At 46.0% G+C, this 124,672-nt stretch overlaps 9 protein-coding genes and 1 non-coding gene across 16 annotated transcripts; 7 read left to right on the top strand and 3 right to left on the bottom strand.

Annotated features, from left to right (window-relative positions):
• The first annotated feature begins 5,598 nt into the window (after positions 1-5,598).
• Positions 5,599-16,582, top strand: ANXA9 (annexin A9). Of its 2 annotated transcripts, none has more exons than XM_061119903.1 (14): positions 5,599-5,693; positions 5,811-5,904; positions 6,397-6,487; positions 6,662-6,758; positions 7,288-7,382; positions 7,617-7,730; positions 8,274-8,364; positions 9,497-9,576; positions 9,741-9,800; positions 10,267-10,351; positions 10,492-10,587; positions 10,678-10,736; positions 15,077-15,199; positions 15,426-16,582. In XM_061119903.1, the coding sequence occupies exons 3-14, from the start codon at positions 6,413-6,415 to the stop codon at positions 15,486-15,488; spliced, it is 1,038 nt and encodes a 345-aa protein (XP_060975886.1). In that variant the 5' UTR covers positions 5,599-5,693; positions 5,811-5,904; positions 6,397-6,412; the 3' UTR covers positions 15,489-16,582. The 2 variants fall into 2 exon arrangements, with proteins under 2 accessions (XP_060975886.1, XP_060975887.1); XM_061119904.1 differs by having other exon boundaries at positions 5,811-5,937.
• A 145-nt stretch (positions 16,583-16,727) lies between these two features.
• Positions 16,728-26,146, bottom strand: MINDY1 (MINDY lysine 48 deubiquitinase 1). 3 transcript variants are annotated; one of them, XM_061120873.1, is made up of 10 exons: positions 25,540-26,146; positions 22,611-23,421; positions 21,926-21,983; positions 21,466-21,530; positions 20,530-20,688; positions 20,091-20,193; positions 19,159-19,301; positions 18,044-18,205; positions 17,557-17,712; positions 16,728-17,280 (listed from the first exon to the last, which is right to left on the bottom strand). In XM_061120873.1, the coding sequence occupies exons 2-10, from the start codon at positions 23,061-23,063 to the stop codon at positions 17,200-17,202; spliced, it is 1,380 nt and encodes a 459-aa protein (XP_060976856.1). In that variant the 5' UTR covers positions 23,064-23,421; positions 25,540-26,146; the 3' UTR covers positions 16,728-17,199. The 3 variants fall into 3 exon arrangements, with proteins under 3 accessions (XP_060976856.1, XP_060976857.1, XP_060976855.1); XM_061120874.1 differs by having other exon boundaries at positions 18,044-18,193; XM_061120872.1 differs by having other exon boundaries at positions 18,044-18,235; positions 25,540-26,145.
• On the top strand, positions 26,000-46,024 carry PRUNE1 (prune exopolyphosphatase 1). Of its 3 annotated transcripts, none has more exons than XM_061120876.1 (9): positions 26,028-26,139; positions 26,339-27,501; positions 34,653-34,745; positions 35,508-35,620; positions 37,272-37,456; positions 38,169-38,327; positions 40,006-40,100; positions 42,201-42,359; positions 44,140-46,024. In XM_061120876.1, the coding sequence occupies exons 2-9, from the start codon at positions 27,463-27,465 to the stop codon at positions 44,566-44,568; spliced, it is 1,272 nt and encodes a 423-aa protein (XP_060976859.1). In that variant the 5' UTR covers positions 26,028-26,139; positions 26,339-27,462; the 3' UTR covers positions 44,569-46,024. The 3 variants fall into 3 exon arrangements, with proteins under 3 accessions (XP_060976860.1, XP_060976859.1, XP_060976858.1); XM_061120875.1 differs by having other exon boundaries at positions 26,031-26,139; positions 35,418-35,620; XM_061120877.1 differs by lacking the exon at positions 26,339-27,501 and having other exon boundaries at positions 26,000-26,139; positions 35,418-35,620.
• Positions 46,025-46,564: 540 nt separating this feature from the next.
• BNIPL (BCL2 interacting protein like) lies at positions 46,565-55,182 on the top strand. Its single transcript, XM_061119902.1, has 10 exons — positions 46,565-46,697; positions 47,758-47,853; positions 48,049-48,113; positions 48,332-48,556; positions 51,853-52,035; positions 52,226-52,328; positions 52,492-52,623; positions 53,834-53,920; positions 54,109-54,207; positions 54,647-55,182. Exons 1-10 carry the CDS (start codon positions 46,654-46,656, stop codon positions 54,681-54,683), a joined length of 1,071 nt encoding a protein of 356 aa, XP_060975885.1. The 5' UTR covers positions 46,565-46,653; the 3' UTR covers positions 54,684-55,182.
• On the top strand, positions 47,493-47,563 carry TRNAG-CCC (transfer RNA glycine (anticodon CCC)). Its single transcript has one exon. It is a non-coding gene; the product is annotated as a tRNA-Gly (tRNA).
• Positions 55,183-55,567: 385 nt separating the features above from the next.
• Positions 55,568-57,600, top strand: C20H1orf56 (chromosome 20 C1orf56 homolog). The gene is made up of 2 exons (XM_061120869.1): positions 55,568-56,602; positions 57,510-57,600. Exons 1-2 carry the CDS (start codon positions 55,568-55,570, stop codon positions 57,528-57,530), a joined length of 1,056 nt encoding a protein of 351 aa, XP_060976852.1. The 3' UTR covers positions 57,531-57,600.
• Positions 57,601-58,261: 661 nt separating this feature from the next.
• Positions 58,262-65,991, bottom strand: CDC42SE1 (CDC42 small effector 1). Its single transcript, XM_061120871.1, has 5 exons — positions 65,821-65,991; positions 62,401-62,714; positions 61,769-61,879; positions 60,808-60,896; positions 58,262-60,562 (listed from the first exon to the last, which is right to left on the bottom strand). Exons 2-4 carry the CDS (start codon positions 62,452-62,454, stop codon positions 60,822-60,824), a joined length of 240 nt encoding a protein of 79 aa, XP_060976854.1. The 5' UTR covers positions 62,455-62,714; positions 65,821-65,991; the 3' UTR covers positions 58,262-60,562; positions 60,808-60,821.
• MLLT11 (MLLT11 transcription factor 7 cofactor) lies at positions 65,216-71,949 on the top strand. The gene is made up of 3 exons (XM_061120870.1): positions 65,216-65,552; positions 66,780-66,851; positions 70,689-71,949. The coding sequence occupies exon 3, from the start codon at positions 70,695-70,697 to the stop codon at positions 70,965-70,967; it is 273 nt and encodes a 90-aa protein (XP_060976853.1). The 5' UTR covers positions 65,216-65,552; positions 66,780-66,851; positions 70,689-70,694; the 3' UTR covers positions 70,968-71,949.
• A 1,550-nt stretch (positions 71,950-73,499) lies between these two features.
• On the top strand, positions 73,500-97,697 carry GABPB2 (GA binding protein transcription factor subunit beta 2). 2 transcript variants are annotated; one of them, XM_061120867.1, is made up of 9 exons: positions 73,500-73,656; positions 77,335-77,474; positions 80,468-80,635; positions 81,179-81,373; positions 83,686-83,824; positions 89,143-89,259; positions 90,977-91,162; positions 94,585-94,715; positions 94,836-97,697. In XM_061120867.1, exons 2-9 carry the CDS (start codon positions 77,367-77,369, stop codon positions 95,133-95,135), a joined length of 1,344 nt encoding a protein of 447 aa, XP_060976850.1. In that variant the 5' UTR covers positions 73,500-73,656; positions 77,335-77,366; the 3' UTR covers positions 95,136-97,697. The 2 variants fall into 2 exon arrangements, with proteins under 2 accessions (XP_060976850.1, XP_060976851.1); XM_061120868.1 differs by lacking the exon at positions 89,143-89,259.
• A 9,375-nt stretch (positions 97,698-107,072) lies between these two features.
• SEMA6C (semaphorin 6C) lies at positions 107,073-120,278 on the bottom strand. The gene is made up of 19 exons (XM_061120865.1): positions 120,030-120,278; positions 117,985-118,034; positions 116,106-116,277; positions 114,339-114,453; positions 113,985-114,048; positions 113,772-113,828; positions 113,311-113,412; positions 112,997-113,087; positions 112,679-112,798; positions 112,413-112,501; positions 111,898-112,115; positions 111,497-111,628; positions 111,085-111,237; positions 110,681-110,854; positions 110,263-110,409; positions 109,912-109,989; positions 109,730-109,785; positions 109,516-109,560; positions 107,073-108,631 (listed from the first exon to the last, which is right to left on the bottom strand). Exons 3-19 carry the CDS (start codon positions 116,221-116,223, stop codon positions 107,592-107,594), a joined length of 2,799 nt encoding a protein of 932 aa, XP_060976848.1. The 5' UTR covers positions 116,224-116,277; positions 117,985-118,034; positions 120,030-120,278; the 3' UTR covers positions 107,073-107,591.
• Positions 120,279-124,672: the final 4,394 nt, after the last annotated feature.

Below are 124,672 nucleotides of genomic sequence, written 5' to 3'. Positions count from 1 at the left end.
AAGCGTCTGCCTGCAATGTGGGAGACCCAGGTTCAATTGCTGGGTCAGGAAGATCCCCTGGAGAAGGAAAAGGCAACCCACTCCAGTACTCTTGCCTGGAAAATCCCATGGACAGAGGAGCCTGGTAGGTTATAGTCCATGGGGTCACTGAGTGACTTCACTTTCCTTTCACTTTGCTCACTGAAGACCCTATCTGGAGAGGTAGAGAGGCAGAAACTGTCTGATTTCCGACTTTTCCTTTGCTTTTGTAGTGGACCCCCCCAGCCCAGGCCAATACTGGGGAAATGAGACTTGTTGGCCCACCCCCTGGCCCCTCAGCACTGAACCAGTACCCAGGGGACTCTCTAGCCTTTTTCAGCCCCAGATTTGCCTGATTTTCCAGTTTCCAGCAATCCCTCCAGCCTTTAATTCTTTGCCAAAGGGTAAACTCCTTTATTTGCAAGTCATATCCTTTCTACACCTTTGCCACAACCCACCCACCCTCACCGCAACCCCCTCCAATTCCAAAGTTGCCCCCACCTTTCTTGAGTGCCCTCCACAGATTCCCTTTTCCAGTAGGGTTCCAGTGTCTCCTCTTTGGGCCCCAGCTAAACTTTGGGTACCTCTCTACCCCCTACCCAGATCTGTCTTACTTGGCTCTCCTTCTTTAGTTTCTGAGCCCTTTTCTCAGGCAATTTTCCTAGACTTCCCCAAGGTCCTCACCAGACTTTATAAATGATTCCTCAGAGCCCTGAAGACCAGTTAACTTTAAGATAGCAGTGGGAGGAGACGTTTGGGGCTGAAGCTGAATAGACAGGCCTGAAAAGTAAAGATAAGAGGGTATACCCCTCCCCCAGGAGACAAAGGAGAAGATGGACAGAGAAAGAGAAACCGGGGCTTCCCTGGTGGCTAGGTGGTAAAGAATCCACCTGCCAATGCAGGAGACACAGGTTCAATCCCTGGGTCAGGAAGATCTCCTGGAGTAGGAAATGGCAACCCACTTCAGTATTCTTACTTGGAAAATTCCTTGGAAGAGAAGCCTGGCGGGCTACAGTCCATGGGGTCCCAAAAGAGTTGGACATGACTGAGCACCTGAACACAACCACTTTAGAAACTCTCGCTCTCTGCCTAGTTTGGACCATGAGGTCTTGATCACTCTCACCCATCCCCCACCACCCAGGCCTGGCATGGCCACGCCCACAGCGCCCCAAGCTGCCCGCCTTGCAGTGACTCACTTCCTCTCTATGGGCTGCTGAGGTGTCCGGAGGCAGAGGACACAAATAGGCCTTTGGCCTGGCATTTAGGTATCTGGAGCAGGCAAAGATGTGAGCTCTAGTTGTGGAAATGGGTCTTGGTCTTCCCAGGTCAGGCTTGCTTGTGTAACACACAAGACTCTGGATAAAAAGAGTAGAGCTTGGCCAAAACATGAGCAGAGGGATTAAGATGCAAGGAATTCTGGGGAGAAAAAGTTTTATAACAAGAGGAGAAATAGCCTGGAGGAATTTCTGTGTATTCTGAAACCCATGCAGAGGGCAGAAAAGCAATCCGGGCCTAGAGCTGAACAAGTTTTCATGAGTCAATAGCTATGGCTCTGTATCTTACTTGCTGCTTGTCCTCCTAAGAGACCCCAAGTCAGTCATGCGCTTCTTAAAGAAAAAATGTTGCCTACCATATCAGTAAAGAAAGGATATTGCAGCCATCAAGCCATCATATTATAGCTGCCAGGACGTTGAGTCCTGAGAGAACTCAAAACGAAAATAGGATGCCCTCCATTAAGCTATCAGCCACTGCAGTCACTCCCACAATGGTGCACCCTGAGGAGACTTAGGATGGGAAAACAAAGGATACTGGCCCCAGATAGCTGAGGTACATATCAAAGGGATGATTTCAGCGAGCCCAGACTTTTGCATCTTTCCTTACATAAAGGAACACTACATTCATTAACTTGACATGTCTTGTTTTCCTTAATAAACAGTAATCTTAAAAAAAATAAAAATAAACAGTAATCTTTTGATATTCTGACTACCTAGTTTTTGTTACAAAATTCCTATATATCCTGGCTCCTCCCTTACCTCTTCAGAGCAGTCCCTCAGAGCTATTTGAGAGGCTGCATTCCAGGCTTAAGTTCTGTCCACCAAATAAAACATAATTCTCTACTTTTACGTTGTGCTTTTTTTTTTTTTTCAGTTGATCTTCTCATCTGAAAGATGAGGAAAACACTGAGAAGTTAGGAGACCTGGATTCTGGTTCCAACACCATGGCCCTTGGAAGTCACTCAGTCTCCTTGAGTCAGTAACAAGAGGGTGGTAGGTCAGGTCATCCCTAAGATCTTCTCCAACTCTGAAATTCTAAGACTTAGAGCATGGGTATAGAGGGTGATTTGTTGCTGTTGTTCAGTCGCTAAGTCTTGTCCAATTCATTTGCGACCCCATGCACTGTAGCCCACCAGGCTCCTCTGTCCATTGAATTCTCCAAGCAAGGATACTGGAGTGGGTTGCCAAATCCTTCTCCAGGGGATCTTCCTTACCTAGGGATCAAACCTGTGTCTCCTGCAGCTCCCGCATTGTAGGAGGATTCTTTACTGATGAGCCACCAGAGACGCCCTGGAGGGTGCTTTAGTAAATCTGAAAAGGGCCTCAATCTGACCCTGGAGTTGAACAAAACAAAACCCAGGGACAAAAGAAGTAAAGTTTCCACCAGTTTCAGAGAGACATCTGTAAATGCATCACACACCTCCTCATAATGCTAGGCAACAAGGACTGCTCTTCTGCCTCCTCCAAATTCAGTATTCAGCCTTGCAGGTCAGCCAGCATTACCTTGCAGAGGTTTAGACTGGAGAAACAGGAGCCCTCTTTTGCCCTTCATTTCCCCCTAAGCCTACTTGGAACATGCCCCAAAGAGATTCTCAAGGGTACAGAAAGCCAAAGGCCCAGGGACCCTGGCTGTGCAGCTGCTCTTCTGCCATAACCCAGCCTAGAAGTCTCCTGCGTGTGTGCTGAGATTCGTCTCAGCGGGGCCCCTGGAGTAAATATCTACCTGAGGCTCTTCCCTGACCCTACCTGCCCATGGAGTCCTCTGGGGAACTTCATGTCCTTGGGCCAAGAGAGCCCCTTCAGATACCAAGGGGAATCAGAGCCTCCTAGACCACGAGTGGCCACCAGGTGGGGTCTCAAGGCTCTCTTGCAGTGGCTTTTGATGGCCTCTTGTGGCCAGATCCGGGATTGGAAGAAAGAAGCGGCAGAAGAGAGCCAAGGTTGGAATTCTTAGGGAGACGCTATAGAATAACATTATAACATTATGATGTTACTATAAAATAACATTATAACATATGTATTATTACAAATTAGTTAATATTTTACATGTATTTACCATTCAACGCCCAGCACTCTCCTAAAGTGCTTTACATGTATTTATTTAATCCTCACAATAGCCTATAATATAAACACTGCTATTATCACCAGTTTTTTTTTAATCTCTGTTTTGACAAGAAAAAAACAGCACAGAAATGTTAAAGTGGTTGCCAGAGTCACACAGCAGACCAGAATTCTAAGTCTAAGGAGTCTGGCTCCAGAACCTTTGCTTTTAATCACCATGCTGAAACCATCCCATTTTTCAGGCTGCCAGATAAAATATAGGACACTCAGTTAAATAATTTATTAGCATTGCGCATGCATGCTAAGTCGCTTTAGTCATGTCCAACTCTTTGTGAACCTATGGACTATAGTGCACCAGGCTCCTCTGTCCATGGAATTCTCCAGGCAAGAATACTGGAGTGGGTTTCCATGCCCTCTTCCAGGAGCTCTTCACAACCCAGGGGTCAACTCCAGTCTCTTACTCTCCTGAATTGGCAGGTGGTTTCTTTACCACTAGCACCACCTGGGAAACCTTATTAGCATTGTATATCCTTGCTTGGGAGAATCCCCATGGAGGGCTACAGTCCATAGGGTATCAAAGAGTCAGACATAATTGAAGTACCTTAGCACGCACACACATCCTACGAAACATGTGAGTCATAGTCAGTACTAACAAATTATTGTTATATTTACTAAATCTGGCAACCTTAATTTATAAGGCACATCTTAGAATATTGTTTATTATTTTAGATGTAATCCCATAGAATGATCTATTGGTATAAATCAAGATCTGGGGTGTTTTTTTTTTGGCCATCCTGCTGGATCTTGGTTCCCTGACCAGAGATTGAGCCGTGCCCCCTGCAATGGAAGCATGGAGTCTTAACCACTCGACTGCCCTACAGGACATTTTTCTGTCTCAAATGCCATCACACATATTACTTCGTTTAATCCCCCCAGGAAGCCTATTCCCAGGTGCTCCAGAATTCCCCCTCCAATCACCCAAGCCTCCTACTCTCCCAAACCCTACCCACAACACTTCATCCTCTCCCATTATTCCCCGCCCCCCCCCCCCCACCTTTTTTTTTCCAACAGAGACAAGAAGACCTGAAATGACTAGCTGAGGTTATAGAACATAACAAGTGGCAGAACTGGGACTGAACCCACATTCTTCAGCGAAAATCGGTGCATGCTTTCCCCTTTAACAGGAGAGAAAAGTAAGGTGCAGTGATTGTCACCATGGAAATTTCCCTTTACAGCACCTCCTTAGGCCTGGTCTGCTCTGAGGATGAGCGGCTGGTCCTTCCTTAGGGACGTAGGAAAACCAATGAGGACCTTCCAGGGTAGGAGCATGGCAGAGGAGTGCAGATAACTTCTGTGCCCAGCCCCTGCCTGACCTGTCTAGCACTGCAGGAAGGAGACTGCTCCCAGGCCCTAGGGAGTTGTCTGTGAGATTCAAGTAATTGCCTGCTCAGGGGCCCCTTTGGCTCCCTAAGACTGTTTACCTGCTGTTCTGTGCACCGACAGCCTCCAAGAAAGCTGCTGGAGTTGCATCACCTACCGCTAAAATAGTCCTGGCTGCTAAAAGGCAACAGAAGGACTCTGACGCAGGGACCCTGGGAGCCTCCTTCATCTCCCTGTTGCCTTTCGAGAGCACGATGCTTCTGTCCACAGGGATTACCCTTCACATTTTTCTCTCCTGACTCTACTGATCTTCCCCCACCCAGAAACACCTGTGCTCTTCCTTTCCCAGTGATTTACACAGTCTCCCCACCCTACTCTTCCCATCACTCCCCCTCACTACTGCCCCAATAAGGCAATCATCAAGGCAGTTTCTGGGTTGGGACCCCTCTGGGGTGCAGGCTGGGGTGCCCCACTGGTATGTGCCCCAACAGGTTTTTCTCTATCAGCCTCCAAATCAGCCTGGAGCCTGTCTGACCTGCCCCCCCTAGGGAGCTAGAGGCAGAGGCAGAGCCAGGTCAGAAACTGGACTCAGAGACTGGGCTTCTGTGGTCCCAACCCAGCCCCGCAGAGAAGGCAGTGCACAAAGCCTCCTGTGTCAGGACCGAGCTGCTGAGAGGCCAGCGGAGTTCTCTTGTTTGGGCTGAGGCCAGGTCCTGGGAGGAGAGATGCTGTAGGGAGGTGTTTGCATGTGGGACACGGCACAGCCTGGTCCTCTCCCACAGTTGGGAGGGGCCAGAGCCCGAGGACGGCGGGGCTGGTCTGCTGCAGAGGTCATCTGACTGGCTGTTCAGCTTGGGCGGCACACGCTGCTGTCCTGTCCCAGGCCACACTGGAGCTGGTGCCCACACAAGGCACCACGCCAGGCTCTGACGACACCCACTTCGCCCCCAGCACCTCTGGGTAAGCACCGACCTGGGCTCTCACGCTGGGTGAGGGGGGAGATTGGTAGGAACTCGTTGATGACTTGGGGGAGGGAGAAAGGACTTTTCTAACATGAGTGCCTGCTTCCTTCTCCAGGTACCCATGTACCCACCAGAACACACACTCACCTCAGCTCAGAGACTGCAGCTGCTGACCTAAAGATTCCAGCGGGAAACTCCAAGGGTGAAAGGTACACAGCACAACGGTGGGAGCTGACGGGCAGGTGACAGTCTCACTTGTAGTCTGGGGCTGACGTGAGGGGAGGTGCTGTTATTTCCCACCCTGCATACTTAATCCTCACCTCCCCCACACTGCCCCGGGAACAGCCAGCCAGGCTACGGAAGGGAGGGGGAGGTGGACCTCAGTAGGGGATCATCCATCTCAGACCATGGGCTGGGGAGCCTGGGGACCAGCCCTGGAGTCTGGGAGGGTCTGTTTTGGCGCTAGTTCTAGCAGCATCCCTGATCAAGCCTTGCTTCCTGAACTATGGTGAGTGGTGGGGAAGGTGGGGGCACCCTTCTTACCTTCCACTTGGGCTCCCCAACCTGCCAAGCAGGTTGTTCTTTTTTTCTGCAACGAGGGAAAGGAGTGGGCAAAGGGCTCCCAGGCCTGGGGGTCATAAAGAGGCCCTGAGGGGCTAGGGGGATGTTCCCTCAGTCGGTTCCTTTGTCCCTCCCCCCAGGGCAGCCAGTAGCACCATGTCTGTGACCCACGGGAAGATGGGACTCTCCTTGACTCAGGAGATCCTCAGTCACCTGGGCCTTGCCAACAAGGTAAGGGCTGCTGGGATTGTAGGAATTATTTTTAAAAATTATTTTTATATTAATGCAGAGGCTGGGTGGGGGTGAGGAGTAGGAAAGGATGATCTAGCCTGAGGCTATGCCAAGGGCCTGGCTGGGTCACTGGAGAGGATCATAGGCAGACTCTGGTACCCACATGTCTTACAGACTGCAGCTTGGGGCACCCTGGGCACCCTCAGAACCTTCTTGAGCTTCAGTGTGGACAAGGATGTACAGAGGCTGCTGAAGGCCATAGCAGGCCAAGGTGAGCCCTTTCCCTCTGCTCTTGGGCATCTATCTTTTAGAAACCAGTCTAGACCAAGGAGCTAGAAGGAGGAACTGACAACACTCAATAGATCTTTGTGGAATGCCTTCATTCCTGTGTGTCCGGTACCCAGTAGGTATTTATCTCCATTTTCACAACACCCCTCTGAGGCAAGTCATACCATTTCCGTTTCACAGATGAGGAAACTGGGGCTCAGGGAGGTCAAAAGCCTTGCCCAAGATCACACAGCTCAAAATATTGCAGAGCCGGGGATTCTAAAGCAAGCCTGTGATCCCAAAAGGCCATTTTCTGCACTGTACCAGGCCACCTTTGCTTAACTTTGGGTCAGATTTACACGCCATTGGCAACTTCTTCAGGATCAAATGGTAATAGGGAGGATGTAGCTTTTCCTAGACCTTGTCTTCTCCTCCTCTGGAGGCTTCAAGTCAAGGAATAAGGGGATCTCAGCTCTGTAAAGACCCTGACAGGGCTCTGCCAGGCTCACAGGCCAGCCCTCACCTTGGTTCAGGTGTGGACTGTATTGCCATTCTGGACGTGCTGACCAACCGGAGCCGAGAGCAAAGGCAGCTCATCTCTCGAGCCTTCCACGAACGCACCCAGCAGGTGAGACCACACTGATTCCCAGGAGCCGTGGGCTGGGGGAGAAGCCCCCAGGGAACCTGGCACAAGAGCAGTTGAAGCCAGCCCTTACCCTCTGCTGAACCCAGGCTGTGGGGGGAAGGGAAGCCTGGTGGTTAGGTCTGAGATGAGAACCAGCCAAATATCCCCAAACCTCCTCACACACCTGGGACTCTCCCCCTCATGCCGTTCCTCTGCCACGGGGACTGTCTCTTGTAGGACCTACTGAAGTCCTTGCAGGCAGCACTCTCTGGCAATCTGGAGAGGATCGTGGTTGCTCTGCTGCAGCCTGCAGCCCATCTCGATGCCCGGGAATTGAGGAAAGCCTTGAAGGTACCCTGGTTAGCTCAGCTGGTAAAGAATCTACCTGCAGTGCAGGAGACTCCGGTTCAATTCCTGGGTCAGGAAGATCCCTGGAGAAGGGATAGGTTACCCATTTCCGTATTCTTGGGGTTCCCTTGTGGTTCAGACAGTAAAAACTGCCTGCATTGAGGGAGACCTAGGTTCAGTCCCTGGGTTGGGCAGATCCCCTGGGGGAGGGCGTGACAACCCACTCTAGTATTCATGCCTGGAGAATCCCCATGGACAGAGGAGCCTGGTGGGCTGCAGTCCATGGGTCGCAAAGAGTTGGACAGGACTGAGGAACTAAGCTCATTGAAGATACCAGGAGAGGAGCTTTGCCAGGAGTGATGACCCTACCGAGGGAAAGAAAGGGTTGACTGCTTTGCCTTTGCCCACTCCAGAGGAGTGGACTTGGCAGAAGCCCCCTGGAAAAGGAGTCTTTGTTGACCCTCAAAAGGACAAGTGGTCAGTGTTTGCTCCCCGCCATTCTAACGACATGGCTCAGTCTCAGAGTGGCTTCCCAATTTCTTGTAGGGCTCAGGTTCTGCTGAAGATGTGGCCTTGGAAATTCTTGCCACCAGAACCCCACCCCAGCTGCGGGAGTGCCTGGCAGTCTACAAACACAGTAAGGGTGTGGAGGATGGGGCCCTAAGAGCTGGACAGGACAGTCCTGCCTCCCCTGCACTCCCTGCAGGGAGCCCTGTGGGAGCCTGTCTGCCTCTTGTTCCCTTGGGGTCTCTCCTCCTCCCCCACCTCTGGGCTCAGTCTCCCCAGGGAGACAGCCAGTTGTCATCATTAAAGAGAGAGAAGCAATCATTAACTGTGGTAGTCTGGGGCTCCAGGGTGGATCCTGAGGTAATGACAAGGTTGAGCCCTGTGACAGTCCCAAGGGCACCCAAGTCACCTTCCCAGCCCCTTGCTGATTCTGCCATCACACCACATCCCAGGCTGAATGGACGCTCGACGCAGCCAGGGGGAAAGGTGGGGACCTGCTCTCGTAGGTGTCAATTCTCGGCCCCTGGCTGCTGTCCCTGCAGTGACTGCCGCATGCCTCACCCACTAATTGGTAACTAGTTTTTTCTCACCTTCATCTTAACACACCCCCTCTTTTTTCTTGCTTTCCCCAGTTTTCCTTTGATGTCCCACCTTGGCCTGTCTTTTTTTTTTTTTTTTAACTATTTGGCCATGCCAAAAGATCCTGAGCATATGGGATCTTGGTTCCTCAACCATGGATGGAACCAGCGTGCCTTGCAATGAAAGTGTAGAGTCTTAACTGCTTGACCTCCAGGGAAGTCCCTTGGCCTATTTTCTTAACTCCTCTCCTACCCCTTTTCCTTCCTGCTTCTCTTTTCCCCTTCCTTTTCTTCCTTTCCTGCTCTTTCCTTTCTTCACGTTCTACCTCCCTCATCACCTCGCCCCACCTCCAAGGAGGGGGCCCAGCCCTAGCCATCTTGCTTCACAATATGGGCACCCGCATCCTCTTTTCACTGTCTGGCCACAACTCGAGTAACTGATTGCCTCCCGCCCCCAGCAGTCTGGCACCCGGAGGTAAGGCCACCCCACAGCGCACAGGTTACTCGGAGCTTAGAGATGCTTTCAGGGTGGCCACGGTGGTGCTTCTGCCTTACATCCTGGGAACTAGCGGCCATCAAGCAGGGGACAGAGGGACTGACAGGGCACAGGCATCTGACCGGTCCCGGAGGTATCCTCATTGAGAAAAGTCAGGAGGATTCAGAGAGCCCCTGCTCCCATCCCAGATTTCCAAGTGGATGCTGCGGAGGACATCAAGTCTGAGACCAGAGGCATCTTGCGGGACTTGCTCCTGGCCCTGGCCAAGGTAAGGGGTCCGGTCTGGGCGGAGGGGAGTTACCCCACTGGGGAGGACCCAGCTGTGGTGTAATGAGCAGGAGAGGGCTTTGGGGGGAGACCAAGGTTTGGTTTGTTGGTCTGGTGATAAAAAACTGCCCTCCAAAGAGTCCTCCTGAGAGTTTTTCTTCCCAGGGGGGGCGCGAGGCCTACACTGGAATCATTGACTATAACCTGGCTGCACAGGACGTCCAGGTGAGCAAGGGGTGGGGGAGTGTGCACCGTCGTGCACATAAGACACGGTATCTTAGAGCCGGTGACCTGTGTACCCACTTGTTCTGCTAAACGGTCCTTGCCTTGGGAAGGAATCCTCAGTGATGTAAGGGGGACATGGGGTGTCAGGCAGTGCCACACATGAAGCTTTTTCCACTCATCTGGCCTCTGACTCCTGAACTCACACATTGTCCTCTCATGGGCATTTGAGGATTATTTAATTCCTTCCACGGCAGGGGACATAGGTTCGATCCCTCATTGCAGAACTAAGGTCCCGCATGCTGTGCTACACAGATAAATAAATGCAACTAAAAAAATAAATAAATAAATAAATGTAACTAATTTATAGGTTAAAATAAGCTTTTCCATGTTTATGGATTCTGGGAGCACCATAACTGTGGCCCGCCAACCCCCCAACCAGTGATTCTGATTTACTCCCTGCTCCCAGGCATTAAAGCAGGCTGAAGGACCCAGCACAGAGAGGATGTGGGTCCTTGTCTTCACGCAGCGCAATCCCGAACACCTCGTCCGAGGTACACAGGAGTCTTCTGGTCTCCCCAGCTTCCTCTGATGATGAGTTCTGGCTGAGGAAGGTGGGGAGGGCTCATCCTTCTCTGGGATAACCACCCCCTCCCCCACTCATCTTTCTAACTCCCTCCTGTGTTCACCACAGTGTTGAACCAGTACCAGCGGGACGTGGGGCATGAGTTGGAGAAGACTGTCCGGGCCCGTTTCCATGGAGCCGCCTGCGTGGCTCTGCTCAGCCTAGGTAAGGGGTCTGCTTGGAACCCGTGGGGCAGAGGCCTCCTGTGGAATTGTGGTTGGTGGTCTCTCTCCATCTTTGCCTCTTTGCTTCCAGCCTTGGTGATTCGAAACACACCCCTGTACTTTGCTGATAAACTTCATCAAGCCCTCCAGGTAAGACTGACGCTCCTTTCCCCTTGCTTTGGAACAAAAACAGGCGGGAGACACCTCTTGGGCAAGAGAGAGGAAGTTTCACGCTGTTGCTAATGTAACCATCTCATATTACTTTGTAAACAAGGAGTAGCTCTCTTTTCCTAAGTTTACAAATTGTCTTGTCAAGAGTAGAGGAGAGAGCTGTAGTTAGAGATAAGTCCATTGACCCATCAGGGCCCTAAAGCTAAAATTTTTGGCCCAAAGAATGTCTAGGTGGCCAAATACAGATATGAATTTGCTCTGTAAAGACACTGTCTTGTCCGGCTTCAGTTGTTGCCAGAATGAGGGTGATGATAACACTGGAAAGAATGAAAGAGACGCCCATTTCTGAGGGGCTCCTTGTGTGCCAGGGCCTCTGCTGAGCACATTTCAGTAAGCCCTCACATTAACACTCCATCCTTGTTTATAGATGAAAAAACTGAAGCTCAGAGAGGTTAAATACCTTGCCCAAGGTCACACAGCACACATAATGATATGTGCAATATAGACACATACACTAATGATCAATACACATAATGATCCTATACACATAATACACATAATGATACACATGCACAATACAATACACATAATGATCCTGTAGGACATTTAACTGCCACATGTCAACTCCTAGTCTATTCCATAGGTGTTGGTCTATACTATAAGCTATAGCCTACTCTTGGTACCCAAGATCACCTTTCTCCATACTGGTCAGACTTTGTTCTATATAATCCAAACTTAAATTGGCAGTCTTGGTTTGAGTGACTTCATAAACAGAATCCAGTCATTCTGCTCATTCGCCTAGGTGTCCTAGTACAACTGGCCCCCAAGACCTATCAATAAAAATCCCACCCAAACTTTGAAGATAGAATGGTTTTTTTGTATACTGGTTGAGAAATCATGATGCCTATTGACAACTATTCAGTATGTTACATGGAAACTTTCTTAAAACATTTTCTTTTTATTTATTGATTTATGGCCATGCTGGGCTTTCATTGCTGTGAGGGCTTTCTGTAGTCGCTGTGAGTGGGGTCTCCTCTTCGCTGTGGTGTGCGGGCTTCTCATTGCGGCGGCTTCTCTTGCTCCAGAGCACAGACTCTAGGGCCCTCGGGCTTCAGTAGTTGCAGCTGTTGGGCTCTCCAGCTCGGGTCAGTAGTTGTGGCATACGGGCTTTAGTTGCTGCGTGGTATGTGGGATCTTCCTGGACCAGGGATTGAACCCGTGTCTCCTGCATTGGCAGGCAGATTCTTTACCACTGAGCCATCAGGGAAGCATCTAGAAGCACTTACTTTATCTTCCAGAGATTTCCATTTTGACAGTAGATTTTTGTACTTATCCAATAAATCCTGTACTATTATAATGAGTGAACACTAGGATTCACTTGAAAAGTTGTGGTTATCTAAATTCCTGTCATAAAAACAAACCTGTACTCCAGAAGTGATTGTAATGTATTTGGATTACAGGACTTTAGACTCCTGGATATAAATTGTGGGTTTAATATTAGGAGTCAAGAAGTGATACAGGCTTATTAAAAAAAAAAAAAAAAAAAAAACTCTGTCAAGACACTTCCATACTATTCTTTTATGAGAGATATGTAAAAACATAATTGTGAAAAATATTTATTCAGAAAAATGACCTTGAAGTGATGGCTGATTCAGGACAGTTCAGTTCAGTTCAGTCTCTCAGTCGTGTCTGACTCTTTGTGACCCCATGGACTGCAGCACACCAGGCTTCCCTGTTCATCACCAACTCCCAGAGTTTACCCAAACTCACGTCCATTGAGTCAGTGATGCCATCCAACCATCTCATCCTCTGTCGTCCCCTTCTCCTCCTGCCCTCAATCTTTCTCAGCATCAGGGTCTTTTCAAATGAGTCAGCTCTTCATATCAGGTGACCAGAGTACTGGAGTTTCAGCTTCAACATCAGTCCTTCCAGTGAATATTCAGGACTGATTTCCATTAGGATGGACTGGTTGGATCTCCCTGCAGTCCAAATTCAGACCAATTTGAACCATAAAATGAATGTTCTTTATAAAGATCCTAGGGCAGTATGAGATGCCAAATATACTCTCAGGTAACAAGAGAAGAATGATGTTTGATATAGGTTTAATGTAGAGAGCCACTTTACACACTGGGAATATTCACATAGTGAGCAACTCTTACCCCAGTTCTACAACTGTGGAGTACAAGAGTTGCAAGAAGGGAAGAATGGATACTGGGAAGCATTCAGCAATCTTTACCACAATACAAAACCAATGGTACGTGCCATTCAAAAGAGTAGCCATCCGTGCTCTGACTGCTGATCCCTGGTCAGGAAATAAAACCCCACAAGCTGTGCAGCAAAAAAACTAATCAGATTAAATTAAAAGTGAAAAAGAAAAGTAGTCATCAGGCCCACTGACAATTAGGTAATGAGTCCAAATAAAATATAGCATCCTATATTCCCTTCATCATTTGCTTCTTCTAGGAGTTTATGATCTGTAGGGTTGCCATAAGTGTGGGTTTCAGGCAATTCTGGGAAGGGTCTCAGAAGTCAGGTGTTTGAGGAAACTCTGAAAAAGAGGGTATTAGAAAATCGTGACAGCAGCAGTGCCCAGCTCATGACACAAACAGGATTTTTGCAACCAAAACAGTTTATTTAGAAATCTCTCAAAAAAAAAAAAAAAAAAGAAATCTCTCATGATAACATTATTATGATCGGCTATAGCTCCTGATTTGATGATGTACTATACCTCTTCCCTGGTGGCTCAGACAGTAAAGCATCTGCCTGGAGTGCGAGAGACCCGGGTTCGATCCCTGGGTTGGGAAGATCCCCTGGAGAAGGAAATGGCAACCCACTCCAGTACTCTTGCCTGGAAAATTCCATGGACTGAGGAGCCTGGTAGGCTACAGTCCATGGGGTCGCAAAGAGTCGGACATGACTGAGCGACATCACAGGTCACAGGTATACCCCTATTGGGGCTTCCCCGATAGCTCAGTTGGTAAAGAATCTGCCTGTGATGCAGGAGACTCCAGTTCAATTCCTGGGTGGGGAAGATGTCCTGTAGAAGGGATAAGTTACCCACTCCAGTATTCTTGGGCTTCCCTTGTGGCTCAGCTGGTAAAGAATTTGCCTGCAATGTGGGAGATCTGGGTTCGATCCCTGGGTTGGGAAGATCCCCTGGAGAAGGGAAAGGCTACCCAATCCAGTATTCTGGCCTGGAGAATTCCATGGACTGTATAGTCCCATGGGGTCGCAGAGTCAGACACGACTGAGCGACATCACAGGTCACAGGTATACCCCTATTGGGGCTTCCCTGATAGCTCAGTTGGTAAAGAATCTGCCTGTGATGCAGGAGACTCCAGTTCAATTCCTGGGTCGGGAAGATGTCCTGTAGAAGGGATAAGTTACCCACTCCAGTATTCTTGGGCTTCCCTTGTGGCTCAGCTGGTAAAGAATTTGCCTGCAATGTGGGAGATCTGGGTTCGATCCCTGGGTTGGGAAGATCCCCTGGAGAAGGGAAAGGCTACCCAATCCAGTATTCTGGCCTGGAGAATTCCATGGACTGTATAGTCCCATGGGGTCGCAGAGTCAGACACGACTGAGCGACTTTCACTTCACAGGTGGCGCTAGTGGTAAAGAACCCACCTGCCAATGCAGGAGACATAAGGGACAGTGGGTTCGACCCCTGCCCTGGAGAAAGAAATGGTGCCCCACTCCAGTATTCTTGCCTGGAGAATACCATGGACAGAAGAACCTGGCAGGCTACAGTCTATAGGGTTGCACAGAGTCAGACTCTACTGAAGCGACTTAGCACACATGCACACATACACCTCTATTATTTCTAAACTGAACCCTCCGTTACTGTCTTTAACCAAAAGGCAAGAGGCCTGTTGCAGGTACAAGAGAAACAAAATGATGCCGAACCTCTGTTCGGCATCCCTAAACCAATGACTGTTTAGGGATAGGGTGAGTGTCCTCCTCGGACATTCCCTGTTAACAGTCTCTTGACTATCATGCTGTAAGTCTTCACAGGTAGCACATCTCTATCTTTTCTTGAGTCCCTGCTCTTGGAATGAGACTCGAAGCTAATGGCAAAGCCAGGAAAGATGTGGAAGGAATGAGTGATATTCCTGTAAATATTCCCCACAGCAACTGATTTTTCCTGCCACATCATCTCTCTTGAGGATGGACACAGATAACGTTTGCCCCTAGATAATGCATATTTTCTTTTCCTTGACTCCTCACCAGCACTCCCTAGAATAATCCACCGTGTGGCCCAATCCCTGCCCTGTGAGAATTTCCCTACCACCACAACCCCATTCTGTTTCTTCCTCTACCAGGAGACTGAGCCCAATTACCAAGTACTGATGCGCATCCTTATTTCTCGAAGTGAGACTGATCTTCTAAGTATCCGAGCCGAGTTCAGAAAGAAATATGGGAAGTCCCTCTACTCTTCCCTCCAGGTGAGACTTGGCTGGTTCTTAACCTGGAGCCCCAGAGCTTTATCCTTTACCTCCACCCTGCACACAGTGGAGCATATTCATGGCCTGGAGAACTCCTGGGTCTCTGGTTAATTTAGAGCAGAACTCTAGAAACCAAACAAGCTCTGGACCAGCACGAGGGAGAGAACAGACTGCCTGAGCCATGATGGTGGCAGGTCTTTCTAACATCTGACTTTCCTATCTGCAGGATGCAGTGAAAGGGGACTGCCGGTCAGCCCTACTAGCCCTGTGCAGGGCGGAAGACCTTTGAGACCTCATCCCCGCATGACGTTCAAGGATCTGAGATTCTCTTGTTTGGCTGAGCCTGCAGGAGACCAGCTGGGCCTCCAAATAAGATAACCCCTCACTGAGCACCACATGTTCCAGCTTCTTGTTGAGGCCAGAACTCAAAGTTTCTTTTAAATTCCTTCACTTCTCTCATCTCAAAGTGATGTCTGCACCTGGGTCCCCTAGCTCTGTCCTGGGTGTGCAAAACGAGATCGCTTGGATAGTTTCTGTCCTATTCATTCTTCCTGAATTCTGGCCAGAATATCTCGCTAATGCTTGATTTCTTTTGGCAAACTTCACTGTCATTTGTGTTCCCTGATTGAAGTTTGGGTGGAGCAGGACACTGGCTGGGAGGAGGCCTTGAAGTTGGAGGTGCCTTTGATGTGCACTTGGATATTCAACAGGAGTCCTGTTTGAGGCTCTAAACTGCAGTTGTCAACAACTTGCCTCCTCTGTGCCTCCCCCCTCACCCACATTATTCTCTCTTCCCCAGGAAATTTCAGGCAAAATAAGTGAGAACCAGGAACCACGAGGCCAGAAATGGCTAGAAGTAGCAAAGGACCATCTGTATGACCTGAGAAGCAAGCAAAAGATCAAGCTACCCTTTCCCTGAATGGGAACATTTGGGTGGGTTAGCAGGGCACACAATTCTCAAATTCATCTGTCCAAAGCTGGGACTTAGCAACCCACCTCCCAAATTAGAGTACTACCTCCAAAAGAAGGGGCATCCCCGGTGACTCAGTGGGTAAAGACCCCTGGGTTGGGAAGGTCCCCTGGAGAAGGAAATGGCAGCTCATTCCAGTATTCTTGCCTGGAGAATCCCCACAGAGAGAGGAGCCTGGCAGGCTACAGTCTATAGTGTGGCGAGAGGTGAACATGACTTAGCAACTAAACAACATGTGTGCATGTTAAGTCACTTCAGTCGTGTCTGACTCTTTGCGACCCTATGGACTGTAGCCCGCCAGGCTCTCTGTCCATGGAATTCTCCAGGCAAGTGTACTGGAGTGGGTTAACAGCAACAACCACATGAAAAAAAAAAACAAGAAAGGAAAAAAGCAGACTTTTAGCTCCCCCTGCTGGCTCTACTAGAAATGACAGGCCACCCCCTCAAGCCTCTTTACCATCCCCACACCACCTCCACCCCCACCCCCACCACGCTTTGCATTCCTCAATTGGGTCAAATACTTAACCATATAGCTGCAGGGTAAGGCAAACAACAGACTTCAGGAAAGAAGTTTTATTTCCAAGCCCCTAGGAAGGCATTACAAATAATACAGATAGAAACCCAAATCAAACCCTGAAACAAACGGATGGATGGATGGATGGATGGATTCAGATGGGCCTGTAGGATGACCCAGCCAGTCAGGGGTGGGAAGTAGGGGAGGTGGATTCTAGACAGGGACTTCACCCTGGAGCCTGAGTCTGTACATTAATGTGACTATTCTGGGGGAAAAGAGTTAGAAATCAGAAATCCTCACCCCATCAAGCCCAATGTTGCCCTGGACGATTGGGAGGAAGAGGCGGCAGCACATGAGGGCAAAGAGGTCACCAAGTCTGACCTCAGCATTCGCTGCCTGCTCTGATCCCCAATATCCCATAAATAAGTTACCCTGCATATCTCAAGCTGAGCTGGGGGAGCAAGCAAATAGCCCCCGCCTCTGAAAGGGGAGGCAAGGCAGCCAGCCCAAGCAGGGCTACAGGAGGACACAGTCGGACTCTTGCTTCAGCCTTTGCCGACGCTCAGCAGCTGGGCGTCCAGATGCGGCTCCTCTCCCCTGTGTCAGATTTAACAGCTGGTCACCCATCGACCATGGCAGAACATGGGACAGGGACTCTAGATGGAAGCAGGGATCGGAATTGGGAGGGGCTGTGGGGAGAGAGAGACAGGAGGGGACCCAGGGGAGAAGGACAGACAGAAGGGCCCCAAGGGAAACCCTGAAGAGGTGCTGGTGGGAATAACAAAAGTCTGGGTCAGGGGAAGCCGGAGTGGCACGCTAGGGATGCGGGGACGCTGGAGGGGCGGCAGTAAGGGCAAGGAGGAGCAGGCCCACCTGCGGCGATGGGGCCCGGGCAGGGGCAGCCTGGGCCGCTGGGTGCTGCTGGTACTCCTCTTGCTGAAGCTGCTGGGCCAGTTCCAAGTCGCTCAGACCCAACGTGCCCTGGGGCGGGGGCTGCTGCTGCTGCAGGGACAAGGCGATCAGGTAGTCCTAGAGACAGGGGCAAGAACAAGGGAGGTGAGGGAGGCTGCGGCAGGGGGCTGGCCAGGCTGGGCTTAGGCTTCCAAACCAGCTCAGCCTTTCCTTATCCTTTATATCCCCCAGCTCCTTCTCTTCCAGAGCGAAACACACAGCCGCGTATTTTATCTGTGATGCCAGAGAACACACCCCAAGCGCAGAGATGGTCCAGAGACCACAGAGGGGCCCGGTGTCATAAGTTAGTCTCCAGATGATAAGATACAGGCTGCTCGCCTTGGGCACAGAGCTCTCCGGGGCGGGCACGCTCTCTGCACCCCACCCCCACCCCCAAGGCCCCACACACCTGGTCCACCTGCCGCTGCTTTTCTGGGGAGCCACTCCCACCTTCCGATCCGGGTCCCTTGCCCGGGGAGTGACTGAGGTGAAAGTCAGAGTCACAGAAACAGCTGTCTCCGTCGACATTGTGCAGGCTCTCCCACACCACTTGCTCCTCCTGCAGAAAGCCCTGGTCAGTGACCAGAAGGTACAAGTGACCCTGTGAGGAAGAGAACACGTGCTGGTGGGATGGGCGAGAGCAGCAGTTCATGGCCAGAGTGATCTGAGATTCGCAGAGCCCATGTGACTGATCGGCGTGCTAGCTGAAACGTGTCAGTGTGAGTGTGGCAGTCACTGCCGCTAAAAGCATGGAGTCCTCAGGGCTGAAGTCTTCCTATCCTACTTCCCGAGGTTCTCTGGGCTCACGGGATGCCTATGAGGATAAATCCTTTAAGAACCAAAGATCTCTCCCTCTTCTACTCAATTCCTAGAACGCTTAGACAGTTTCTAGCTTTGGAAAACTATATGTGTGTTAGTCGCGCGCTCATGTCCGACTCTTTGCGACCCCATAGACTGTAGCCCACCAGGCTCCTCTTTCCATGGAATTCTCTAGGCAGGAATACAGGAATGGGTTGCCATTCCGTTCAGAGGATCTTCCCAACCCAGGGATCAAACCTGGGTGTCTTGCACTACAGGCAGATTCTTTACAGTCTGAGCCACGAGGGAAGACTTGGAAAACTAGTATTGTTCAAAACTTCCACTGCCCCTTCCTGGGAGAGGATGTACACTGTCTTGGCCCACTGATGGCAAGCTTACTCCTTATGTCTCGCTCTGGCCAGTGAGATGGTAGCAGAACCAACACGGCACATGGTGTGTCCCTCTCTCTCTCCTATGTTCCAGATAAAGGCTGTTTTGTCAGCCAGGGCCGCAGAGTGAAGATAATGTGGGACAGAACTGTAGCCAACCCACAGTGGACATGCAACATGAATGAGAAATAAACCTTTGTCATGGTAAACCACAGGGACTTTAGGGGTCATTTGTTACCACAGCTTAATCTACCTTATCCTGACTGAAACACTGACCCAGAAGAAACAGGCACAAGGAAATAGACAGCACTCCAACCTCCCACCTCCAAACCCTCACCTTATGCTTAGTCATGGTGCTGAAGTGGTTGTTCCGGAAAAAGACGCTCAGTTCGCCCTCCTTGGCAGCTGCTGTTAGTTCACAGAGACCATGGTAGGTCAGCTGTGCGGCGGTGGTCTCCAGGAACTGCTCTGCAATCAGGCCTGGCAGCAAGGACGGGAAAAGAGGGACAGGGGACTCAAATCTAAAGTCCACAGTAGGATCATCCAGAGAGCCCCTACCAAAGCCCTAGGGATCAGTCCCACCTGTGACATTCCCTCCTTGAAGCCTCGTTATATTCATCCATTCAACAGACGCTGAACTTCCCTGGTGGTCCAGTGGCTAAGACTCTATGCTCCCAATGCAGGGGGCCCAGGTCAGAGAACTAGATCCCACATGCCGCAACTAAGAGCCTCCACAGATAAATAAGTAATTATTTTTTAAAATGAGAGAGAAAGACGCAGGTGTACACGCATGCTAAGTCGCTTCACTCGTGTCCTACTCTGCAACCCTATGGACTGTAGCCCACCAGGCTCCCCTGTCCATGGGGATTCTCCAGGCAAAAATACTGGAGTAGACTGCCACGCCCTTCCTCCAGGGGATCTTCCCAGCCCAGGGATCAAACTTGAGTCTCTTGCATGTCCTGCACTGCAGGCGGATTCTTTACCCACTGAACCACCTGGGAAGCCCATGCCGCCACTAAAAAAAAACCCCGCATGTCACAACTAAGACTCAGCCAAATAAATAAACAAACAGATGCTAACGGAGCAACCAGGCGCTGCACTCGGTTAGGGGGTACATCAGTGAACGAAACAGACAACTCCCCAAACTCCCGCTCGTGGTGCCTACATTCTCACGGGACGTGGTGGTGGGAAAACAGACAATAAACACTAAGCCTCAGTAGCCATCATTCCCTCCACATGAGATTGCTGAGGAGAAGGGAGGAATGTCACCTTCTGTCACCAGGTTGGTGTCACTGGAGTGCTTGCAGGTGATGATCTTCTCTACCAGCTGGTTGTAACTCAGCTTCCCGACTGCACTCACAGCCTCAGGACTCTGCATGGGCAGCGGGGTGGGGTGGTACCCCCCAAAATGGAGAGCTTTTTATAGGAAGGAAATGAACCAAGCCCACAAGGATTGCAACCCTATGACAAAAGCTTCCTGAAACTTTTGATGTCTAAAGAACCGACCCATTCTCATATTGCTTGCTTGTGTTTGAATGTTACCCCCAAAAGTTAAAAACTAAAGGAATTCCACACTGAATCCAACCTTGAGACCCCAACCCCCTCCCTAGCCAATCTACTCCCTACCTCCCTAACCCCAACCCCACAGAATTTTGCTTCTCTCTCAGCTTGAGCTGGCTGAGGCTCACTTGGGCCCTCCCACCCTCACCTGTGGATCAACAAGCCAGCCATGGTACAGAGGTATGCCGAGTAGGTCAAAGACACTGCACTCAGGTGTATACTCAAAATCAGAGACTCCTGTGAACCGCACATTGACATCCAGACCTGTGGCCAGCTTAGGCAGCACTGTCATTGCATCGTCCACATTCTGGGGCGGAAAAGAAAATGATGGATAGGTCAAAGCAGCACATTGTGCATAAACTTAGTGTTATAGATAAGCAACAAGGATATCCTGTATAGCAAATGAAATTATACCCAGTATCTTTTTTTTTTTTAATTTTATTTATTTACTTGTTTATTGGCTGTGAGGCACGTGGGATCTTAGTTCCCCAATCAGGGATCAAACCCATGCCCTCTGCATTGGAAGCACAGAGTCTTAATCACTGAACCACCAGGGAAGTCCCATATACCCAGCCAATCTAATTATAAGATAGCCAGTATCTTATAATAACTTATTACAGAATTTAATCTGCAAAAATACTGAATCACCACACTATATACCTGAAACTAACACAGTACTGTAAATCAACTATACTTCAATTAAAAAAATGAAATGAAAAAATAAACCTTACACAGTATTATATGTTGATGATATATCAATAAAACTGGTGGAAAAAGAAAATGATGGATATTCTAGCCTTCCCTCTTCTTGTTCCACTCCTACCTCCAGGGGAAAAAAAAAAAAATTAATCTTGTTTTTTTCCCCCAGGTTTCTCTTACAATGGAAAGTCATCCCTTTTCTCAATCCTTCTTTATCTTATGTAAATAAACATATTTTCTAAGACAGAGATACACTCTCTCCCTCCTGCAGAAAGAAATGATGGTTCAAAGAACCCTCTTGAGAAGTATCAGAAAAGCCTCTCTTAATAGCCTGGTGTCCCCTTATGAACCTGCAACCCCCCAGTTCACAGATCTTTCACCTCACCTGCTGAAAATTAAGCTGAAGTCCCTCTGACTTTTCCTGAGGTTTGATGGACAGAAGGCAGTCTCCTACAAGACAGGATTCCTTATCAGCTTACCCCACCACTGTCCCAAAAGCTGCTTCCTCTTCTTCAAGAAAACAGAGGTAATATCACAGAACCACAGATTTTCAGAGTTGCAAAGGGCCTTCCTTTCTCAGAGGAAGAAAGAAGCCACAAAAGGTGAAGGACCCACTCAAGGTCACATGTGAAAGCTAAGGGAAGAATGAGGATGACGACCCAGGACTCCTGACCCCTTGACTTTTGCTTTTCATTCCCCAGCCTTGCAGCGAAGCCCTACAGACCTTTACCCTCCCTGCCACATAAGATCCCCAAATGAGGAGCCCCTCAATACTCTGGATTTCTGGCTCAGTAGATAGCACTGGAACCTTTTGGGTAATTTCTCTTGAAGGCCCAGTCACTCACCAAGATGGGCCATGAGCTCGTCTGACGTGATAACTTCCTTCTGAGGTGGCAGCTTTACCTGGAGGCAAGGAGAGATCAAAGAGTTGGCCAGTCATTGGTAAAGAATCTGCTTGCCAATGCAGGGGACAAAGTTCGCTCCCTAGTCTGGGAATATTCCACATGTCATGTGGCAACTAAGCCCACGCACCACAACAAGGAGTAGCCCCAACTCAGCCACAGCTAGAGAAAGCCTGTGTGTAGCAACAAACACAGCACAGCCAAAAATGAATAAATTTTTAAAAAAAAGTTAGCCAGGTGTGTGCTTTCCTTCATGGAGCACTGAAGGAGGAACCCAAATCGCTTCTCGGCCTTTTGGCTAAGATCAAGTGAAGGAGGAACCCAGAGAAAGACAGGAGGGCAGGGGTTATCCAGTAGTCAGGTGTGGTGGGGGAAAATGGCTTCAACTGGAGCAAGGGAATGAATGTGAAAAATTGCAAGGCATTCCCATTTGCTAGACAGTAGAAGATGCAGGAATAGGACAGATAATTGTCTTGTTTTCTTTTTTTTTAATTGTCTTGTTTTTGCAAATATCTTATCTCATTTGTTCAACCTGGAGAAAAAGGAAGAAAAACCTGGAAAGTTTGACAGGTTTGAGAAAAGCAGAATGATCAAGATTTTCTAAGACCCCATCCAAATTCCCTCTTACCTTCCACTGAAGAAAAAGGATGTTCATGATGGCGATGAGAGGGCAAGGGCCGTTGGTGCTCTGGGTAATGACAGGTGTTTGTTCTCCTTTCCAGGGGATCCACTTGACACAGTAGAAGTCTAGCTCAGGCTGTCGGGCCCTGGGGGACTGGGGAAGCTCCTGGAGCCTGGAGCAGGCCCCCACTGTCTCTATCTCAGGTTGAGTCTCCTGGGCTGGCCCTGGTTGGCTTGAGCTAGCATCTGGTGGAGGGGACTCGAAGTTATCCTGGCCTTGGGCTGGCAGTGAAGCTTGCTCGACTGGCTCCTGTTCTCCAGCTGCCCCGTCCGCCTCTTTGGCATCCTTGTCCTGAGGGTGCTCTTTGGGCTCTGACAAGACCTTGTGGTTTTCAGGGCTGACTGCTTCTGCAGTCCTGGCCTCACCAGGGGCTGGGTGCTCAGGTTGATGGTGTTCCATGGCCAGGAAGGGTCGACTGAGGGGTGCCGAAGGGCTTTACTGTCCACAGAGACTGGCCTTACTCTAAGCTTGATATGCCAACGGGAGATGGATCCAATAAGAAGGAAATCATTGGGCTGAAAAGTAAATAGACCCAGAAAAATCTTGGAAAAGGAATGTAGAGCAGAAGGCTTGGTGAGCGTCTGTTCAGCCACTCCAGGCTACGGGCAGTACAGTTTTAGGTTAAATAGAAGGGCCCCAGGTCGAGCTGTCACCTCGAACTTGCTGTGACCAGATGGGACCAAAGAGGGTACAGGACTCGAAGGTTTGGAAGGGATAACTCTGCTGGGATTGACGACATTGGGTGGCGTCAGCTTTCCTGAAACAGAAACGACAAGGAATGAAGACATGACAGTAAGGGAGAGCAAAAGGAGAAAGAAGGAACAGAGATGGAGAAAGAAATGTTCACACAATACTGACAGTGATCTTAATACAGTGCTCTGTGGCTAACCTTGAAATAAGCATCATGTCAGTAAAACCCACCATAGCTGGAATGAGGGTGAATCCTCTGCCCCATCCCCCACCCCTGCCCTTGACTCTTCAGGGAACATCCCGAGCACACATGGCTTATATCTATCTTTAGGGCCTTGTTTTCTCTGCTTCATCCCAAGGCCAAATAGCTAAACAGTGCTTGGAGTGAAGAAAAAGAGTCAGTATCACACCCCTAAAGGGGAAACACTGGTGAGAAAGAAGTCTTTCTCCTTGAAGGACTCCACCTTTAGAATTCCAGCTTTACACAATTGCAAACCACAACAAAAAGGTCCTGGGAGGAGCTTCCTGTAGGCTGGGGAGGGGAAATGCAGGCACGGTGACTTGAAACAGAGATGGGTTCTGATAAGTAATTTCAGATTAGAGGTACAACTTGTCCCACCCCACCCCCAGCCCCATTCTTCCAGTAAGCTTCTCTTGCCAGCTGGAGTTGGGATAGCAACTTCTCCTCAGTTCCTCTATGCTCTGAAAACTGCTCAAACCCCGTACTCCCTTGCTCGCTACATGGAATATGAAAACACTGATTATTGATTTACATTAAAAAAAAGTTACTCCCTCTGCATTCATCTATCTGTGCAAATGTTCTTTCAATCTATTCCCATCTAGGTCATTTTAAATGTCAACTCAGGACCTGTTTAACCTGCTCTCTACCAGCACTAAGCATAGACATTTAATTAACACTATGGATAGTAGATGATAAAAAGCCACAAACCCTGCCTCCTGGAAAATATCTCCCTTCAACCTCCTTGCTCCCCTCTCCACCTTGGTCAGGGTGAGAAAGGCAGAGAAATAAACTTGTTAGAAACCTTTTCTCTTGCTTCCTCCTAACCTGAGACTATGCTTCCTTTCGCAATCAGGTAAATCAGGAATTTAGAGCTAAGGTAAAGCCTTGGAAGTGAAGTTGAGTAAAAGTCATGGAAATAAGACTAGTCACCCAAATTGATCACCCTTCTGATTCAAATATAATCTATGCTAGCTGCATCTCATTTCCATGTAATTAATTTAGAATCGGAGTAGCAAAATTTGCCCGCAGGCCTTACACTTTTTTTTTTTTTTAAATCTCTCTCCTTTTTTCCTTCCTTCCCAAATGTCATTTAGGATGAGCCTCAGAAGCAGAAAGCAGAGCCTGGGACAATTTTTTAAAAGCTTGGAGAAAAACAGGGCTTACTTCTTATCTTTTCTATCCAAATGCCACAAATGGTCTATAATTAAGTGGGGGTTGGGCAGTCCGGTGAACCAAAAGAACCCAGAACTGGACTACCAGAGGAAGCTGGGTCTCAGAGAAACTGGGTTGAAAGCTAAGTGGGCTAATCCTTCAGAAGAGGGGAAGGAAGTGTAATTGGAAGAGTTCCAGGCTACAGGGTCCACACCTGGTGGAGTGGGCATGGAGTACTTGAGAGCAGAATGCATTCTGAGACTCACAGGTACTTAAACAAGGAATTCATTCCTTCCCTCTTAACTAAATCCTACACTTTCTGGAATCATCCTCTGGTGGCAGACAGGGGAGGTAAAACAGCCCCTGCCCCTCCCTAGCCAGTAGCAATAAATAGCCAGAAGCTGGAAGAATCTCAGGAATCAGGTCTGTAGCTTCAAGAAGACACTTCCCCCTCCCACCTCTGCTCCCCAGGAACTTTACTCTCCCTTCAAGTGCGTAGGGTTCCATTCCAGTCTCCCTCTCACTCTGACCCAAATCTTCATGCAACTAATGGTTTAGATTTTCCCCTCAGAATAAGTCCGCCACAGTGCCCTGTCTACTTGTTAGCAAGGGAGACGGGGAAGGTGTAATTAAAAGGCGGAAAGGTAGCATCTCTTTTACTTACTCCTGCCTGAGCGCCTCTAGAAATCCAGACTTACAGAGACCCAGGGTGGGAGGATAGGCAGGGTCACCTCCCCAAAGCTAGAGAGGGAAAGGGAAACAGCTGAAGGAAATGGTTAAGACAGTTTTTACCTTAAAGAAGTGGGGGCTGTTCCAGGACTTAGAAGGAGGGTTCAACTCCGGGACTGCGGTGAGGGAGGTGGGCTCTGAGAGGGGCGCCGCCAGTCCCGGCCGCCTCCCAGCTGTCAACGCCAGAGTCTACACAGGTTTACCCAGGTTTACGAGCGGCGGTCCCGGCTGGCTCGTGGCTACTTCCGGGCTCACGCCCACGACTGGGGGGCCCTGGAGAAGGGTGCAGCCAGGCAGGGGTGCAGCCCAGGTGCGCCCAGATCGCTCAGAGCGTCTTCAGGATCTGAGTCGCCGAGTCTAGGGCGCGCGCTCCAGGCCCCGTCTACAAGCGCTGGTTTTCAAAGGAAGTTTGTGGTTTTTCTTTTTTGTTCTTTCTCTCTCTCTCTTTTTTCCCCCATCGGGACAAAGAAAAATCAGTCAAGGACAAGCTTCCCGAAGGAGGAGGAGCCTGCCCGGCACTGGCGGATTTCCATTCGGGCTTTCTGACCTGGTCAGCAGCTTGGTGATCAGCAGTGAGGGAGAGAAACAAGGAGAGAAAAACAACAGACCCTTTCTCTTCTCTCCGCCTGCCGCTGGAAGGGATGGAGCACTTGTGCCTCTCTGGTGAGAATAGGGAAGAGCAAGGGCCCTGGCTGAGCTGGGAGGAGCAGGGCTGGACCGAAGCTTGTTGGATCTCCCTGGGTGCGGCAGTCCTCTGCCCTTCCTCCCAAAAACAGGGCCAAAGAGCCTGATATTTTCATATTTATTCATTTAAAGTGAAAAAAATCCTGATCCTTTCGAAGTCATTTTTTCTTTTTTTTAGTTAAGAAATGAAACCGTCGGGGCTGCACCCTGGTAATGCAAAAGGTGCGGAAGAAGCAGCGAGGGCAGCAAGCAGAAAACTAGCTGAGCAAGCAGGGGATTCCATACCACTGTGCTCTGGTCCTTGTTACCCCCACAGGCCTCAGTTTCTCATCCATCACTTCCCCTCAATTCCTAGCTTGATGAGGAGGAAAAACTGGTGTGAAGCTGGCTGCAGGAAAAAAAAAAAAAAAGGGACGGATTCATAACTGAGGGAACCTTTGATGATGAGAGTACATTTACATGCAGTACTCTGCACTCCTCTGGGGCTGGAAGGTGGCAGTTAAAGGAGGTTGGAACCCAACTCTACATTCTGAAAGGCCTTCCAAGCTCTCCTCACAGGGCTACGGCAGGATGAAACTTCAAGCAACTCTGCAGGCTGAAAGGGTAGTTGGAACAACTGGGGAGGCAGGGCGTATAGATCCCAGGTTACAACAGACCGGGGAAGAATAAGACATTTTGCCAAATGGCTACAGAGTTGTAAAAGAAGCAGCAGGAGTTGGCAAGAGACTATAGGTATTAAGTAAAGAAGAGAGGTCAGAGATTATTAAAAAAATTTTTTTATAACAAGGAAGACCACATAATGTGTCAGTTTGGTAAGGAAGAGAATTCAAGAAAGACGAAGAGTTGTTTTTGCCCAGTGGAATTTTAGATGTCAACCAGGTGGTCGAGATAATTTATGGAAAGACGCTATACTTAGCCTGACTCAAGAGGGAAAGTTCAGAAGCCACAAAGATAGATTATATGACACATACACACTTGTGAACTCGGATAATTCTCCTTCCCGCAATTCTTGGGGGCCATAGCGGAGCTGCGGGACTACATTTCCCAGGATGCCCCCGCACCACTCCCCACTTCGCGCCTCCCGTGAGTCTCTGGGCACAGAACTTGGCCTACGCCGCTGGGGGCGGGGCAACGTCGGACTCCCGGGGCGCCCGGTTACGCACTTCCTCCCGGGGTGAATCGCCGTGTGGCGGGTTCGAGTCCCGCCTCCCGACTCGCCTCAAGCCCGTGAGTCCGGGGCGGGGCGCATTCGCCGGTTAACCTCTCCGCGGCGAGGGGCGGTGGCACACGTTGGGCTTCACCATGGAGAACTACCTGCAGGGTTGTCGAGCTGCTCTGCAGGTAAGGGACCCCTGTCTGTGATCGTAAGGAATGGATCTTGGGGTCCAGGAAGGACGAAGATGTGGGATGTGGGGAGTATCGAGGGTTTGTGTGGAGGGAACGCGGAATTGTGGGGTGGGGGCTTGGAAACCTGAGGAGGGAGGAAGGAGAACCTAGCCTTTGAGAGTGGGAATGCATGCTCACTTAGGGGCTCCAGCCTTTGGGGTCTGCTCGAGAGCGGGGAGGCGGAATCGTGGGGCCGGGTCCTGCCTCTGAGCCGCTGCTCGCTGTCGCTGGGTTAGTTCCGTCAGTGGGACCCGGGCTGTGCCGGCCGCGAGGTGTATTTGTTCCCTTTTCCCCGCCCCTCTTTCAGTTCTCCGTTCTCGAGGCCTTCCTGGCGCCTTGGCTTCCAGGTGAACCCCGGGGGTACGAGGGAACCTGTGCCCACGGCTTTGTTGCCTCTGAACGGCGGTTTTTGTCTGACGGGCCTAACTCCTTCTAAATTAAAGGTGGTCATGGTGTTACACTTTAAATCTGTTTTTAAGGTAAACGCACACAGTACATCAGGCATGTCTGTTGATCCACAGCCTTGCATTCCTTTGCCTCCAGTTTACTTCCTTGTCTTTAACACACACAAATTACATAAAAATCCGCGACCTGTATGGGGATAAGCACAAAGTATGTTTGGAATCAAAACTATATGCATGACTCCTGAATGCTTTGTGGCTTATTTTTGGTGCTCTCTGAGCCAGTTGGAATCTCCCAGCCTTGCTGACTGGTCGTGCAACGTTAGGTCGCTATTCCCAGTTAGCAGCAAACAGCGGGCCGGAGAGAGGCTCCAGGAGGTCACTTGGCCCCTACTTCAAGTTATACTACCGTTGGAGAAACCTTGACAGATGGTTAACTCTGCTTCCTTTTAAAGTATCTTAAACTCGACAAACTCCCCTGGGAAATAAGATTCTGGTCTATAACAAATCCTAAAAGTCACCTAATTCCTCCTGCAGAATCAGCTGCTGTCATAAAGGAATGTCCTCACCTGAAGAATGGGAGTGAAGTGCTGGACTTCCCTGGCAGTCCAGTGGTTAAGGCCACCCTTCCAATGCAGGGGGTGCAGTTTTGATCCCTAGTGGGGGAAATAAGATCCCATGTGTCGTGTGGCATGGCTGAAAACAAAAGAAGAATAGGAGTGAAGTTCAATTAGTGTAAAACCAATTACACCAAATTTTTCCTTGTGAAATACAAATTTGGGAAGGTCATTTTAATGTATAACACAATCTGGGACCAATTCATTTTGGTTACCTCTGATTTCCACCACAGAGAACTCATTAAAGACTAATATAGAGGCTTTTTGGCACCATTCCAAGGGCCAAGAAGTTGGATTTTTCCCTAATGACCCAAATAACCAGTCTTTTTCACCATTTGATAAAGAGTCTTTGAACCTGAAACCTTGCCAGATGGCATTTCATTGCATTCATCTGTTCTACAGTGTCTACTCTCCAGAGGTGTCCCAGGTTAAGAGTATGTCTTCCTCAGGAATATGAAGCTGAAAAACACTGCATTTTTTCAGTATTACTGATATCCTGACCTTTCTCTGCCTGAATTCATTCCCCCAGGGAACAAGATCTAGATCTTCCTCTTTCCAAACTTGTGAAGGAGAGATCATATCTTAAAGATCTTCCTCTTTCCAAACTTGTGAAGGAGAGATCATATCTTAGAGCTCCTATCACATGACCTAAATTAGAAAGTTAGACTAGCAATGTTAGTGGGTGACCTGGTAGTAGGACATACAGGTGGACACCCAATGATTCAGATTGTTTTTAATTATGGAAGTAGAGAATGTACATAGTGAAAAAAAGTTAATACAAAAAAGATATACAATTAGAAAATGAGAAAGATGGAGAAGGGAATGGCAACCCACTACAGTATTCTTGCCTGGAGAATCCCATGGACAGAGGAGCCTGGTAGGCTACAGTCCACGGGGTCGCAAAGAGTCCGACATGACTGAGCAACTTCACTTTCACTTTAAAGCATTTATCAAAGCCTAACAGTTACATAGGCTTTTATTTTATATTGGAAAAAACCTGGATGCTCCATGCAAGTGATTTATTCAGTAACTTTGGGGAGACAGTCTTGTAACTTGAACTGCCTAGGACTTTGCTGAGTATTGTCATAATTATTTCAAAGCCAGAATAATAAAGTATTACCTGAATATGAAAAAAAAAAAAGAAAATGAGAAAGATCTTTTTCTTCTCCATATCCAATTTCCCAGAGGCCACACTGTTGTTTCTTATCTAAAGAAAGACATGCTTTAGACAAACTATTTCTTTTAGCTTTTTATTTTGTATTGGGGTATAGCAGATTAACAATGTTATGATGGTTTCAGGTGAACAAACAAAGGGATTCAACCATACATACATAGGTATCCATTCTTTCCCAAACTCCTTGCCAATCCAGGTTGCCACATATCATTGAGCAGAGTTCCACGTACTATACAGTAGGTTCTTGTTGGTTATCCATTTTAAATACAGTGTTGTGTACATGACCATCCCAAACTTCCTAATTATCCATTCTCCCTGACAACCATGTTTGTTCTCTAAGTCTGTGAATCTCTTTCCATTTTGTAAGTTCATTTGTATCATTATTTTTTAGATTCCACAAATAAGGGATGTCATACGATAGTTTTCCTTCTCTGCTGACTGACTTCACTCAGTATGACACTCTCTAGGTCCGTCAATATTGCTGCAAATGGCATTATTTCATTCTTTTTAATGGCTGATTGATATCCCATTGTATATATGTACCACATCTTTTTTATCCGTTCCTCTGTCCATTCCTTTTGTTTTTTTAATTTTTATTTATTTGTTTGTTTGGCTGTGGCGGGTCTTAGTTGTGGCATGCGGGATCTTCTTTCTTCATTGTGGCATGCTAAATCTTTAGTTGCAGATTGTGGAATCTAGTTTCCTGACCAGGAATGGAACCTGGGCCCCCTGCATTGGGAGCGTGGAGTCGTAGCCTCTGAACCACCAGGGAAGTCCTCAGAGACACTATTAAGTTTGAGTGTTGCTGTTAAAATACAGTATAACTTTTAGGAAATCGTGAATGCTTGGACTTTTATATAAGACAGAAACAGCTGATAACTCAACCAACTTTCCTTTGATACCATATTTTCAGCATTTGATACCAGTGAAATTTTCTACAGTCTGCTACCACAATGATAGTAGATTGTTCTGTTTAAAAGAAATCTTATTTAACTAAATGTCCTAGTCATGGTAAGTCATCTGTCACTTTTAGTTGGGGGGGGGGGGGTCTTTGCTTCAGGGTGGGGCCACATTCTAGTTAGGTGTTCATCCAGAAGCTTTGGATAATGTGTGTTGTCTGCACTTCTCAGTCATGAGGCAGAAATCAGAAGTGACTTATTCTCCTTAGAAATTTACAGTCCTTGCATCACTCAGTTAGTCCCATCTTCCTTGCCGGAAATGCTTCTCTATCTCTGACTCCTTGTCTCCTTTTTTCCTTCTTCATTAACTAGTTCATAGAGTAAGCATCAGACCGTATTCAGCCTCAGAAGGGAAGTGGTTTTCTATGTTAGCCCTAAAACCATCCCCTCTCACACTGTTGAGGTCACAAAGAACATCAGAATACAGTCATTTCAACTAGTGGGTTTTTTAAAGGAAGGAAAAAAAAAAGTTTATATCTACTCCTGGCTCTCAGATTGCATTTCTTCCATTGGCAGCTCAGGTTTCCTCACGCTCTAAGTATAGCTATATTTGTCCTGAACTCTTCCTCTGATGGTCAGAAAACTGAGGCTGTTTGGTTTATGCTTTCAGCTAGTGGGGGATGGGGCGGGGGTTAAGAGTTACACATGTTTTTCCTAAATGAAGAGGAGAATGGTACCTTGTAAGTTAGGCATTCATATACCTGCCCTGCCCAGGATAGCTTATTGAAATATAATCATTAATTCAAGCCCTTTTCATTCTCAAAAGAGTCCTGGTCTGAACAGCAAAGTATATAGTCACCTAATTTGTAAGCTATGTTAAGGATTTGTGATACACGCCCATGAAAAGATATCGAGCTCCTTAAGGTGGTAGTTAAGTTCTGTACCCCAAGTACAGGAAGCTGGAAGTAGAAGAGATTGGTGTGGCCTGGGTACAGGGAAGATTTGCAGAGAGAGGGAGCTTGGGTAAGGACAGCAAGGGCTGGAGAAAGAAGATGGAAGAAAACTCCTCTGAACTATGACAGAGTTGGCTCTTATGTGCTATCTCATTTAACCTTCGTAATAACTTCGTGAAATTGGTTACAGTAGTATCCCCATTTTTCTATGAGGAAAAAGAAGCTTAGAGAGGCCAAAGTCCTACAAGAAGAAGCAGAGCTGGGATTCAACCCCAGCCTGTGGTCTTTTCCAGTGACAGTTCGGCTGCTCTCAGAGAAGAACAAACAGTGCGAAGGACAGAGTTGGGAATGTGCACATCATGTTTTGTGGGCGGTGAATGGACCAGTCAGGCTAGGGGAGTGGTGGGTGCTGACTGGGGGAAGGAATGCCTCCACCTCCCCTGGTTGCTCCTGCTCCAAGATTTGCTGACGGTCCCAGAGTATTCCTTTTGGGTGAATTCTTTTTGGTTGCTGTCTGAGCTTGGCTGAGCACAAGGGCTTAGTTATTCACCTTCCTCTGGCGGTCATTTCTCCTCCCCTCAGAGCCATGACGTTGTATTTGGTCCCTGCTTTCGGCTTAGCCTTCTCTTGGTGCTGGGGATCTGAATGAGCCTAGTTCAGCTGCCACTTGGAGGGAAGCAGCACCAGTGTGAATTTTGGAAGGGTTCTCTGAGGGCCTCTTCAAGCGCAGCAATAGACCTCTCCTGCTCTGCCTTCCTGCTGTTCCTCTTACCTTTATTTTCCAGAGTCGGGACCCTATGGCCTCTCTTATGTGTAGTTCCCTCTCTAGAGAACGTAGTGCCCTCCCTTTCTGCTTCTGTGAGCGAGTTATCTCTGTGGCCACTTATCTCAAGTGCTTTGCTGTCACTGGTCCACAGCCATCTGGTCAGTTCGTGGTATCCAGGAAACAGAGGGGCCTTCTCTGGTATCAGGAGGACGAATTGCAAGTCAGAGGAGTTATTATGGGCCCCGGGTCTTGGGTACAGAATTCTCATATTGTGTTGGCAAAGAGTTTAATATTGAAAAGAATCTTCCCTCTCCTATGCTGTTCGGTGTGAATGGGTCTTGGCTGCCACACCCTTGAAATAGGCTTAGAGAAATGGGCACAAGGGAGAACCTAAGGGCAGACTTTCCCCAGAGGTAAAAGATTTAAAAATGTGACCTTTGGGGTGTGTGTGTGTTCAGTTGCACGGTCGTGTCTGTCTCTGGGACCCCATGGACTATAGCCTGCCAGGCTCCTCTGTCCATGGGATTTTCCCAGGCAAGAATACTGGAGTAGGTTGCCGTTTCCTCCTCTGTGGGATCTTCCCAATCCAGGAATTGGAACCCACGTCTCCTGCCTCTCCTGCATTGCAGGCAGATTCTTTGCCACTGAGTCCACCGGGGAAGCCCTTTTTCCCAGAAGCTGTTTGTGCAAAACCTTGACAGATAACCTCTGCCTTTTGTCCTTCTCTGTAGGGCAGCTCACTCCAGGATTCTTGCTTGGGAAATCCCAGAGGAGCCTGGTGGGCTACAGTCCATGGAGTCACAAGAGTTGGACATGACTTAGCAACTAAACAAGAACAACAACTAGGGCTGGGAGTAGAAGATGGAGAAGAGGGTGGTTTCAAAATAAAAACTTACCTAGTTACTAGACAGGACAGCTTTTACCACCAGAAGTCTTTTAAAATTGTCCCTTTCTGGCTTTGGGTTTCTGCGCAAGTGAGGAGAGTGGATAACAGTCAATACAGGGAAGCTGATTCTCGGTCCCCCTAGATTCTCTTTCTTCCAAAAGTTGTATTACTTGATAAAGCATTACTTGTTATGTTTTACTCTTCTAAATGCTTCCCCACTTCTCTAAACTCTTCTGTCTAGCAAATCTTCCCTGACTGAAGAAGCCAGAGTAGATTTTCACTTTTCTGTAACCCAGCAGTTCTCAACTGGGGGTGATTTTGTCCTGCGCGGAATATTTGGCAAATCTGGAGACATTTTGATTGTCATGACTGGAGGTGGAGTTTGGGGGTGCTGCCAAACATCTGACAATGCACAGGAGGACAGCCCCTGCAGCCAAGAATTGTGCAGTTCAAAAGGCCAGTAGTGCTGAAATTAAGAAGCTAGTGTATCTCTTAAGGAATCTCTCATGTTCCTTCCTCTCTCTCAGAAGTAGGCTGAGATAGAAATTCAAAAGTAAACTGGTAAGAGAGAATCCTTGTGCCTAAGCCGAGCCATGGACTGTATGGTCTCATTCCACCTGGCCAAATGCATCTTTGCTATTTTGGGCACCTGTAGGTTTTAGTGTATTTTATTTCAAGTCTGATAGGGAGATGCAAAGTAACAAGGTTAATAATAGCAACAGATGTGCCTCCCTCTTCAGAGTTCTTATCAGCAGCTGGATTTTCAAAGCTTAAAAATAAAAGTTCCAGCAGCAGCAATTGTTTTTGTTTTAATCTGAACCTGTTGGAGAAAGTATCAGTTTCTTGGGTGTGAGAGTGTTGGTTAATCTGGCTATCATTGACACTCCTCTGAGTAGGGGGAATTTCATGGACTAGATATCTGGCTAAGGGACTTGATCTTATTTTTACTTTTATTTTCAGTCTATTCACCTGTTCTCATTTAGAAGTACAAGGGTTCTTTTCCCTATTTGAAAACAGGAAAAAAGTACAAACCAGGGTTGATATGGTTTGAGTAGGTCGGCTACCCCAGATGCTGTACCTTTGACTACTCCTTGAGTATCCCAAGGAGCATAAGAATCAGAGAATTATTTACTGCTCTTCTGAAAGTTAACATTCAAGGAGACAGTGTGGTAGACAGGAGGGAGTACGTTTCCACTAAGTAGATACATGTGGAATGCTTAAAGCTTGGCCAAAACACGTATGCCCTTTTAGCTAATATCCTTATCCATGAAATGAGGACCCGTAAGAATATCTGACCTACCTCCTCCATGAAGGTCAGTGAGAGGATGTGTGTGCAGCCCTACATGTGTATTAGATAAATGGAAATGATTAGAGGATGCTTTTGTTAATCCCATTCTCCCACCTCTCTAGGAGTCCCGACCCATACATGTTGTGCTGGGAAATGAAGCTTGTGACTTGGACTCCATGGTGTCAGCCCTTGCCCTGGCTTTTTACCTGGCAAAGGTGAGTACCTAAGAACAGAGTCCCTTAGAATGAAAAGATTTGGATTCACAACCCAGCTCTGCTGTTTGATAGCATTTAGCCTTAGGTAACTCAGATCCCTTAACTTTGCTGAGTCTCATATCAGTAACTATACAATCTGAAATGATAATACTTTGCAGTGTTGCTGTGAGGGTCAAATGAGCAGATGTATTTTGAAGAATTTGTAAACCATAAAGCAATATTCACAGTCAGTTACTGAGTTATCACTGACTCAGTGAACATGAATTTGAATTTGAGCAAACTCTGGGAGATAGTGGAGACAGGGAAGCCTGGTGTGCTATACAGTCCGTGGGGTCGCAAAGAGTCAGACCCAGCTTAGCAACTGAACAACAGTGAGTGTCAGTGGTCTGTGTATATTCCTCATGCCCATGTCGGCTCTGGAGGACTGATAGTCTCTTCTCTGCAGCATCTGGAACTAGACCTTTTCCATGAGTTGTCTTGTTGACCTTCAGGTTATTGCTAAGAAGGAAAGAGGGCAAAGGTCATCCTTTTATTTTGATCAGACTGGAAAACTGCAGCTTTGAGGAAGGCAGTAACTTCCCCAAGATCATGTCTCCCTTGGTTCCAGTGGTCTTGTGACTTTTCCTGTCCTATCACATAACAGCCAGACCTTGTTTTCACTTTCCTATCCAGACAACTGAGGCCGAGGAAGTCTTTGTGCCAGTTTTAAATATAAAACGTTCAGAGCTACCTCTACGAGGTGACAATGTCTTCTTCCTTCAGAAGATTCACATTCCAGAGTCCCTCTTGATTTTCCGGGATGAGATTGACCTCCATGCACTGCACCAGGCTGGCCAGCTCACCCTCATCCTTGTTGACCATCATGTCTTACCCAGGTAAGTGGAAGAAATAAAGCTGATACTTATCGTGTGCCATGGGCTGTGATGAGTAAGATTTTCAAAGAGAAGAAGAATGTTTGCTCTCAGGGATCTCATGGGCTAATCATAATTGATGGGTGATACCAGATATAGAAAGGCAGTAAAAAATATTGTCATTTCTCTAATTACACAATAAAAAGAAATAGAAACATGAAGAGTTCAAACTAAAGGATAACTCAGAAATAATTTAGATCTACCTTTGGTATCATTGTTTTAAGATTTCATGGCAGATTTATTGTAATAAAAACCTTTGAATAATGGTTACAACTGTATTTTTAAAAAATTAGCAAAATCATTTCCTTCATAAAGCAGTATCTCATTAGTGCTAGTTAACAAATGTACACACCTATAATAATTCCATCCCTAATTTAGGATTGGAAAAAAACTGGCCAACAAAGCAATACGAATACTGATCTTTCCAAGTGTCTGGCTCCTGCTAATACTAATATGTATATTTTTTTCCTTGAGCACACTGGTTATAGCAGGGTTACTGATAGAGGACAGCCTTTGGGCACCAGTCCATCTATCCACTCACTCATTAATAAACTTCTGTTTAGAGGATGAAGGTGAAGTGGAGTCTCTGTTCTCAAGCAGTTGTCAGTCAGAGGAGGGAACTAGACAAACAGGTCATTGTAATGGGTGTTAGAGGTAAGTGGTAACTGTCATTCAGGGGACAACAGGTGCATGGAAGATGGAGTGGTTAAATATACAAGTGGGGAGTGGAGGATGTCAAGAAAGTTTTTCTAACAGAATGGATCCTTGATCTCAGTCTTGAAAGACTCAGTATTTGCTTGGTGTATGAGGATGTGAGGTAATTAGGAAAAGTATCCAGGCAGAGTAATAAACATTAAGATAAGCAAAATGCAGGCAGGCATGAAATAGTATGGTGACTTGGGAGAACTAGGGTTTGTTTTGCATGACTGGAACATAAACTGTGAGGGAGAAGCAGGACATAAAAAAGATGATTAGAGAGGTAGGCAGGGGCCTGATCATGGAGACCTTGTAGGCCCTTCCAGATTAGACTTTATTTTAGAGCAGCGGGGAGCTATTGTCAATTCTCTTTATTCCAGGTCTTAGCAGAACCAAATTTGCATTTTTCAAATGATCTTGTAGGTAACCTTGTGGAGGACAGTTGAGGAGGATCCTGAAAGCAAGGGTTTGGTTAGGGAACTATTGGAATAGTTCAGATGAGAGATATTGAGGGCCTAGAATAAGGCAGTAGCAGAGGGTTGGAGAGAAGGGAATGGATGGGAATTGAGCCAGAAGCCATAGGATCCTGTGAGCTGCATGAAATTTGGATATTAAGTGAATTGAGGAAACAGGAGCGATTTAGATGTTGGGTGTCCAGGTGTCGACTGGAAAGGCACATCAAATATGTGGATGAGATATGGGTAGCTGATACTTTGTCAAATTCACTTATGCAGTATTTAAAGACGGCCTCAGTTATAGTATTTAAGAAGAGAATTGAGAGGAGGGGGGCAGAGGTGGAAGTGATCAAGGATCTAAGTGTTCGCCTAAGATGTCTGTCTTTTCTTCATGAGGAGGTACAGCTGGAGTGCCCCTACCTACCTCTCTTTCTCTTTCCCCCACACCCCCCTTTCCCACACAGAAGTGACGCAGCCCTAGAGGAGGCAGTGGCAGAGGTGCTAGACCATCGGCCCATCGATCAGAAACACTGCCCTCCCTGCCATGTCTCAGCTGAGCTGGTGGGGTCCTGCGCTACCCTGGTGGCCGAGAGGATCCTGCAGGGGGCACCAGAGATCTTGGACAGGCAAACTGCAGCCCTTCTTCATGGTGAGGGTGGCTTGGGGGTTGGGACCTGACCCTGTATCCCATTCCAGAGAAGGGAAAGTAAAGAAGTCTACCATACCCTCTCAAAGCCACTTAGTCCATAACGGAGGAGGTTCCTTCAAGGAGCAATTAGGCATTATAAAGGCTTTCGAGTACTTTGTCCTTTGAAGGCCTGGGGAATATTTTGGAGAGAGCGGAAAGGAAGCATCAAACAACAGACCTAGAAGCTGCCTATTAGTAGCATTGTATAATGAAAGGAGGACTAGCCAAAGAAGCAGGAAATGAATTCTAATACCATTTCTGCTCAGGAAGTAGTTATATGACCTTGAACAAATCTCTTAACCTTTTTTGTTCTTATTTTCTCCATTTGTTTAAAAAAAAAAAAAAAGAGAGAGAATTGGATTCAACTCTCTCTTCCAACTGGAATTTGGCCTACAGAAGAGAGGTCATCTCTCTCTGACTAGGTTTCAAAATCTCCAGGAACTGAGATACTCACACTTCCTCTCTACCTTTTCCCCATTTCTGTGCCTACATTTCGGTTTGGATTTGGGATGTCTCACTCAGGGCATTGTCCCAGTTTGTTTTGTTTTCTGTGAGTTGCCATACAGTCTCCTGTATGTGTATTGTGTCCATTGGGTTTGAGGGTAATGTGTGCTCTAGTTGCCAGGAATGGAGGGCCACAGGATTTGAGTTCTGCCATGCTCCTTCTCTGCAGGAACAATCATCCTGGACTGTGTGAACATGGACCTTAAAATTGGAAAGGCAACCCTCAAGGACAACCACTATGTAGAGAAACTAGAGGCCCTCTTCCCAGATCTGCCCAGCAGAAATGACATCTTTGATTCTCTGCAGAAGGCCAAGTTTGACGTATCAGGTATGAAGGGTTAAACTAGTGGACAAAAGCCTTGTTCATTATATGCTTGAAAACCAGCAAAATACTGTCAGAGCATGCTGAGTGATTTAAACTTTACACCAGAAAGAAGCTGGCTAGTATGTGAGTCTAATCGTAGACTAATCATTCATTTACTGGATTGTTCTGTCCTGGATATTGTGTGGATATGAAGGAATATATTAAGAGTCTCAGAGGTTTTCAGTATAATTAGAAAATATAGACATTTAGGGACTTCCCTGGTGATCCAGCAGTTAAGACTCTGCACTCCCAATACAGGGAGACCAGGTTCAATCCCTGGTCAGGGAACTAGATCCCACATGCTGCAACTAACACCCAGCACAGCCAAAAAAAAAATGAATATATTTTTTTAAAAAAGAAAGAAAATAATAGACATAAGTATGCTGAAGGAATGTAGTTGTCCCTCGGATCTGCAGGTAAGTGGTTCCAGGATCCCTCACAGATGCCAGAATGCTTGGATGAACTCAAGTCCCTTATATAAAATAGCAAAATATATGAATACAGTTGGCCTCCTTATCTGTGAATGTGAAGCCTGCATACAGAGGGTCAACCGTACTGAATTATGAGAGGGTGATCTAGATCACTGGTTAGGGAAGCAGAAGAAACATTTAGGGTGAATATACAAAGGACATTGATGCTTTTGAATTGTGGTACTGGAGAAGACTCTTGAGAGTCCCTTGGACTGCAAGGAGATCAAACCAGTCAATCCTAAAGGAAATCAACCCTAAATGTTCATTGGAAGTACTGATGCTGAAGTGCCAATACTTTGGACACCTGATGCAAAGAGTCAGTTCACTGGAAAAGACCCTGATGCTGGGAAAAAAATAAAGGCAGGAGGAGAAGGGGGCAGACAGAGGATGAGATGGTTAGATAGCATCACTGACTCAATGGACATGAATTTGAGCAAACTCCAGGAGATAGTGAAGGACAGGGAAGCCTGGCGTGCTACAGTCTATGGGGTTGCAAAGAGTCAGACACGACTTAGCGACTGAACAAAAACAATAATAGAAAGGACAAAATAAAGGGAGAAAAAATTCCATGACTTTTTTACCCAGCCCTCTCTTGTTGACATTTTTAAAAAGAGAAAGAAATGGACCACCAGGGCTTCCTTGGTGGCTCAGACAGTAAAGAATCCACCTGCAGTGCAGGAGAGCCGGTTTGATCCCTGGGTCGGGAGGAGGGCATGGCAACCCGCTTCATTATTCTTGCCTGGAGAATTCCATAGACAGAGGAGCCTGGCGGGCTATAGTCCAAGAGTCAGACATGACTGAGCAGCTTTCTTTCACTGTTTGTGGATATTTAAAAAAGAGAAAGAAAGGTCACATGTACTTTTAGAAAAGTGAAACAACCCAGAAAGGGGAAAATCAGGAGTAAAAGCCTCTCTTCTTCCATTTTCCCTGCTCCCCGAAGTCCCTTGCTCTAAAGGTAACTGTTGTAACCCACTAATTGAAAATAATTTTTTATTTAAAGTAAATTTCCATTCTAGAATTACATCCTGAGTTATGAGCCCTGTTCTTTGCCTCAAAGGGCGACTGTTTTTCCTCTTCCTTGACCTGTCTTGGTGTCTTCACCTTCCTGATCCTAGGACCTTGGGTTCTCTTGGTTCTCTTGTTTGACCCTTAGTCTCACATCCAATTTCTAGGACTGACCACAGAGCAGATGCTGAGAAAGGACCAGAAGACCATCTCCAGACAAGGCACTAAGGTGGCCATTAGTGCAATATATATGGATGTGGAGGTAAGAGCAAGATGTAGGTGTGGGTGGAGAGAGAAAACCTTCAGTTTTGTTTGTAACCTTGTCCCTTATTCCTGGCTCGCGTCCAAAATATATCCTGTACCTACTTTTTTCCATCTCTACTGTAACTCCACAGTCCATCATCTCTCACTGCACTGTGAGACCCCCAGTGACCTGTAGTGACCCCCATGCTGGTTTCCCTGTCTCCACTTTCGGCCCCTGCAAATCTTTCTCCCCACAGCAGCTAGAGTGATCTCTTTAAGACAATAAATCAGATCCAGGGGCATTCCCTGGTGGTCTAGTGGTTAGGATTCGGTGGTTTGGCTGCTCTGGCCTGGGGTCAATCCTTGGTTAGGGAACTGAGATGCTGCAAGCCGCGAGGCATGGACAAAGATGTGTCAGATCCTATTGGCCCTCCTGCCTTTACTGCCTTTTCATCACACTTCTAATAAAAGCTAAAGGCCTTACTGTGGTTTAAAGGGCCATCTTTGATCAGGCCTTCATCCTTTTCTCTGACACCTGCTCATTCCAGCCCCATTCCTGCACCCACAGTACTGCACCCACCCCAGTTTGCTTTCTGTTTTTCAGAACCATTAAACTCACTCTCAACCCAGAGCCTTTGCACTCCTTTTGCAGAGCTGGCTCCTTCTCTTTGTTCAGGACTTAGCTCAGGTGTCTCCTCCTTTAAAAGGTTTTTGCTGATTACCCTAACTAAGTAATACCCTTTGTGCTCAAAAATCTCTAAGAATTACTTTTTATTTTTAGCCATGCAGCTTGCAAGATCTAGTTCCCTGACCAGGGATCAAGCCTGGGTCCCCTGCAGTGGAAAGCACAGAATCTTAACTGCTAGACTGCCAAGAAGTTCCTATTTGTTTTTTTCATAGCACTCAGCACACTGAAATAATCATGTTTCATGGTTTCCTTGTTTTTTGTCTATATTCCTCTGCTAGTTTATCAACTCCCCCAAAGCAGGGACCCTGTTTTTTTTGTTTCTGGTATATCTCCAGCACTTTGACAGTGCCTGACACCTAGTGGATGCTCAGTGAATTTGTCAAATGGGTGAATGAATATTACTCTGATAATGGTATTTTAATACCTAGTTCCATATCATATTGGTTTAAATCAGTCAACAGCCTGATCTAAACACATACTTTCATAGACTGCACAGCTTTCTCCTAAATAACATATAAAAAACACTAAATAAACAAAAAAAGAATAGTTTGGCCTCTTCTCTTACTACCTAGTTTGGGAACCAAACATAAGAGCACAAAAGGCTTGGAATTCCCTGGCAGTCCAGGGGTTAGGACTCTGCGCTTTTGCTGCAGGGAGCAGGGATTCAGAGCCTGGTCTGGGGACTAAGGTCCCACATGGCACACGGCACAGCCAAAAACTTTCTTTAAAAAAGATTTTTTTATGATAAAAAGAAAAACTAGAGGAAAAAAAAAAAAGAATACAAAAGGCTTTCCAAGTACCATAATCACAGTATAAATTGACTCATTAGAAATACCAAGAATAAAGAAAAGCCCTAATCTGGAGCAGCTGGTGGTGTTATTCATTGGAGGAAATACCACATGAGATTTTGGAGAAGAATATAGACAGACAAAGAATGAAGAGCCAAGGATGCAGTTGTCATGTTGTCTGTACTTATTTGTATGCACCATTTGTATCCTATTTTTATTTAGAATAAAAATACCCACAAGGCAAAGACCTTGCTTGTTTGATTGCAAGAGCAACATAGCCTTGGACATGCCCAACATATTAGTTACATTATCATTTTTTAGTTCTTAAAACAATCCTGTTTGGTAAATGATTTATCCTCATTTTACATGAGGAAACTTATGATCAGAGATCCTTGATCGTATAACTGAGAAGCAATAGAGCTGATTTCTAAACCAATTCTGTCTGAACCCAAACCTGTATTCTCCTCATTCTATATGTTGCCTTCCAGCACATAAATAGCACAGAGTAAATACTAGATACCTTTTTTATGGAGTACAAGTCCCAGGTTATCATGCAAAGAAACCTTTCATAAGCATCTTTTGTTGGGGATGATAATGAGGGTCCAGCTGTAGCCCTCACCCCTGTCCATTTCTTCTGTTTTAGGCTTTTCTGCAGAGGTCTGGCCTCCTTGCAGATCTCCATGCCTTCTGCCAGGCTCACAGCTATGATGCCCTGGTTGCCATGACTATCTTTTTCAACACTTACAATGAGCCAGTGCGGCAGTTGGCTGTTTTCTGTCCCCACGCAGCGCTTCGAATGACGGTGAGTCTCTGTCCTAGGGGTCCTATGGAGTTCGGCCTGTGTGCACTGTTCTGTTCTATAAAGACCTCTCCTTGGTTCTTGTATTTATACAGAGGTCCTTGATCTATTTCCAGAATCTCCCCTCCTTCCTTTTTTCCATTTTCTCTATGTATGACTATCCTTAATCATGCTATTGGTGAGAAACGGAGATTCTAAAGAAAATTAGAGACACAATTCCTACTTAGTAGGACTTGAAATTGGGCTAAAAGAACCTGTTATAAATCTGGAGTTAAAACTTGATTTAATCACTAATTCCTAACTCCTGGAAATCAATTTCTTTCTTTTTACCATATTGCTTTGAAAACTGAAAACAGAAGAGAAACCTTTTTTACTCTTTAACTGGGCAAGGATTAGTTACTCTGTGCTAACTGTGCAGAGTAGTTGAGGAGCAGGTTTGGTTTTTAACTCTGATCTTCCATTTGGCCACCTTTCTCACTTCTCCACTTTTCTTTTCCTCTGTTGGTTACTCATAAACTCGGGGAAGAATTTAAAAGTGGACTTAAGGCAGTCCAGAGTCTTTGGATTTCTTAGCAATGAGGATTGCTAGACTAGTCTGAATACAGCCAGATAATCTTTTTGTTCATAAAAGTTATGTCTGCCTTTCCCCACCTCTCTCTGTCTTTATCTTCTCCTCCAGGAAGCAAACGTAAACGTAATTTCACTCAATGGAAAGTAAGTTTGGCATTGTGGAAAGAACTACCCTTTTAAAGGTAGATAAGTAGGCTTTTCTGTCCCAGATTTGCCACTTACTGGCCCTTTGACCAAAGGGAAGTCAGTTGACTTCTGAGTCCATAAATGGCATATTACTACCTAGTGTGATATGATCATGAAACATAGTATCATATGTAAAGTTCATTGCTGGGCATAAGGTACTCTTAGTAATCATGTCATGAAGGAAAGGGTGCTTTGACCCCACCTTCCTAAATCTCTCCCCTCTTCTCCCTGCCACAGTCCCTCTGGTGACTTGACCATCACCCTGGCTGCCTCTGTGCTGGGAAATGGTAGTCCTCTTTTCAAGGTCTGCCCTACCATTTCCTGTCTTTCTCCTTTGGTAAGAATGGTATGTAATAATTTAGAACACTGCTCTAGTGACAGACCTGAGTTCAACTATCAGCTTTGCTTCATTCAGAGTTGACCTTTGGCAAGTTACCTAATCTATCTAAGCTTCAGTTTCCCTGCCTAAAAATGAGGGTAATAGTAATAACAACCAGTAAGGTAGTTGTGAGGATTAAGTGAGAAAAGTAGCATTTGAAAATGGCCAGACATGGCACAGTGCCTGGCATACCTCCCAGCCCCATTTGATCTATTCATTCTTTCTGCCTCTATCGTTCCCCTGACTTCAGTGCAGATGTTTGGCCCATCTCAGCTAAGGATAGAGTTTAAGTTTTTAAACAGAGCAGTACCCTTGGAAACAACAAAATTCTAGGAGCTGGGAGTCCCAGGTTCTGGTTCAGACTCTACCATCATCTGTGTTCAAGACATCAAATCTCTCTGGACTTTGGTTTACTTGTTAACAAAATTAAATATATGATCTCAAATATTTCTTCTGTTTCTAAAATACTGTGTATTAGTAATCAGTATTAGCTGATGTGCAAGCAATAAAACAACTTTGGATAATCTCATTTAAATTTTAAAAAAACCAAACTTTTTTTTTCCTCCTCTGCTAGAGAAGTCTCTTAGAAGTCTCAGCCTTTTGCTTCACCACCTTATATACCATCTCCCCATCTTGTCTCCTCTTTAGATCTGTGGAGTCCTGGAACGTTCCCACTCTCCGTCCCTGAAGCTGACCCCTGTCCCAAGCAGCCACCCTAACCTCCAAGCCTATCTTCAAGGCAACACCCAGATCTCTCGAAAGAAAGTTCTGCCTCTGCTCCAGGAAGCCCTGTCAGCGTATTTTGACTCCACGGACATCCCTTTAGGACAGCCTGAGACAGAGGGTGTGTCAAGGGAGCAGGTGGACAAAGAATTGGACAGGGCAGGCAACTCCCTGCTTTCTGGACTGAGTCAGGATGAGGAGGAGCCTCCACTGCCCCCCACGCCCATGAACAGCCTGGTGGACGAGTGCCCCCTGGATCAGGGGCTGCCGAAATTCTCAGCCGAGGTCATCTTCGAGAAATGTAGTCAGATCTCGCTGTCAGAATCTACCACTGCCTCCCTGTCCAAGAAATGACTGTTGGGAGGGAAGGGGAAAGTGAGAGAGGTTGCTTGAACCATCCTGAATGCATGTTTTGAGATGTTTCAGCAGTTCTGTCTTCTTCATTGTTCCAGAATCTAGTGTACTGTTGTCATTAACCTAGGAGGAGAAAGAAGAGAAAGAAAGCTGAGCTGGCTTTCTACCTTTTTCCCCACAATCTCAACCAATCAAACAAATTTTATTATTTAATTTAACTGTTGAAATCTGCACTGACTATCATCTATTTCATTTGCCACGGTCATAATGTAATAACATACATTTGTATGTATTACATAATGTAGTAACATACAGGTGCAGCAGAGTGGCACAGAAATAATGTGTACCCAAGAGTGCCCTCAGTCAGGCTCTTTAACAGAACCAGGATTTCTCATGGACCCAAACATGCATTGTCTCCAGTATTCATTTATTCTCTTATTAATTCAAGTATTTATTGAACACAATACCTACCTTAAGCTTATTCTAGTTTTCAGCCTTTAGCTCATTTCCACCTCCATGACTCCTCTCTCTGCCCCCCAATTAGGTGATGGTGTCTGATCCAAGATGGCTAAATTTCTATTCTCAGCTTATTATGACTGTTTCAGGATTGTTCAGGGGCAGATTGGAGGCCCTTGTCTTCTGTCCTGATCATGTGGCCTAACTCTCAATTTCTCGGGATCCCTCTGAGCCAGAGCAGGGATGCAGAAGATCTCTGGTTCAGGAGACACCTGGGAAGGCCTTAAGACCTCCTGGGCACTCTTCCCAAAAGATGGCAAAAATACCATAAGAGCCCCGGCTCTACTGATTTCTTATCCATCTCATTCTCCTCTTGCACAGAGTAGAAGGAAACTACTAGAAGGAAACTAGAGTTTCATACCGAGTGCCATAAACTGTGTCTTTTGCTCAGACACTCACTCCTTCGAGTCTCATTTCCCTGTCTGCAAAACTGATATTCCCTGGTTTCTGTCCCGTTGCCACCATCCTTTCTCACCTCTGCTTCTCTGTTTTTTTGTTTTTGTTTCTGTTTCCCTGGGAATGCTCAGGGTCACTGGATTGTCTGTTTCTATGTAATTGTACCAAGGTCCTCAGCCTCATGTAGCATGTACAGGGGTATGATTCCATAGTGACCCAGCACAGAGCCCCACCCCTGACTTGTTCTGCATGTGTAGAGTCCCCCTTTTCTCTTCAGACCAACCTGTTCCCCCTTTTCCTCCCCAACAGCTCTGTCTCCTGTGGGTTGTCAACAGTTGCGCTGAACAGTGGGGTATGTGATGGTTTTGGCATGATGTCTTCATATGAGGGAAACAGGCTGACTTCACTTTGAAGGGATGATGTTTGTAGCCATTGGCAGGTAAAATAGTGGTGTGATTATTTAACCAAAGGAATTTACGTTTTGTAACTTGGTTACTTTTATTTTGCATTTTGTTAAAGTATTAAATACTTTTTTCCTGTTTGAGGTCTTATTGTCTCTTTTTACAACTATAATCAGCCCTTTCCCTTGGATAATTGTTTTAACTTCCTCAAGATTCATTTCCCTTCTTTCTGCTGTACTTACTGTCTTCCTTCTGTTGGCTCTTTGGGAATAAGGAGCAACAGTCTTTTTATCTCCCCTCATCCTCAGCCTTTCCTTTAATGTTTCTTCTTCAGAACTCTATCATAGATTTTTGTGTCCTTGATTTTGCTTATGCTTGAAAAGTAAGCACATGATAGTCTTAAAACCAAAATGGTTTCTACCATTGCCTTTTTTTTTTTTTTAACCAGCTTCCAGAAGGTTTCAAGGAGTCTAGAAAATTGTCTTCCTAGACTCACCCAAGACTAGCCACTTTAGAAAATGTACTCTCCTCCCCACAACCCGCCCCCACATAGGCAGGGTTTGTCTTTTGTGCAAACCTGCTTCTTGGGAAGGGAGGTGGCAAAACCTGTTTGAAGGTGAGGTTACCTCCCTTCCAACCCTCCTTCCTCCTTGGAGGCAAGAGGAACAACAGCTGAGACAGAGAAAAAGGGGGTACAGAAGTGTTGGGGAGCTGGGGCATCCGGCTCCCCGACAACTACAAGTGTTTCAAGGTGACAGGAAGACTTGTGAAGATGGGAACTATACAAGAAGCCGGAGAAAAGACGGTGGATCTCGGGTGAGTAAGATCTTGGCTGACATGATCGGAAACAAGGAGTGAATAGTCCTCAGGGATTTTCCCACTATTCAGCTCTTACCAAGTCCTAGCAGAGACAAGACTAAGAGAACTAATTGGCAGGGAAGGGATGGGGGTGGCCTTAGGTAGGAAGTACCAGTATCCTACGGGAATTAGGGAACAGGGGTTTCCAGGGTAATTCCCTATTGCTTAATTTCTATACTTTGTGTCTGATAAATCTGCCCCTGTTCTCCATTTTCTAACTCCCACCCTCTAGAATGGCCATTAGAAAAGCTGCCCCAGAACTATGCTAAGATCCAGGTCCTCCTTTCCAGCAACTCTCTCTTCCTCCTTACCTTCTTCCCCCACCCCTCCACCCATGCCATGGTTCCCCTGACCACTCCCCAGTGTGATGGAGGTAAAGCGAGCCTGACAAGGTGCCATCTTTCCCAGCTTTGCCCAGCGACAGCTGGGCAGGTCAGTCGGGTTCCAGCCAATTGTAATGTGAAATACCTCTCACCCCTACAGTCCAGGTGGAACAACTGCCACACAGGTCAAAATAATTTAGCTTTTGACCTTAGAGCTAGAGGGATCTTAGAGGGACCTTCCATGCTCCCTCTGCTCCCACACCCAGCAGTAGGGACGATTGCCTTTCAACAAGTGAAGGTGGTAGAAACATCTAGGAGACAACAGATGTGAGTTCTTTTTAAGGCCTGCCCTCTGCTGTACGTTACTACTATTCTTCATGCCAGTGTTCTCACCTCCTTCCCAGTTCCCTTAAGATATTGCCTAGGGACTTCCCTGGTGGTCCAGTGGAAGACTCTGCACTCCCAATGCAGGGGGCCCAGGTTCAATCCCTGGTCAGGGAACTAGACCCCAGGTGCTGCAACTAAGATCTGGCACAGTCAAATAAATAATAAATAAATTATATATATATATACATATATATATATATATATATATATATATATATATATATATATATATATATATATATATATATTTTAAAGATACATCTAGTTTGTCTCATAATAATATTTTTTTTTCTGGGGGACTATCTTAGCATCAGGGAGAATGCAGAAACAGCAATACTAGGAGCATCCTTGAGACTTGGGGAACTGGAGCTGAAGGAAGAATGGCAAGATGAAGAATTTCCTAGGTGAGGATGTATGAGTGAGGCTGGGAAAAAGAAGAGCTGGTCACAAATGGAGGGTGGGGATGGTAAATTTGGACTTGAAAGAGAGAGAGGAAAAGAAGAAATAAAATTATGGTAGGGAAACAGAGTTGATAAAGTGATACCTGGTTTAATGCCTTAATCTATGCTTCTGCCCCCTTTTTGGCTTTCCCTGTCTAGATTGCTTCCTGAAGAGACTGGCCCTTCTGAAGGTCCTCATGATCCTGGAAGAGACACACAGGCAGGTAGGTAAATGAGAATGTAGGCCTCAAGTCCTTGATTCTAGAATCAAGCTTATGCCAGCCTGTCCCCTTGTGGTTCTACCTCCCTTTTCCCAAATGTTCCGCATTAGTCCTTCTTTAGAATTCACCCCATAGGGTCACTGACAGATACAGGAATTCTAATGTCCTGCACCAACACATGTCCATATTTCTCTTCTTTCTTCCCCCTCCTCCAACCCCAGGCAACCCCAGCACTTTAGCCCTGTGTGGCCGGCGCCCTATGCGCAAGCGTCTTTCTGCCCCGGAGTTGCGACTGAATCTGACTGAGGGGCCTGGAGATGATGGAGCTTCTCCCACCCACTCTGGACCTTCCTCTTCTGATGGCGGTTCTGACCTGGAGGTAGACGAGTTGGAGACGCCTTCAGACTCGGAGCTGCTGGACAGTGGACATGAATTTGAATGGGAAGGTGGGAAAGAAAGCTGAGGACTGAGATGGTAGAAGTAGAGGCCAGTGTTAAAGCAGCTCGGGCTGGATATAATGGGACTGAAGTTAGAACTAATAAGGGGATCAAGAGGTAAGATGAGCAAAATTTCCTTGGAATGGAAAGGTGGAGCCTACAGACCCAATGTGAGAGTAGTCAGTATGGGGGGAGGGGAGGGCCACTTCATTTATTGAAGGAAATTTTACTGAATAACTGTTATATGCTACCAGTGAGCTGGAAGTGAAAGTGTAGTCGCTCAGTCATGTCCAACTCTCTGCAAGCCCATGGACTCTAGCCCGCCAGGCTCCTCTGTGTGTGGAATTCTCTAGGCAAGAATACTGGAGTGGATTGCCATGCCCTTCTCCAGGGGATCTTCCCAACCCAGGGGTTGAACCTGGGTCTCCCACATTGCAGGCAGATTCTTTACCATCTGAGCCACAAGGGAAGACATCAATGAGCTACAGCCAGGTTATGAAGATGAATAAGATAATCCATACCCTCAGGGAATTGTCTGTTTAGTATAAAATAAACATATGAACAGATAAGTGCAGTAAAGATTATGATCTACATGTATGTAGGGTTCAGAGTAAGCAGGGAGAAGGCGAAGGTCAGTTCTGCCTGAGAGGTATTAAGAAAGACTTCACAGAGGAAACAATTCTGAGCTTATCAGGTAGCTGGAGAGGCATTCGAGACGGAAAAAGCAGATTGGGCAATAGCATGGCATGACGGGGAATTCAAGGTATTGAGCGTGACTCTTTGGGTATTAAGGAAAACTTTGATTTCTTCTCTACTCACAACATTTTTGATACCAAATGTATCAGTTTTCCCCCACCAATTCTCCAGACACAAACTGGATGTCCTACAATTCAGTCACAACACTTACCTGGAGTTAGTATAGATACTACAGGTTGACGGCTCACCCACAAGACTGCCCTCAGACTTCAGACTTTAATCACATGTCCAGGTTGTCACCCGTACTTCTGACTGACAGGGGATAAATCACAGGTGCCTACTACATCCTCCTCAGATTTGATAATTTGCTAGCACAGCTCACAGAACTTGGGAAAACAGTTTACTTACTAGATTACAGGTTTATTATAAGAGGATACAGCTCAGAAACAGCCAGAAGGAAGCAATACATAGGACAAGTTATGTGAAAGGGGAGCACCACCCTCCCAGTACCTCTGTGTATCACCAAACTGGAACCTTTCAGAATCCCTTCAGTTAGGGTTTGTTTGTTTATATTATTATTTTTGGCTTGAGCTGGGTCTTCATTGCTGTGCATGGGCTTTCTCTAGTTGGGATGAGTGGAGGCTACTCTCCAGTTGCAGAGCACAGGCTCTAGGCACACAGTCTTCAGTAGTTGCAGCACATGGGCTCAGCAGTTGCAGCGGGGCAGGCTCTAGAGTGCAGGTTCAGGAGTTGTGGCTCTTGGGCTTAGTTGCTCTGTGGCATGTAGAATCTTCCCAGACCAGGGATTGAACCCATGTTCCTTGCATTGGTAGGCAGATTCGTATCCACTGTACCACCAGGGAAGTCTCAGTTAGGGTTTTTTTTATGGAGGTTTCATATGTAGGCATGACTGATTAAATCACTGACCATTAGTGATTTAGCATGACCTCCAATCTCTCTCCCCTTCTCAGAGGGCAGACGGCAAAAGTTCATCCCTCTAATCATGGTCACTTCACCTGGCAACCAGTCACCCATCCATAGGAGCTTTCCAAAGTAACCTCATTAACATAAATTTGTGTGGTTGAAAGAGGCCTGTTATGAATAGGAAAAGATACTACTTTCACCTTTATAGTCAGGAGCCAGGAACAAAACCAAAGTATATATTATTATATTACAGATCTGAAGGACTGGGCAGTGAAGAGAGTGACAAAAGGCAAGGGTCAAATTATGGAGGTCCCTGCTGCCACACTAAGGCGCTTAGATTTTATCCTGTAGGCAATCAGGGTTTTTTTTTTTTTTTTTTTTGGCAATGAGTTTTAATCAAGGGAATAACATGACCAGGTTTAATGGCTTTTAAAAGATTGAAAACAACCTAAAGATCTGTGAGTAGGATGTTAATTCTATTACTGTGCATCCATGCAATGGAATAGAATGCAACTATTTTTTAAGATGAAGCAGTTCTTTCTATGGCTATGGAAAAATCATGCAAAAAATTAGTGAATATAGAATACTGTTGCTTCTGCTGCTAAGTCGCTTCCGTCATGTCTGACTCTGTGCGGCCCCATAGACGGCAGCCCACCAGGCTCCCCCGTCCCTGGGATTCTCCAGGCAAGAACCCTGGAGTGGGTTGCCATTTCCTTTTCCAATGCATGAAAGTGAAAAGTGAAAATGAAGTCGCTCAGTGTGTCCGACTCTTCACGACCCCATGGACTGCAGCCCACCAGGCTCCCCCATCCATGGGATTTTCCAGGGAAGAGTACTGGAGTGGGGTGCCATTGCCTTCTCCGAGAATATTACTATTTGAGTGAAAATGGGAGGGGAGGAAAAAATGTTTGCTCTAGCAGTGGTGGGTGGGATGGAGGAAAACAGATAAGAGTAGGGAGGTTAAAAAAAAAAAAAAAAGAGTAGGGAGATAGAAGGCTAGTAGTAAGGCCAGATAAGAAATGCTAAGAAGTTATACCAGGACAGTAAGAGCAGAAAGAATAATTTATTATCTAATGGAAGTAGATGGAGGAGGATCTGGCTTGAGGGCTGGTAAAGAACTAAGAGTCTTGGATGGCATAGGATTTTCTCTCACAGGCAGTTAAATGGATGGGGTCATTCATCAAGAAAGAATATGGCAAAGAAGAGGAAGAGAATGAGTGTGAGTTGCATTGGGGTCTGGTGACTTGGAGATGACAGAGAAACACAAAATAGAGATGTCCACTCCAGACATTCAGGAATATGGCTCTGGTGTCAGGAAAGCAGTCTGGGTTAGAGAAGAGTCATCACCATACTGGCAGTAACTGAAGACACAGCAATAAATGAGCTCACCCAAGGAAGGAAAGGCATCAGAAGAAAGAAAGAATCTGGGAAAATGGCAGGGGCCATCAAGCTACCATAGTTCAAGGTTACCTCCAGGCCATTGTCCGGTGACAAAGTGAGGATGATAAGTCACAGGAAAGAGAAATCAGCAAAAGGTTGGCTTGATTGGACAAACCAGGGCTAGAGTCATGGGGGGAAGATGAGGAATTAGTTGTCGGGGTAATAAATGCTAAGAATCTAAGGAAGTTTCAAGATGCTGAAGATAGTATTCTGCCTTGTTGATCCTTCCCCCTCCCTCTTTTTAGATGAGCTGCCTCGGGCAGAGGGCCTGGGGGCCAGTGAGGCAGCTGAAAGGCTGGGCCGAGGTTGTATGTGGGATGTGGCCGGAGAAGATGGTCATCGCTGGAGGGTGTTCCGAACAGCACAGAGGGAGCAGCGAGTGGACATGACTGTCATTGAGCCCTATAAGAAAGTCCTATCTCATGGAGGTAATGGCTATAATAAGTGAAGGGGTAAGAACTGTGACTTCTTGAATAAAATGCTGAAGCTGGAAATTCAGTTATTGTGTTCAGAATCCTTCCTTCAACTTCCAGAGACCCACAGAGATGCTCAACCTAAACAGATGTACTGTCCATCAGTACTTATTTGTTGAGTGAGTTTTCCCCTTCTCCTCCCCAGGCTACCATGGTGATGGCCTCAATGCTGTTATCCTCTTTGCTTCCTGTTACCTACCCAGAAGCAGTATCCCCAACTACACCTATGTCATGGAACACTTGTTCAGGTGAAGTGGAAGGCTTAAAGGGCTCCAGAGTGGATGTTATGGAGGGAAACATTAAAAAGCACCCCTTCTCTGATCAGTAACTGACTGTCGAGTCTACAGCAACGTCCCTCTCACTCCCCACAACCCCAAACGCATACCTTCCCTGACAATTTCATCTCTCCAGGTACATAGTGGGAACTCTGGAGCTGCTGGTAGCTGAAAATTATCTGCTGGTTCACCTGAGTGGAGGCACAAGTAGGGCCCAGGTTCCACCTCTGAGCTGGATACGCCAGTGTTATCACACTCTGGATCGGCGGTGAGCCTCTCGGACAAGAGGGCTATAACTATCTTATCATTTTCTCTTCTATCTTTCCATTTTTTTCTTCTATTCGGTTTCTTCTACTTTTTTTTTTTTTTGGCCCTGGGATCTCATTTTCCTGACCAAGGATTGAACCCCAGGCAGTCAGTGAAAGCCTGGAATCCTAACCACTAGGGCCACCAGGGAACTCCCTCTTCCACTTTTCTTTGTCCCCCTACAACCCTTTCCAAGGTTCTTCTGTTTTCTGTCCTCTCTTGGAGTCAAGGAAATCTAGTTTCAAATCTTACCTTTATCATTTACTACCTGTATGACTTTGGACAAGTGATTTAACCTTTCTGGGGTTCAGTTTCCTTCTCTGTAAAATGACGATGATAATATTAATATCTTTGCCACTAAGCATTTGTGAAAATCAAATAAATCAACATGGTGCCTTGCCTGGCACATGGCAGGCAGCCCTTCCTTTTCTCATGGTGTTGCTGATTATTTCATTTTCCACATGTCCATTGTCTTTTCTTGTCTTCCTTCATCCTTGACCCTTATGCCTTTTCTTTTTTTTTTTTTTAATTTAACTGTGTTGGGTCTTAGTTGTGACATGCAGGATCTTCCTGTGTCACACAGGATCTTTTGATGCCATGCACAAGCTCTTTGGTCTAGGTACACAAGTTCAGTAGTTGCAGTGCATGGGTTTAGTTGCTCCAAGGCATGTGGGATTTTAGTTCCCCTACCAGGGATCGAACCCACAATCCCTGCCTTATATGCCTTTTTTTCCCCCCTGGTTTTTCTTTTTTTCCTTTCTTCCCTCCATCTTCCATTTGCCCACTTTTCTCTTCTGGTTCCTTTTTTCTCTCTCCTCACTGGTCTTCACCTGGCCATGGAGGGATGAAGGACAATACAAAAAGAAGTATGGGGCGCATAGGGAATAGGGCAAGGGAGGGAAGTGGGGCTGAGAAGACCAGGCTAAGGGATTCTGAGAGAAGAGTTTCCTAAAAAAAAGAGAAGGTTAAGCAAGATGGATGGAGCTGAGATGGCAATTAAAGGAATGGGGATTCAACCCAACTGTCAGAGAAATCTAGGAATTAGAGAAGCAGCAAAGGAAATTAAAGTACAGAAGGAAAAAAATAAATAAACAAATTACAGAAGGTAGCTCCACCTGATCTTCAGGTGTGAAGGCGGAAGGAGAGTAGGATGGTTTCATGTTCTTCTTCAGGCTCCGGAAAAACCTGCGCGCTCTGGTGGTTGTCCATGCTACATGGTACATGAAGGCATTCCTGGCATTGCTTCGGCCCTTCATCAGGTACTTGCTTGGGGGACAAAGACCCCCTGCCCCTCTCCCCACTTTTACAATCAAGATTAAGAAGTTCTTGCTCCACTGTGACTCTTTCTAGCCTTAACCACTCTCTACGTGTTATGTTGCACTTTGTAAGGATCTCCAGGAGCCCTCTTCTTAGTATAAAAGACACTTGGTTGATCCTCTCTTTTCAGTTCCAAGTTCACACGAAAGATCCGTTTTCTGAACAGCCTTGGAGAGCTGGCCCAACTCATCTCCATGGATCAGGTCCACATCCCAGAAGTTGTCAGACAGTGAGTCCTGGTTTAAGGATAAAAGTTTGGGATGGGATATGTAAAAGCCAGTTCCCATTTTCTTAATGCCTTGAGGGAGATACAAAGGAATTGAAAGACAGGCTCTGCTTTCAGCTGCTTCTGTGTATCTGGGAAAATTCCTTATATGCAGAGAAGAAATTAAGGACACTACTGTAAAAAGAACAAATGAAAAAATTATCCCTATAAGTGCATCAAGGAATAAAGGAGTAATCACAGCATAGAATTTAAGGAGATTCAGATCAGCTCTAGAAATTGAGAAAGGATGTTGGCAGTGAATAGGAGAGAATATCCAGTGGGGGAGGGTTGTTAGGGAACAAAGGACCCAAGCATCTTCCAATTCACCTGGCTTCTCTCCCCAAATCCCTGATTAAAAACTGGTCTGCTCTTGTACCGATTTATTCTCCTCTTTTCCTCCTAGGCTGGACCACGATCTCCATGGCTCGGGAAGAACCTAGCATAGGACTGGAAAAATGGGCTTAAGAACCAATCAAAGATATGGATCTGCCTACACCCTAAACCCAGACACATCTCAGCTGTTTTGTAAATCATCTCATCTTCAACCCCAGTACCACTGGATCTTCACATCTCCGTGGGATGTCTTTCCTTCCATGCCCCTGACTTCAAAGCAGGGCCCTGATGTGCTGGATAACTTTCGTTTCAGCTGGAGGGCTGCATGTCGTGGCATTTTTTAATAGGAAAGCGCAAAGCTGTGCTGCTTTAGCTGTAGAACTTTGGGCAAATCACTTCATCTCTTTGAGTCCGCGATCCTTTTCACCTGGGGTATTCCCGCAGTCTGTAGAGGTGAGGGGCGGGCGGATGGGGAGGGCAGGCCTGCTCCAGGGGGCCAGGAACCAGTAGCCTCAACGTTGAAGAGCCGTTCTATTTCCCTCTTCCCGTCAATAGTCACGTCTGCTGCCTGTGAGCCCAAGCAGGGGCACTTTCAAAACCTGTACTTTGTCCTCTTTAGTAAATTTTGATCTGTAGTAAATTTTATCTCATAATAAATCAGAGATTTATTAAGCACTGCGCCCAGGAAGTGAACTACTTTTTCCCCAACCGCTGCATCACACACAATCCGTCGGCCGGTTCCGGCACGGAGTTCTCGCTGCAGATGTTCCGTGGGATTTTCACCCGAGTCCCGGGGCCTGCCAGGGCGCCCCTTGGGGGGCGGGCTTGGGGGAGGGGCGCGGCGCGCGCGTGCGAACCCCCCGCCCCTCCCCCCGCGGGCCTCGGTTCTAACGACCCGGTGGGTCTGGGTCGAGAGCTGAAGGGAGGGAGAAAAGGTGGGAGCCCCAGCCTTCCTCACTGGCTCCCTCCCAACCCCACACCGTCCAGCCCCATGGTCCCCGCCGCCGGCGCGCTGCTCTGGGCCCTGCTGCTGAGTCTGGGGTCCCGGGCGGCGGGGGCCGAAGACCTGACTTCGACCGCGATGCCGCGGGACAGTTTCCGCTTCGGGGGCCCTGTGACCCGCAGCTACAGAACCACCGCCCGGACCACTCCGGGCGTTGTATCCCCGAGAATGAGGGTGACAATGGAGGATGAGGACGACGTCGTGGCCGCTGCCGACCGCCTGGCAGGCCCGGCCGCTGCGGAGCTCTTAGCTTCTACGGTGGCCACAGGCAGCAGGTCACGGTTGTCGCAGGAGGAGGATGGGTCTTTGGAAGAAGGGGTTGTAATTTACGCCAGAAAGAATGACACCGAGTCGGAGACTGACCGTACGACTCGCTTTACGCCTGGGAGGCCTAGCCCAGACCTTACAGCGAATGACCAGGATTCCGACATCAAGATGAGTTCAAGCCTGCCTCACTCCACCTGGAAGGCTAATGTGGACTCACAGCCCTCTCAGAGTACCACGAACCTGTGGTCCTCAGCAGGGTCCACCCTGAACCGGTGGCCGCCTCCCTCGCCCACGGCCATGCCAGCTCCGGAGGATCTGCGGCTGGTGCTGTTGCCCTGGGGCCCGTGGCACTGCCACTGCAAGTCGGGCACTATGAGCCGGACCCGGGCCGGGAGACTGCATGGCCTTTCGGGGCGCCTGCGAGTTGGGGCGCTGAGTCAACTCCGCACCGAGCACCGGCCTTGCACCTACCACCTATGCCCCTGCAACCGCGAGCGGGAGGAGTGTCCCCTAGATGCAGGTCTCTGTGCTGACACCAGCTGCACCACTCAGACCACCACCAGGGCCACCACCCCCAGGGCCACCACCACCACCACCACTCCCTTACCCCCTCTAACCAGCAGACTCAGACCCGCCCCCTTTATCCCCAGTCCCATTCCCAGCCCCCACCCAGCCTATGCTTTTTGGAAACGGGTCAGGATTGGGCTGGAGGATATTTGGAACAACCTCTCTACAATGTTCACAGAGATGGAACCAGTAAGTGTTTAGTGATGAGCCAGGATTTTTGTTAATGAGTCTGAAAAGTCCTGATATACAGAAACCTGTTGCTAAACCAGCCAGCATGTCTGCATGAACTGTTAACTTGTTTGGTTATTGTTTATAACATTGTTATATGCATTGGTTATTCATATTATTGTTAGCCATTGATTCCATATATCATTTCTTGAGCAACTGCTGTTTGGCTATTAGGCAACATGTACTGTTGGTCACTAGATGATTATTGACCAGATTGTTAAGATGGTAGTTATATAAAGAATTCTTGATGTGGAGATGATTAATGCATGTGGAAGATATTCATGGTTTTCAGTTTATTAATGCAGTTGAACAGTAACAGCCCCCAATATCTGAGGTCTTCCTCTGTGCACTTTGCCTGGATCAATCCTCACAACAACCCTATCATACATATTACTATTCACACCTTACAGATGAAGAAACAGGGCTTTCAAAGCTAGTTAAGTAGCAGAATCACAGCAGGATTTAAACTAGGTTTGTTTGACACTAGTGCCAATGCTCTTAACCACTACTAACCCAAAGAATTGTCCTTCTGGGATTATTCCCAGAAACTCAAGAACTCTCAAGGAAGGATAGTCCTTTACATTTACCAAAAGAGCTACCAAAGTTCCTGATTGACCTGATAAAATATTCTCAAGGTCTCAGGATAATAGGTCCTTTGGGGAAAGACAATAAAATGTATACTTGGTCATTTTGTCAGTTTCTGTCCTTGTCTTTCTATGTCCAATACCATTATTCAATATAATAAAGCATAGTGTGCAATAGTGTTGAGGGGATGAGGGTTTGTGGAAAGAGGGAAATGAGGCAAGGAAGGGAAAAGAATATGGATGTGGTTATAATATTTTCCCTTCTATTTTGTTTCCTCACCCAGATCAAGAGAAATCAGAGGTAACGGCCACTTCAACCACAAGAGGAGGTGTCAGCATCTCAACCTCTCCTCCCCCTTGAATCCCAGTACCCACCGGATATATTTTTAGTACAGAAAAACAAAACTAGAAAAAAACTGTTTGGTCATGTATCTTTGTAGAGAGGTACCTGAAGGAGAGACCATAAATCTCTTGAACCTTAAAACTGAACTGTGTAGCTAACAGCATGACTTGGTCTCTTCCCCTCTCCTTCAGGATAAAAATGTTAATATTGTTCATCTTCCTCATTTCTATTTTTTAAATATCTATTCATGTCCTCTATTTTTAAAATTTTTATTTGACTGCGCCGGGTTTAGTTGAGGCACTTGGGATCCTTAGTTGCAGCATGTGAACTCTTACCTGTGGCAAGGGGCCTCTGGTTCCTGACTAGAGATGGAACCTGGGGCCTCCGCATTGGGAGCTCGGAGTCTTAGCCACTGTACCACGAGGGAAGTCCTCATCTTCCTCATTTCTAAAGTTGTTTTTAAACAAGTACTTCTTTAAAGACTTGAAAAATCTCAGATGAATGCCCCAAAAAAAGGAACAGGAAGAACGAGTTGAGCCCTTGGAAGGTGATAGTGGTCTCCTTGCCTTCGCAACACTTCGCCTTCTCTCCTCAGAAGAGGCAAGGTCAGATCAAAATTCTACGACAGTCACTTTCTTGGAGTTGCCTTCATTAACAATGTCTACCCTCTAACCCACACATACCTGTAGTGATTACTCTGCAACTATTTTGCTTCAACTGTTTTTTATTTGAAAACGTATTTAAAAGTCCAACAATTTTTAATATAAATTATGACTCTCAAACCCATTCCCATCACTCTCAATATTGTTAAAATGATGGTAGCATACACATTAGAGAAGGTAGCTAAAGGAGAGAGAGCACCAAAGAAAAGAAGATTGTGTGTAAAGAACAGGCAGTAGAATAGGGCTCAAGATCAGGGTGTCCAGAGATTCCAGGAGGTCCCCAGCTTCCCGCCCTATCCTGATAACCCTTTAGATCTAGTATAACCCTCAGGCTATTGAGCTACTTGCAGAGCAATTAGCAAAACTGGAACTGAGTACATTGGGAATGTATCCCTATAACCAAGCTTAGACACTGAAAAACTGCAGGAAATACACTGAAATTTGAAAAAATTAGAACCTCAGTTACTCTAGGTGGGGGCGAACCACATGGATGGTGGAATCAGCAGAGTGGACCTTACTTCTCACATTCCTGACTCCCACTCCCATCAAACAGGATGCTTCCTGTTACTGAGCTAACGGGACCCCTGCCTTCTCATCTCTGAGCAGGCAGGAGCTTATCTGTTCTGCCCTTCTAAATACCCTGCAAGGAAGGGGCCAGAACAAAACACCTGAGAAAACTGAAAGTGCCTTAAAGACCCTGCTCCTACATTCTCCCACCTAAGGCAGACTCTTCAGCCAGGTGGGCAGTGAGATGCTGGTCTTCAGACAAAACTCCCTGAGTCTTACTTGTGTCTGGTTCTAGGACGAGGGCACGGAAATACAGTTTAAATTTGGGGAGGATAAGCTGGGCTGGCTGCAGCTCTACTGTTTCTCTTCCTCCCTTCCACAACCCCATTTCACCCTGTTCAGGCCCCCACAATGCAGGAACCCCTCCCCTGGAGAGAATAAGGATAGAGCACTGCAGCACATGTCCATACAGAGACATGAACCCATGCAAGCACAAGCAACACACTGAGGAGAGTTTGGGGATTAGGTGCAGCCCTATTGAACCTATTTTACAAGGGACCCTCATTGATCCATGGTTCAGGCTTAGGATGAACAAGTGGAAGTCAGGTAAGAGGAAAATATCTTGACTCTCAGGCTGTGGCTCTCAGCAGGGAGGTTGCCCTCTAGGAGACATTTAGCCACATCTGAGGACATTTTTGGTTGTCACAACTAGGGCAGGCAGGGATGCTGCTAAATGTGCTACAATGCTCAAGGCAGTCCTTCCCTACCAAGAATTATCCAGCCCAAGACGTCACAGTGCCTAGTTTTGAGAAAACTTGCTCTAGAGGTCTTCCAACTCCCATGCTGTGAGGATCTTAAGCTCATTTTTGGATGACTGTTTTCAACCTATTTATCTCACCACCCCTCCCATCCTCAGCGATCAATAAGTCTACCCTGAGACATAAACTAGTTTTGCAGCCTTCTGGGTTATTCTCCAAGATCCCTCTTCTTCCTCTCACCTAGGCCAGCAGGGTGGTTGGCAGAAGGCAGATCCCCAAGACTAAAAAGGAATGTCTCCAGGTTAAGACCCATCCATTAACTCTTATCCAGTGGGAAATAATAAGGCTCATGACAAGGTTGGGGTTAAGGACAGAGGTAGTAGCAAGATGGGGTAACTAAGAGATCTCATCTTAAATTAAAATTTTAATCAAAAAAAAAAAGAGGAAAAGATCTGAGGGAGTCAGCGATGCTATAGAAATAAGGCTAGAGACCTTCTGATATAAAGAACTTGGTACTGGCAGAGAGATAGTGAGGGACTGTGAGCTTAAAGTCCACGATCTAAAAAGAAGGAGTAGACTAGCCAGTTGTCACCCCCCAAGACCCAACCTGACATCCAATTCAGTTCACTCCAGGAGGAAAGACAAACGCAGGGAGGTAGGGAGCTTCTCAGCAAAGCTGGCTTCAACTTAGGTCATCTCACCTACCCACCACATGTAAGGAATTCCAGGTTAGGAGTTTAAAAACATACGGCACCTAGACCATCATTCAGGAGACAGGAACTCATTCCAAGTTCCCAGAAATCTCCTATCTCAGATCTGAGAGCGTCCAAGGCTTCAGCTGAGCTCCTCTGGCCAATTAGTCATCACTTGGTCAGTCCTGCTGCCTTGACCCCATCTCCAGGAGGGGCTGCAACCAGAGGGAGTAAAGGGAGTCCAGCCCCCAAGCCTTCTGAGGCACTATGAGACAGATAGGGAAAAGAGGGGCCCTGGGTCACTGATTCTGGGAGAACTGGTAGGGGCAGCATCTCTTCTGGGCTGGACAGAGTGGAGGCTGGACACAGCAGATCCTGATTAAAGAGAAAAAAGGAAGATTAGCCTCGAATATAACCTTTGGGAGAGTGCACCACCTGGTTCACACTCTTAATGGTTTCCACAGCGTGCTCTTTTTTTCTATTTCTCTCTGCACATCCATTTCCCTCTGCCTTTCTGGATCCTAATTCTTTCTTCTTCCCTTCATTTCCCATTCCTGCAAAGGATTGTGGTTCCAAGGCAGGGGGCTGGAGGCGCTGGATCAGTTGCTCTAATCACTCACCATTCCTGTCGGAGCTATAAGCCCCTAGAATTGCTCCATGGCCTGTCTCGGTTTCCCTTGGATCTCATCTGCTCCTGAACTGCACCTGTCTGTGAAAAAGCACACGTGAGACCCTCCAAAACCTTAATATAGCACAGCAGGAGTTCTCCCCTGTGCCCTCCAGGGAAGAGGTTGACCCCATCTCCTTGACAAGAAAATAAATATGAAAAGGTCAAAACTAACCTCCATTCCTCCAAGGGACGTTTCAATGCCTCCCTTCACATCGACCTTTATGAGGATGCGATAAAGTAGGCCTTTTACAAGTAAGATTCTCTCACAAAGGACTCTCTCATATTTATCTCAATTTCATAATTGGTGAAAAGATTCCTTCAGTATGTCCAAGCCCACCCCCTCTTTTTTTTTGGGAGGTGGGGCACGGCATGGGCATGTGGGATCTTAGTTCCCTGATACCAGGGATTAAACCCATGCTCCCTGCATTGAAAGTGTGGAGTCTTTACCAATGGACCACCAGGGAAGTCCTCTGTTATTCTGAGAGCAGAAATGCATATTAAACAGTATTTAGGACAGAGGTGCTAAGCCCTTCCCCTGACCCAACACTCCCAACCTCAATATGACTCACTATGGCGCTGAGACAGTAGTTCTTTTTTTTTTTTTTTAAGACAGTTCTTAATTAATAGAAAGAAGGAAGGGTTATGATTTTGGGAAAAAGCCCTCTCAGTAACTATTAAGACATATATCCTCCATCCCAATGAAGAACAATTTGCTAATTGTAAAGATGAGGGCAACTATACCAGAGACCTGAAATGCCAGATCTCAGATTTATGCAGCCTGCGAACAGGACTAGAATCCTAGCCTCGTGCTTCCCTTCAAGTATTCTGTTATGCCTCCAGGTTCAACTTTCAAATCGGGGCACAGTTCCAGGCCACAATCCCATCTCAACCTCTCCCCATTCCTTCGTTACCATGGCAAGTCCATCTCCGGCCCCCATCTCCCCAGAGCCAATGTGAGTCAGGTGGACAAAATTCATTGGTTCCCCAATCATGGTCCGGTCAATCCGTCTCCTCTTCTTCTTCTGCTTGGAGAAGATAGGGAGTTACATCACAGTGGAGGAAGGGAAGAGAGTCTTGAAAACCACTAAGGGAAGAGCTAAGGGCCTGGGGGCAAGGGGGATATGGCATTATAATAGGGAAATCATTAGGGTATGAAAGGCGGGGCTAGAACAACACAGATGTAGAGGACACAGGCAGGGTGGTAAGAGCAGTGGCCTGCACAGTGGACAGAGAAAGGGCATGTCAAAGTCACCTCTGGCTGATGAGGAAACAATGGGGCAAACTGACAGGTATTAAGCTCCACCTACAACCTCCTGTCCAACTCAAAATGGACAGGAAAAGGAAGTGACAGCTGGGACTGTTCACCCCTTCCATCATTCAGCCCCTTTATTCCATGCCCACACCAGCCTGGCCTTAGAAGCTATCCTGACAGAGAGAGAGGCAAGAAGTGGGCTTTTCAGATGGTACATTCCAGACGATGTGTCTTCGTCAGTCTATGGTAACTGATTTCTGTGTGTGTTGGGGTGGGGTTGGGGAGACTCACTGGCTGGGGTTTCTCTACCACGCAGCAGCCCAGTTTGTGCCAAAATTCACTCATGTTCCCTGATGGTTCCAGTTTCACTCCTCTGCCTGAGGCCCCAGAGGGCTCTTGTTCTTGTACCTTGACTGCCCTCCCCTCACTCCCCTCAAGTGTAACAATGCCCTGAGTTTCAGCTGGACAGGTCTAGACAAAGTGGAGTCCTTGGAGCCTTGAGCTGCACGGTGAAGGTCAACGTCTCAGATCCTGAGAGACTAGCAAGGTCAGAGAGTGGGGTGCGCAGGCAGGTGCAAGGTTATGTCTTCCACAGACTTGGAACCCTGGATGAACAGAGAGTAAAGAGAGAAGAAAAGTTAAGGAGAAGTCCCCCATCCCCCACTCCTTGAGAAGCCTCCTGATGAACCTGTATCTTCTTGCTCCTGTTTAAGGCCACAGTCCTGTAACCAGTGTTAACCCCTGTAAACATAACCTCAAAGTATAACTCTCAGAGAAAGGCAAAGAACCAACAGGGCACCAAGGGGTTAAGAAGCTGTAGCTGCTGGGAGAGGAAGAGGGCTAGAAGCTAAGGTGACAGGATGGGAGGGGACCAAAAGATACTGGCAGAAATGAACAAAGTTGGGGTGCTCAAGCTCCACCTCCCTTCTCCCTGGGTTTAGGGCAGAAGGGGAGGGGCATTTAAGTGACTTTAAAGAGGAAATGGTGGTTTTTTGTTCTCACAAACAAGGCCTCCACCCCTGACCCTCCCTTTTTCTTTACCTTACCCTGAACACCTTGATTTTCTTTACCAAGAGAGGCCCTGATTACCTAGGTCCTGGGTGACTAACTGCAGCAGGCTGGAACCTAAGAAAGATTTTCTTCAGTGAGGAATTCTTCCCTCTCTGTTCCCTGCCCTGGTTCCTCCTCATTTCCCTCAAGTGAGCTCCAACCCCTCCCAAAAGCCATTTAATAGTTCCTTCATTACTTGACCTTGAGATCCCTCCTGAGGACTGCCTACACTGTTTTACTGTGTTCTGTATCAACGCACTCCTGTGTGTGCACCTGTATGTGCACATAGGCGGCAGGGCCCTTTCTCCATGTGTCTTGTGGCGATCACCTGTGCACAGGTCGTAGGGACACACGCCAGGTAGCTTCTGTCCCATGAGGAATCTCCTTCCAGGCTCCCCACCCTCCTCACAGGTCGTGTCGTGCCACTCCGCCCATAGGGCCTGGGCCGGCCTGCCTCCTCCCCTCATGCTGTGACCTGTTCTCTTTCTTCCCTCCTTAGCACTTCCACCCCCAGTCTTCATCAGCCAACCAGATATGAGGAACTTTCCAGTAGCATTAGTGTCCAAGGACACTACTTCACTACTGCCTGCCAGAGTAGGACACATATGGGTTTCCTCTGACTTCAGTGCATTCTCCTAGTCGGATAATACAAGCAACCTCAAAGAATCCAGACATGGCAATTTCACGGACACCATACTTGAGCCTGGATAGGAATCTCCCCTCCCTCCAGGACTGGAACCCCGATGCTCTGGCACCCTAGACTGATCTAAGAGCTGAGAGGGATTTTTTTTCTCAGCCTTGAGATGAAATCACACAAACACTGAGGTACAGTTTCTGGGGGATGGAAGGACCCAGGAGTCCAGGCTTCCTCTAACTTCCCTTTCCACCACTGGAGGGACAAGTAGTGAGATGGGGAGGAAGTCAGAATGCAGCTGTCCAGAGAGGGGGGCTGTGGTCACTGGGAAAGTCAGTCAGTCACAGGGTTTGTTGTGTTGGTGGTGGTGTTGCTTGGTAAGGGTTGGGGGGTGGGAGGGGATGAAGAAAACAATGAAGAATCAGAGGAAACCCCCAACACTACCAGACAGGCTGTACTAAGACTGGACTCTCCTCCAAAACCCCCCCTTGCTCAAAGCTGAGTGGACAGAAGGGGATGGTGGGAGGGAACAGGGGAGAGGAGGGGGAGGAGGAGAGAGGGAAGGGGGCAGTGGAGGGAACAAGGACGTTTCTGTTCCTTTTCCAGGGACCTGGCCAGGGCTGGGTGGAGGGAAAGTGTGTGTGTGGGACTTGGCATGAAATGACCAATGATGATGAGAAGTGACCAGGAAATTCCATTCCCTAGGACACAGGACATAAGGGTCTCTGAAGCTCGGCGGCGGGGTCAGCGTGAGGAGAAGACTGGGCAGGGTCAATGTAGTGGTGGCAAGGGGGAGGGGAGCAAGGTCAGAAAAGGAAGTAAGAGTGATTGGCTGCCACTCTCCTTTAAAATATCTAAATCTCTAAAGCAGTGAGTTGTGGACAAACGAAGTCCTGAACTGGTCAGTCCAGGAGGAAGAGGCACATGAACCCACTACCCACTATTTCAAACCCACAAATGAAGGGGAAAAGGCTGGGTAAACAGCAGGAGAGGTCAGGATCAGATCAGATAAGGCCATATCCTGACAGTCAAGCAGTGCCTTGACCTGGCTTGAGTCCCAAATAGGAAGGGTGAAATGCAGAGCTGGAGAAGACACTCAGGTCACAACGGAGCTTAAGAACATTAAAACTGCCAGGAAGTGAGCAGGAGAACGGATGGGAGAAAGGTTCAGGGAGAAAGGATGTACAGAGGTAGTTCCCTAGTACTGTTCTAGCCCCAAACCGGTTTTCCCGGTCCCGCTGCCTCCAGCCCCAAGGCCTCCAACCCGCTGCCTGACAAGCCTTCACAAGAAGCAGCTGGGGAAAGAGAAAAAGAAAGAGAATGGAGAGAACGCAGCGGGCAATTCTGGCCATGAGCCCGGGGCTGCAGCTGGCCCTTCTGAAGACCTCCAGGGAGGAGGGCTGCTGAGGGGCTCTAGAGAAGTAGGGGGGACCCCACTTTTCAGTGAAGTGACAGGCATTTGCTCCAGCACCAACCGGGCCCTTCCCCCGGGAAGGTCTTGTGGAGGCTTAAGAGCAAACAGAACTAGGCCCTCAACTCCCCCTTCCCAATATATTCAGTCCCATAGACTCCATTTCTGCCCCCAACCCCGCAACTCTACCCAGAAACTCTCTGCTTCTCCCAAGGCTGAACTAGGATTGGGACCTCTCTGTGAATCTTTCTAACTTTGTCACTGTCTTCCGTGACTGCCTGTCTCAGATTCAGACCTTCCTGGACCAGCTCTGCTTCACTTTGTTGGCACATCCCAGCACCGAGGTTGGTGAGTCTCCAAAGAGACCTTCTTTCCACCGCCCTTCTCCTCCCAACACTCCAGACCCGTCTTCCCTTCTGCTCTTTCACTGGCCTCACCTGCGCACCGCCGGAGCGTGGACAGGGACGGTTACTCACCCAGCGCACCCGCGTTTGCCACCGACCCAGCATCTCGACAGCCGCGGACTCCCTGCTCCCCCACCCCCAGCATCCGGTGCGTCTCCGCCAGGCTGGGCAGGCGGGGCGCACCGGCGGAGGGGCCGACCCCAAGGTCTCACCTGCTCTGCTCCGGCATCGAGGCGTCCGGCGGCAGCTGATGGGGGGCTCCCGCTCGGGGCACGCCAGTGTGGGTTCCCGGGCTCGCTCCTCGGCGCGGTGGGGGAGCCGAGGGCGGACCGGCAGAGGTGGGGCTGGCCGAGGGCGGAAACGGCCGCGACGCGATTACGAAACCCGTCCGGCTGAGAGCCGGGCGCACAGCCCTGCTCGGGACAGAGGAGGCGCTGTGCTGTGCAAGGACGTGGGAGGGGCCTCGGAAGCCCCCGAGGGCCGCCGCCCTGCCGGGCGAACCCGGGAAGGTGGGCCCTCGAGGAGGGCCTGGCACCCACCCTGGACCGTCCGGAACCGCGCGTTACCTTTGCGCGCCGGCGGTTGCGGGGCAAAAAGGAAGCGGAGCCCGGGAATCCTCCGGCCCCAACCGAGTTCAGAGATTCGCAGAAGCACACCCCCGTCCCGATCTTCCTGTACCCTTCCTCAAACGGAAGGGGGCTAGCTTATTTACCCATTGTGAGGGTGGGGAGGCAATCGGGAGGGAGGGCTGGAGAATTTTTTCTGATTCTCGAAAACACTTCGAGTAACTCGAAATCCTTAAATCGGGGAATAAAGGGGCACTCCTCTTCTCCATCGTTATCTAGAGTCAAGATTTTTTAATCCATAAACCTAAAATTAGGGGACAATTAAGTGCTCATTCATTACTCCCTCAGTCAGCACGGGGGTGCTGGAACCGTGGTGCAGACCAATAAACCTACGGAGATGCTTTAATCCTGTCTCCCTCCCTCAAGTGTTCTGGAACCTATCATTTGAATTAGCAGAGTCAGGCCGGGAGGGGGCGGGGAGTCCTTCCGCCCTTCTTAGGAGGGGCTGCATTGCAGGGGGAGACCGAGCAGGCTGGCTCTGTCACTGAGCAGGGAGGGAGTGAAGACAAAGCCGTCAAAGCCCCAGTAGCTTTCTTTTTCTCCAGCCCAGAGCACACACCGGAGCCCTGAGGTACTCCCTCCATCTTTGGAACACGCTAGTAATTCATTGATAACAGGTAAACGAGACTAAGGGAGGGGGGCAACGGGCTGAAAAGAAATGAGAGGTGCTGCTAGTTAGGTTGAAGACCCCCTAATGAGGGTGGGGTGGGGGAACAGTTCTTTAGGAGCGAAGGCGGCGCAGGGAACAATAGGTAGGTAGTTGTTCACCGTTTTACATCTTTCCTAAGATCTCCATCCATGCCTTATAATCCTTTACACAGACATTAATTTCTAACAATTTACATGTAGCTATTTTTCAGCATTTAACTCCCTATTTCAGTTGTCAATCTGCCTATAATTTGTCCTGAAGATAATAAAATTATTGTCCTCAGTTATCTGTATCTTTCTTTTCAAGCTGTCATTTGTTCTTTTTTTTTTTTTTTTTAATGACTCTATAGTCCTCCTGTACCATTCTGGCCTCTACTTCCCTGTATTTTCATTTTTTTTCTGTCATGTTCCATTGATGTGTCTACCCTCACCCCAAACTTATTTGTCTCCATAGGAAGGAGTTTGGGGGGAAAGATGTGATAATACTGAGATTAATCCTGACTTTTCTTTTAAATCTCCTTCTCCCATTCCCAAACCTTTGCTCCGAAGAGTTAGCTTGAGGTAGGAAGGTAGGGACCTCTGTGTTGGACAACTGCCTGATTTCGTATTGCAATCAGTACAGTCCACAGGAGCTAGGTATGGGGGCAGATTTTGGAAAGGGAATGTTTCATTGTAGCTCAGTAGAGTAGGTGGGGGAAGGACGTGGCTAGTAGGAAAATCCAAGCCCAGAATGAGACACCTACAATGAGATGCCAGGGAGGTTCCATTCCCCTCCACCATCATCCCTTGTCCCCTCTATGGTGGCTGCATGACACAGCAAGGCCCTGATGGGTAGGCCCTGGATTCCCACAGAGGGTCTGGACAAAGGGTATTTGGGCGTGTCCGTGTGGCTCAGAGAGAGCCACTTTATGCTGTGTATTTGCTAATTGTGTATCTCTAAGAATAGACAGTGATATCTAGAAATTATTGTTACCTAAAACAAGTGAATAATTTAAAATGAAGGATAGTGGGAAGCATTTATTGAGCATGTATTGTGGTACAAGGCACTATCCAAGCCCTTTGAAATAAATAAATGAGAGAGATAAAGATAGATGAGGCATGGATAGAGAATATTTGGGGAAGAGAAAGCTAGCTGAAAAGGAAACTTGTGCAAAATTCGGGTACTTGGGGATTAAATACATACTATATTAAATTTTAAAATTTCATTGCTAATGCAAATTTTAGCTTCATTTTCGGTACAGCCAATATTCTTGACTTGATTTTAAGTGCTGATATGCTTGATTGAGTGCCTTTCTGAAATGCATTTGGTACCACATACATGTCTCTGAGTCAATGAATGGCATGGCTAGGGATTTGGGGCCTTTTAAGTTAATATTTTGTAAAAATTTCCTTTTGCTTTTTTAATTTCAAGAAAAGCTCTGCCAGACACTCAGAATTGGTTGGGCAGTTTTTATACATACAATGGTTGAAGAAAAGGAGTCAGTTTGTCTTAGAGCTTTTTCCCTTTCTCAGATCCTATCTTCCTCTCATCTACCTTTTGCATTTTCACCATTCAAATTCTAATCATGGGAATAATCAACACCAAACCCGCTGAATGTCTCTTCCTCAGGAAATAAGAATTCTTGCCAGTTCTGAGAATACTGGTATAGGATTATCTCAAGCTGCAGGCAACTATCTATGTATAATACATCAAAAGAGGGTCAGACTGGAAATTATGAGACCCTATCCAAACTGGATAATTTCTAATGTGTTTTCTAGTTTTAAAATCCTAAGCTTCCCTCTCCTCCTCCATGATTCTATTCTTTAAAGAGCCTATTTAAAATAGAATTTCTAAAAAAAAAGGGAGGGGGGCGGGGGGATTTCCCTGGCAGTCCAGTGGTTGAGACACCAGCTTCCAGTGCAGGGGGTGGGAGTTTGATCCTGGTGGGGGGACTCAGACCCCATATGCTACATGTTACAGCCAATAAATAGATAAGTAAATAAAATAGGATTTCTTTAAAAAAAAAAAAAAAAAAGCCTATGATGTGCTAAGCATTATATTAAGCTTACTGTGGAGGAAATATAAAAGAGACCAGCTAGATAGGCAAACTAGTATTATTAATTAAAATCCCTGTGGGAGGGTTTTCTTACAGTCTCTACAGTCCCAGACTAAGCCAGAGTTAGTTGGTTGATAGGAAAATTTTTTTTTAATAGCTTTCTGTGCATGTCTCTACAAATTACTGTGGAGATGATCAGAGCTGAATATCATAGGATGATGACCTCACCTTTCCAACATGCTCCCCCACCCTTTTCAAGTCCCCAAATTAACTCTCCTTCTAAGCAGCTTCTCTGCTGAGTAATGCTCAGTTCTCAGGGTTTATTTTGGAGCCTGAATCTAAGAAGACAAAGAGCAACTCAGAATTCGCTTTTAACATTGAAAATACCCTAGTCTACCCACTTAACATTCCTAAAACCCCTATACTCGCATATAACTGTACACTAGATTAAAGCCTACTTTTTCTGCCACATTTATGATGGCATTTTGGAACTTATTTAAGGTCACTATTTAGTAGTCTGAAAGCCAATGGAGTGTGTTGGAGGAAAGCCTTGTGAGATGGGTGAGATGGAGATTCTATTTTTGGAGGCAGTGGAATGTTCTTTCTGCTCCTTCAGGAACATTTCAACTAATGCTTCTTGCCCCTTCCCTTGGTTAGTAAGCAATAGGGAGGTCGCAAGGAGGTATAATAGTCTAACTTCAGGGTGTGCATGGGGCACACAGGAAAGATAAAAGGAGTACTACTCATTAAAACATGGAAAAGTATCTAATCTATTAAAGGACCTTCTCCTTCCAATCTAAACTTTCCTGAAATTTCCAATCCATTTGCTGTATCATCAGGTGTATTCTAGCACTATCAGAGAAAAGAGATCCTGTTATAGCATAGGAAAATTAACTTTAAGAACCCAGGTTTTGTTTTGAAGGAGAGGTAGACTAGAGAGAAATAGATAGGCTGTAAGATTTATCTGTGGGCTTATAAATGGGAGTGGGAAAGTATTCACTGTAATACATACTGAGGGGAAATTAGTCAGCAGCTTTGGATGTTTTTTGTGTGTGTGCAAAGCCCACTTGTGAAGAAGGTGTAAAGTAGACTGGTTTTTACTTGGGGAAACTCTCAGTCCCTTGAAGGAGTTAAAGATTATCCTTACATAAGACACAACAGTGATCGGTAACCCCAAACTGATGTAGTCAGGTAAAACTCTACAGGCATTGTAGGAGATATTGCAAGAAATAGGCTAGATGGAGTTAAGTTTAAGGATGTCCTCCTGGAAGAAGTGAGTTTACAGTAGGGTTTAGAAAGCAGGGAGGAAAACAGAAAAATCATGGACATGGAAACCCTTTTCAGAGGTACCATGACCTATTAAACAGGAAGAAATCAAGGATATGAAATATAGTAAGAGGTCAATGGAGATTCCTCTAGGGACTTGAATGGAGCCTTGAAACTTGGATAGTATTTTAAGATGGAGAGTGTAGAGTTAAGAGACAGGAATAAGTATAGCTGTGGCATAAAATGTACTAGGAAAAAAGAAAAAAAAAAAAGTACTAGGAAGAATGGGGCCAGATTCTGGAAGGCCTTGAAAACCAGACCCAAGCAGTAGGCAGTAAATAAGTTATTCCAAGATGGGGCAGTTAGGAAATGGCAGGAAAAGGTAATAGAGGCAGATTCCTGAAACTTGTCCTGGTTGGATTATGTACAGAGGCAAATGGGGAAAGGCCATGGGCCACAAAGAGGTGGCTGTAGCATGAATACTGATAACTGGTTTCTTTCCAGGAAGTTATGAGGGACCCTGTGAGTAGCCAGTACAGCTCCTTTCTTTTCTGGAGGATGCCCATTCCAGAATTGGATCTGTCGGAGCTGGAAGGCCTGGGTCTGTCAGATACATCCACCTACAAGATCCAGGAGAGCAGCGTTGGCAAAACGACGGGGCAAGCAACTGGAGCAGAGCAGGAGAAGAACCTAGAAGACGATGCCCTCCTTGAGTACAGCACCTTCAACTTTTGGAGAGCTCCCATTGCCAGCATCCACTCCTTCGAATTGGACTTGCTTTAAGCCCAAGACCTCTCTCTTCCACCACTTTGCCCTCATTGCCTGACCTTAAAACCCCCATCCTTCCACCCTTTTCCCCTATCAATCTTGCTGTCTCCCCCTTACTGTGTTGAGGTGGTGCTGATGAATCTGCCTGAGTTGTGTTTTATGTATTTATTTATTTATGTATCTTACCAGTTTTTCCTCAAAAGTCCTCAAGTCACAAAGTAAAGGGTTCAAGCAATGGAATATTGGGTCACAGGGATTCTTTCCTTCCCCAGACATTAAATCCAGAAAAAAGACTGGTGAGGGCACCACCGAGTTGTATAGCAGTGTAAAATGGACGACTGATTTTTAAGTTCATTTTAATCAGCTTTCAGAGAGTGCTCAAACCTTCCTAATTTGTTGTTCCAAGCCAGGAAACACAAGTATTTCTTCAGGGGTTGATGAAAACCCTGTAAATTCTGATTATCTGCTATAAAACTGTAGGGTTTCTAAAAGGTTAAGGTGATCCTGCTGCTTCTTGTGATACACTTTTTTCTCAGAGAAATTAGGGGCAGTTAAAGGTATGAAACAAGAGGAAATAACACAGTGTGGGAGATGATAATAAGAGAAAAGCCCTGAATCATTTCAGAAACAGTTACTCTCTCAAAAGTTGTTCCTCCTTTAAGCCTACTCAATTTACAATTTTGCTCCTGTGGGCTGAAAACACTAGCTGAGGAAAATCAGATTTCAAATCTTAAAATGCAATCTTGCTGTTATGATAATTTGTAAGATTTTATTCAGTCTCTAAAAGGCATAGGCATGGGCCTTAGTATTTTAGTTTGCCCTCTTGCATTTGCAGTGTAGGATACTGATCAAATGGGCCTTGGGCACAGTTCTTCAGCTACCTTGACACTATGAAACGAACAATCAACTCTGACCCTACCCACTCCTCCCCAAATTATTGCTGCTGATTTGTGCTGCCATTTAATCACTTCTTTAATAAAGATATTCAATCCCAGGACTGGATTCTAGTTTTCTCTTCACAGGAAGCAGCATAGATCTAAAAAATTAGCTTTGCTTCCATGTTCAGCTTATATGTTTTATCTGATGTGCAACTTTGAGGAAGAAGGATTGAAGTAGCCTTTATACATTATAATGATGAACTTCAGGTTGTACAGATCAGTAACAAGAAAAAGGGTGAAAACAACTTAAAATTATTTTGGAGAAAGCTGAAACCAACCACTCTTGGGCTTGCCCCCTGACTACCAATGTATTAGGTAGTAATTCCAGATGCTGCAGAAGGCACCTGTGACATTAAATCTGCACTTCATTATCTCAGCCTGGGTCCCTAGGAAAACAAACGACTTAACCCAAATATGTTATATGCTTATACTTACAAGTCAGTTCATTAAAAAAAAAAAAAAAAAGCTATTTGGGCTAATTTATAAGTAGATTATGAGTACCTACTGTATGAGACAACGAGTCAGACAACAGAAGAGGTTATAAACAAGACTGATTTTGACCCTCAAAGCTGTAAATACCAACTTGGGCAGTATGCCAAAGAAGTCCTGTAAAGAACATGAGCAGGATCTACGGAAATTGAGGGAAGGGATGGATTGGGAGTTTGGGATTAGCAGATGACAAATTATTACATACAGAATGGATAAACAAAGTTCTACTGTATAGCGCAGGGAACGATATTCAATACGTTGTGGTAATTCATAATAGAAAAGAATATAAGCATATATATATATATATAGTTACAACGGAATCGCTTTGCTATACAGTAGATAGTAACACTATCACCTAAACTTAAATAATTTTTTTTTAAAAAAGCACGTAAATCTTCCCCATAGGCTTTGAAAAGCGTTGATGGCCCCCACCATCAACGACAAAAGCCAAAATGGAATAGAGTGGAGCAGTGATGTCTCCTTTTCTATTTATTTTCGAAAGTCTTCTTTCCCGACTTCGCGCTGTCCTTTAGTTCCTGGCGAATGGTAGGAGGAGATGGGAATCAACTGGTAAGCAAGGTGCCTAAATGAATTTGAAAACTCCTGCTCCATCATCTTCCAAGCCCCCACCAAGAAATAACTGCTGACAGCTTGGCTCTAGGATCCTTACATTCAGGCTGTAGCGGAAAACATGTCCGTCCGGCACAAGAGCTCAAATCACGCGCAAACCCTGCAAAGTCCCAGACATCTTCACCCGAGGGTGGGACCGCGAAACAGTTTTCCTAAAAACCACCAAAAGACAGCGGGACAGATGGGCAGAATCCGATTTCACCAAGTTCTTGGCGCCAAAACAAACCATCGGGTCCGTCCCCTGCCGGACCTATAAGACACGTAATCGACAATCCTCCGCCTCGCTAAATAGTCCTGTCTAAAACGTCCCGAATACACACTATTTTACCTCAAAAGGCCTTCCGAGAATAGACAGTGAACCTCTGGGGCGCATCATCGTCCTGTTCGAATACAAATACGGATTTTCCGATCATTTTCTCTTCATAGATTCCTCCGCCAGAAATTATATTCGCCGAGCCTTCACTTCCGGGTCCGCCATTTTGCTGCCTCCATTTCTTCACGAGGGGGGGTTAAAGGCCCCCAAAATATGCATATGTGAAAAGGCCAAAAAGTAACCGTCATTGACAGGGAGTCTTAACTAGAAAAGGAAACAGGACCAAACTGGCGGGCTCGGTGAAAGCACAGCCGGCAGCGTCCCGGACGAGGAGGTGAGGGGGGAAAAGAGATGCGTGCGCTCGAGGGGGCGTCAGGGCTGGAAGGGAGACTGCCGTGAAAAGTTGCACCACTTTCCAGCTCGGCCCCGAACTTCTCGGTGCAGTCGAAGCGGCGCCCCTTCGCCAGAGCGGGGGCGGCTGAGGGAAGGAGAGGAAGGGGATGCTGCCGGGAGGAAGGGGAGGGGACTGGGAGGTGAAGAAGGGGGTGGGTGTAAGACCTGGGGCTGGGGAGCCGGACCGAGGGAAGCCAAGGCCACAGAGGTGACCACTAGGGGGCAGCGCGGCGCGCGGGCCGGGGGCTGCCCTCGAGGCTGAGACCCTAACGCCCTGTCCCTAGTGGATCCTTCTTGCAGAAAGACTGAACATCGCTGTAATAGAGGAGAAAAAGGATTCCCTAACTCTCTGATCCCAGGAATAGCCTAAAGATTATTAATGAGCTCAGTAATCTGAGCAAGAGCAGTGAGGGCTCCGCCTCCAGTTCGTGCACAGTTGTTTGTACAGCTGGCGGAGCAGTGGGGACGTGTGCAATAGAAAAAGGTCGTCAGATCATGGACTCTTCAATTCCATTTCTCCTTCTCTAACCATTCTACTTTTCTCACAGATTTTCTTGAGCCCGCAGACATCATGCCATTCTTCTCTCCCTTTCCAGAAGGACCTTTCTCTCTCATCTCTCTTTTTAAAATATCTGTGGAAAAGGACATTCTATGATTTACCTTCAGCAACTTAACATTTTTGGCCGTCTGAGACTGTATTTTCATTGTACCATTTGATCCACCCAGTCCACAAGAGATGTTCGTAAGCATCTATGTTCATATATGCTTTGGTAACAGTGAAAGAAGTGCCCCACCTAAATTTTTGTATCAACAAGTGTAATTACTCTCTTGTAATAAGAGTACGTTGTTGTGAAGAGCTCAAGCACTTCATCAGTTATTAAAACACACTTACTGAAAATTCTTGTGTGTTCGTTTGGGAGGGGAAGTGGATGCTCTGTTATTTTATTCATCTCCAAAATCTTGGAAGGCAAGTTAGATCAGTAGGGAAAGTGGAGGTACATTCACTAAGGGAAAATGTTTTCCTTTTGTTTTTAGTAATCAAGGGAGCTCAGAAGTACCTAGACTGTCTCTTATCCTTAGGCTGCATCTCTCATCTGGTGGTATATGGGAAAATGACACATAGTCCCCCCCAAAATGCCATTATTTTTAAAATACATTTTACTTTTAACTTAAAAGCAAAGAGTGAGAATAAGGGGAGAAAAGAACCTTGAACACATATCTAGGAAACTTTTTTTTTTCCTATCAAATGATTAATGCAACAGCCTATTCACATTCTGACCCCAAAGTTTAACTACAATTTATAATAAATAAAGTTTTTGGTGGCCTGTTTAAACAATGGGGTGAAACATTTGGGTCACTTGTCATTTAGAGGTACTGATACACAGACTTATAAATATGATTATAGAAAAGTGATAAAAATTTACATATATATGAAGGCAGACTGTGGTGGACAAAATTGATAGCTCAAAAATATTTTGTTGGAGTTCAGGAGCTAAGGACACCAGTTGGCAGTGGGATTAAAATCAACTTAATTAAAGGATCTTATTTTCCAGAAGTATCAGCTTCCCAGGAACGTGAATCAAACTATCTCCTTAAGCAGATTCCTCAGCCTACAACTGAATATTTTTTTGTGGTAGAGACTAGAGCTGAAATTTCAATATTAGGAAAATTTAATCTGCTGCATGTCAACATTTCTCAACATTCCTGTGTAGGACGTTCTTTCCCTTTGTGATCAGTTATCGTAGAGGTGTTTTGGGTTTTGTTTTGTTTTTCATTTTTTGAGGGGGAGGTGGGGGAATGTGGTGTGTGACTTGAGGCAGGATCTTAGTTGCCTGACCAAGGATTGAACCCAGCCCCAGCAGTGATAGTGTCAAGTCCTAACCACTGGCCTGCCAGGGAATTCCTATAGAAGTGTTTAGGGCTTGGTGATACACTTTTTATATATAGATATAACACATTGGCAGGCAGATTCTTAACCACTGGACCACCAGGGAAGTCCAGAGAAGTGTTTTAATAGCTTGTTCAGGTAATGGTGATTATTCTTCTGTGTTACACAAAAACCCATCAAGTGGAAATTTCTTAAAAGTTAGTTGCAATGAGGGATCTGAAACTATGTCAATGAATGTTTTATACTTGATTACCTTAAAACCCATTGATCTGCTTTCACTTTGACCCTTTTTACCTGAGTGTAATTTTGTGACCTATATATGGGTCATTTGAAAATATTGGTTCACCAAGTAATGCCCATCATCCAAATGTTGATGTATTTTATATAATACTTAAAAATTACAGTTATTAGTATCACCTCTCATTTTATCAGAAAAGTTTATAGGGACTTCCTTGGTGGTCCAGTGGTTGAGAATTTGCCTGTCAGTACGGGAGACACGGGTTTGATTCCTGGCCCAGGAAGATTCCATATGCCACAGAGCAACTAAGACAAAAAAGTACAAGATGAAAGCAAATAGATAATAAAAGTTAGATTTATCAAGAACAGCCATTTCCTCACTGGTTGGAAAATTTGTAATGTGTGATGATTATATACCATTCAGATAATTCTGCGTCCCATCCAGGAACTTCTCATTATCCTGTGCAACTCTGAATTTATACCCAGGCCCATTTCTAATTTACTTTACAACAACTATCAATTTAAATGGCCATTTTGGTTGCTTTTAAGACAGTTTCCATCATTTATTGCCTTTGATTTCATGTGTTTAACAGCAGCGTTTTTTTTTTTGGCTGTGCTGGGTCTTCATTGCTACACTTGGGCTTTCTTCAGGTGTGCAGACGGGAGCTACTCTTTGTTGTGGTGCATGGGCTTCTCCTTGTGATGGCTTCTCCTGGGTGGCACGGGCTCCAAGGTGCTCCAGCCCACGGGTGGATGGGCTTAGCTGCTCCCCAGCCCGTGAAATCTTCCCAGATCCAGAGATTGAACCCATGTCCCCTGCACTGGCAGGCAGATTCTTATCCACTGCACCACCAGGAAAGTCCTCTTTTTTCTTACCCTAAATGACCGAGAGTTGACTGTATGCCTTTTACAAGGAAGGAAAAAACTCTTCTACTCAGATGCTTTTATTTTACTGTGAGCTTTCACAAAAATTTAATAATGCCCATATTAGTAAGTGAAAAACTGCAATGACTTTAGACATAACTGTACTTTTAAACAAAGTATATAATCTGGCTAAACTGATGACTTTAAAAAAACTCTAGGTGTTGCTGAGACACTTCTGATAGGTGCAGTGACATGTCTGTTCATTTTTGAAAAAATGTCCTCCACGTACCCGAGTCTCAATATCCTTGCTTTGTCTATTCATTTTTTTTCATGTAACACATTATTTCTACCCATGTTGTTTCGAAGGGATATAATGCTGTTTTGTTGAGTCCTTAAGCTAGAAAGGCAGCAATGTGTTTCATGTATTTTCAAAGTATTTTACTCGAGATTGAAAGTGAGGGAACTATGGTTTAGGGCCTGAAACTTTGCAAATACCTGACAGTTTGTATTGAAGTAGAAAAGAAGTGCCCTGTCAAATAGTCCACTTGAGAAGTATCTTACATATATTCTAATATAAGAGGTCTTCTAAAAACATTTTTACAGGCATCTTTCCTTGTGTTTGAGTTACAGCTTCCTGAAAATTTGTGTTCCTATGTATAAAGATGTCTTTGGTGGACTTAGGGAAGAGGTTGCTAGAAGCAGCAAGAAAAGGCCAAGATGATGAAGTGAGAACATTGATGGCAAATGGTGCCCCATTCACCACAGACTGGGTAAGCTTTCTTAATTATTCCCAGCGTGTGCTGTTAGCAGCCTTTTCCTTAAAGACTAAATAGTCTGAATTGATTTTTCTTTATTGTCTTTCTGCCTCAGTCTCCCCACAAGAGTTTCATCATCTTTGTCTCATCTGAATATATGGTTTTCTTTTTCTTTTAGTTTTCCAAATTGAACGAATCTCCTGTGGATAGATAGGTGGTAATTGTAAAGTATTATATACTTGTAATTTTCTATAATGTTTTTTAGAGTATTTTCTAAAAGGTTTACTTCTCTCTGGAGTGTACTTGCATTATAGGCTTCTGTAATTAGCTAGAAATTAAACAAAATCAGTATACTAAGAGTACATTTCTAAACTAATAAACTCCTGGTTTCCTTTTCTCTAAAATGTCCTCATTAATAAGAAATAGCCTAGCCATTTTGTTTCGTTTTTCACTGTTAAAAAACATTAAAGAGGAAGGTGTAATTTCATGAGTTCGAACAATCAGCTTGGAGAGCAGAATGTCAGAAGATCCAGGTCTAGGTTATAACGTGGGCTTGCTTAGTATTCATAGATTTTGTTAGCATTGCCTAATTTTAACAATTCAATAAGCAGTGTCCTCTATTCTGAGGTGATTAATTCATAATTTTAGAGGCAAACACTTCACAAAAAGGAAGAAAGGAAACCCAGGAGATTAACATTTCTATAAATAGACTTGAAAATCGCATTGCGAGTTAAATCCAGTCAGGCAGAGAGACTGAATATATGAAAAGCAAAGAATAAATGAAATAGGTTTTAAATTAAAGAGCATAACCCAAAGAAAAGGATAGATCTCTGACCCAAATGGATGCTGATAGATAACTCTGATAGTAACAAGATTTACTTTGAGATGATACAGGCTTGTTTATTGCTATTGACACACTATTGCTATCTTTTTTTTTTTTTTGGCTCTTCATCTCATCAGTCTTTCTGCTTTGCTTTACTGTGGTAACAAACTTCAATTTCAACCAATTACATTTGCAGCCTAAATTTCACATGTCACTTTCTAGTTTTTATACTTTTCTCAAGAATTGTTTTGAACCTGCCTACAGTTGTGCTCATCTCACACGCTAGTAAAGTAATGCTTAAAATTCTCCAAGCCAGGCTTCAGCAATACGTGAACCGTGAACTTCCAGATGTTCAAACTGGTTTTAGAAAAGGCAGAGGAACCAGAGATCAAATTGCCAACATCCACTGGATCATCGAAAAACTAGAGAGTTCCAGAAAAACATCTATTTCTGCTTTCCTGACTATGCCAAAGCCTTTGACTGTGTGGATCACAATAAACTGTGGAAAATTCTGAAAGAGATGGGAATACCAGACCACCTGACCTGCCTCTTGAGAAACCTGTATGCAGGTCAGGAAGTAACAGTTAGAACTGGACGTGGAACAACAGACTGGTTCCAAATAGAAAAAGGAGTACGTCAAGCCTGTATATTGTCATCCTGCTTATTTAACTTATATGCAGAGTACATCATGAGAGACGCTGGGAGGAGAAAGCACAAGCTGGAATCAAGATTGCCGGGAGAAATATCAGTAACCTCAGATATGCAGATGACACCACCCTTATGGAAGAAAGTGAAGAAGAACTAAAGAGCCTCTTGATGTAAGTGAAAGAGGAGAGTGAAAAAATTGGCTTAAAGCTCAACATTCAGAAAACTAAGGTCATGGCATCCGGTCCCATCACTTCATGACAAATAGATGGGGAAACAGTGGCTGACTTTATTTTTCTGGGCTCCAAAATCACTGCAGATGGTGATTGCAGCCATGAAATTAAAAGACGCTTACTCCTTGAAAGGAAAGTTATGACCAACCTAGACAACATATTAAAAAGCAGAGACATTACTTTGTCAACAAAGGTCTGTCTAGTCAAGGCTGTGGTTTTTTCCAGTGGTCATGTACGGATGTGAGAGCTGGACTATAAAGAAAGCTGATGGAGAAGGAAATGGCAACCCACTCCAGTATCCTTGCCTGGAAAATCTCATGGACACAGGAGCCTGGTGGGCTGCAGTCCATGGGGTCGCAAAGAGTCGGGCACGACTGAGCGACTAACACTTACTTCAGGGGAAAAAGCCGTTATTTAAGCAATTGAATATAGGATGAAAATAAGACATTATTGTAATCATTTATGTGGATACCTCATTTGAATGAGAATTTCTCAAGTTCATTTAGAAGTCAACCTGTTTAATAAAGATCTTCCTTTAGGCTGAAATTTAAAAAGAAATAAATAAAGCTGAGCACCGGGAAAAAAAAAAAAAGCTGAGCGCCAAAGAATTGATGCTTTTGAACTGTACTGTTGGAGAAGACTCTTGAGAGTCCCTTGGACTGCAAGGAGATCCAGCCAGTCCATCCTAAAGGAGATCAGTCCTGGGTGTTCACTGGTAGGACTGATGTTGAAGCTGAAACTCCAATGCTTTGGCCTGATGTGAAGAGCTGACTCATTTGAAAAGACCCTGATCCTGGGAAAGATTGAGGGTAGGAGGAGAAGGGGACGACAGAGGATGAGATGGTTGGATGGCATCACCGACTCAATGGACATGGGTTTGGGTGGACTCCGGGAGTTGGTGATAGACAGGGAAGCCTGGTGTGCTGCAGTTCATGGGGTCGCAGAGTCGGACACGACTGAGCAACTGAACTGAGCTGATCCCTCCCCTTTGTTCCTGACTCAACATGCTCTCTTCTACTTTTTTAACCTTCTAAGCCCTTTTTAAAATCGTACCCTTTATGGAATTTTACCTGTTAAGTCCACCTGACTTAAAGCCATTATACTTAGCACTTATTTAATTGATAGTATGTTTATTTGTCCATTAGTATATTAATTTTAATTAAATAATTTCTTCAGTTTATCTGCCCAGCCGATTCTCTCTCCAAGGACAGGAACCTAGGCTTCTCCTGTTCTTCATTTGTATCCCTCCAGTAATGATTTAGGACTGTGCACACAGTTGATATTAAATGAGTATTATTTCCCCACAGCTTGGAACATCACCCCTCCACCTTGCAGCCCAGTATGGTCATTATTCCACAGCAGAAGTGCTCCTTCGAGCAGGAGTTAGCAGGGATGCACGGACCAAAGTGGACAGGACCCCTTTGCACATGGCTGCAGCTGATGGACATGCACACATCGTGGAACTACTTGTTAGGGTAAAGCAAGAATAGTGGCGGGTCTATATTGTAAAAAAGACAAATAATCTTCCTATTTTCTTACTTAAATAGGCATTAGGAAACTAGATTGGGAAAGATTAAATTTAGGACAGTTTATAGCATTGATTTGTAGCTCTTTCAAGAGTCATCATAGCTATGAGCATCTTATTTTCTAATCTTTTGAAGGCTAAACAGACTATTGATTTTTCTTCATTCTTCTGCAGATGTTCTTTGTTCTTATGCCTGTTTTTTCAGGCACTCAGCTCACCGTTAATAAATGCAACAAAAATCTGTTCTTTTCCCCTTCTCTCCCATCTGTTATAATTTTCCAGTGATGTCCTTAAAAGACCCTCTCATTTAAGGCATTGTGTCTGTCAGCATGCAGAAGGATTTTAGACATGTTTTTCCCTTTGATATTTCATAAACATTTCTAAGTTTGAGTATGTGTAATCGATATTGAAATCCTCGGTATCTGGTGATGGGGTATTGCACCTGTGCTACTATAACCAGTATCTCTTTGAAAAAATTACTTTTTTATGACAGAATGGTGCAGATGTGAATGCCAAGGACATGCTGAAGATGACAGCTTTGCACTGGGCCACAGAGCACCACCATCGAGATGTTGTAGAGCTGCTTATCAAATATGGAGCTGATGTCCATGCTTTCAGCAAGTTTGATAAATCTGCTTTTGACATAGCCCTGGAGAAGAACAATGCTGAGATTCTGGTCATCCTTCAGGTCCTATTCTTTTTATACCACCACAGTATACTTTAGCTGAAGTTAAGGATTTTTTGCAGAAGCTGAATCAAAACTGAGTTTTCTGTATCTTATCAAAGTAGTACTTTCATTATGTCTCAATCTTGTGATTGTCATTAGTATCTTAAAAAAAAATTCCATAAAACTCTGAATTATTCTTGATGATTGAAGAGCAATGTTGTGACCAGTACAAAAATAAGATTTATGGGGCTTTAGAATTTTTTTTTTCTCCATGAAAATTTCCCTTTTTAATTAAGCTTGACTTGGGATAATATGAAAAGCCTCTTAATGTTTTATGAACATACATCAACTGATGTGAGATAGAACATAGCTCTAAAGCATATTGAGTTGTAAGGAAACCATCTCAGAATTAAAAATCAGCTATGATGGGGACGACAGAGGATGAGATGGTTGGATGGCATCACCGACTCGATGGATATGAGTTTGAGTAAACTCCAGGAGTTGGTGATGGACAGGGAGGCCTGGTGTGCTATGATTCACGGGGTCTCAAAAAGTCGGACACGACTGAGCAACTGAACTGAACTGAACTGATGATGATATCATCCATTGATTTCTTAAGCCAGTATGTGTATATCAGGAAATAACAGGATGAGAGATACAGAGATTAATAGGGCATAGCCCTGTCCTTGAAGTGTTTACAGCATAATGAAGGTAAAGACAAAATATAAAGCAGTACAATACTATACTGATTTAACACTATGATGATAAACAGATACCTAGTAGGTGTTACGAGAGGGAGTTTTGATCATGCTTAAGGCAAAGATCAAAGTATATGTAGACTCTGAACTGAGTTTTGAAGGACCATTAGGCAGAGATGTGAGAAAATTATATTCTAAGCTAGAAAAAGCAAATCAAAGACACAGCGGTGTGAAAGGGGATGGAATGATCAGGAAAGAGTAAGTATTAATAGTTCTGTGCCTAGAGACTGGTCAAGGAAGCAGAGTTTGGGAGTGGCAGGAGCTAAGACTTGAAAAGCTGAGTTCTGAACAGAGCGGTGTTACATGGTGTGCAAGAGTGTGGACTATTTGTGGTGTTCCAATAAAAGCTTTTAAATATAGGATTAATATGAGATTTTTTAAAAAGGTGATTGTTTGGAGTGTGGTACACAGACTTGAGAGAGAAGAAAATGCTGAAGAACCATATAGTAGTAGTAGTGTTAGTTGCTCAGTCATGTCTGACTCTTTGTGACCCCACAGATTGTAGCCCACCAGGCTCCTCTGTCTCCAGGATTCTCCAGGCAAGAATACTGGAGTGGATTGCCATTCCCTTCTCCAGAGGATCTTCCCAACCCAGTGATCAAATCTGTGTCTCCTGCATTGCAGGTGGATTCTTTACCGTCTAGTGACTTTCATTAGGCCAGGCAAGAGTCAATGAGGGCTAGAATTAGTGATAATGGAGGGTGGAAGGGGCTAGTTCAAGAAAGAATTTTACGGTAACCAGAGAATGTATCACCTGCTTCAGTTGAAACTCGTAGCAAACGGATAGTTGTGTGTTAAAAAAAAAAAATAGCCATGTCTGCTGTATTTTCAGTGGTTTGTTTTTTTCTGATGTATGATTCCCTACAGACTGGTTACCCACTTCAGCTTTCAATTCCTTGTTTAGAGTGAGCACTGTTATAATTCAACTTTTTAAAGTAGTAATCATGTTTGTAGGAAACTACTTATGAAAATAAAAAAATAAATAAAATAAAGGTAAGCATCTTCATACCGAAATTGTGCAGATATCCCTGGAAGCAAAAATGCAGTATATGGAACTAGCCTTTAAAATCTGGCACTCATTTATTTGTTTGTTATATATTCTCTTAGGGATTTTTCAGTGGCAGAATGGAATAAGTAGTTGGACAAAACTCTGGAGAATATTGTTCTCTGTAGATTCTCCGCAGGGATCTTCAGCTAGCACCATGTCTTGTACATAACTGATCATAGAATGCTCATGCTGGAAATTCCTTTTTAGGCTACTTTTATTTTTCAAATTAAAAACCAGTGTCCAGAGAGGTTAAGTGAATTGTCTAAAAGTTTTTGCAAATATACACCTTTTTTTTTTTTTTAAGGTAGAAATAATAGGGAAAGCAACCTAAGCTCTCTGTTGCCCTGGTCTGAGAAGAAAACAGTAGTGTTAACCAGAACTCTGAGGTCCCTAGGACATTGTGAGCTGGAACTAGTTCTGCTTGACAGAGCATTGATCAGGGGAGGGGGCATGGCTGTTCAGTAACTGTATAACTGAGGCTAGTTAGTAAGTATTCTTACTTTGAAATATCTTGTGTTGTTTTATAGGAAGCAATGCAGAATCAGGTGAATGCTAATCCCGAGAGAGCCAACCCTGTGACTATGGCTACCCCATTCATCTTCACATCAGGAGAAGTTGTCAACTTCGCAAGCCTTGTTTCTTCAGCCAGCACCAAGACAACCTCAGGTGATGTTCTGATAATGTGACATTTATTTTAGACTTGAAATGAACTGAATTCAGGTTTTTTTTTAAATAAGATGAATAGATACTCTGTCTGATATCCCCTCCTTTATTAAAATATTCCCCAAATGGAAGATTTATAATAGATTTTAAAGCTAACGCTTTATTCTTTCTGGAGGAAGGGAAGATCATACTTTAGGATTATACATAAATGCTTAACTGTGTTAAAAGTAAAATATTCTACAGATTAATCTGTTGAAGGGTTATGTCTGACCCCAAAATGAAAATATAAGGTGCTTTAATATGGTACTACTAAGGAAAATAGTTAAATATTTATAGTCTAAATCAGTAACAAATAAGAAAATAAACATAAATGGTTGTTGGATGCTGATATAAAAGAGGTAAGTATGGTTATTTGACTAAAGTTTAAGAGTCCTGATTTGTTCTTGAGAACATATAAAACAACAACATAGCAAAGAAAAGCACTTGATGTTGCTCTTTTGACATTTGTATGTGTTTAATTTATTTATTTTTGGCTGCTCTGGGTCTTTGTTGCTCAGGCTTTCTCTAGTTGTGGCAAGTGGGGGCTACTCTTAGTCAGGTGCACAGGCTTCTCATTGTGCTGGTCTCTCTTGTTGAGGATCACAGGCTCTAGGTGTGTGGGCGTCAGTACTTGCTGCATGTGGCTCAGTAGTTGCAGCTCATGGGCTCTAGAGCACTAGCTTAGTAGGCTTGGTTGCTCTGCAGCACGTGGGATCCTCCTGGACCCAGGATCAAACCCGCATCCCCTGCCTTGGCAGGCAGAGTCTTATCTACTGTACCACCAGTACACAGTACACAGTATTTATGTCTTAAATAAAAATAAAATATCGATCTAGAAAGGCGCATATCTACTTTTGCCATACAGCAGAAACTAGTACAACATTGTATATCAACTATAATAAATTTTTTTAAATAAAAAGGAGCAAAAAGGAGCAAATCAAGTTTATTTTCAACATCTTCTTACAGATATTTGTTTTACAATGAGAGAAATTATGTCCTTGTTTAAATAAGTGTTCCTACTGACCTTTGGTTTCTTTTTCTGTTCCCGATTTTCATTTAAAAATTGCAACTGTATTCATAGTTGTTTGTAAAATATCAGAGGAAGATCTTGACTGATGTATTATTATTGAGAGGCAGTATAAACTAGAAAGAATACACATTATACAAATGTTTTTGCATTCCAGAACTGCTTTCAAATACTGATTTATTAATTGACTAAGATACTTGACCTTAGAAATACTACTTACTTCCCTAAACCTTCTGTACTTATATATTAAATTAGAATATAATAATCTACTTCATGAGGTTGTGGTGAGACTGAGATTTTGTATTTCAGTACACATTTTATAGCAGGGTTTCAGTAATAGCTAATGTTGAATGAAAATGTAACTTCTCAGTGGTTGACTCTCTCGTGCCCACAAGGGGGCAGTAGTGCCCTTCATTTTATAAGCTATCAACTGTCATTTAAAATTTCTGTGCTTTAGTTTTCAGCTGCATGATTCAAAAAGTTTAGCTTAAATATGTATATATGTAATCAGAATATTCACAGCCATTTGGGTTTGTTGTGGTTCAGGACACACTGATTAGAGCAAATGTTTTTTTTTTTTTTTTGCAAGTGTTTTTTTAATTCAAAAGTTTTTAGAAGCCAATAAAGTAATATGTTTACAACATGGGCTAAAATTAAGTCTTTAGTCTAACTACTGAAATTCTCCAGACTCTTACTGGAATGATAAGCAAAGTTGAAGGCATTCAGCATAAAGATTTTTAGCCTTGGTTCCTGTGGACCTATATCATGCTTGTCATGTTGCTTTTGGCAAACCTACTCCTTTTTTCTCTTCTGTATATTGACAGCAGCAATTTGAAATTGCTGAACCATCACATAATTAGAGCTGATCTCTCCAGTGTCATCCCACTCATGAAGCAGTTCTACTTAGTTGTTTCCATTTAGGGGATTGGCCTATCAGTGCAGATAAAAGAAAGGAGAAAAGTTCTCAGTCAAATTCATGTTGTGTTGTTGAACTGGCTTTAAGGATTTTCTTTTCCTGAATGGTGGAGAAGCCCTCTTATTTCCCATCATCCAACAATATTTTTAGGAATTAACTGAAAATGGGCTTCCCTGGTGGTCCAGTGGTTAAGAATCTGCCTTGCAATGCAAGCGACACCGGTTCAGGAAGATCCTGCTTGCTGTGGAGCAGCTGAGCCTGTGCACCACAGCTACTGAGCCAGTGCTTTAGAGCCCAGGAGTCACGGCTACTGAGCCCAAACACTGCAACTACTGAAGCCCACACACCTAGCGCCTATACTTGGAAACAAGGAAAACCACCACAGTAAGAAGCCTGTGCACTTCAACGAAGAGTAGCCCCCGCTTGCCGCAACTGGAGAAAAGCCCGAACACAACAACAAAGACCCACCACAGCCAAAAAGAAAATAAATATATAAATCTTTTTTTTTTTTTAATAATTAACTGTAAGTATCCTAGGATTGTCATTTTGGTGGATATTTTTGATACCAAAATCCAAACTATAAAGATTGCTTTCAATTTTCCATTTGTGACTAAAGATATCAGTTATCATCAGTGCCACCATCAAACTGCAGTGACTGGAGAAGGCAGACTAACTTAAATATTAATCAGGGCAAAACAGAGTTATGAAGATAAATTTTCTTTTTCTGTAGAATCATAAGATGCACTCCAGAGTCAAGTACAAATTGCCTTATATTGGTTCATAAAGAGTACAGGCTTTGGAATCTGGCAATTAGGTTCTGATCTGGGCTCTTGACATTCACTAGCTGCATGACTCTGGGAAGATTACTTAATTTTTCTGAATCTTAGCAACTAAACCACCACCACCAGTTTTCACTGACTTGGTGAGACTGCCTAGCCAACCATAGCACATGCCCCTAAATCCTGATCTGAAGAGTTTATATAAGCCACATTCTGAGTAGGTAACAAATTGTCACTAACAATGCCATTTTACTTCCAAAACAACAGCAGCCATGCACATTTCACTTTATTTGATGGGGGTCTTATATTAAAATGAAGCAATTAGCATTATTTAACAATAAAGTACTTTATTTTCCCGGAACTCTCTGGGATAAGTCTAAAGAGATCATTTGTGTCATCTCTTTTCAGTTTCAACTTTTCAATTTAGTATTCTGTCAGAATACTAAACCTAATCACAAATGTTCTTTCTTCATCTTGTTATTGAAGAGAAGTTGGGCGAGTCATTATGTTTGAATCAGAGGGAGAACAAATACCCTTAGGTTGGAATCATCATGTGCTAAAAAGTATATAATGCCTTTCTCATGAAGTAGTTCTACCCAAGTAGTCTTCTTTAGCTTGGTGGCCTACCTGATTTGTCCTATTTGAACTTTAAGTATAACAGCCTTGTTTGTGTGTTTGTCTGTGTGTGTTTTAACTGTGATAAAATAATAGCAGTGTATTTTTTATTGTTAGTGACTTACTGTCACATATATTCCAACCTCCATGAGGGATGTATCTAAAACTTGCTTGTTCCTTGTTTGTTTCATTTGTGAGTTCTTATGTCAGCACTTGATAGTCTGAGTGATAAGAAAAACATGAACTTAGCAGGAAAATTAGAGTATAAGCTATGGCTAATCTTGCTCTTACAAGGTCATTAGATTGACACAAGCTCTTTCTAGAGGCCATACACTGTTTCACTAAGACCATTTGGTTCCTTGAGTATGAGAGAATTAAAATAAGGATATCATTATTTTCTCCACCCTTATCTTCACTCCCACAGTCATCGTCCAAAAGCTTTGAAAGTATTTTACAGATAATTGACTTTTTTTAAGGTATATTATTGGGAAAACAAAAAGTAAGAGTACATTTAGGGCTTCCCTGGTGGTTCGGAGGTACAGAGTCTGCCTGCCAATGCAGGAGATACAGGTTTGTACATGGCACAGAGTAAGCCCATGCCCCACAACTAATTGAGCCTGTGCTCTCGAGCCCAGGAATTGCAGCTGTGGAAGCCTTCATGCCCTAGAGCCCATGCTCCACAACAAGAGAAGCCAGTGCCCCACAACTAGAGAGTAGCCCCTGCTCCCTGAAACCAGAAAAAAAACCTATGTAGTAATGAACACCCAGCACAGCCAAAATAAATAAAATTAACATTATTTTTTTAAAAAAAGAAGATAAGTGTATCAGTCCATTTCATCCAGGAGACAAAATTATGTGTGGTATAGTTTAATTATATATAGTTTTATTATACATATATAATAAATACTTACATATATACAATAAATATATATTATAAATATATAATTTATAAACTTCAAAAGACTTGTTAGTAACAATGGATAACTATTAAGAGGTGAGGAGAACTCTAAAGAATATAGGAATAGCCAGTATGGGGAGCAGTCACTTCTATGTGATAAAACTTAATCTCCTGCCAGATGACAGGAAATATTTATAGGATTCAGCTTCAGTATCACAAGGCATGGCAAAGAAGGGTGGATTTGGAGCCAAGTGGCAATTAATTTGCAACTGATACAATAAGTTATCTCTGAAATTATATTGAAAGACTTGGGGAAATGCAGTTCATGTTATAAAAGTTGGATTTATGCAAAACTGTTGAGTAATACTTTCGGTTCATAAAATTAGGCATGCCTGTTGCCAGATCTAATGCACTTCCCTCTTGGAACTTAGCTGTAAGTATATCACATAGATAGAGGAAAAGGTTATGAACGAATTTTTTTGAATAGCATATCGTGACATAACTAAGTAATTGTTATTTTTTAGCATCAATTAATTGTACTATCCTTTAACATTCAAAATGTGAGACTTCAGGTTTTTACCTATCCTTGCCCTTAAGGTCAGGCCTAGTCTTCTCACCTCTCTAGCTGGTGAACGGAAGAGGCGTGACTGACTGAAGCCCAGGAGGGGCCTGTTCCCTCACCACTGCCTGGCTTGGGGTGAGGCGGCTCTGTATGTACTGCCTGCTGCCAAGACAGCTCTGTACCGCCAGCCTTGGGAGTCGTTGGAACTCTTGGTGTGTTAGCTGCTGATGCTCAGCCTTGACAGTGCCAAGAGAATGATCAGATGAAGAGAATGTAATGGCCCTATACCAAGCATATTATCTTAATCCACTTTAAAGGGAAAACTTTAAACCTTAAGAGTTTTAACACCATGATAATCGGTTTATAGAACTTTGTATTAGGAAGCAAGATTAAGGAAAAGCTGAGATTTTGATTTAATAAGCCATTTTAGTTCATCTCTGTTTATTCTCTCCACTGGACCTCATTTGCCTTTTTTACCAAAATAGGTGACCCCCATGCCTCCTCAACAGTACACTTCTCAAATTCTACCACCTCAGTGCTGGCCACCCTTGCAGCTCTTGCTGAGGCATCAGCTCCCCTCTCCAACTCACACAGAGCCACAGGTAGGTAAGGGATATCTGCTGGGTGAATCACCATTTCTTCTTTTGTTTTCAACTCCCCAGCAGATTTAATTTCCATGAAATGTTAAAGAATTATGGTTAGAGACAAATAAGATAAAGGGATGTAGAGTCACTGAGCATCAGAACGAAAAATCACTAAGTGATACAATCAGTCAGCTGAATAATGTCAGAGAATGAGTAAGTTACTCCTTTGTATTCTTGCAGCTTCAAGTTTGTTTGCACTGACTTGAGTTACATCAGATTGAAATGTTTAGTCTTATATAGCAGAGTTTTGGAAATACTCTATGTTGTGTTTTGACTGATACTATCATAGAATTATTCAAAATAGCAGCCTAGATATTTTGTATTAAAGCATCAAAATACATGGGACTGCTACCTCACTTGTTGTTACATCCTATGTACCCCAGGTTGGCATGCTTCATTTCACTGGAGATGTTATTTTGGCATTCCCAGTGGATTTGTGGAGATAAATCCTGTATAGTGCCCTTCTGATTTTAAAACAGAAAGGTTTCAGGTCCTTTACCCAGAGCTAGTGACCTCCAGGGAAAAGATTTAAGACTTCATATAGGTAGGAGGCAAATAGTTATAGATAGGGGTAAATAGTCATCTAGGAATCTTTCCGGAGCCCTCTGGCAATCTGCTCCATCATAAATGAAAGCAGATTGTTGATTTCTTTCTGTCATAGACATTTGGATGCTGAGAACATTCCTCCAATTCTATTTTTCCAACTGGTAGCAATCATAAAGATCTCTACTCAGATGCGTGTGAATGAGCAGCATGGCAGAGGAAAAAGGAACATATTAAACTTGTGCCTGTTAACTCTTCTAATTTGCTCTTAGATGTTGGATAAATCATTTGACTTCTTCAGGTCTGCCTCCTCATCTCTGACATGGTAGTTGGATTAGATTATCTATCGGGGTCCTTTCAGCTCTAACATTTAACTGTTCTTTGCTTCTAAGAGGTGTGAGTGCTCTATTGCCATTGAACTGCCTGAATGCATCTCATATGGATAGTCCCTACCCCTAATGCAAACTTCTCCTTGTGACTCTTTAGATACAGAAATTTCATAGTAGTAGGAACTGTTTCCCCTAATAGTTACTGGGGATATTGACTAACCAAAGTGAAAAATCTTTATTCAACATGATACATGTAAAGTTCTTATTAATAGAAAGGTACCTGGCCCATAGTAAATAGTGTTCATTGCTATTAATGTTATTGTTGATTAGTCAGATGGGAGAAGCCACCTGTTTTTGTTTATCAAACTTCTTCAATGTTTTGACTTCTTGACATGTTATTTTCTTAGTTCTCTATTAAATGCCTTTATTTCTTATAGAAATAGGTCTACTCTAATTTATAGTTATATTTCTAGGCTCTATAGATTTATTTAGACTTTCAAGATACTTCCTGAAAAGGAGTCCTAAGGTCAAGTATGTTGGGGAAATTCAGCATATCTTATTTTCTATTAGAGAGTCACAATGCTCATTTGTCTATTAGGGTCTCTGATACTTACTACAAAATAAAAACAAAAATTTAAGCCTATTTAAACCAACATTTTGAAAATGTATTTGTACATAGAACCCATCTTTCTAATGCATTTCAAGCTTTTCTATTCCTGATATTATCAATTTCAAGGAGGCTGAAATTACTCTACTCCTATCTTTTTAAGCTGTAATTTTATATTTACTTTTTTCATCTCTAGCTAATTCAGAAGAAATCATAGAGGGAAATTCTGTTGATTCATCAATCCAGCAAGTGGTGGGGAGTGGAGGCCAGAGGGTCATCACCATAGTGACCGATGGAGTCCCTCTGAGTAATATCCAAACTGCAATCCCTGCTGGAGGCATTGGCCAGCCGTTTATTGTGACTGTGCAAGATGGACAGCAAGGTGAGTTGTCCATGTGGACAGTTGCTTATTAAAAGATATTTTAGATGCTCAACACACCTCTAAAAACGAAGCATTAGGGCAAGGTAGGGGGAAATGGGAGAATGCCAGATCCCAGATGGGGCAAAGAAGCTGTGAAAAAGAAAAAAAAAACCCAAAGCCGGTCAAATTCTCCTAATATATACATAAAATATGTGAGTAAAACCAATAACCTGATAGAAAAAAGAGCAAGTATTGCAAACTAGTAGTTCACAGAAAATACTGATGGTGCTTAAAAATAGGAAAATTTATTTCATTTATGGCAAGAGAAATATAAATACTGCACCGATATACCATTAAAGCACCATGCTATCAAGGGAATGGGGAAACAGGCACTCTTATAAATCACTGGTAAGAGTGTGAATGCATCCTCTGAAGAGCAAATTATCAATATGTATCAGTATTGAAGCTGCACATACCTTCTGGTTAATAAGTTATTTTTCTATGAATTTATATTCACACACTCAGAAATGACCTATATACTAAGTTATTTGTTACAGCATTATTTGTAATCATCATATTAAAAAGAACCTAAGTAGAAGTCATTAAGGAACTGGATAAATAAATAACTGGATAAATAAATAAATAAATTCCTACTCATGCAATGGAATACTATGCAGCTATGAAAAACAATGAAGAGGATTCTTACATACCAGTATGGTCTGATCTCCAAAATACAAAATATTTGTACTATTATCCAAAATGTTATCACTTTGGGAAACTGAGTGATAGATATATGGGATCTTTCTATATTATTTCTTACAACTGTACATGAATTATCATGTACAATTACATGTACAATTATCTCAAAATAAAAAGTTAAAATTATATTTAGGTTTTAGGATCCATTATGATTTTTGTTTAAAGCAAAAATTGATAGCATCAATTGATAGCAGTAGAAAGCAGCTTAGATATCTGCTAAGTGGAAACTGAAGCTTTGTCTGGAATTTAAAATTTCTTACAGTTAATCCACAAAATTTTGGCTTTCCTTCTTTGAGCCTGGTTAAATGCATCTGTAAAGAAGTAGTGCAGTTTATCCAGGCAAAACTTCGAAAATTTTTTTTCCTCCTAGGACTTTCCCCAGTGGTCCGGTGGTTAAAACTCTATGCTCCCAACGCAAGGGGCATGGGTTCAATCCCTGGTCAGGGGACTAAGATCCCGCAAGCTGGAGGACCTTAAATTTTTACTTTTTTCCCTTAAAACAACTCCGATCTTAAAAAAACAAAAAACCCAAAAACTCCATTCTCATTTACTTAATTCCATTACAGGTAGTCTCTCACCTACTCTGTGAGCTCTCCCAAACTATAAATGATAATGTCCACAAAAACATCAGTAGTATATTTCCAAATAAAATTCCAAGAACTTATGATATAACTTGGATTATAAAGGTTTAATTCCTACTCTTTCTTCCCATACTGCAAAGATCCATCAATTCAAATAATTTAAAAATTATAAAATCCTCATAATTATTTAGGCCAACTCAAATTGCTGATGACACAAAAGGCAATGATACCAACCCTCCTTTTTCAACCTCTAGTATTTCTGAGGAATGAAGTTGTAATGTTAGTTTCTCTTTTTTTCAAAAAAATTTCACTTAAGTATTTTTTAATAACTAATACATTCAGATGGTTCATAGGTTAAAAGCTATAAAAGCATATACACTGAAAAGCTTCTCATCTGCCAAGGTGCCTTGCCAGAAGGGAACCAATGTTAAATGTTATTTCTGAATGTTCCTCCAGAGATAGTGTAAGTCTACAAATATATTAACAAATATATATATAAATTTATCCCTTTAAAAAATACAATGTAGCATACTCTACACACTGCCTGCATCTTGCTCTTGTCACTTGTATAATATACAAATAGTGCAATATTACAGACAGGAAATTTATCTTGGTACAATCCACCAACCTTATTGAGATTCTTTGCAGTGTTCTCTGGCTTCATTTGCGTTTGTGTTCTGTGCAGTTTACTGTATGAGCACCAGCACAGTTGAGATAGAAAGCAATTCCATCACGGGGACTCCTTGTGCTACTCTATATCTACCGCCACTTCCCTTCCCACCCCGTTCCTAACCATTGGCGACCACTAATTTATCTGTTCTCTATCATTATGCTTTTGTCATTTCAAGAATGTTACAGAAATGGAATCATATAGTATATAGCTTTTTGCAATAGGGGTTTTTTTTGTCAGCATAATTCCCTTAAGGTCTATCCAAGTTGATGTTTGTGCCAGTAGTTCATTTCTTTTTATTGCTGAGTAGTATTCCATGGTATGGATGTTCCATAGTTTATTTAATCACTTAACTACTTAAGTTGTCTACAGCTTTTGGCTATATATGAATAAAGCTGTTATGACTCATCATGTACAGGCTTTATAGGAACATAAATTTTCAGTTTTCTGGGGTAAATGTCCAAAAGTATAATTTCCGGGTCATATGGTAAATACATGTTCAGTTTTGTAAAAAAAAAATTTTTTTTCTATAGTGACTATACCATTTTACATTTTCACCAGCAATTTATGAATAATCCAGTTTCTCCACATTCTTGCCAGAATTGGGTGTTGGGTGTTATCACTATTTTTTAAATTTTAGCCGTTCTGATAGACGTGCAGTACATCTTGTGTGTTGTGTGCATATGTGTTGACCCTTTTCTCACTTATCTATGAGAAGAGAAATAGTTAAATTAGACATAGCTGATGGTAAACTGCTTTCATGAAAGTTTTCTTAAAATTCTTATTTAAGACATTAGACCTACTTTAGATAAGTTATTCCTGCAGAATTGTAAGCTGAGTGGTCACAGCGTCTTTTATATAAAAGCTTCAGACTTGGGTCTTAACTGCATGGCTTCCAAACCTACAAATCATTGCCCTTCCTTTCTGAAGTCGCCTTTATTTTTCTGTTTTTAAAAAAATGTGTATTTGGCTCTGGGTCTCAGTTGTGGCACCTAGGGTCTTCATTACATCATGCAAGATATTTAGTTGTGGTGCACGATCTCTCTAGTTGTAGCATGCAGGCTTAGTGATTGCGACGTGCAGGCTACAGAGCACACAGGCTTCAGTAGCTGCCACATGTGGGCTTAGTTTCTCCAGGTCATGTGGGATCTTAGTGTCCTAAGGAGAGCTCAAACCTGCATCCCCTGCATTGTGAGAAGGATTCTTAACCACCAGGGAAGTCCATCTGAAGTCTTCTTAGTGCCTCTAATCCTTTCGGTTTCTCTCTACAAAGCCATGCCTTACCTGTTGATTCTAAAATCTGAAGAGATATGATTCTAAAATCTGAAGATATCAGAGAATATGTTTTAGTTTGCTTTCTGATTCAAAGTAAGCAAAATCTCTTTGTTTTACTATGTATTCATCACCTCCAATTGGTGTCCTTTGGCTTATAGTTCTAACTGTACCTGCTGGTCAGGTTGCAGAGGAGGCTGTCATTGAGGAAGAGGCGGAAGAAGCAGAGAAATTGCCACTGACTAAGAAACCAAGGATAGAAGAGATGACAAACAGTGTGGAAGAAAGCAAGGTATGTTTTTAACAGTGGTGGAGAGAAGGCAAAGACTCAAAAGCCAGACTTCTCAAGGCCTGAACCCTTCTCTTTTTGTCTGCTCTTAGGAGTCCTTACCTGTGTGGTTTACTTTTATAGGAAGGCACTGAAAGAGAGCTCCTTCAGCAGCAACTCCAGGAGGCGAATCGGAGAGCCCAGGAATACCGACACCAGCTTCTAAAGAAAGAGCAGGAGGCAGAACAATACCGCCTCAAACTAGAGGCCATGGCCCGACAACAGCCCAATGGAGTTGATTTTGCCATGGTTGAAGAGGTGGCTGAGGTAGATGCTGTAGTAGTCACAGAGGGGGAGATGGAAGAGAGAGAGACAGAAGTGACTGGGGCAGTAGGGACCACAGAGCCTCATACTGGAGTTTCCATGGAAACTGTTTCAACTTAATGTGCAAGGGCCACAACTTGTACTGTGTCCATCTTTTTCCTCTTTAAAAAAAAATACAGAGGACAAACATTGTGTAAAAATTAAGAATGTCCTAAAGAAGAAAATTATAGCAGGGTACAATGCTATAGGCTACAACTTGGGCTCAGGAAAGCTCTCTGTGCAACTGGAAACTTCAAAGCCAAATTTAAGGAACACGTCTTCTGAGGGTCCAAAATAATAAGGACCAGATTTCTCAGCTCACATCATTGCTTGAAGCATAGTGGTAAAAGAAAGGGGGATGTTATGGACTGATTGTTTTTTAAATAACTGACTTTCTATCAGAAGATTTTGAAATAATATTTCTAATATGGACATACCCAGAGCCTTTAATAGTTGTACCATCAAGTGACCTGAAACTTTGCCTTAGATTTATGATGTGTACCCATTAGGGAAGAAACCTAATTGGGAGGAGGGATTAGATGTAAGCTTTGGGGGAGACAAATATATTCTGCTTCCAAAGGAATAGGCAGGCACTCCCCACTATCCTGAGTTAATTTCACTGAGAAGAAATCACCTAAGTAAATTTGCATCCATTGTGTGTCCATAGCCCAGATGCCAGTTTAAGAAACTAAAATAAAATTTTTAAAAACTGGAAAAGAAAGAAAACTTGTTGATGTGGGAGAAGTGTATGTAGATCCCAAATCCTCCAGCTGCACCTCTGCGATGCTGGAAAGTGGCCACAATAGAGGCTCGTGGGGTTAGGAAACAGTCTGGTCTCGAGATACCAACTTTCCTCTGGCTAGATTTTATGAAATTGCAATGAGGAGGGTAGTCTGTTGTCAGAACAACTTGCTTCCAAACATTTATTTATGTAATATCAAGCTTTAATATGAACTTTTTAACTTTATAAAATTTTGTTGAGTTTGCTAAGTGTGCCTTTCTGTGGAACTTACATGGTATCCACTCATGTGCAAGAAAAGACAGGAGGAGAGATGAAGGCTGAGGATGTTGTATTTTTAATCCATCTGATTTGGGCTGAGTACACTGTTATTTTCTTAAGGTCAGGTCTCGTGTGGAGCTTTTGTGCTTTATAGGTGCTCAGTGTTGGCAGAGGGGGTAAGGACAACCAGTGCCATAACGTAAGGAACCAAAGATTCTGGCCAGATCTTTGTCACCTTACTCTCTTCTCTCCCACCATGCCTGCTACTTTTGCCTAGACACTTTAGAAAGTGTTTCATTGCTGGGATTTCTTGGAGTCTTTTTTTTTTTTTTTTAAAGAATGGGAATATGGGTAGAGAGAGAGAGAGGTTGTGGAGAGGTCATCATCCTGGACTTGCCTTGTTATAAATTAGAAGCAACCAGAGGGAGATGTGAAGGACAGGGAAGCCTGGTGTGCTGCAGTCCACAGGGTCGCAAAGAGTCGGACACGACTGAGCAGACTGAACAAGAGGGAGATGTGCCAAGTAAACAGTTGAATGACTGTTTAGAATAAGATTTTCTTAATTAGCGATCATGGGGAAAACATGTATTTTTAATTTGGAATAAAATGTGACAGTTAACAGGGTTCTATTTACTTTGATTAGTGAAGTAATTTGCTGCAGTTTTCCAGAGGTGCAGAATCATTTAGGGCTCAAAATAGACTGTAAACATAACTCCCCAAACCAAATTTAACGAAAGAGAAAAGTGAAAGTGAAGTCACTCAGTCGTGTCTGACTCTTTGCAACCCAGTGGACTGTAGCCTACCAGGCTCCTCCATCCATGGGATTCTCCAGGCAAGAATACTGGAGTGGGTTGCCATTTCCTTCTCCAGGGGATCTTCCTGACCCAGGGATCCAACTCGGGTCTTCTGCATTGCAGGCAGACACTTTACCCTCTGAGCCACCAAGGAAGCAAGCCCCAAAAGAATTGTCTGTTAGAAGCTTATAGACAAAAATAGCAGTTTTGAAATGAATTTTGGCTCTGGGCCACCTTAGCTAGGTTTTCTCCATGGACCAAGTACTGAGCACTTTCCAGATGATCAGAGATTAGTCTGCACCATTGGGGATGGTGGAGAAATTCAGTAGAACAGCCTAGGTATGGGTGAGTGTAAAATGGTGGTATCTGCTGTCAAATCGTTCTGTTTCTATTTGCAATGTTTTTCCTTTCTCTGAGTCCCTTTGTGAATCAGGTGCTAACAGTAAGCTGCTATTGTGTTCCATTTCAGAGCTTTAGCTTAACTATAGAGGGACCAAGTGTTACTTTAGATGTGTTTTGTGTGTTTTCTTGGTGTATATATTGACTTTAGTTCCTTGTTTTTTGGTTTGTTTGGTTTTTTTTTTCTTTCCTGTTAAGGGGGTGGAGGTTAACTCTGCAGAAAATATCTAGATCCAACCAGCTACCTTAGTGCTGATTCCATCCAGCACTCCCTTCTGAGTATACAGAGCCCCTACTGTTTGAAGGAACTGTTTAGAGGTTCTTATTCTTTTTCTGTAAAATCCTATCATTCCCACCCAGAAAAATATCTAATATAGCCCAAGTCATTTTTGATGATGGGGTCTCTGAGATAGGGAGTTTAAGGAGGGGTTGGGTTAGGGAGAGAGAGAAGGGCAGTGTTTGGAAAGGGGTGGGTACTAAAAGAGCATTTGTTTTTATTTACCTGGAATAGACATTTTGCATTCCAGAGAAGGGAAATAGGATTTGATCTCTAGTGGTATTGCCATAGAGAGAATGGTAGGTCAGGATCCCTTGAAGCAGTTAATATTATTAACGACATTATTGGCAGTACCACTATATGATTTTGCATATTTTTCTGGATCAACCTTGGAAGTTGGGAAAATGTTGCTAGGTCTTCTGGCTTTGGGGAATGCAACTGGTCTATTGGCAAGGTTGGATTACAGAGACTCAAATAACAGACAGGTGGTTCAGAGGTGGTACTTGAGCAGGAAAAACCTGAAACCTAGGATGACTGCTTATTTTAAAATAAAGCTGCTTTAATAGTATCAGTATTTATATAGAAATTTTAGACCCTACATTTACATTATGGTTTTAAGCTTCCCCCTAAATAAGAGAAAGAAATAAATCTTAGTATTTCTGTTCTTGTTCCCGGCTTCAGGGAAATTACTTACAAATATATAGATGGACATTCCCTTCCTATCACTACCTCTGTGGGATCTCTTAATTATAATGCCATAGTTGAGGTCTCTTACTTGAAGTATGAGAGAACTTGGCTTTAGGTTTTCTGTATTTTGAACTCAGCACCTTAAAAGATTTTCTTTTTTCTCTGTCATATCTGTTTCATTATTTTCGGCTTTGCCTCGCCCTCTTTTTCAGCCTTAGCATTGCTTTATTAAGATTTTTGTGTCCGCTCAGTAATACTAGAAATCTGTGGCATACAAAATGACTTTCCTTTCTTTCTTTATATTGCTGTAAAAGAAATGAATTTACGAGAAGGCTCTCCGGTTGAAGTTAGGTATTTTGTGACCAGTGCATTTTTTTTAACACCCCTTTGCTGCATGTATATTATTGTGTATGTTTATAAATACATATGAATTTTCCCACTTTTCTCTTTGTTTTGAGGTCCAATTCTAAAAGTACCTGGTAAAAGCTGGAAATATTTTTTATTTCATCAAACACTTTAGAGAGGGTTTCTTTCAATTCATTAAAGGGATTGAGGAAGAAAAAGCATTACTTTGGCCCTTTTCTGAGAGGCACACTCAACAGACAGTAATGAAAAACCTGAGGAGTAAGGCCCTCGGGAGAGCCAGTACCTAGCTTTGCCGAGATTTCTTTAGCATATAGTGTGATGACATCATGTAAACTGAAAGCTTCAGAGCAGAGTCGAGGGTAGAACTGGAGCTGCCTTTCCACAGAGCAAGCCTCCTTTCCACTCCTGTGGCAGCTGTTTTGACTGACATTTGCATAATTTCTTATACTTCTGAATAGGAAAGAAACTCTAGATAAAGGTCCGTGGCAGAAGCAGCAGACATTCTATACATCTGCTTTTCCAGTTTAGACACTTCATCCTTTTAAGAAAAGATCATTTTGAGAAATTTCTGTGGCTCTGTCCTAACAAACAACATCATGGATCCCCAGAACTAGAAATCTTGAGGAATATAGAGAACTATTCCCAGAAGTTTAATCCTGAATGGCAATCAGTCTTTGTCCAGATTTATTGGAGAATGGCCTTCTATTCTCTGCTCCGTGTGTATACATCTCTGTATGGCCAGAAAAGGAGCTTTAGAATGGAATACAAGCCAAGCATACCTGTGTGCTGCTCTAGGCTCTTATCTATTTCCATTTTATGTTTTCGCCTTCTGAGTTAGTATTCTATTTCTTGTGCCAACATATTTACCAAGAGACAGGAGCAAGAAGGATGTGAATTCAATTTAAGTAGCTTTGAACCTCTGGTACTGCCTTTTTTGTTTTTTAAGCCTCTTTAAGATTAGGAGGTGGAGTGATATCCCAAGATTGTACTACAGAGCAGTTTGGCTTGTTAATGGCAGGAAATTGTGATTCCCTGTCTCTCTCTCCTCCCCTTCCCCTCTAACTACTTCTGCTTCTGTGACCCCATTGTTCTTATCTCATTGAGTCTTTCCCAGGCACTGGAACTTAATTAGTAGGTCATTTCTAATCTATGGGCCTTGTCTTTCCTCTTTCTATTCCCTGCCTTCCCCACCACATATTTTCTGTTTATTAAGTGGTTTATTCTTAATTCTGAGAATTAATCTAGGTCATGCTCTATATCCTGTGCTTCCTCATTGGTTTCAGGCATCTTGTTTTATCAGCAGTAATAATAACAGCTCCCTTCTCTGGCTTTGCCTTGTGTACTGTCCTTCTGCCAAGGCCACTTGTGTTAGGCCAGAGAAAGGGTAGGTGGGGTGCTTAGCTTCTCAAAACAGCTTCAGTTTTACAAGTTGTCTGACAGCTTTATGTACAGTACATTTTAGGAAAACAAATCTACTTCTCTTATTTAGGATTTTAATAAAATAGGGTTTGAATCTGATGAGCAAGTTCATGTGTGTGTGTGAGCATTTATGTGTATGTACACCTATACAAATCTATATTATATATACAATTTTTGTACTATCATTTAAAATAAAAAGATATTTCTTAATAAAATGTCAAAGTCTTACCATTTCAAGTGTCACTGAAATTTTTTCCATCTCCTGAGCAAAAATTATATCTATTCCCTGGTCCCAGATAAACCTTAAGAGCAAGTTTTCCCTGTCCAACTGAACTAATGAGAGTGGAACAGTGGGAGGGTGGTGGTTTTTTTTTTTTTTTTTGAGGGGGAGCACTGTGTCTTCTTTCCCCTGTTGAGGTCTCTTCTACCCATTCACACTCTACCTTTTCCTTATCTAGCTACTAGTTGATGGTCTTAACAGGCAGAGCAAGTTGCAGCAAGAACAAAAGTGAGAGTGGAGAGAGATTCTGACTGGCTTATAAATTTATATCTTCTTCCCTCCTTGATGACTCCCATCCCTAAAAGCAAACGACCAAGAGAGGAGAAGAGTAGCTGAAGGAAATGATTCTGTGTCTTGTGTGGGAGTAAAGTCAATGCCAAGATATTCAGGGAGGGGGTGGGTGGACATAAGGCCCAGGGAGGCTGGGACAGTTGATTTGCTCTGCTAACTTCTAAGCTACTCTTGGTTCATAAGGTGCTTGTTGTTGTCTCAGTCCAATTCAGCACACATTTACTAAGTAAATATGAAGACCAGTCTGGTTGTGGTACAATCCCCACTGATAGCCAGGCTTGAAGGGATCTGTCTGGCTGGCTACCAAGGTGTCCCCATCAAGTGTATGTGAAAGTCGCTCAGTCATATCTGATTCTTTGCGACCCTGTGGACTATATAGTCCATGGAATTCTCCAGGCCAGAATACTGGAGTGGGTAGCCTTTCCCTTCTCCAGGGGATCTTCCCAACCCAGGGATCGAACCCAGGTCTCTCACATTGCAGGCAGGTTCTTTACCAGCTGAGTCACCAGGGAAAGCCAAGAATACTGGAGTGGGTAACCTATCCCTTCTCCAGGGGATCTTCTTGACCCAGGAATTGAACCGGGGTCTCCTACATTGCAGGTGGATTCTTTACGAGCTGAGCTACCAGTGTATGGTGTTCTCAAAAGCTGCTCCATTGGCAGTAAAGATGTCTTTCTTAAAAAAAGGAGGGTAATACCAAAATCAAGGACATTTCAGTATCAGTATTCAACATTAGAATCTCCAGGTAAGCTCTCAAAGTCTGTATTTAGGAAACTGAACACTTACCATGTATTAGGCTGCATGTGGATAATTGCTTTTTGGTAAATAATACTGTGTACATATTAACTATAAGGTACATCTGGCAGGTACCTCATAAATGGATATATGGTCTTTGCGGTGCTAAAAGAAAAACAGAAATTTAAAAAGCTTTGAAAAGCAAAGAACTGAAAGTGTTGTTGAATCTCTCTGTAAAAGTGAGCCCTCAACTCCAAGATCAGTAGGTAGAAAACACAAGAGAAGGCTGAAGTGTGAGCAGCCTCGTGATAATTACACCTACTTAGGGTTTACACAAGATGTCTGATAGCTAACAGTAAGTTAAGACTGTAGAAGGGGACTACCCTGATGGTCCCGTGCTTAAGAATCTGCCTGCGAATGCACAGGACACGGGTTTGATCCCTGGTTCAGGAAGATCCCACATGCCTCAGAGCAACTAAGCCTGTGCGCGACAACTTAGTCCACGAGCTGTAACTACTGAGCCTGTGTGCTGCAACTACTGCAGCTTGGGTGCCTAGTGCCCATGCTCCGTAACAAGAGAAGCCACTGCAATGAGAAGCCTGCACACCACAACAAAAAGGAGGCCTCACTCACCACAACTAGAGAAAGCCCGGTCCCAGGAAAGAAGACCCAGTACAGCCAGAATAAATAAAAGCCAGGTATGGGGCTGTACTCTGCTCCCATAATCAGTCCTAAAGTTTAAGAAAGTTCTTATTGTAAAATAAAATGGTATTTGAGAGAGAAGCCAATATCATAACTAGTAACATGCTTTTAGCTTTTGCCATATGTCCATCAATGAGCTAGGTATTTTGTGTATACACAAGCATACCTATCTTGCAAGGTATGTATTATCTTCAGTATATAGATTATAGATACTAAAAAATAGGCTGTGACTCTGCCCCAAGTCTCTCAGCTTAAAAGATATTTTTTTTTTTCTTTCTGAAGCTCCTATTTCTACACAGTTATTAGTGTTGTTTTTTTTTTCCCCTATAGTTTGTACGTTAGTCACAATACCATCCCACTTAACTTTGGGCAACTTAACTTATCCCAAATTGTAGTTAAGAAATGGGAGAAGTGGATTTCCCTGGTGGTACAGTGGATAAGAGTCTGCCTGCCAATGCAGGGAACACGGATTGAATCCCTGGTCTGGGGAGATTACACATGCCTCGGAACAATTAGGCACAAGCAGCCACTGAGCCCGTATGCCTAGAGCCTGAGCTCCGCAGCAGAAGCCGCTGCAGGGACAGCCTGTGTGCTGAGACAGAGCAGCCCGCACTCACTGAAACTGGAGACAGCCCACACGGAGCAACGAAGACTCAGTGCAACCAAAAATAAAATGATTAATTTTTTAAAAAAGGAAAAGAAACTGGGGAGAAGTAACTTCTCCAAGCAGCCTTTCCTGCAAAATATCCTAAGTAAAATTTGCTTCTAAACTAACTTAGGAGGCATCTTCATAAAGTTGCTGGTCAGCAACGCTTAAGCGGGGAGAGTTAAAGATAACCCTTCTTGTGGGAGATGGATGGGTCTTCATATCTAGGTATGCTGGATATTTTTATATTTCCTTCAGATCACTCTCCTTCTTCCTGTATCTTAGGAGGCTGTGTGTGTGAAGCCGTTTCAGTCGTGTCCAACTCTTTGCTACCATGTGGACTATAGCCCACCAGGGCTCTTCTGTCCATGGGATTCTCCAGGCAAGAATACTGGAGTGGATTGCCATGCCCTCCTCCAGGGGATCTTCCCAACCCAGGGAACGAATCCTGCATTGGCAGGCAGGTTCTTTACCACTAGCGCCACCTGGGATGCCCCCTGGGAAGCTAACCTGCATGAATTTCATCAATGGGTTCCCTGCACTTTGGCTTCCAGTTGGATTCAGTCAATAGGAAGTTCTGGGCAGAAGACAGGATGGAGAAAAATGACTGAAATCAGTGTATTGATTTCCCAGTTTCCCTCCGTTGGGGTCGCCTGGGCCCCACTCCTTTGATTAAAGGCCACTGCTCCTCGCAATGCTATCTCGCAAAGCCTCAGTAACCACTACCTCCCTTTGTCCTTTCAGGTGTAAGGCTGTTACTAGCCTCAAGTTACTAACCTATCCCTTGCCAACAATTTTAAAAGTTAGCTCTTCAAAAAAAGAAAAAAAAAGTAGCCCTTGATTATTTTGAGCATGTGAATTATTTTCTGTTGGGACCTTAATATACTTGGTGTATTAATAAATTTCATATTTTATCCATATACTTCCATCTTACTCTCATACATGTAACCTTAAATTCTTATGAGTCAACAGTTCTAAAGGGTCAACTACTGGCTTAAGTAACAGAGCGTGACTCATACCTGTGCGATTCCCAAGGGTAGGGTAGTGGTATCAAGGAGACATGAATCTGAGAGATAATAATAGCTCAGGCCCCTGTGACTTAGCTACAAAAGATGCTGAACAGCTTTTCAAGCTTTGTGACTGTGGAACCTTCTGTGTTTCAGGTCCCCAAAGCTTTACACAAGCTGATGGACTCTGCCTGCTGGGGCCCTGGTTTCTTAACCTCCCAGAATGCCTCTGAGAAATCAGCTTAGAAATCCCTCAGGATGATAACTTTATCCTTCTGTTAGCACATTTTGTTTTTTTCTGAAGACAAAGTTTGAGCTAATATCCTAATTAAAAAAAAAAAAAAAAGACTATCAGCAGATTTCTCATTTAGGATCATGTTTATCCCTATGTTGTCAGTGATAATTTCTTTCAATTCATCCCTTAACTTATTATTCACTACTCTGTCAGGATGAGGTTTTTCACATGTGCTAATGAATTACATTCTTGATAGTAGTCTATTTGGGATAAGTAACTATTTCAGAAAACTAAGATCATGGCATCTGGTCCCATCACTTCATGGGAAATAGATGAGGAAACAGTGGAAACAGTGGCTGACTTTATTTTTTTGGGCTCCAAAATCACTGCAGATGGTGACTGCAGCCCTGAAATTAAAAGACACTTACTCCTTGGAAGGAAAGTTATGACCAACCTAGATAGCATATTAAAAAGCAGAGACATTACTTTGCCAACAAAGGTCTGTCTAGTCAAGGCTATGGTTTTTCCAGTGGTCATGTATGGATGTGAGAGTTGGACTGTGAAGAAAGCTGAGTGCCAAAGAATTGATGCTTTTGAACTGTGGTGTTGGAGAAGACTCTTGAGAGTCCCTTGGACTGCAAGGAGATCCAACCAGTCCATCCTAAAGGAGATCAGTCCTAGGTGTTCATTAGAAGGACTGATGCTGAAGCTGAAACTCCAATACTTCGGCTACCTCATGCGAAGAGTTGACTCATTGGAAAAGACCCTGATGCTGGGAGGGATTAGGGGCAGGAGGAGAAGAGGACGACAAAGGATGAGATGACTGGATGGCATCACCGACTTGATGGACATGGGTTTGGGTAGACTCCGGGAGTTGGTGATGGACAGGGAGGCCTGGCGTGCTGCGATTCATGGGGTCACAAAGAGTCAGACACGACTGAGCAACTGAACTGAACTGAACTATTTCCCACAAAGCATTTAATTTAAACCTATATATTTATATATATCAATGAATATATATTTATATAATGCTTTATAAACCCCTGTTGGCATATTTCTTTCCATACTTTACAAAAGAAGTTGAGGTGCAGAGAGGTTAGTCAAATTGCCAAGGTCACCCACAAGACTATTAAGTGGGCAGAGTCCAAGGACTGTTTGCTCTCACTGCAACATAGTTGCTTTCCCAAGCCCTGAGAAAGTTCTCAGAGTCCAGCTTGGGTACTCTTGACTAGAGAAGTTGCCATCCTTTAGAAATACTAATAAATGAAAACCCTTCACAATTAAACTGAAACTTTAACCTGTAAATTGCAGCTGCCTACAGAGTCACAAGATTAAAATTCTATTATACTTTTCTTTGGGGTCTACATTGAAACCTGAGGGTATTTTACCCCTTTCTTTGTGACCACCTTCAGGGCTGAACTGAAGAATTTGTGCGAATTTGCCCTCAGAGGGCTATGAAAGTTTGCAGTCTTAGAATTTTTCTTTGTCCTGGCTTGGTTTGAAAGGGATAATGAAGTCAGGTGACTGAAAAGCTTCTTTACTCCTTCCTTGCTCTCCTCTGCTATCTAGAAACTAGCAATGATTTCAAAGTATCTTGGTTTAAGTAAGGCATCCAGTGAGGAAAAAAAAAAAAAAAAAAAAAGAGAGATCTAAAGGACCTCTCCAAGCTGGTGTAAACAAGCTTCAAGGAGAAAGAGGGTAGATTCTGGAGGACAGCCGAATTTGGTGAAACTAGCTAACCAAGGTGTGAGAAGTTTCAGAGAGCATTTAAAAACCTTGAGGGGAAAAATCTATAAGTGAAGTTTGTAAGGATACCAAGGGAAACAGATTGCTGAGTAGAAGCAGGCCGCAAAGATAGGAATAATAGCCTAAGTGTGACTTTGGAGGGCTCAGGCGGTAAAGCGTCTGCCTACAATGCGGGAGACCGGGGTTCAATCCCCAGGTCAGGAAGATCCCCTGGAGAAGGAAATGGCAACCCACTCCAGTGTTCTTGCCTGGAGAATCCCATGGATGGAGGAGCCTGGTAGGCTTACAGTTCATGGGATCGCAAAGAATCGGACACGACTGAGCAACTTCACTTTCACTTTTTCACAAATCATCACAAGATACCAATGTTTTCTCCTTTAGAGTTTTCTCATACATTATCGTACTTGAGCCTCTCAACCCCAGTTTTCAGGCTAAGGCTAAGGGTGGATCTTTGAATCGGCAGGATAACAAGGAGTAAAGGGCAGAGCTAGAAACCATCTCACGGTTCTTCAACAAACTGTTCCAGCGGATTGCTGCCCAAGCCTTTTAGGCAAAGAACCGGAGAGCGCCCGGGCAGATTTCCTTAGCTGCAAGGCGTGAACTGGCCTCTAGGCGGCGCCGGCGACAGGCAAGTCTAGGACTCCAACCCTGTGGGATACTCCAACCACGCGCCGGTAAAAACCCAGACTTGTAAATCCGCAAAAGCTGCCACCGCCTGCTCAGGGCCTTAAGTGTCCTTAGCTCTAGGTAGTGGGCGGGGCAGATCCTGTTCATCCCTCTCATTGGTCCCCGGGAGTAACGGACAGGTATCTACAGCCAGCCCCGGCCAGAGGAACCTCACTACACACGCTAGCTGATCTTCGGCACGAGGGGTTGGAGTGCTGCAGGGGCATTCGCTAGGGGAGGATACGCATGCGTGCAAAGAATCACGCTTCTCGGCGCCCCTCTGGCTCTGCGAAGGGTAACTGCTCCTTAGGGAACTGTTGGGGCAAACCCCTGACTCCTCCAGGAGTGAAGCCTCTGCTGGTTTTGTGTGTGTGTGTGTGTAGCCTTCTTCTCTTGCGACCCACGTTCTTCCAGCGAAATTCTCTTTTGACAAGATTTCCTGATGCGAAACTTCAATCACTTACACTGCAGCTTCATTTTATTTCGCCCCAAATACCCTCCTCCCGCCCTGTCGAGCATTCTACGGAAAAGTGCCTCTTACCTCGATCCAGAAACGGGCTTGGAGTACCCTCCCTAACCCCACCTAAATTCTACCCGGGGTCTCCTGGGCCCTGGTTCATCTCCACGCACCATTTCTTCGCTTGTCTCCTTCAGGAAACCTTTCCTGATTAACCCCGGTGGGACCGCAGCCATCCCAATTACTCGGGAGAGAGTCAAGGGCAAGTTGAAGGCAGAAATTCTGGAGCCAAGATGCTCAGAGTAGCCGACCCGTTCCCGCCCCGCCCCGCCCCGCCCGCTCCGCGAGTAAAGTCAGGCAGCGGCTCGGGGACACAGCTGTATTGGGAAGCGGAGGCTCCTACATAGTAGGAGGAGGCACGTCCCAGGAGGCCCGAGGACTCTGTACATAACGCGAGTGGCTCAGCCCCGGCCGTCCGCCGTGCGGCCCGCCCGGGGCCCAGTCTGTGGAGGCCCGGAGGGGCGAGTTAAGGCAGCTTGGCTGAGGGAGAGGGGGAGTGGGAGTGTGCCAGTTACCCCCGAAAAGCTGGCTCACTGAGGGGGCGAGCTTCTCACCTCCCACTCCTCTCTCGAGGACAGGGGGAAAAGACAGTCGGCAGTCAATAAATAAACCCGAGGCGGGCAGGGACCCCGGGAGACTCTCAGAGTCCAGGAAGGCTGGAGGTGTGGAACAGAGAGGGAAGTCATCTGTCCTTGGAGACGCGTCCACGCTCACGGCCTCTGAGGGCATGGGCCTCGAGGGCCCTTTTTGAGGCCTTGGAGCGACTCCCTTCAAAAGTTAAAATGGCTGCCGTTAGGGACGGCCGCCTGCGAGGAGGGCCCGACGAAGGGAGGCTTCAGGGGCCCCTGGGGCTTCTCGACATCCACCCTCTTCAGGGCGCGGCCCCGGTGCCCCTCAGGCCGACCCAGGTACAGGAGGTGTCTCCCGGCACCCCCTGAGTACCTGGAGGGGCCTCCCGAGGGGACTCGGGTGAGCAGCGCAGGGGGTGTACGGTGAGAGGAGAAGGGCAACTTCCGGCTGCCGCCCACCCCGAGCCGGGGAGCTGGGGCGGAGAGCGCAGGCCGGGCGGCGGGGGCCGGGCACTTGCCCTCCGGGGGCACGTCCAGCCTCCGAGGCGGGGCACAGTCCCGGGGCAGCAGGCTGGGGCCGGCAAAGAGGGTGAGGGCGGGCTCGGGCGGCAGCGGCCGCGAGGTGAAAGGGGCGGCGGCCGGGGGCTCGGCCTCCTTCATGGGCGCCTGCGGGCCGTGCAGGTAGCGCAATAGTTCTTCCAGGGTGGTGACTTCCACGGCCTGCCCAGGACAGCCAGGCGGCGGCGGCTTCACCAGCACGCGCGGCGCGGGACCACCCGCCGCGTTCCCGCCCCGGGCGCGGCTCCGGCCCTCCTTGGCGTTGTTCCCGTTCTGGTTCCACTCCCAGGGACCCCCGGCGTGGCGGAGGTGCTTGACCGGCAGCTCTGGCGTGGACTCCGGGGTGGGCAGGCAGGCCAGCTCCGGCGGGGGTACGCCCTCGGGAGGAGGCAGGAAGGTGGTGTAGAGCTGCGGCGTCTGTGCCCCGTCTCCGTCCTTGGACGGCGGCGGCGGCTCTGGACCCGCCCCATGCAGCCGGGCCAAGCTGCGTAGGGAGAGAGGACGTGGGATCCCGGCGGACTCGATATCCTTGCTCCGACGTCGGTGAGCTCGGCGACAGGCGCAGCAGACCAGGAGGCCAGAGACCGAGGCGCCCAGGGCGAAGGCCGCGGCCACACAGGCCAGGAGGAGTGGGATGGGGACTGAGCGGGAGGCTGAGGCTGGCGGGAGGTCGCGGCGCACGCCTGCCAACCGAGAGGGAGGAGAGGGAGGCTCAGCGAAGGTAGGCCCGCGGGAAGACAAGCTCCGCAGTGTCCCTGTCTCCGACTACTGCTCTGCTTTCACTCTGACACAGCCTTGACCCGCTTCAGGAGTCTCCTCCCCTGACCCCTCAACACACACAGGCCACCCAACCACCGCTCACACACAAGCTAGAGCCTGGGCCTGGGGAGTCTCATCCCAGCTCCGGCCCCTGTAGCCATGCCAAGAGCAACTGCCAAACTCTGCCCGTGCTGAAGGAGGCGGGGCTGGGAGGGCCAGCTCTGGGGAGGGGAAGGAAGGGGAGGCTCCAAACAGGCATTATTAGTGGGCACCAAACAAGGATCAGTGAGGGGCTTAGAATTCTTCAAGAATCGGCAGCTCCACACTTCACTCCTATCCCTCCCAACCAGCCCCCTTACCCTGATTGTGAGCTCCAAGAGTGGAAGACTGGGGCCGGGGGTGGGCATCACTGGGGGGACTGGGGGTCTCAGGGGAAGGGCCAGGACTCTGAAGCACTGATGACAGAGACCAGGTCAGAGCCAGTGAGACTCCTGTTCTTCACCTCTGATACCCGCAGCGGCTCCCCCACCCCTTTTGGAACCCAGAAGTCCGGAGCTGCAGCCTTCATTTTCCTCTGGGAATGGGGACGGGCTTACTATGCAAGGCATTCTTTCATTTCTTTGTTCAAAAACTATCTATTAGGCATCCTATTATGGGCCAAGCACTGAGCTATATGCTAGATATTTAGAATGTTAACCCTTTCTGAGACTCTCTCAGAGTGTCCAGAGTGCTGGTCTGCTGCTGCCATGGGGCATGGACTTGGGTGAGTATGGGCTGAGCATGGTGAAGTTGGGACAACAGAACTCACCATAAGTGGAATCCCCTGTACCAGACTGACTTCCAGTAGCTCCATCTATGAAATAAGGAAAGAAAGGGTGAAGGTGGGGGTAGGTTTCATGAGGAACTGATGGGCATGACCATGCCACAGAAGGAGAGAAGGACAAAAGCCCACACCTGGGATGGTGTCTATGGCCATCAGAGCCATACTCAACAATGGATACAGCTGCCTTTGCCATTTTTACCTTGGCAGTCATCATGCTCCATGGATTCCTGGTTACCAGTTGGATCCACATCAATCCTAGGAGGAAATGGAGGTGGCTCAGTGCAGGTATACCTCTTGTCCCCTCCCCCAGCCCAGCCCTCAGCCTCCTCTCTTAGTAGTGGGGAGCTTTCTCCTCAGGAGATCCAGGAGCCCCTTACTTACCCACCAGGTGCCCTGATATCCACGCAGCCTCTGGAGCTGTCCCATCCACAGTATGGGTCCTGAGAAGCCAGACAGCTCCTAGGGAAAACTGAGTCATATGAGGCTGGGACCCTCCACTCTAATCACAGTCCATTCCCCTGCCTCTTTGACTCTCACCCTGGCCTGCAGGAGGCTCCTAGCCTGATACTCCCATCCTATCCACACCAATCCCTAGTCCCATCCCTGGCGACTGCCCACCTGCAGGCTGCTTGTGGACATCCCACCACACACAACCATCCCCTGCATTTCCCTGCCACCCCCAATGCCTTTGTGCCTGCAGGCCCAGGGAGCCTGGCCTCAAGTCCCTCTCACCTCCGACAGGCCCCATGCCGGGCACATCGACTAAGAGGGAGGTAGATGATGCAGCCAGAAAAAGCCACAAAGAGCCTGTGACCTTCAGTGTCCAGCTCCAGCCCTATGACCCGCCGTGCTGTTTGGGCTGCCCTCTTTCCACTGCACCTAAGGTGAGGCCAGAAGGAGTCAGACATGGAGCAGGTGAGGCTCCTTTTTCCCTGGGTGAGGTAAAGAAAAGAAGGTGGGGAGGCATACAAGCAACTGAATACAACTCATGGGGCTACCCTGCAATGCCACACAATGTCATCTTCTCTCCAAGTCCCTCTCTCTTCCCCACAACTTCCAATATCGGAGTCCCCACCCATCCCCATATCCCCATCTCCCACCTCACATCCCATCCCTGCTCTGCAGGGGGCCTGCTGGACAAAGGGCTCACCGGGAGGGGCTGTAGGCATCGATCTCTTCCAACAGAATGGGCTCAGAGCCCCCAGATTGCCCCCCTGGGGGCAGCACCTTCAGCACTGTCCCATCATTGGAGCCAAGGAACAGGACTGTAGTGTTACTGTAGGGACCAGCCATGCCATCCACAGCCACCTGGGTCAGCAGGGCCCTGGAGGAATAGGCCTCAGGTCAGGATAGCCTGACCAGTGGAAGATTGAGTGTTTCAAGGACCTGGATACCCCTTCTCTGCCCTTCCCCCGGCCCAGGGTTTCCTTCTTAGCTCTGTCCCTCCCACTTTCATAGGTTCTTCCTCCTGTTAATATGATTTACCTTGTAGGGTCAGATAAAGAGAGTGGGTGAGGGGCGGATGGCAGTGGTCAGGATTTTTTAGCTCTATACCTGCTGGTGAGGGTGAGCAGAGGCTGATGGGTGGCAGGTGGCACAGCAGGGTCCAGGAGTGGGTGAGCCTTGATGAAGGTCAGGACATCATCAGGGAGGTCTCGAGAAGAGGGGAACAATGCAGCTACACCTACTCCTGCACAGGATCCGGGCCTGGAGGACACATAGGAAGAGGCAGCCTTAGGGCAAGGAGCGGGTGGTCACAGAGCCTAACTAAGCCCCAGCAGCCTGCCCTAAGGCTGGGAGGCCCCTTGTTCCCTCTGCACACAGACATTCATACTACTGCTTCCCTTCCCTGCTGCCAACCCATGACAGCCTCCTCCCCAGACCTTGCCCTCTTCTCATAACCTATTTGGGGAGCAGACACTGTTTGCTTCTGTCTCCACCAAAGCCCCCCCCCCATCCTGGGTACCTGGGGGAGGGGACCCTGTCCTCAGACACAGGGGTCCAGGCCCCATCCAGACTCCTCTGCTCCTTGAACTTGCCCTCAAACCCACGCTCGATATCATCCAGGTAGAAGGCGCAGACCGCAGAGCCAGGAATGCTGAGGGAGCCAGAGAACGATGTGGGCTAGGTGTTAGAAGGGACAGCAGAGTGCATCCCAGGTAAGACTTGGCCGCCCCCCTTCACATACCATCTTAGGGGAGAGCCTGAGAGAGAGGGGCAGCCCCTGGGGGCCATGCCAAGAAAGTACAGGAAAATGGAGCTTCCCCTCACCACCCTCATCAGTAGGCTCTGAGGGATGGTCTTTGTTGCTGGGAGGCATGGAGGGAAGGGGACAGACTGGGCTACATTGACTAGTCTAGTACCAACCTATTGGTCTGGGTGGTGAAGACCCCAAAGAGAGCAGAGCGACCATACAAGTTCACAGGCCCTGTCAAGGCCTGTAAGACATCAAAATAGAAGGTAGAGTCTCCAGGGACAGAGCAGTTGAGCCGCAGCTTGAGGAAGGATGTCCAATGGCGGTCCAAGGCCCTAGGTGAGCCACCCATGTCACGCTTACACACACGGGCCACACGGGAGAACTGCACCTGTCGGGAGAGTCGGGGAGGAAGGAGATCAGTGAGAGAGCCCCCAGGCCAGCAGAATGAGAGCGGTTTGGTGGGGTTAGAGTACCAAGAGACCAATGTCAGGGGCACAGCAAAGGAAGGATGTGGTGTGGTTGGTCAGTCCAGGTCAAGGTGAGGGACAGCAGGATGAGGGGACAGAGGCCTGAGGGCAGCTCCACAGTGGGGGTCTGAGCCCAGCCAGGAGCTCTTCCCTGAATGTCTGGCTCCTAGGATCCAGCAGAACCCTCTAGCTACCACCCCCGGTGCCCACCTCCTTACCCTCCCCAGCCGGGCATCCTCCACAGAGACTTCTCGGAAGAAGAAGTAGACATGGTCTCCATGCTCCAAAGCGTGGACAAAGTGTGGCTCTGAGTGGGGAGTGGCAAGAACGGTATGGAAGAGTATCTGTACCTGTCCAGAATCTCCTGATCCCATGCCGCCTTTCCCCTTAGCACACCTGCACACAATTCCCACCACCTGCCCCGCAGCCCTCCCCCTGCACCTCCTCCCCAAGAGCAGCCTCCCTCCCCTAGGCCCACCCTGACCTCGGAGCCACTTGGAGTCGTACTTGGCGGAGCGGAGTGGGGGCTGAGGTCCAAGGCTTCGGTAAACCACAGCGTCACTGGCCTGGAAGTCTGCAGCTGTGGCTGAATACAGGCTGCCCTCTGGAGGGGTGGGTAGGGTGGCATCAGGGGGGCTCAGGGATCTGTATGTTGGTTCTTCTTGGGCCTCCCACACCCCTACCTTGGCCTGATGCTGGCCCCTACCTTACCCCTGATTCAGGAGCATGCAGGAAAGACCAAACTGGGAAAGGGGCTAACATGGCAGCCACATGCCTGCTTCTCACATGCCCAGGTGCACACCTGCAAACACGGCCACATTGGACTGGGTGGCATCAAAGGGGCATCGAGCCTGCCCACTCAGCTCCTCACCCTCCTGCTGCAGTGAAGTTATCTGGAGGCAGAAGGAACAGGTTCTTGGAACCCTTGGGGTGTTGCAAGTCTGGCTCCATAACCCACTTCCTCATGTCCCCTTGCCTCCTTGCCCCACCTCTTCTGGACCCTCCACCCTGGGCACTCCATCCCCCAACCCCTGCTTGTGCATCCCCACCAAACTGATTGCCCAGCTTGAGTTCTCCTCCTACTCCTATCATGATGCCCCACCCTCGCCTTTGTACCCCATAGCTGCGGCACACGGGGCTGAATGAGTTCGTTCCACAGGCAAGGAGCGTCTGGGAGTCCCAGGGCACGAGAACGCGAATGTAGTTGTAGCACTCATCCTAGAGAATCCAGAATTCTATGTCAGCCACAGGGCTCCCTGGGAGTGGGACAGGGGGTCATGGAAGTAGGGTTATCCTCCTTGAGCCAGTTAGAGCAATAGGGGGTAAAGTTTCAAAGAAGCTATTTACTACTAGTCCTGGGGCCTTGGGCAAGTTCTCTGGCCTTTCAGAGCCTCACTCTTCTTTTGTGTGAGATGTGTAAAGGAAGCTAAAAATCATCAATTCCCTTTCCTGTGTATTTTCCTCTGTGACTTGAGATAAGAGAAGTAGTGGAGATTTGGGTACAGTGGAGGGTCAGTTGGACAGAGCCTGGAGGCTGAGTCATCTCCTACCCTCAAGATTTTCATCCCACTCCTCACCGTCAGCTTGCCCCGCACGGCACAGTTCTCCATGTCTTGGCTCCTCCATGTTAGATACTGGAGGGAAAAGTAGAAGAGGGAAAATCATGGTGCAACCTAGACCCACTGCACATCATGGTTCCCTTTTGGAGCCTTCTTCCCACCCCCTGGATCCCCGTTAGACCTTTCCGGCCTCATCTCCATGCCTCAACCTCCTCCCCCACAGCCCCTTACCTTGTTGGGCACGAGCCCCTCCCCTTCTTCTTGGGCTTGAAGATCAAAGGAGAAAACGTGATCCCTGAAGGGATAAGCAAGGAGGGATCAGAGCCAAGCCACGGTTCCCCACTTGAACTCCTGAGTCCCTACCTAGTCCATGTTCAGCTGCTCGGGGACAGTGTAGACCTCCAGCCCTGTCTTCTCCCCCTGACTCCACACCATGGCAACTATGTTCTGGGTCCTAGCATGTCCAAACCCCGGGGCTTGTACACCTGCATGTGTCCTCTGCAAAATGTTGCAGTGGCCATGCAGGTCTCATGCCTGCCTGGGAACAGGCATGGCAGCCCCACAATGGTGCCACAGCCAGTTTACCTGGCAGCCACTAGCAAGGTCCGGTTCAGGGTCAGGAATCTCTGAAAGTCCAGCCCAAGTTCTGCAACCACAGCATCATCCTCCAGGCCCCGGAACCAAGATAGTGGAGAAATACCTAGAAGGCACAGAGGGGTGGGTGCTGATGCCCTCAGGATACAACACTCCCTCAACATCCTCTCCAACCAGAGGAAACCCAGCCCTGGACATAGTGGATATGCGAGATGAGTTGGGAGGTATTAATAACAGGATTAATAAGGCTATTAATAAACACAATATCAGCTAACTCTGAGCACTTCACCTCTGCCAAGCACTGTGTTAGCACTTGAGCTGCATTGTCTCATTTCAGACAACAACCCTATGAAGTAGGTTGGTACCATCTTACAGATGAGGAACCTGAGGCTTAAAGCCAATAAAAAATTTGCGGAGCTCATTTAGCTTGGGAGTGGCAGGCACCCCAATTCAGATCGTGGTCTGTCTGAGTTCAGAACTGAGCCCAACCCAGTTCTTAGATCTGCCTTAGGGCTAGCGATTCCCTTTCATTCTACATTGTATGCTGTCCCATGTAGACCATTTCCTCACACCATCTCTCCCAGCCCTCTTTTTGCACCCTCCCCTCAAGGCTCTTCACAGACCACTTCAATCCTCCAAGCTTTCTGCCTCCTCTGACCAACTCCAGCATCCACCTGGCCTGATCATGGAAACCAGTCATCAGTGTTCAGAGGGAGCCCAGAGTTCAGAGAGAGAGAGATGATTTAACATCTGTACCATGATTAGAACTGTGCCTGGCACATGGAAGTGTTTGCTACTCTTATCTATCCCCCAACAGTTACTCTCAATAACCTAACTGCCATTCCTTCAACCTTAAAATTACTCTAAATTCTACATATATAACAGGAAGCTGCAGATAGATAAAGGTCTGTCACGGTGGGACAGTGGCCCTTCCCTGTCCAACTGGCCCACACTGGCTGGTGTGAAGCCTGCCAGTGTGACCCCAGGTAAGGACAGGATATGCCTGCTCCCTCCCCCCAGCCTTCTCACTCAGCCTTTCCTCCTCTCTCCTGACTAGGCCTGGGACATTAGGTAGGTCCCACCGTGACGGACCCAGATGTGGTGGTGATGAAGTGGTGGAAAGGGAGGTGAGAGGTGTTGGGAACCACTGAATGAGTCCCAAGCCTTCATTTTGTAGCTAATAATAATAGCAAACACATATACATCATTTACTCTGTGCCAGACAGTGTTCTTAGCACTTTACCTGTATTACCTCATTTAGTCCCTAAATAACTCTATGAGGTAAAATATTTTTTTGGGGGGGCCATGCCTCATGGCCCGTGGGATCTTGGTTCCCAAACTAGGAACTGAACCTGTGGTCACTGTGGTGAAAGCACCAGACCACCAGGGAATTCCTGGTAGAATACCATTATTATCTTCATTTTGCCAATGAGGAGACTGAGGCAAAGAAGGTTAAGTAACTGCTCATAAAGTGAGCAGCTTTAACAGGAATTTGAACCTGCTAAGGTTTGGTCTGAGCAAGAGTCCATGTTCTTTATCACTGAACAATGCTGCCTGGAAATGAAGAAAGTCGGCTGGCGGATGAGAAGTGACTGGCCTCAGTGCCACTCCAGCTGTCTGCTCCTCTTTCCTGTCAACTCTTAGCTTCCATGAGACTGAGAGCCCTCCTTCAGCTTGCTACTCACACAAAAGGTCTCAGTGTCTAATTGCCAAGACTGAGTGCTGAGCGCATATAGAGGGTCAGGGTACCACACTCACCTTGCAGGTCAGAGGTCAGCAGAGGGAGAGGGTCCTGGGGAAATGCAGCCTGGGTGTGGGGAGTTGAGAGCAGCAAGAGCAGTAGCAGCAAGGTCATGAAGTGGGGGGCACGGGGCATTCTGTGTGGGGCAGCTCAGGCCCCAGGGGGTGCCCCCTCACCCATATGCTGGCCCTGAAAGAGAAGACAGAAGTGGGGGAAGGGGCCAAACTTCCTCCACCTTTGAAGTAGGAGGGCTCCTTCCCAGGTCTATCCCCAGAAGACCCTGTGGAGAAGGGTAAGGGATCCTATCTCTGGCACTGCCTCAGTGCCAGCCGGCTGTCACTGTCACTCAAGGCCCTTCCCTCTCCAACTGGCCCAAACTGGCCGGTGTGAAGCCTGCCAGTGTGACCCCAGGTAAGGACAGGATACGCCCGCTCCCTCCCCCCAGCCTTCTCACTCAGCCTTTCCTCCTCTCTCCTGACTGGGCCTGGGACATTCGGTAGGTGACACCTCCTGGCCCCCTCTTGCTAACCTCGTCTCAGCTATAATTAGACCCTGAAGCCTTAAAATTATAAATAGTGATTCCTTGGCACCAGGGGGAGGAAGAGGATACCATGTCTGCCTCCTCTCCCTCACAGACCCCCATGGCACCCTGGGAGCAGTTTAGGCACTGTGCCTTGGTAGAGGCAGCCATCATCTTGTTTAGGGCTGAGGAGGAACAGAGTTGGGGAGCAGCCCAGGGGTCTTTGCCCTGGTCTAAGCTCCTGCTTCTAGGGCCCTTTCCATTGCTAGGGAGAAGCTGGGTAGGGAGGGGGGCGGGGGAGGGGGGCTGTCTTAGCCAAAAATGAATCTGCATCAAAGCCAGATCAGAGGCTAAATTTAGCTCTGGCTGCAGCTGTCTGCCCGACCACTGTGCCCCCTCCCAGCCTCCCTAGCCCCCTGTTCCCTCGCCGACTCCTAAGAAACCTTGCATGTGCTCAATTTGGAGAAGAGTGGACCCACCCCCTGTGAGAAGCCAGTCATAGAAGGGGCTGTACTAGTGAGGAGATATGGCTGAATATGTCCCTCTCTCCCTTCCTTCCCTCTTTGGGCTGCCTTGGAATGAAAATATAAATAATTCAATGATAGGCAGGCGATTGTAGCCCAAAGTCCAGGAAAAGATAGATATGGTGGAAGTGACTGTAAGACAGCCCTCCTTCCCACCCATCAGCCTCCATCGGCCTTCCCCAGCCAAGCTGACCCTGGCTGGAACCCACAGTGGGAGGTGAACACCAGCTTCCTGCCTTCCCTTGAAGTTGAAGTGAGGGGCTGAGTAAGCCCAGGAAATCAGGTCAGAAAGGGTGAGATTCCCTCCTTTCCGTGAACAGACAGTTATCCTTCACTAATCCTCAGTTGCCTGTCCTGCCATGTCCCCCAAAGAAGAGACCCTGGGCTTCCAGGCTTACCCCATTCCATCTCCCCCACAACTCCACCCTTGGAGCCAGGACCCAAGTGTACCCCACCCCCAATCCAGCGTCACTGATGGGGAGGCTGACGTCAGATGGGATCCCAAGAGAGCTGGAGGAGAGGAAGGGGTAGGAGCACCTAATGATGACCCCCTCCCCAGGGGCAGAGCAGTCAGCTAGCTAACGACCCTCTGGTGCTGAAAGGCCAAGCCTCCCTCTGCCACCCCCCCACCATGTTTCCGGATGTTGGTGCTCCCAGGGGCAGAGAAAGGGACACAGCTTGTCTCCTATCCTCCCCCTCCTGCCCCGCCCCCAAGTTGCCCTGGGCAACTGGTATCTTCACCCAGGAAACAACTTCAGTCTCAGGCAAGTGGGGAGAATGATCTGACCCCCTTCTGCTCCCAGGCCATGCCTACTTCCATCCCTGCCCTCAGGGCTATTGCCCTTTCTTTACCTGGGGTGGTGACTCCTGTGGGGGCTTGAGGGGGATCGGAGACCTCTGACCTGATGGAAGAAGGGACAGAAGGAGGGAAGAGACTGAGTTATACCTCCTTACCACATCCCTTAAAAGTAAATGTGAACATCAGGAGAAGTCTAATGAGGCTAGGGTAGGGGAGATGCTGCCCTGGAACTGGGGGACACATTGACATTGAGCTTGATTACAAAGGTGCTGGCCATTCATGCCTAGAGCTGTGAGGGCAAGGGCAGGGACTGGGGCTGGACCCTACCCAGAAAATCCTGGAACTTCAGGACCAGTCTTGGGCAAAGGGGCGATTGGGAGAGTTTGGAGGGCATGCTGACCACTCCCATATGAAAACCTTCAGAACCCAGCAGCTGTCTGAGCAAAAGCACCCTAGCTGGGGACAATAGAGGCTAATTTGCATATCATTTGCATGTTCTTCATCCCTAAGCAAAATGCTCTAATACCAAGCACCCCCAGCCCCTTCTTTCCCTCAGAGCAGGCCCTGCCTCCCTCCCACCCAACCTCTCTCCACCCTACCCTCCACTTTAGACTGGATTAGTCCAGCCTCTGAAAACACTTGGTTGGCCATTGCACTGGCCCCCCAGACTTAACTATGCTGTCTTTAAGAGGGCTTCCCATAGATGATTTTAGTGAGCAGCATCTGAGTTGCCCCCATGCAACCCCTGGCTTCGGGAAAGGCTTATCCTGCCAGGACCAATCCCAGCTGCTTCACACCCCACATTTGGAGCAAATGGGGGAGGCCTGGCCAGCTCTTTCTCCCCCTCCTAGGTTCTCCCCTTGCTGGGAAGAGGAAACAGCCCTTCTCTCTCCTCCTGGCCCTGCAGCCACCTCTGGGGAGTGGCCAGGGTCATAGCCAGATTCTAGCAGGGGGCTGGGGAGGGGATGGAGAAGGGGAGACCCGGCTGGGGACAATAGCAGGAAGCCTTCGGGCTGGTCGCCGGCCTCAGTCCACGTTCCTCTAAGGATGGGGTGGGGGGTGGGGGGCGCACCAAGGAGCCTCAGGGAACAGGCGCCTTCCCTTCTCCAAGACAGTTCCTCTCACCCTTAGCTATCAGCCCCAGGCTTGCTACCTACCCCCTCTCCCTCCCAGCCCCGAACGAGGATAATCCAGGTGTCTAGAGCCTCGCCTGAGGTGGGCCCGAGGCCAGGGGCTCGACGTGTCTCCCCCTCACTGGATCTGGGGCTCGGAGAGGGGCGGGTAGTAGAGTCTGGGCCGGGACCGGGTCCCAGAGCCACGTTAGCGGGAGGAGGGGCTGGAGGGGCCTGCAGGCGCAGATCGAACAGGGATGGGAGCGGGGGTTGGGAGCGGAGGCGGGTCTCCGAGGCCAAGGAAACAGGGCCAGAAGCTTGGAACCGAGGAGGGCGGGCCTGCGGCCAGCGCAGAGCGGGGTCCGCGGGCTGGAGATGCAATCGTCAGCCGGGCTCTCCGCCTTGCGAGACCAAGGTCTAACAAAGCCCCTGGGCGAGTGGGGTGAAGAAAGGTTATGGGCTCTAGGACTAATATTCCTCGGGGGCCCATTCCCGACTCTATGATCAAGTCAACCCCGCTGGGAGGTGCTAAGATTCCCGCTTGCACAATGACAGAGGTGCAGCCGGAACATCAAAGTCTGGAACGACGCGTTCTCCTTCCCATCCCTGCAGGGAAAACGCTAGGGTCCGTTTCCCCACGGGTCTCGAAGCCTTAATCTCTCTGCTGGTGAGGCAAGAGACCAGGTTTTCCACCCTCTGTACGATGCGCGCCTCAAATAATGCCTTTCGCGCTCCTCAATGCAAGGGATGCGACTCGGAGAAGCCAGGTCACAAGAGGCGCGCAGACCTTGCGCCCCACAGTGCCCTAGTGGGGCTCCCCTCTTCCCTCGGTTCACCCCAACTCCGCTGACCCTCTCCGTCATCCAAGCACGACAGAGCGCTGACGCCCTCCCGGGTCGCTCTGGCACTTCGAAGCTTACCCCCGGCCTTCGGCGCCCCGATCCTCCCCGCCTCCCTGCAGCCCAGCCCTACTCCGGGATACTTGCTCCGAGATCCGGGTCAACGGGAGGGAGATCGCAGCGGTCGAGCAGCGGCCGCGCACCGCGCCGAGTTCTCAATCGGCTGGGGCCCCAGTGAGATGTGGTGAATGACCGAATTGGATGGAGCTTGGATCTGGGCTCCCGGGCGCTGTCAGGTCGCGCGAGTCCTGGGTCCCAGTCGCAAACCCCACTCCCGCCGCGGTTCCGCGGAGGAAAACAATGCGACCGCCCGGAGCTCTGGGCCGGGCCCCAGCCGCCCCGCCCGCCTCCCGACCGGACCCGCCTCCGGCCCGCCTCGGGGTCCGCATTACTAATCGGGCTCTCGGAGGCCGGTTAGACACCGCCTTCTCGACACCTCTCCACCAATAGTTCTCGGAGGAGGAGGGGCGTCGGGAGCACCGCCCACCGAGAGGGCCTGGCCGGGAGGCTGAGCAGGAGACCGTAGCCAGGCGCGAGATCCACGGACAGTCGCTGCGACCCGGTCAGAGGAGGGGTCACACGCTTTAACATGGAGAGGCCCTGGGAAGAACTCTCACAAGAGGAAGGAACAGCAGCTGGGAGGAGAGACAGACAGGAAACTCGAGGACCTCGGCAGAGCTGGGCTGTCAGAGCCGGCGTGACCCTCCCTCTCGTCTCTCTCCAATGTCTTTGACCACCCTGCTCCTGGGTACACCTCTCCCCTACTCTGCCCCCAAACCTCTATTCCTCCTCTCCACTCTTTTTACATCAAATCGTTTATTCTTCTCATGTGCCTCCTCTGGTTCATCCTGACTCGGGTAAGGGAGACCTAGCATGCATTTGAGGGCTTGAGGCCTGGAAAAGGAAAGGAAGATGTCGCCAGGAAATTTGCCTTATCTTCATCATCTCCCCTCCTATCCCTACTGTCAAAGCAAGATGTACTTAGGCCAGTAGGCCAGAAACTAAGGAGCCAGGAAGTCAGGGTGGCCAGCAGTTAGGCTGCTGGTTGATGGAAAAGGACAGGTGAGTAGGGCTGAAGCCAAAACAGAGATGTGGAGACTGGGACAAACTGATTCAGAGAGTCACACAGAAAGAGGAGCAACATGGGACCTGAAAGAAAGGAAAAGTAATCAGCTGCCCCAACCCGACATATCCTTGCTGCCCCACAGGCAAGGATTAGTGATGTCCCATTTTTCCTCAGGGGGCCCTGGACATCCCTCCAAACAGCAAAACTGCCCTTTCTCGATCCCCACCCTCTATAAAGACCCTTTGATTCCAGGAATGTCAGTGGGGAGGAAGAATGAGGCTACTTCAGACAGCTCTGCTTAGCTCCCACCTTGGTATTGCCTGCTAAGATTCTTCCCTGCGTAGGGATTGGGACAAAAGACGTTCTCAAAATTCCAAGGATAGTGGGTGGCATGGGAGACATTGATATTATTGGATAGTTTATCTGAGCAGGCACACGCGCATGCACACACACACACACACACACACACACACACACACACACATCCTGGTCTCTGGACTTTAGGAAAGGAGAGGCAGGGGTTTGCTACTCCTGGACAGTCTTTAATTGAGTGAGATCAGGGTGGATAGCATCGCTGACTTGTGAAGTGAAGTGAAGTGAAAGTCGCTCAGTCATGTCAGACATAAACATATACACACACAATCACAGAGACAGAGATGGAAGGTGAACCAATGAGATAAACAGAAACAATGGGACTCTCCTTACACAAGGTTAACTGCCAGGGGATTCTTGGGTCCAAAGTAATTCAGTGGTCAGTCAGGGCTCTTTTGGGAGAAAGACACCTCAGAATATAGTCACATGGAGGTCAAAAGAAATGTCCCCAGTTCCTAGTACAGGGCTTCGGTATTATGTGCTCTCTGGAATTCCCCTGGAGGTCCACTGGTTAAGACTCTGTGCTTCCACTTCAGGGAGCGTGGGATTGATCCCAGGTTGGAGGACTAAGATCCAAAAATATTAAAATATGTTCTCATTGAATAGAATAGTGAATGGGGATTAAGGTATAACTCATTTGAAGTTTAGGGCCCAACTAAAATCTTGAATTTTATCGATTCAATCCAGTAAATATTAAGCACTTACTTCAAATATAATCTACTGTGGAATGTGGTTGGAGTGTTTAAGAAAACACCATCTATTTGAACTAAAACAAGATTTACATGTACTGAATGATTAAAAAGCAATACAAAAATCTCCAAAAAAAAAACAGTCTTCCCCCACCTCCCCCCACCACAAAGTTACATTGGACATAATCCCTAAATGAAAGAAAAGACAGTAAGTGTCCTTCAGGATAACTGCAGGGAAAGATGTTGGATACATTTTATCAAGGAGGCCAGGGAAAACCTGGGTGGGAGTTGGCTTGGTGCAGAAGAAAGGAGAAAATGTTTCAAAGAACATAGCTTCAGCAAAAGCTTTTACTTGGTGAGCAAGGAGCCTGAAGCCTGGATAGCTAAAGGACCTGTGTGACTTGATATATAAGGAACATACTAGCAGAGGACAGGGGAAGAGGGAGACAAACTATGGAAGGCTGGAAATACCAAGGTGAGTAGGTTAAAATAATTTGATAGGAAAAGGACATCAAGTTTTTGAATAAAGGTATTGCCAACAAAATATTTTAGCAAGATAAGGAGACCTTCTAGCAAGAAAACAGGAAGGTTCAAGGATGAGGGGAGAGGCAGTCAGACAAGGATGGTAGCTTTGGGTATGTAAAGAAATGGGTGAATCTGAGAGCTATTTCAAAGGACAAACCCAAATGACTTTCTTCCTACTCCCCGGGGTCTTCTGGAAAAAAATCACAGTCCCACAGACTAGAGCCTTTTATAAATTCAGCATCTCCAAGCTTGGAAAACTACCCTCTCCCAGCCCCTACAAATAGTTGTCTCAAATGCTTGCTTCTTTCCTCAAGTTCCTTTCCTCAGAGCTTCCTTGTTTCCTTAGCAGAATCCATATCCCTCTTCAGAGAAAAACAGAGATAATAAAGTGAGAGTCTCACCAATCTTTTGCCCTCTAGACACGCACTTAGCTGCCCCCTCACATCTGTCTCATCCCAGCAGGTGGGGCATCGATACTGTCTAAGGTTCACCATTCTGCTTTACTATAAGCTCCACACACACAGAGCCCACCTATGTCTCTCTCACCTTTGTATCCTCTGCATTTCCAACACAGCTTGGCACATTGCAGCTATTAACTGTTAATACATTGGTTGAACAAATTTGATTCTGTGTATCCTCCTTAGGGGTTTTATGCCACATATTTTCAAATACTTTCTTCTTTATTTCTAATCTCTCCTTTTCTACTGACATCTTCCCCTCTGCATATATACATGCTCAAATATCTCCCATGATGAAAAGAAAAAAAAAAACAAAACTCTAAACTTTCCCTTGATCCTTGCCTGTATTTAGCCATCACTCAATTTCTCTCTTTCCTTCATAGCTAAATTTGTAGAGTCATCTATTCTTGCTGTATCCATTTCCCCATTTGTCAATTATTTTCATTTTGGCCCCCATCAATCCATTGAGATTGTTCTCATCCAGGTCACTGATGACCTCCTTGTCACATTCAATGAACAGCTTTTCAGTCTTTATCCTTTTGGCCTCTTTATGGCATTTGGCCAAGTTAATCTGTCCTTCCTTGAAATGCTCTCTTTTGCCTCCTGAGTTCTTTCAACAAAGACTAGGGACTTAATAGATATATTTTTTAAGTGAATGAATGGCTTCATTTCTATTGATATAATCTCTTTTTCTCAGCCTTTCTGACCTCTCCTTAAATATTAGTGTTACCTAGGGTCATATTCTTAGCTACCTTACCTTGCTCTACACACCATCATTGGCATACCAACAGTTCTGATAACTATTTATGTGTGGCTCACCATAAACTCTATTGCTATTCAATCTCAGTCTTTCTCCTGAGCTCTAAACTCACTTCTATAATTGCTTACTGGATACTTCCATTTGGATTTTTCAAAGGTACTTACCACTTAGTCTAAAGAAGGAAGCTTGTCTTTTATCTTTTATCCCCAGCACTTAAGTCATAATGCCTGGCACATAGTATATAGTAAGTAGAGAAATAAATAAATGCACCAAAGATGTGAGCTACCTCCAGTTATGTCAGGCCGAAGTCTTTCTTGCCTTCTTCAAATCATGTTGAACTTTCTCTTTCCAGACTGTTATATGAGTACTGATCCTAACCAGTATGGTAAAAGCATGGTAAAACCTCAGCTGCGCAGAAACATAGGAATGTTCCATTTTGAGTATTTTTCCAGATAGTTACCAAATTAAGTGCAAAACATTTTCATTCTGTTTCAAATAGAGATTATTCAAAAAGTTATTAATTTCCTATGGATGATATACTGAAAAGACCACAACAAGGAGTCATTAGGGCTTCGCCCAGTGGCTCAGCATAAAGAATCTTCCTGCAGTGCAGGAGCCACAGGAAACATGGTTTGATCCCTGGGTAGGGAAGACCCCTGGAGGAGAGCATGGCAATCCACTCCAGTATTCTTGCCTGGAGAAGCCCATGGACCGAGGAGCATGGCAGGCTACAGTCCAAGGCATCACAAAGAGTCAGACACAACTGAGGTGACTCAGCACGCATACATACACAAGAGGCATTAAGACTAACCTTGTAAATAAACTACTTTATCTCTAAGGCAGAGTCTGTCACCTGTGAG

The sequence above is a fragment of the Dama dama genome, chromosome 20, assembly GCF_033118175.1.
Source record: "Dama dama isolate Ldn47 chromosome 20, ASM3311817v1, whole genome shotgun sequence".
Lineage (NCBI taxonomy): Eukaryota > Metazoa > Chordata > Mammalia > Artiodactyla > Cervidae > Dama > Dama dama.
The sequence above is the reverse complement of the archived record's forward strand: the minus strand, read 5'-3'. Positions and strand labels throughout refer to the sequence as shown.

Bases quoted from the DNA above. Each gene is read 5' to 3' on its own strand.
- MLLT11 (XM_061120870.1), top strand. From the start codon at position 70,695: ATGAGGGACCCTGTGAGTAGCCAGTACAGCTCCTTTCTTTTCTGGAGG.
- MINDY1 (XM_061120872.1), bottom strand. From the start codon at position 23,063: ATGGAACACCATCAACCTGAGCACCCAGCCCCTGGTGAGGCCAGGACT. The intron at 19,302-20,090 runs GTGACATTCCTC...CCTTGCTGCCAG, and splicing joins CACCAACCTGGTGACAGAAG to GCCTGATTGCAGAGCAGTTC. The intron at 18,236-19,158 runs GTGAGGGTTTGG...TCTTCCTCACAG, and splicing joins GCACCATGACTAAGCATAAG to GGTCACTTGTACCTTCTGGT.
- CDC42SE1 (XM_061120871.1), bottom strand. From the start codon at position 62,454: ATGAGTGAATTTTGGCACAAACTGGGCTGCTGCGTGGTAGAGAAACCC. The intron at 61,880-62,400 runs GTGAGTCTCCCC...TTCTCCAAGCAG, and splicing joins TGGTAGAGAAACCCCAGCCA to AAGAAGAAGAGGAGACGGAT. The intron at 60,897-61,768 runs GTAACGAAGGAA...GCTTTTTCACAG, and splicing joins CCGGAGATGGACTTGCCATG to ACAGGTGCAGTTCAGGAGCA.
- PRUNE1 (XM_061120875.1), top strand. From the start codon at position 27,463: ATGGAGAACTACCTGCAGGGTTGTCGAGCTGCTCTGCAG. The intron at 35,621-37,271 runs GTAAGTGGAAGA...TTTCCCACACAG, and splicing joins GACCATCATGTCTTACCCAG to AAGTGACGCAGCCCTAGAGG. The intron at 40,101-42,200 runs GTAAGAGCAAGA...CTTCTGTTTTAG, and splicing joins CAATATATATGGATGTGGAG to GCTTTTCTGCAGAGGTCTGG.
- BNIPL (XM_061119902.1), top strand. From the start codon at position 46,654: ATGGGAACTATACAAGAAGCCGGAGAAAAGACGGTGGATCTCGG. The intron at 47,854-48,048 runs GTGAGGATGTAT...TTCCCTGTCTAG, and splicing joins CAAGATGAAGAATTTCCTAG to ATTGCTTCCTGAAGAGACTG. The intron at 54,208-54,646 runs GTGAGTCCTGGT...TTTTCCTCCTAG, and splicing joins ATCCCAGAAGTTGTCAGACA to GCTGGACCACGATCTCCATG.
- GABPB2 (XM_061120867.1), top strand. From the start codon at position 77,367: ATGTCTTTGGTGGACTTAGGGAAGAGGTTGCTAGAAGCAGCAAGAAAA. The intron at 80,636-81,178 runs GTAAAGCAAGAA...TTTTTATGACAG, and splicing joins TCGTGGAACTACTTGTTAGG to AATGGTGCAGATGTGAATGC. The intron at 94,716-94,835 runs GTATGTTTTTAA...TTACTTTTATAG, and splicing joins ACAGTGTGGAAGAAAGCAAG to GAAGGCACTGAAAGAGAGCT.
- SEMA6C (XM_061120865.1), bottom strand. From the start codon at position 116,223: ATGCCCCGTGCCCCCCACTTCATGACCTTGCTGCTACTGCTCTTGCTG. The intron at 112,502-112,678 runs GTCAGGGTGGGC...CTCCCCACTCAG, and splicing joins CGACTCCAAGTGGCTCCGAG to AGCCACACTTTGTCCACGCT. The intron at 109,990-110,262 runs GTGAGAGGGACT...AGTTTTCCCTAG, and splicing joins CGGCATGGGGCCTGTCGGAG to GAGCTGTCTGGCTTCTCAGG.
- C20H1orf56 (XM_061120869.1), top strand. From the start codon at position 55,568: ATGGTCCCCGCCGCCGGCGCGCTGCTCTGGGCCCTGCTGCTGAGTCTG. The intron at 56,603-57,509 runs GTAAGTGTTTAG...TTCCTCACCCAG, and splicing joins TGTTCACAGAGATGGAACCA to ATCAAGAGAAATCAGAGGTA.
- ANXA9 (XM_061119903.1), top strand. From the start codon at position 6,413: ATGTCTGTGACCCACGGGAAGATGGGACTCTCCTTGACTCAGGAGATC. The intron at 9,577-9,740 runs GTAAGGGGTCCG...TTTTCTTCCCAG, and splicing joins TGCTCCTGGCCCTGGCCAAG to GGGGGGCGCGAGGCCTACAC. The intron at 10,352-10,491 runs GTACACAGGAGT...TGTTCACCACAG, and splicing joins TCCCGAACACCTCGTCCGAG to TGTTGAACCAGTACCAGCGG.